Here is a 144,179-nt window from a genome sequence, read left to right on the forward strand (position 1 = left end):
AGTGTGATTGCTACGATACCACACTTGTATAGTTTTTTTTTTTACTATACTACTCTTTTTTTTCAAAGACATTCAACTTTTTTCAATGATTTTCTGCGGTCATCTTGTGCGCGTAATAACTTTTTATTTTTCTGTCGACGTAGTTGAGCGAGGGCTAATTTTTTGCGGAATGTCCTGAAGTTTCTGTTAGTACCAATTCGGAATAAGTACAACTTTTTTACTGCTTTATTTATTGTGGTTTTTCTAGGAAACAGGGTGACTGAAAAAGTGCATTTCTGGCGTTCTTTATTTTTTTTTCAGACGATGTTCACCGTGTGGGGTAAATAATGCACGACTTTGATAGAACTGACTTTTACGGATGCGGCGATACCAGATTTGTAGTTTTATTTTATTATTTAGATTTTTAAATTATAGATATGGCAAAAGGGGGATGATTTAAACTTTTACTACTTTTTTTTTGTACAACTAAAAAAACTTTATTGATCTTTTTTTAACTTTACATTCAACTTGCGATGCTTTAATCGCTCCTGCAGTATGATGTAATGCTACAGCATTACGTCATACTGCAATTTGACAGGCAGCCTATTGTTAGCGCAATTTTCGCTTTTCGATATACTGTGGGTGCCATAATGGATAAGAATAATGTACAGGCCTGGAGAGCCTTTCAAAGACCACACATCTACATCATGTGTCCCAAAAGAGTCCGTCTTTATTTAGGCGGGTACAAGTTTAAATAAAGTTTCAACACAGGAAGTTAGGTAATTTAGGATACAGTTACATTATTTAGTGTGCTGATTGGTCATTCTCAGAGGGAGGTATTTGTGAGGTAGCTGTGAGATCATTCACCTGGGAGGAGCTTCCCTTGAGCATGCTCTATTCATTCTTCATTGGTTGTCTGAAGGAGATACTTCCTGTGTTTCTCTTACAGTCAGCCATTTACTGTCCCTCTACACAAAGACATTCCTAGATAAGTTCTCAATTGGTTAGAACCAGTTTGACCCGTTTATGGATGCAAAAGCACTGCTCCTTCAATTCTTGTGGAGGTGGGGGGCGATGTTCCCTTCCCCCAGAGGTTTAGATTAGAGACACAATAGAGCATCTTCACAGTTGATAAAAATACAGAAAATACAGACAAAATGGCAAACTGTTCAGCCATCTCCCACACTATCAAGCCACCCCACGTTTTTTTTTCTCTTGCGCTGCGAGACTGAGTGAAAACACTTGCCTCGCACTGGGCAATTTTTTAAGTGCATTCTATGAGATCTGGGACTTCCCTGAGAAAGAGTCCAGTTTATTTCAGCAGACACAGTATATTGCTTCCTTTCCCTGTGGAGATGCTGCAGGGTAATTGTACACTTTCTGCCAGGTTCTCCCCAGATTATATTTGTTGCAGACACACAGGTAAAGCATCAGAGCACTCTTTTGCTCAACAAGCTTGTACATATATGGATTGGTCACAAGATGTCATGCAAGGCAAGAAACTAATGAGCTGATACAAATACAATACAGCTTCTGCAGATGAGAGCCCCTGTGGCATCCCTCAGCTAATGCAATGTCCCATATGTGCTGCATTGGTCTGGGATAACCAAACACTACATTTCCTGTCTTGAAATAACTAAACAGGTTTTTCTATCATACATTTGCATGGATATGGCATGAATGGCAGCTTAGTGGGGGTCAATTACTGGGTATGCACTTGTCTCCATATCTTGCTTTCCATAATTGGTTAGTTTTTTATGCAGCCGTGTTTTAGGCTCTGTATTATGGTCATAACACTTGGACTCCTTGATGAGCTGGACAGAGAGCTGAAAATCTCAACAATTGAACTTAAAGAAATGTCATGGCACTGGATGTGGATCCTTTACACCTCTGAACTGATTTGACTTAGACTAGATCCAGAGACAGCACCTGGGCGTCCCTAGTTTCCATCCTTACACCCTATGAATTTAGACTCTGCTCTTCACTGCAGGATCCCCAGGCCGTTACTCTAGAAACAGTCGAGTTGAGAGGCAGCTGACTTGGTCCGGTTTTTTGTAACAAAGGGTGTAGAGAAGGATATAGTTGTAGATCAGAGCCAGTCTGGACAGGCAGAATAATTTCACAACATAGATCAGGTTAAGGACTAGGGCAGGAAGCAATGTAGCCAAATAACAAGTTGAGGTCAGGACTGTAGAGGTCAGGAAAGCTGGGTGGTTTAGGCACAGATAAAATACCAGGAAATCAGACAAAAAAAAAACTAGCACTTTCACACAGTATGGAGACTGATTACTCAGACACCCGCTGATGGGCAGAGTAGCCCTAAATAGCTCAGAACCTGTCAACATTGGTTGGTAACTGAAGAGCTGGGTGAGCATTCTGACCCATTAAGAGGCTGTTCAAGGACGTGCACCCTATGGACAACAGCTGAAATGGGATGAAGGAGAACAGGGTGTCCGCCTTGGATAACAGGACCAGGAAAATGGGGACCATGTCCGTAAGCAGGAAGAGGCATGGAAATTCAGCAATCGTGGCCCCGATACATGATGAGGCCTTGTATGTGATTACAAAATCATGCCTGTTTTCCTCCAGAAACCGTGCCTCACCATGTCCAAAGACTCTGTTATTGCAGGTTCAGAGGTCTTTTTTTTTTGGTGGAATGTTAATGTTAGTACTTTCTAGAAAATTGTACAGGGAGGACTGATAACAGTTTGGTATGGAGACAAAGGTGGATAGCTAATGGCAGATAGTCTAACTATTCCATCATCAGTGAAGTGTCGAACCAGACATTAATGCCCATGGTCTTTAATCACCTAAACTATAAGACTAGAAAACAGATTTTTGTGGCTTTCAGGTTTCTTTATTAGAATTTGTAAATATAAAATTCTCATTCACATTAATCTATATATATAAAATTGAATGTATGTCTGTCTGCGTGCGTGCGTGCGTGTTTGTCCTTTATGCGCTACTACACCATTCATCCGATCGCCATGAAACTTTGGGAAGTTGTTGAGTACACTCCTGGGAAGATTATAGGCATAGTACAAATATCCTACGATAAATGGCGCGCGAGCGTCGTCGAAAGTTACGCCCCCCCCCCCACGTAGATCGAATAAGTAAGCCACCTGCTATTGTGATGTCATCACTGATGTCATCAACATCGGACGCCCTTGAACATGCCCCAACATCTATATATATAAAATTGAATGTATGTCTGTCTGCGTGCGTGCGTGCGTGTTTGTCCTTTATGCGCTACTACACCATTCATCCGATCGCCATGAAACTTTGGGAAGTTGTTGAGTACACTCCTGGGAAGATTATAGGCATAGTACAAATATCCTACGATAAATGGCGCGCGAGCGTCGTCGAAAGTTACGCCCCCCCCCCCACGTAGATCGAATAAGTAAGCCACCTGCTATTGTGATGTCATCACTGATGTCATCAACATCGGACGCCCTTGAACATGCCCCAACATGTTCTATAAAGCTGCATTGTGATGTCATTAAGGCTCTATTATGACACGTACAGCTTGGAACCACTAGAGCACGCCAGCCAATTACCATTGGAGTTGGAAGTGGGTAAACAAGTACTAGGATATCTTCCTAAGAAGCCACAGCAGCCGGATAAATTGTATGTTCCACCCAACGGCTATTTTATTCAGCCCGCAAGGGGGAAGCAGCGGCCTACAAAATCTCATTCAGGTAGGTAGGTTCAGTTCTTGGAGGTTGAGGAATGCTTATGGGCAAGGCCTTATGTCTCATCCCAACTCGATTATTCAATTCTAAGCGCAAAAGAATTAGCGTCCAAATTTTATGTACGGAATTTAATTCTCTCACTTCCCAATGTCATAAAAACTTGAAATTTGGCACGAGCATTGATTATGTCATAAATAGGAAAAGTTAATGGGTCCCAACTCGATTATTCAATTCAAAGCGCCAAAGAATTAGCGTTCAAATTTTACGTACGGAATCTAATTCTCTCATTTCCTGATGTCATAGATAGATAGATAGATAGATAGATAGATAGACTGTATGCAATAACCCAGATAGATAGATAGATAGATAGACAGATAGATAGACTGTATGCAATAACCCAGATAGATAGATAGATAGATAGACAGACAGATAGATAGACTGTATGCAATAACCCAGATAGATAGATAGATAGACAGACAGATAGATAGACTGTATGCAATAACCCAGATAGATAGATAGATAGATAGATAGATAGATAGATAGATAGACTGTATGCAATGACACGTACAGCTTGAAACCATAAATACTAGAGCACGCCAGCCATTTACAGTCAGTCTCCATTGGAGTTGGAAGTGGGCAAACATGTACTAGGCTATCTTCCCAAGAAGCCACAGCAGCCGGATAAATTGGATGTTCCACACAACGGCTATTTTATTCAGCCTGCAAGGGGGAAGCAGCGGCCTACAAAACCTCAGTGGTCGCTGCTGCCGTCATCTAGATATATAAAAACGAATGTATGTATGTATGTCTGTCTTCGCAGCAACGCGCGACGGGTACGCTAGTCATTTATAAAAAGTATAAAAATATAAAAAGTATACAATAAATCATAAAAACCTTAAATGAATGGAGTTCACGGTAACCAATTAGTTGGTCTCTCAGTCTGTATGAACATAAAGGCTCAAGTTTGTTTGAATAATCATTTGTTAGGAAGGGCTCATGTCCACGGGCGTGATTGAATTCCAGGATGCACGTGGTGGCACCCAGACAGATGATCCGGAGTTCAAGCCGCCCATAGAAAGTTATGGGCGCCTGCAGCTTAATTAAACCATGTGGGTTTGTTTTCCGGACCTTCCGGTCCAGAAAGCAAGTCGCAGCATGCTCCATTTTGCCGTGGGTCCCGCAGGAACAGCTTCCATTAAAGTCAATAGAAGTTGTCCGATCTGCGGCACACCCGTAACTGTCACTCCGTGCATGTGTGGGGGTGGTGAGCCAGCAGGCGGGCCCGCCCACATGCCGTCACGCCCGCCCACATGCACTAAGGAGATGCTGGATGACCTGCACGCATCCGGACTGGTAAATAATGTCCTCATGCCGCGGGCAGGGTGGGATCCCGTGGTGTGGCTCCCGCCCACGGAACCCAACCTGCCCGTGGACATGAGGCTGAAGAGTTACTCTAAACTTATGTCAATGGCAAATTGACTTCAGAGGCAGGTCTTCTAGTGACTATGGAGTTAGCGGAAAGGAAGAGCGTAATTTTGTCATGAAACTGGAGCGCAGCCTTAGGGTACATTCCCATGAAGTGGAAAATGGTGTGGATTATCCGCAATGGAAAATCTGCACCAAAGGCGCATTATTTCTGTGTCAAAACTTCATCAAAATACGCATCTTGGTGCAAATCCGCAACTGACTTCACCCTTTCAATAGAAGGGATGAACTCTGCTGCGTATCCACACAAAAGTCTGCATTGAAATCAGCACCAATGGTGGAAATGATACAGATTTTGGTGTTGATTTTCCATTGCACAGAATCCTCACTATATTCTGCTATGTGAGAACATACCTTTAAAGTCCTTGAGTTGTCCTCTGGGGAGGTGGGAAGACTTTTACTATTTTCTCAACTCGATTCTTAAGTCTTTTGTCAAATATTCTTCCTTGGGGACCCATGTCCACGTCTAATTGCACAATAGCATGATAACATCTCAGGTTACATGGGCAGTTTTTTTGAAGAGCAATTGACACAATTGCAAGATTAGAGACCAAGTTGGAATTCTTGCGATTGTTATCCCACTGGGAAACATTGAGGCTGTACAATGGATTTTACATTCCATGTTGCTGAGGAGCCATAGAGGTAGTATTATGGCTCCATTAGGTGTGGAGCTATAATAGGGCTCCCATAGAGTTGTATGGGGCTTCTAAGGTATGCCTCCAGTTTCATACTGAAGCTTACAGTTTTTTTCTCCTCGGATACCATATATGGTATGTTTATGAAATTCCATACTCACATAGGTATATGGAAGTATTAGTTATATCTCCATACAACGGTACCAGAGCCTGTACTGCAGTGGTACATGTGGATGTACATGTGTACAGTGCATGTTGGAAAAAGGTGAATTTAAAGGGTAAAGTTATACATTTTCTTAATATGAACTATGATTATAAGACAATAAAAATATTCATCTGTGGTGGAAATAAATGAAACTTGTTAGATACAAACAGATATCAGAGATAGGCTGGTTTCACATCTGCGTTGGAGGTCCTGCCACAGATCCGGCTTAAGATACTGGAAGAAAACGTGCTTCATGCAGCGCTTTTTCTCCTGTCCAAAAGCCGGGTACCTGAGCAAAAACCTATCGGACCCCATTATAGTCAACAGGGTCCATTCAGTGCAATTTGGTTCCGTCCTGCAACAGAGCCGTTCGACCATGGAGATTTCCTTTTCCTGCTATGGCTGGGTTTACATTCTACAGTTTTTTGTATATTGAAATTATTTAGTGCAAATCAATCAACACAATAGTAATGCTACAGAGTATTGTATACGTAGCTGGTAAATATAACCAAATATGTAAATAATAGCATGTAACAAATACATTGCTTGCACAGAATAGGGTTAGAATCCAAAAGAAAACATCTACATTTTGTCACCCATTTGATTTTAACGGCCATGGAAACATTTGTGTATGAAAAATCAATACATAGATATTTAACTAAGTCCCTGCAGAAAAAAATTATGCACTTATCTGGTTTTTTTTTTTGCATTGAGTTTTCCTTCCAATGCATTTAGAAAGCTTGGTACTTGGTTTGCAGTATCTTCTACATTTATGTTTCTGTCTCAGGGGTGTTCTCAGCATTGATCAGCTGGCACACAGGCTCAGCTCCACCTTCTCATTTCCTGCTAGGTTCTGCAGCTTTCCTACTAGGCTCTGCAACTGCTGACTCTGAGAGTACTGTGAGCTGCACTGTGTACCGAGGTAGAGATTGTTGTATTATTAGTGACAACTAACTGCAAATATAGAGAAACTGTTCTGTTAGGGTCCTTATACACAGGATGATTGTTTGATGCTTGAGCACCCAACAGTCATCTAAGCGACAATCACTCCTATGCTTTCAAACAGGAGCAAAGATCGCTCCGTTAATAAAGGCATAGCGGGCCGGGGATCATTCGGCCACCCGTCTCCATTCACAGTAAACAGGAGGTCATTTATAGATGAATGACTGCCTATTTACACTGGACGATTATAGTTCAGATTCCCGCAATCCATCGAGAATCTGAACAATGATCCACTCTTGACCTACTTTGTAAGGTGGATGTAGAGACTGTTCTATCGCCATTGATACTGATAACCTCTATACTACAACTCTGTATGTAACTTTTGTGCCACCGTATTGTGTGTAGCCATCAAATTCATGCCCTCTGTAAGAGACTGCAACCGTGTGCTCATCGCCTCCACCTGAGTACATTTCTGTTCGAGTCAAACCTTGCTGAGTCCATGCAAGTTATTGCACCACCCTTGAGCGGGTACCGTGAAATGTTGAAAGGTCATGCCCATACGTTTCTGACTTTCTTACATGTAGACCAAAAGGCCAGTTATTCCTATACTGACAACTGGATAAGTTTGTGGTTTGACAACATATTGTTTTAGTAGATCAGATTAGTTAAAATGGAAATGATTACAGTCAGTTAGAATGAATAATCTAGTATATTTATATACAATGATTATGGCTATTTGAGGCGAATGGGATTTCACACAAAGGGGTAGATTTTCCAAGCTAAATGCCAGTGATGAACAAGTTTTTGAAAAGTTTGCTCCTGCAAAAAGTTCAGTTCGAAACCAAAGCAGAAGTTCACCAAAATCCCTAAAACTAGTGTATAACACTGTCTGAGAGCCATAAAAGTCCTCTGTAACACTTTGGCAGTGTTATACACCATTTGAACCTTGTTTCAGGTAGAACTTTGCTAAAAGCTCAGTTCGAGTTTGTGCCGAACCAAGTTTTTAGCAAAGTTTGCCCTGTAGGAGGTACAATTCGTCCAACACTACTTAATGTGACAGAATCCTGGCTGAATTTGTGCCAAAAAATTGGCATACATGACCGGTACCACAATTGCAGTGTTATATGTTTCAGACACCTTCTGTGTTTGACGATGGAGCATAACTTATTGGAAAACAAGTGTGGTTTCACTAAAAGGGGTGGGGTCTAAAATGTGACACCAATGCTCCAAAATCCCAATAACAATTCGGCTCAAAATTGTGGCAAGTGATAGATGATAAAAAATTAGATAAAAGCGTCTGAAGATGCATCAAATTTATCATCCACCATAAGCGACTGTTGTAAATTTGTCAAATTTTTAGAAGGTCTGGTCTACATTTACACTGTCGAACTATTAGGGCTTAAACAGATGGGCGTGTTTTAGTCCCTTTATGCGGACGTGAAAATCACAGCCGCATAACGGGACAAAATGAAACCATTGATTTCAATGGTTTCACTTTCACTATCGCGATTCTCGCGCGTTAATAGCATGTGCAGGAAAAGATAGAACTTGCCCTAACGTTTTCGCATGTAGAGTTTTTCTACGTGCGAAAAAAATAGGGCAGGACCTATCTTTCAGCTTTTTCATCCATTGGCGCAAAGTTTGAATAGTAAAAAAAAAACCCGGTTCATGCGCTCAAACGCTCCATAGCAGCGAGAGTATTAGCGCATGCGTCTATGTGTTTTTGCTCTTGGACAGGATTAGTAAATCTGATCCATTATTGTAAAATGTAGACCCCCACCTAATGAATCAACATGTATACTAGAGCAGGGTACTGTATATGGCTTATATTGACTTCACTTTGTATACTGGGTATATAGATGGGAGGCCGGTGTAAAGCCATCAGTGTATTTTGACTTCTCCATCTGCAGACAACGCTGGTTTCGATTCCTGCACAGTAGTAGTGTGATAGATGACCACCGTCTGGAAGACAAGATATGTTTCTTAAATACAATTGAGAACCTAAAGGGTCTCTTCACGCAACTATATTTACTTTATATAATTTCTTTCAGTGTCAATGTCTATTAACCCCTTTACATCCATCACATAAATGATGCTCTAGCTGCAACTTCTGAGATCGGCAACAACTCCATTCCTGGCACCCCTTAAAGGGAACTTACCATCACCTTTCAGCCCCATAAACTGTTATTTGACTCAAATGTGAGGCAATGGGGAGTCCAAGGAGCTTTTTGATAACCACTGGCTGCCCCATTCCTGCACTGTTTCCCTGCAGGGGTGGCGCATGCACACATTGGGACTCTTCATTGATGGCCTTGTGTGCTTGCTCTCTCTTAGAGATGAATGTGAGAGCGCATGCACAGAGCCATCTGAAAAGAGTATGAAACACATCTCTCCGTTTACTCACTTTTGAGTCTGATAACATAGTTTATGGGGCTCAAAGGTGATGACTGGTTTCCTTTAAATGCCAGGGTCAGTAGCAACTGCAGCACTTAAAGGGCTGTACCAAGAGTGCGAGTCATCTCCTCTCCATAGAATAGGAAATAACTTGCTGATCGGTGGAGGTCTCACTACTGAGACCCCCACCGCTCTCGAGATTGGGGGTCCCATGTCCCCCATTCTCCATACTGTGGGCTTAATGTACCCCCAATAGTGAAGAGGAGACTGAATGGACCACTGGTCATACAAGTGCTCTAGTATTCCATTTACGTTCAATGAGATTCTGGAGATACCGAAGTGGCACCCGCTCCGGTGTTTCAGTCAACACCATTGAAATGAATGGAGCGCTAGCCGCACATGCTCGACTAGCGCTCCCTTCATACTGACATCACAGTGGGGAGAGAAGCAACGCCGGCAGTGATAGGCAGAATGAGACATGGGAGTGCTGCTCTGCAGATCGGTAGGGGCCTCAGCACTGAGATCCCCATTGATCAGCAAGTTATCCCTTATACTCGGGATTGGGGATAACTCGCAGTCTTGGATGATAGAGTAAGAAGATTCCATTGTTTTCCCTCACAGAATACCAATTTATAACTTTAGCAGCTAGAAGCTTAAAAGGGTATTCAGGTTGGAACAAGTTATTTCCTATCCACAGGATAGGATCTAACTAGCTGACTGGTGAGTGTCCAATCACTGGGACCCCCACCGATCCCTAGAACTAGGATCTGGTCAGTTCACAAAGAATGGAGTGGATATCATACAGTCGCACCGCAGCTCTTGTCATTTCAATAGCAGTGCCACAGATTGCCCAAAACAATGGCCAAGGTGTTCTGAGGGAACACCCAAAGATAGAATATACCGCTGTGCGGGTAAAGGAAAAAAAAAATTGCTCCTGTATATCATGGCATTCAAAAAAATTGTGTTCATATTAGTGCGAGATTTATGCATTTCACAACGCAAAAATCTCGCGTGATTTTCTGGCCTAAGGAATACTGCATGTGAATCATACATTATGAACATTCAATATGAATCTCACCGTGTCATTATATGATGTCCTGCACACAGTTTTGCACCCAAAGATAGAAGTAGACAAGGCGATGCACAACTCCAGAACAGTAAAGAGTAGAATGGTAGATCCAATGCCAATGTCTACAACCTGTAATATTAAAAGACATGGGCAAAATATGACAAATATCTATCGATCTCTCTCATATCTATCTATCTATCTATCTATCTATCTATCTATCTATCTATCTATCTATCTATCTATCTATCTATCTATCTATCTATCTATCTATCCATCTCATATCTACAATAGATATACAAAGTCCCCACACCCCTGTTGAACTGCCATGTTTTTGTCATGTTAAAAATAATCAGACAAAGATGAATCATTTCAGATTTATGTCCGTCTTCAATGTGACCCGTTATCTGTACAATTCTAATGAAAAACAAACTGAAATCATTCAGGGTGGAAAATAAAAATAACAAAACTAAAATAATGTGGTTGCATAAGTGTGAACACCTTCTTATATTTAGGGATCTGGTCGTGTTCAGAATAAGCCAATCACAGGTTCACCCCTGACCATTTGGCATTGCTAGCATGTCGTCAAAGTGAATATCCACTTTCACATACTATTCTACAGTTTAAATATTTACACCCCTCACCTTTTAAAGGCCCATTTAGACACAACAATTATTGCTCAAAAGACAAATTTTGAGTGATAATCGTTGTGTGCATTTACACAGCAAGATGATCGCTCAAAATTTGCTCAAACGTCAGTTTGACTGACAGTTTTAAGCGTTCACTTTGCATAAGTGTGTAAATGAAGGCTCACGCTGTATGTAGAAGACAATCTGGACTGCTATCTTCTGCATACAGCTGTTGTCTTCTTGGAGTGCTCAGCTGGTATGCCGCTGAGCGCTCCGAGCGGGGTATGTAGAACACAGCTGCAGTGCTGTCTTCTGCATACTCCAGCTGTGTTCACGGAGAGCACAGCTGGTATACAGCTGAGCAGTCTGAGTTGGGTATGCAGAACACGGCTAGAGCGCTGTCTTCTTCATACTTCGGCTGTGTTCTCCGAGCGGGATACCAACTGAAACAATAGTATCAGTGGTATCCTGCTGAGAACTCAGGGCGTGGCTCTGATAAGGCTCATCGTGCTTTTTCAGCTTGCTAAAAGACAACGATGAACGACTTGTTAACGAAAACTGCACAATGTCCATGCAGTTAGACCCAACGATTCTCGCTCAAAAGATGACTTTCAGCGATTTTTGAGCGAGAATTGTTGGGTCTAAATGGGCCTTAAATTGCAGCACCCAGAAGGACAAGCTGTTAGGTTATGCAAATCAAGGAAGTAAAAGGTATTGCTAAGATATGCAAATGATCACATTTTCAAGCACCTAGCTCCAATCTGTGACATGTGGGAGGGGCTTCTGGGGTCAAGAGCACATTTTGTAGCCATACAAAACCTTAAAGATCAGATAAAGTATGATTAAGTGATGCTTTCTGTTTGTCGATGTTCTACTTATTGCGGCTTGTTGCAAACTCAGAGTAACAGAATCCTTGAATTAAGAGACCTTGGTTTATTTCTCTGGCAGATCGCCACACGTGTAGGCCAGGATGTCAGCATAGTTCAAAGTTGCATTTACCAGAGGTTAGGAGAACAACGACAAAATCGAATGATAGCAAGAGTTGCATAGAGGTGAACCTCCTCCCAGACAGATCGTCAGATCATAAGTATGGCGCATAGTGATCCATTGTGTATTGCAAGTAAAATTAGTTGTCAGATCCCAAGCTTAGGGCATCGAACAGGGTCTACAATAACATCAAGAATCATTTGATTTAGTATTTGTGTGCAGTCCTCTTCAATGGCTGCCCTCAATTCATTGACTTGCTGATTTTTTGCTGTAAGCTTTATCTTACATATCTCCATAATAAACAAAGTCTAGTGGCATGAGGTTTGTTGAACGTAGGGGGTATTCTACTGAACCTCTTTGTCCAAACCATCTATTTGGCAGATTGTCATTAAGGTAGGCCCTTACATTATGATGGTAGTGTAGGGTGTTCCATCCTGTGGGAAATGGAACTTCTCATCCTCGAAGTCCTGTTGAATATGCGGCGTGACAGATTGCTGCAGCGAGTCCAAGTATATGGTACTAGTCACAGTAGCGTCAAAAGAGAATGGTGCAATGAATGCCTTCATTGATAAGCCACACCACACTGTAACTCCAGGTAAACCAACACCATGTTCCTCCTTAACATGCGGATTCTCAGGTCCCCAGTAGGTGCAATTGTGGTGGTGAGTTGCACCATTTAATGTAAATGTAGCCTCATCGTGTTACTCTTTCCTGGACACCGGGCATTCTCTGCACATCTCCCCAAGTACCTCTTACAAAACCGTACTCTCCGGTCTGAATCTTAGTCATTGACAGCATGGACTATTCTTGGAATGTAACTTTTTTATTGACAGTGCTTCACAATGTGATGGACACTTGACATTGGAATTCCTGTCTCACGACCTGCTTGCCGCACAGATTTTCTTGGACTCTGCTGATACTTTTCCATCTACCTCTCTTTTTTTGTGGGGCTCATTGATGTCCGCAGTGTTCCGGAACGTTTCTTGTAGACATTTTGAAAAATTCCATCTGCTTCACACTTATCTCTAATTCGCGTGATAATAAGTCACGTAGGTGGATTTTTGAAACTCTTTCTGAAACTTTCCTTGGTACTTTAGGATAAATCTCTTTGCTCTAAGTTTAGTCTGCCTTCAGCCAGTATTTCTAATTGGTTAAGCCTAAAGAGGAGTGAAAATTAAGTGAGGGAGATAAATCAAGACTAATGCTAGGGAACACTGGCTTTGATGCCCATAGCAACCAACAAGTCACTGCTTTCATTTTTCAGAGGTGGAATGAGGAATCTGATTGGACGCAATGGGCAACTAAGCCATTTTTCCTTAGCACCAGTTTTGATGTATCTCCCCTAGTGAGTTATAAGGTGTTAAAGTGTGTATACAATTTTTGGGACACCCTGTATATGCAAACTGTAATGTAATGCTCAAAGGCGAAAATAATTTTTAAAGGGGTTGTACACTTAAGGCAATGATTTTTTGTCAGATAGTACCCCAAACCCCAGCCATCAACTATCATTTGTGGGGAAACCCAAGAGCAAGTGTTCAGTACTCGACAGCCCCACCATGGGGACATGAGACACTACACAGCTTTGATATAAATTAACGGGCTGTAAGGAGGGAAACACTGCCACTCTTTTAAACAGTGCATCGGCCCGGCCGCTCAGAGTGGCGTATATCAGCGCCAGGAACAGAGCACTTACAGTGCTAAGTTGGAACAAGTGCATGGAGGTACAGGAGCAAAGCCCCTCCCCCAAGTGGTGCATTGACGCATAGCCAATGTGGTACCAATATTCAAAAAAGGGGCAAAAAGCAAACTTGGAAACTACAGGCCGGTAAGTCTAACTTCTATTGTGGGTAGTGGTGCATTGACGCATTGCCAATGTGGTACCAATATTCATAAAGGTGTCAAAAAGCAAACCTGGAAACTACAGGCCGGTAAGTTTAACTTCTAATGTGGGTAAAAAGTTTGAAGGTATTCTAAGAGATGCTATCCCGGAGGACCTCAAGGAAAGTAGCTGTATAACTTTGTATCAGTATGGGATTATGAGAAATTGCTCTTGTCAAACAAACCTGATCAGCTTCTAAGTGATAGAAGGTAGAGGCTGGTTATAAATGGTACATACTCTGATTGGGTCACTGTTACTTCTGGGGTACCACAGGGGTCAGTACTGGGCACTATTCTTTTTAATATATTTCTGAATGATCTGGTAGAAGGATTGTACGGTAAAATAGCAATATTCGCAGATGATACACAATCGTAGAAAGTGATTTACACAAGAGAGGACAGAGGGCAGTTGCAAATGGATCTGGATAAGTTGGTGGCTCATGCAGAAAAGTAGCACACGAGGTTTAACACTGATAAATATAAGGTTATCAACATGGGCAGAAGTAATGCCATGTTTCCCCAAAAATCAGACCCTGTTTTATATACATTTTTGCCTACCCCAAACTATTGGGGTCGGTCATATTTTCAGGGAAACATGGTACATGTCACCATTACACACGAAATGGTAAATACTGACATGGAAAAGGACTTGGGGATTTTAGTTAACTATAAACTTAACTGGAGCAACCAGAGTCAGGCAGCTGCTGCCAAGGCAAATAGGATCATAAGGTGTATTAAAAGAGGTATAGGGGCACATGACAAAAGCATTGTTCTGTCTCTTAACAAGTCTCCGGTCAGACACCACATGGAATAATGTGTACAGTTTTGTGCAACGGTACTCAAGAAGGACATATCAGAGCTTGAGCAGGTACAAAGATGGGCAACTACATTAATAAACGGAATGGGCGGACTACAATACCCAGAGAGGTTATCATAATTGGGATTATTTAGTTTAGAAAATAAATGGCTGAGGGGCGACCTGATAACTATATATAAATATTAGAGATGAGCGAACGTGTTCTTAACGAACACTTACGCACCCGGACACCGGCTTTACCGAGGACTTCAGTGTCCGCGCGTAAAGATTCGGGGGGCGCCGGGGGGCGGGGAGAGGCGCGGCGGTGCGGGCGGCAGCAGCGGGGAACAGGGGGGAGCCCTCTCTCTCTCCCTCTCCCCCCCACTCCCCGCCGCACCCCCCCGCGCTGCCACGGCGACCCCCGAACTTTTTTCGCCCGAGCACGGAATTGCTCGCAAAGTTCGGTGTTTGGGCGAAAAGGGGCGGAGCCGAACACGTTCGCTCATCTCTAATAAATATATCAGGGGTCAATACAGAGATCTCTCCCATCATCTAGTAGGAATGTGACTGTAACAAGGTAGGGCCCTCTACATCTAGAGGAAAGTAGGTTTCTACACCAACATAGAAGGGGGTTCTTTACTGTAAGTGTAGTGAGACTATGGAACACTCTGCCTGAGGACGTGGTGATGAAGAATTCGATAAAAGAATTGAAGAGAGGCCTGGGCACCTTTCTTGAGCTATACAATATTATATTTTATAATCATTAATAACTTCAAAAGGGTCAGTGATCTGGGGATTATTCCGATTGGCAGATTGGAGTCAGGAAGGATTTTTTTCCCTAAATCGGGAAAACTGGCTTCTACCTCATTTGGGTCTTTTTTGCCTTCCTCTGGATCAACATTGGGGAGGAGGGGGGGGGGGTAATAGGCTGAACTGGATGGACATATGTATTTTTTCGGCCTTATATAATGTTACATGTTATAGTCACTGATTATTTCAGCATGGTCGGTGATCCCAGACGTTATTCTGATTGCCAGATCGGAGTGAAGAAGGAATATTTTTCCCCTAAGATGAGGAAAATTTACTTCTACTTTATGGGCTTTTTTTGCCTTCCTCTAGATCAACATTAGGGGGTAATAGGCTGCATCAGATGGGCATGTGTCCATTTTTTCAGCCTTACACACTATATTTCTAAGTGATGTCACTACTGAAAGACAACCCCGCTGCCAGGGGAGAGTGTAGAGGGAGGTCCCACAACCTAGGAAGGTCCTGGAATATACTAGTCACTAGAGAGAGAAGTTCCCCAAGATAGGTCCTGGAAGTTATTAAGTACCTGATAGAGAACGGCACAGATGAGAAGACACATAAAATGCGCAGAGTCCAGAGGTGATGTGTGGCAAAGAGATGCCCACTGGGTGCGATAGCCTGCATTAGAACTACAAGAAAAGCAGTCTGAACAAGGCGTGGAAACCACAGAAAATCAGTTATTAACAGACCAGAGTCTGCTTGGATCAGAGCCATGGCCGACAGGGAAGCTGTTGCCCCAAGCATGACCATCTAGAAGAGGAAAAGCATCAGCACTGAGTCTTCAGTTAACATCAGGACAACTAACCGGATTCTGATTCACTGTTTCGTAAGTGAGGGTGACCTCATTAAACATTGGTGTGCACACCAGTGAGGATGAGTTAGCTAACCAGTAGGTCTGCTGTGCACTCAAGAGGGTGCAACAACTAGATTTATGTATATGTGGAATTTACCCAGAGTTCTACTGCATAGTACTGAACTGTTATTTGGCACTGGGCCCAGGGTTGAGCTTGGACACGTAAGTACACGTATACTGCTGTTGCATACCTTGAAACACAGAGAAGTTTGATTATCCATGGACCAGTGTTTGGATCTAAGTTTCTTTGTTCACACCGTGAGCTACCAGTTGACTTATAAATATTGTGAATTGTTGCATTGTCAATTATACCATGCAGAGTGTGGACAACTGTTATTCTCCAGATGTATAGAACTAGTTATCATTCTCTTACAGTTATCTTTCTTAGTTAGTGGTAGTCAGGATTGCATATGGTAGTGTGAAAATAATGTGGTTCTTAAACTGTCTCCTAGATTGTATTACATTGTCCTTTTCCAGTTGTTTGTTTACAAATAAAAGACTTTGTCGTCCGTATCCTGTATTCTGCGTTGCATACCACCACCCTAAATAGGGCTATTTGTATAAGGGTGCCTGCATGCACACATAATTTACTGAATGTCACACGCAAGGCGGCATGCAACAAGTATGCAATGACATTGCATATTGCTATGAACTGCCATTAGTGATCTTTCTTGCGCATGTCTTTCACACAATATGTGTGAGTGACAACATGGGAGTTTATGGCAGATTGGGACAGGGTATTACGTGCGCAAAAGCCACGCATGTAATACGCTGTCACCACATGCCCATGAGAAGAAGCCTTAATGCACAAGCGAGCTGGTCCCTCAAGAGCGGGAGTTAGGGTGGACACCCACTGGCGTTTTTTTCTCCCCTGCGATGCAAGACTAAAGTCTCGCATCGCAATGCGAGAAAAAAAATCGGCATGACGCCGGGATATAGGCATCACGCCGCCATATCGCCAGTCTTTTCAATGGGGCCAGCGGCAGCAGCGCTAGCCCCATTGAAAAGAGATGGAGAATGCAGGGGACTTTTGCCACAGCTGTGACAGCTGTGGCAGAAAGCCCCGGCATTCTATTCCATTGCTTTCATTGCTATATCTTAGCTATTCATGAATCAATAGCTAAGGGCTATGTGTGATTGGCTGAGCGCTCAGCCAATAGCTAAGCAGTAGCTGCTATTGGCTAAGCCCTCAGCCATTCTGCACAGCCCTTTCAGCAGGCGGGGATTTTTAAATCCCCGACTGCTGAAAAAGCTTAATAGCAGTGACGGGGAGCCAGCAGGAGGACGCGGCTGAGCGCAGGAGAGGTGAGTATAATTTCAAGCCCTTCCCCGATAATCATTCCGCAGGGCTTGCTGAAACCATTGATTTCAATGGGATCTGAAAGCAATGGAATAGAATGCCGCGGACTTCTGCCACAGCTGTGACAGCTGTGGTAGAGGATTCCTTCATCGAAACTCCTGCCACAGCTGTGACAGCTGTAGCAGAAGTCCGCGGCATTCTCCCTATGTTTTAATGGGGTTAGCGCTGCTGTCACTGCCATTGAAACCACTTGCGATATGCCGGTTCTATACCGGCGTCTTTCTTGCGCTGTGAGGCAAAAGTATTCTCGTGCTCTCGCAGTGCAAGAGAGAAAATATTGCAAGTGTGCGTCCACCCCGTACTCTACATTCTAGTGAATAAATGAGGAAATTGTGAGGAAATGGTGGAAGACCTTTCAAAACAGGACAATCTCTTTAAATTACAAAAGAGTGCATAAACGAAAGGAAAAATACCTATTTCGCAAAAAAAAAATGTTTTGAATTACCCGTGGCGAGAATTCCCCTTCACACGTTTGGCTTGGCTTGTAATACGCACAGTAGCTACTATAATGATACCACCATGAGGTGGTCATAAAATATGGGACAAGTATTACCACTGTAATCCCCGCTGCTATACAGCTCAATATATTTAGAACCAAGGTTGCGGTCACCTGCAAAAAAAAATATATATATATAAGGTAATAAATAAATATAAATTACCAAATGGAAAAAGTTTACGAGATAATAGTGAAAGTTGTCAGAGGGTGACGATGCTGAATCTCCGTGCAAGCTCTGGCATTGATTAAAGTGCTAGTAATATATAATTATCTGGGCTGCCAAAAATCAGAAAATGCTTGCCAGGACCCGGTTTTGGATCATGGACCACCAACAGGTAATTTTATGTTCACATCAAATAAGTTAGATAAGTTTAACCCCTTCCTAACTGCATAATGTTAATGTGTCATCCAGTCAGGAAGGGTGTATGGCGTAAACTCAGGAGCTGACCGCGTGTCTAAACAGCCAGCGGGGCGCCCCTTTCCACTCCACATCGGTACCCTCCGGAAATGTGATCAGGGAGTGCAAATGGGCTAGCATGGCAGCTTGAAGGGCAACATCAAAAATCACTATATATACTGAAGTACAAGAGATCAATTGACTACAAGATCAAGTCTACTGTGGGGACTAAATAACAATGTGAAAAAAATTTTAGTAAAGTTTTTCAAACAGTAAAAAAATGTTAAAAGTTAAAAAAAACTCAGCATTTTCCATTTTTTCCATAGAAAAATTCAAAAATTAATAAACTTCACCTATTTGGTATCACTGTGTATTAGAGATGAGCAGGGGTAGAGTGAGATTTCTCTCTCCCCTCCTCCCCCGCATTTGCTCGGACGAGTAATCAGTTACTTGAGAAGACCGATGCTCGCTCGAGTATCTGCCTTAAATGAGCGTGCTCGCTCATCTCTAATGTGTATGTAAAAGTCTGAAGTATTAAAATATCACAATATGTATCCCGTATAGTGAAGGCCATTAAAAAAAAAGTACGAATTGCCAGAATTTTTTTTTATCCTGGCTCCCCAAAAAATGTAAATAAAAAGTGATCAAAATGATATCAATAAAACCTACAGCTCACACTGAAAAAAACGAGCCGTCGCAGAGCCTAATCAATGAAAAAATAAAAAAAAGGTAGGAGTATCAGAATATGGTGAAAGACCGCAAGTTTTAAAAATAGAAAAACATCTAAAAACTATATGCATTGCAAATGGACTTAATTAAAAGTTTCATACCAATTTCTGTTTACAGCTCCTATGCAGACCCATGTGTCGCCATGGTAACAGACAACAAACAAACACTGTAATGTCTGATCCTGCAGGCATACTCCTATCTATCTGTTCTCTACTTTTTGGTAATATACATTCAGTAGTAGAGATGAGCGAACGTACTCGGTAAGGGCGATTTCGCAATCGAGCACCGCGATTTTCGAGTACTTCACTACTTGGGTGAAAAGTACTCGGGGGCGCTGTGGGTGAGCGGGGGGTTGCAGCGGGGAGTGGGGGGGGGGGGAGAGGGAGAGAGAGAGGGCTCCCCCCTGTTCCCCGCTGCTACCCCCCACTCCCCTCTGTAACCCCCCGCTCACCCACAGCGCACCCGAGTACTTTTCACCCGAGTAGTGAAGTACTCGAAAATCGCGGTGCTCGATTGCGAAATCGCCCTTACCGAGTACGTTCGCTCATCTCTATTCAGTAGCCCTGCAAAGAAGTAGGGGGCAGATGAACGCAAGTATGGCCCTAGGATCAAACTACATAGGGTTAGTTTCTTGTCTGTTATCAAGTATGACGTGTAGGTCTACAAAGGAGCTGTAAGAAATTTTGAATAAAGACTATAAGGAAAGTTTTTTCATTTTTGAAGAATTGGACCAATAAAAACAAATTGGTAGTGAAGAGGCGCATAACCTTAAAGTGGCAGAGGGATATTTGGGACCTACGATGGCAGATTGAAATTAACCCCATAACAACTACTTGCTGTAAATGTATGACAGGGGGTCACGGGTTGTGTATGGAGCCTGCAATAACTACAGTCAGAGCTCGCTGCAATTGCTGCCATTAACGGTTTAGATGCTGTCAAAGTAGACACCGTATCCAAGCAGCTAACCGGAACGTTCCTTGCGCCACCCCACTGGCCCCCTGATACAGTTGTGGGATGCTGAGGGGTTCACATGGGAGTCTGTAGGCTAGCAAAGGCCCCCAGGGCTGCCATGTATTGCAGTCTATCAATCTATGCCAGTGCTTAATAGACTATTGTTAAAAAATACAATACACTGCAATACTGAAGTATATTGTGGAAGCGATCAAACTATTGCAAGTTAAAATCCTCTATCGATTCTAAAACTAAAACTTTAAAATTAGTTGAATAAAATTTTTTAAAATAGAAAAAATGAAAAGTTAAAAACCTTTTTCCCATTTCTCATAGAATTAATAAATAAAATAGACATGGCATATATAGCGGTGTCCATATAATCTGAATAGCCTGAAAAATTGAAATAAAAAGTTATTTATTAGAGATGAGCGAACCTACTCGGCCACGCCCCTTTTTCGCCGAGTGCCGTGATTTTCGAGTACCTCCGTACTCGGGTGAAAAGATCGGGGGGCGCCGTGGGTGAGTGGGAGGTTGCAGCGGGGAGTGGGGGGGGGGGGGGGAGAGGGAGAGAGAGAGGGCTCCCCCCTGTTCCCCGCTGCTACCCCCCACTCCGCCACACCTCCCCCTGCCACCCGGCACCCCCCGAATCTTTTCACCCGAGTACAGAAGTACTCGAAAATCGTGGTGCTCGATCGAGTAATTACTCGAAACGAGTATATTCGCTCATCTCTATTATTTATCCTACATTATGAGCATCATAGGAAAAAAATAAATAATGCCTTAATTGCGTTTCTTTGGGAACCCTGTTTCCTAACAAAATTGGAATAAAAAGTAATCAAAAAGTCGTATGTACCTTAACATGGTACCATTAAAAACTACACGTTGCCCCACAAATAATAAGCCTTCTCAGAGCTCTATTGATGGGAAAATATAAAAAGTTATGGGTCTTAAAATATGGCGGTCAAAAGCAATTTTTTAAAGGGTTCTTTTATTCTTTAAAAGTAATACAGCATTAAAAAAGGTGTATAAATTTGGTATGACCATTTTTGCACATGGTTAACATGTAATTTTTGGTAGGCTATGAATATGGTGAAAACAAAGCCCCCCAAAAAAATGTTCAATTGGGGTTTTTTAAAGTTTTTCAATACATTAAATACTACTATTAAGAATTACAGCTCATCCCGCAAAAACAAGCCGTCATATAGCTATGTTGACAAAAAAACAAAAAAAAAGTATAACTCTTGAAAAGTGGGGAGGAAAAAATGAAAATCTGAAAAATTGCTGGTCTTTAACCCTTTACAATCAATTTTGGATTCGGGATTTCTAGGGGACTTTCTCTTTCTGCCATTATACAATGGCGCCATCTGCTGGCTAGAGCCAGTACTAACGTATGGGACATGCTGGAGAGGCCCCCGACAACAGAGCGACCAGTAATATGCAGTAAGAATACCCTGCCGGACGTCTTTCGACATCGGAGCTGTACAGCCTTCAATCAAAATGTCTTCAGACATCAGACAGTGGATTGGAAAGGGTTAAAGGATGAAATTATTGTTTTGGAACTTGATTTAGTGAGTTCTTACCTTGCCCACAGATGGCTTGTAAGAAGCAGAAATTGATAGAGATCCTGCAATGATAAACTAGAAAGAAAATAGCATGAAATTTTAGTATCTGTCTAAAAGAAATTTGATCAACATTTTGTAGGTTTTTAAGCCAATTTTGAAACCGTAAGGTACAATGTTGGAATAATTGTCTTTAAGGGGATTCTGTCCAAAGGCATGGTTAGATGAGGAGACAATGCTGAACTGTAGAGCTCCTCCATGCTATTAATAGAGATGAGCGAGCACCAAAATGCTCGGGTGCTCGTTACTCGGGACGAATTTATCGCGATGCTCGAGGGTTCGTTTCGAGTAACGAACCCCATTGAAGTCAATGGGCGACCCGAGCATTTTTGTATTTCGCCGATGCTCGCTAAGGTTTTCATGTGTGAAAATCTAGGCAATTCAAGAAAGTGATGTGAACGACACAGAAACGGATAGGGCAGGCGAGGGGCTACATGTTGGGCTGCATCTCAAGTTCCCAGGTCCCACTATTAAGCCACAATACCGGCAAGAGTGCCCCCCCCTCCCAACAACTTTTACTTCTGAAAATCCCTCATTAGCATGGCATACCTTAGCTAAGCACCACACTAGCTACAACAAAGCACAATCACTGCCTGCATGACACTCCGCTGCCACTTCTCCTGGGTTACATGCTGCCCAACCCCCCTCCCCCCTGCACGACACAGTGTCCACAGCGCACACCAAAGTGTCCCTGCGCAGCCTTCAGCTGCCCTCATGCCACACCACCCTCATGTCTATTTATAAGTGTGTCTGCCATGAGGAGGAACTGCAGGCACACACTGCAGAGGGTTGGCACGGCTAGGCAGCGACCCTCTTTAAAAGTGGTGGGGCGATAGCCCACAATGCTGTACAGAAGCAATGAGAAATCCAATCCTGTGCCACCTCCATCAGGAGCTGCACACGTGGGCATAGCAATGGGGAACCTATGTGCCACACACTATTCATTCTGTCAAGGTGTCTGTATGCCCCAGTCAGACTGGTAATATGAACCTTAACAGTAACCGCGTTGGTGGTAATGTGGTGGTGACTGCGGACCTAGTAGCACGGTTGTATTTTGTTGGTTTTCGGAATGTGGCCAGGATTAAGTGGGCCGTGGCGGGGGGATGGTGGGGGGGCTCTCTTGTTGTGTCGGTAAAGGTGAAATTCTTGGACTGCCACCAGACGAACCAATGCAAAGGCATTTGCCAAGAATGTTTTCATTGTTGGAGGAGGAGGGGGATGTTTTTGAGGCACTACAAGTCCTCTCCACGTGTCCGTGGTTATATGCACCTTAACAGTAACCGCGTTGGTGGGAAATGGCCTCGCCGCCATCATGTCTTTGGGAAGCCTCTGTTTCCACACCCCAGAGACATACCATTAGCAGCGGTATAGGCAGAGCCCAGAATTATTAACATTTCAGCCGTAGCATTAGGACAGGCCCATTTCAGTAATAGTAGCACTCCAGACAGGCCCCAGTAACAATTCCGAAGCAGCAGTATAGGAGGAGCATAGTCTAAGTTCCATTTAAGTAATATTAGCAGCCTACACAGGCCCCAGGAACAATTCCGAAGCAGCAGTATAGTGGGAGCGCAGTCTTAGTTCCATTTCAGTAGCTGCAGTATAGCCAAGGCCCAAGTTACATTTATGTAGCTAAAGTGTAGGCCAACCCCACACACCTTTCTGTACCATGAGTGCAGGCGAAGAACATAGAAATTGCTATGATTACACTGTAGGTGAGGGCCCCAAAAAATTGGTGTACCAACAGTACTAATGTACCTCAGTAAAAATTGGCCATGCCCAACCAAGATGGCAGGTGAAACCCATTAATCGCTTTGGTTAATGTGGCTTAAGTGGTAACTAGGCCTGGAGGCAGCCCAGTTTAACGAAAAATTGTTTCAAGTTAAAGTTCCAACGCTTTTAAGAGCATTGAAACGTATAAAAAAATTTTAGAAAAATTATATGAGTGAGCCTTGTGGCCCTAAGAAAAATTGCCCGTTCAGCGTGATTACGTGAGGTTTCAGGAGGAGGAGCAGGAGGAGGAGGAGGAATATTATACACAGATTGATGAAGCAGAAATGTCCCCGTTTTGGATGGTGAGAGAGAACGATGCTTCCATCCGCGGGTGCAGCCTACGTATTGCTTAGGTATCACTGCTGTCCGCTGGTGGAGAAGAGAAGTCTGGGGAAATCCAGGGTTTGTTCATCTTGATGAGTGTTAGCCTGTCGGCACTGTCGGTTGACAGGCGGGTACGCTTATCTGTGATGATTCCCCCAGCCGCACTAAACACCCTCTCTGACAAGACGCTAGCCGCAGGACAAGCAAGCACCTCCAGGGCATACAGCGCTAGTTCAGGCCACGTGTCCAGCTTCGACACCCAGTAGTTGTAGGTGGCAGAGGTGTCACGGAGGACGGTCGTGCGATCGGCTACGTACTCCCTCACCATCCTTTTACAGTGCTCCCACCGACTCAGCCTTGACTGGGGAGCGGTGACACAGTCTTGGTGGGGAGCCATAAAGCTGTCCAGGCCCTTAAAGACTGTTGCACTGCCTGGGCTGTACATGCTGCTCGATCTCCGCACCTCCCCTGCTACCTGGCCCTCGGAACTGCGCCTTCTGCCACTAGCGCTGTCGGATGGGAATTTTACCATCAGCTTGTCCGCCAGGGTCCTGTGGTATAGCAACACTCTCGAACCCCTTTCCTCTTCGGGAATGAGAGTGGGAAGGTTCTCCTTATAGCGTGGGTCGAGCAGTGTGTACACCCAGTAATCCGTAGTGGCCAGAATGCGTGTAACGCGAGGGTCACGAGAAAGGCATCCTAACATGAAGTCAGCCATGTGTGCCAGGGTACCTGTACGCAACACATGGCTGTCTTCACTAGGAAGATCACTTTCAGGATCCTCCTCCTCCTCCTCCTCCTCCTCCTCCTCAGGCCATACACGCTGAAATGATGACAGGCAAGCAGCATGGGTACCGTCAGCAGTGGGCCAAGCTGTCTCTTCCCCCTCCTCCTCATCCTCCTCATGCTCCTCCTCCTCCTCCTAAACGCGCTGAGATATAGACAGGAGGGTGCTCTGACTATCCAGCGACATACTGTCTTCCCCCGGCTCTGTTTCCGAGCGCAAAGCGGCTGCCTTTATGGTTTGCAGGGAACTTCTCAAGATGCATAGCAGAGGAATGGTGACGCTAATGATTGCAGCATCGCCGCTCACCACCTGGGTAGACTGCTCAAAGTTTCGAAGGACCTGGCAGATGTCTGCCAACCAGGCCCACTCTTCTGAAAAGAACTGAGGAGGCTGACTCCCACTGCGCCGCCCATGTTGGAGTTGGTATTCCACTATAGCTCTACGCTGCTCATAGAGCCTAGCCAACATGTGGAGCGTAGAGTTCCACCGTGTGGGCACGTCGCACAGCAGTCGGTGCACTGGCAGATTAAACCGATGTTGCAGGGTGCGCAGGGTGGCAGCGTCCGTGTGGGACTTGCGGAAATGTGCGCAGAGCCGGCGCACCTTTCCGAGCAGGTCTGACAAGCGTGGGTAGCTTTTCAGAAAGCGCTGAACCACCAAATTAAAGACGTGGGCCAGGCATGGCACGTGCGTGAGGCTGCCGAGCTGCAGAGCCGCCACCAGGTTACGGCCGTTGTCACACACGACCATGCCCGCTTGGAGGCTCAGCGGCGCAAGCCAACGGTCTCTGTCAGACCCTGCAGCAGTTCATGGGCCGTGTGCCTCCTATCTCCTAAGCTGAGTAGTTTCAGCACGGCCTGCTGACGCTTGCCCACCGCTGTGCTGCCACACCGCGCGACACCGACTGCTGGCGACGTCCTGCTGCTGCTGACACATCTAGATTGCGAGACAGAGGTTGAGGAGGAGGAGGAGGAGGAGGAGGAGGGTGCTTTAGTGGAGGAAGCATACACCGCCAAACATACCACCACCGAGCTGGGGCCCACAATTCTGGGGGTGGGTAGGACGTGAGCGGTCCCAGGCTCTGACTCTGTCCCAGCCTCCACTAAATTCACCCAATGTGCCGTCAGGGAGATGTTGTGGCCCTGCCCGCCTGTGCTTGTCCACGTGTCCATAGTTAAGTGGACCTTGCCACTAACCGCATTGGTGAGGGCGCGTACAATGTTGCGGGAGACGTGGTCGTGCAGGGCTGGGACGGCACATCGGGAAAAGTAGTGGCGACTGGGAACTGAGTAGCGCGGGGCCGCCGCCGCCATCATAGCTTTGAAAGCCTCCGTTTCCACAACCCTATACGGCAGCATCTCCAGGCTGATAAATTTGGCTATGTGGACGGTTAACGATTGAGCGTGCGGGTGCGTGGCGGCGTACTTGCGCTTGCGCTCCAACACTTGCGCTAGCGACGGCTGGACTGTGCGGTGCGAGACATTGGTGGATGGGGCCGAGGACAGCGGAGGTGAGGGTGTTGGTGCAGGCCAGGAGACGGTAGTGCCTGTGTCCTGAGAGGGGGGTTGGATCTCAGTGGCAGGTTGGGGCACAGGGGGAGAGGCAGCGGTGCAAACCGGAGGCGGTGAACGGCCTTCATCCAACCTTGTGGGGTGCTTGGCCATCATATGTCTGCGCATGCTGGTGGTGGTGAGGCTGTTGGTGGTGGCTCCCCGGCTGATCTTGGCGCGACAAAGGTTGCACACCACTGTTCGTCGGTCGCCAGGCGTCTCTGTGAAAAACTGCCAGACCTTAGAGCACCTCGGCCTCTGCAGGGTGGCATGGCGCGAGGGTGCGCTTTGGGAAACAGTTGGTGGATTATTCGGTCTGGCCCTGCCTCCACCCCTGGCCACCGCACTGCCTCTTGCAACCTGCCCTGCTGCTGCCCTTGCCTGCCCCTCTGAAGACCTGTCCTGAGTAGGCGTTGCACATCAGGTGGGGTCAGTCACCTCATCGTCCTGCTGCTCTTCCTCCGAATCCTCTGTGCGCTCCTCCCTCGGACTTACTGCCCTTACTACTACCTCACTGCAAGACAACTGTGTCTCATCGTCATCGTCCTCCTCACCCACTGAAAGGTCTTGAGACAGTTGCCGGAAGTCCCCAGCCTCATCCCCGGACCCCGGGAACTTTCCAATGGTTGTGCATCAGTGACGATAAACTCCTCTGGTGGGAGAGGAACCACTGCTGCCCCATCTGAGCAGGGGCCCGAGAACAGTTCCTGGGAGTCTTCCTGCTCCTGAGCATGTGTCATTGTAGTGGAGTGAGGAGGCTGGGAGGAAGGAGGAGCAGCAGACAGAGGATTCGGATTTGCAGCACTGGACGGCGCAGAACTCTGGGTGGATGATAGCTTGCTCGAAGCACTTTCTGCCATCCACGACAGGACCTGCTCACACTGCTCATTTTCTAATAAAGGTCTCCCGCGTGGACCCATTAATTGGGCGATGAATGTGGGGACGCCAGAAACGTGCCTCTCTCCTAATCGCGCAGCAGTCGGCTGCGACACACCTGAATCAGGAGCTCGGCCTGTGCCCACACCCTCACTTGGGCCTACGCGTCCTCGGCCGTGTCCACGACCTCTAGGCCTACCCCTACCCCTCAGCATGCTGTATTACCAGTGATTTCCAAGCCAGGAAAGAAATTAGCGCAAGCCTGCAGCCAAAATAGAATTTTTTCCCTTGTTTCTCAAAGGACAAGCCACACTGCGTGTATTCAATGAATACTACTAAGTTTAATATTTGTGTTGTGGCCCTGCAAATGTGTCAGAGAACTGCAGTGATGCAAAGTTATTCGCTACAGCAGATCAGGGATTTCCCATGCAGGAAAAAAATTGGCGCAAGCCTGCAGCCAAAATAGAATTTTTTCCCTTGTTTTTCAAAGGACAAGCCACACTGCGTGTATTCAATGAATACTACTAAGTTTAATAACTGTGTTGTGGCCCTGCAAATGTGTCAGAGAACTGCAGTGATGCAAAGTTATTCGCTACAGCAGATCAGGGATTTCCCATGCAGGAAAAAAATTGGCGCAAGCCTGCAGTAAAACGTAGCTGGCTGCGTCTGATTTTTTTTAACGTTCTGCACGCAGCACACACGTACCCAGAGCCCTGAGGACTGTCAGAGGCAGGCGAAATAGAATTTTTTCCCTTGTTTTTCAAAGGAAAAGCCACACTGCGTCTATTCAATGAATAATGTATGTCTTCTGGCCCTGCCTACACAATTCTATCCCTGTAGTATTAATGCCGGGTGCAATGGTCTGCACAGCCGGTTTTGAGGAAAAAAAAATGCAACACTGCTAACAGCAGCCTGGACAGTACTGCACACGGATAGATGTGGCCCTAGAAAGGACCGTTGGGGTTCTTGAAGCCTACACTCACTGCTAACACTCTCCCTGGCTAACCACCACTTCTGTCCCTATTGCAGGGCGCAATGCTCTGCAGATCCAATTTTGAAAAAAAAAAAAAAAATACAGTGCTAACACAGTACTGCACACTATTAGATGTGGCCCTGAGAAGGACCGTTGGGGTTCTTGAAGCCTACACTAACTCCTAACGCTCTCCCTACACAGCTCCAGCACGATACCACTGTCCCTCAGCTAACTCACAAGGCATCTGAGCCGAGCCGCGGGAGGGGCCGATTTTTATACTCGGGTGACATCAGATCTCCCCAGCCACTCACAGCAGGGGGGTGATATAGGGCTTGAACGTCACAGGGGGAAGTTGTAATGCCTTCCCTGTCTTTCAATTGGCCAGAAAAGCGCGCTAACGTCTCAGAGAGGAAACTGAAAGTAACCGGAACACCGCGTGGTACTCGTTACGAGTAACGAGCATCCCGAACACCCTAATATTCGCACGAATATCAAGCTCGGACGAGTACGTTCGCTCATCTCTAGCTATTAATCATCCCTTTCCCACCTGCCATCCAAACTAGCTTTCTCTCCCCCTAATAACATTATTTTACAACTTGGGACTCTGCCGCCTCCAAACCCTGTGGAACAGGCACAAACATCAGCCCCCCGCTCCACCCAACGCGGAAGGTTTCCTCATCAGGTAGATGCGCTAGGCCATCCAGACAGCTGATTCTGCAGTTTGCCTTGATGTGGCACATAGGTCCTGCAGATGCGCTGCCTTCCATCTTCGTGGGAGGTACTTGATGCTACAGACAGCTTCATCCTCAGAAACCCTAGGGTGACTTTTTGCCTTGGGAGCATCCCTCACCTCCAATGGTGAGTACACCATCCAGCACACCACAGGTCTACCTCTGCCATCCAGAGAGCTGGGTGTGCATTTCTATATCTTACTGGAGCCTCCACTATAAAATCTTGGGCCATCGGAGAGCATCTCTCTATTACCATGCTCTACTACCCTCAGCAGGTCTGGACTCTAATGTGGGAGTAATACCCAGCTTAAGTTGCCATACATATTAGGAAAACCACACTGGTAGTCTGCTTCTATTCAGCCCCTTCATGTCTCGGAATATAACCATAGGAGATACTAACTCATTTAACTGACTGTTACCAAAGCCTAGTCCTAATTTTTTTTACCTTTGTTCTGAAGGTCTGCATTATCTTTCTACGAAGAGAACGTGTCTGGTGCCCTTCTGGAACAATCTGAGTAGTCCTGAAACAAGTCTAATTCCAGGCATTTTAAGGGACCGGTGGCACAACTTTTATGCAAGAACTGGCATATCTTTTGCTTGCCTAGGCTACTGTAAAGCTGAGAAAAAGCGATCTTCGCCATTGTGTGGCCACCTTCAATTTACTTAACTGCATCTGATATACACAGAGCCCTCATAACCTAGTACTGCCACTTGGTGGCCCCCTCCATGTCAGCTACAGCTATCTATTTCTTGTCCCAGCAAGATAAGCCTACAGGGGATGTAAGGAAATAATTGCTGAAGCCCTAAACGTGACTGTTGACAATGTTATGTTTGGGCATTATGTCTAGGCATTACGCTCTGGCCCAACAGTGACATATGATACCTCTATGAACCTCTGGGTTTATCATATTTCATGTACAATCCTCCCCAAATGTGATGAACCCACATCCAAGCTCGCCTCCTCCAATTTCCAAACATGAAGATTCAACTTCAGCTGCCTCACCTAGTCCATCTCAACTACAAAAATTATGCAACTTGACTTAAAGTTAGAAGATCTGGCAACCAGTTCTAAACAGGCCAACTTATGAATACATGGCTTGCCTTGAACGTTTAATCACACTCAAAGATGCAGGCCTAAGTATATTCCAAGCCTTGCTTCTTCAGGCTAATCAGGGAGTCTTCTGCATTGATCACATTCACTGAGCCTTTATTAGACGGCACAAAACAAATCTCCCCACAGACATTGTCCTTAAGCTCCCCTACTTTTATGCTAGAGACAATATCCTTTCTACTGCAAGGAACCAGTTGCGACAGTTCTGGGATTTGTTTCTTTCTAGTAATCTGGATTAGGTCTTGTATTTGGTGAGACTTGCTTGGTTTCACCTGTGGCTAATTTTGGGGGACTATTTAACCTGACTTGGTGGTTAGCTCATGGCTGTTTAATATTACCTGTCCAATCAGGACGCGCTGGATCCAAAACCTTAAATACTCATGGGCTGTGAACAAGTGCATACAAAACAATGGCAAACAATAAAGACAACAGACACTGTCCCTATAAACCCTTTACCCAGGAAGGGGACCTGCCTAAACGCAGAAAACCCCCTCTAACAAGGGCGAACCTGACTACGTACCTAGGTCACTTGCATACCCTACGTGAGAGAGGGGAAAGCCACAGAGAACAAGATATCAACAGTAGTAACTTCGGCATTTAACTTAAGTATCGGGAAAACAGGAGATCCACCACCAACCTCTAACTTCCACCACAGTTAGAGAGTGACTGAATTAAACAGCAATGAGCTAAGTGCAAGGCCAGATTAAATAGTTCTCCCAAGCAAGTCTCACCTAAAACCATTCCCACCAGATCCAGAAGATGAAGAGAACCAAATACTAGACCTAAACCAGATTACTAAAAAGGCACAGATCCCAGAAGAGCCGCAACAGAACCTCTTGTCTCTCCCTGGAACAGAGGCGGGTGTTCAACTCTTTGCAGATCTGGCCCCTTCCATACTAGAATGCAGGCAGCACATGTGCCCAATTAGCCTGGGACTATAGCGAGACCGGATTCACTACCATTGGGGTTTCCCCTTCTGCCTCTCTTTTCAGGTAGAGGGTTGTGAGCACTCTATCCACTCCCTGTTGCAGGATCTGGGGGTCTGCTTTTTATTCTTGGGTTTGCATTTATTTTGGGGTGTAGTTTAGGGTCTGTATTTTTAGAGTCAGTGTTTATATTTGGGGTCTGTGGAGTGTGATGGAGTCATGCACTACTTGGGATTCAAACACATTAGGTTGGTGGTATTTGGGGGCTCATACTATGTGCGCTGGCAGAGATATATGAAAAAAATTCTCAGTGTTACACTATTTCTTTGGCTCTCACTGCTGCATTTGTGTGTGCAGTGTATGCAGTGAGTGTAAACTTGTCCTTGACTCTCCATATGAAAGTTAGCATATATACACACATGTCCCTGACTGTCTGTATAAACCTTAGTGACAGTGACTGTTTACAATCGTGTTCTTAATTTTTGTTAATAATGGGAGCTACAATGACATGTCATATTATGGATACCACCAACGCCCAACTGACCTCACTGACTTAACAATGAGGGAGTCTGTGCAGTCCTGGAATGTTGTCTGTTGTTTTATTGAAAATAATAGAAACATTTTGTCCTGTTTACATACATGATCTTACCATAATTCCAGACCAAAAAGGGGCTCCAGTAACAACCAAAATGTCTGTAGGATAGCAATGTGATCGCTTGCATGCAACAGCTAAGACGATTCCGAAGAAAATGTTATTTATTCCATTAATCAGCTGGGTAACCTGTAACAGGTAAGAACAACGAGTAGTAATTTCCTTCTCACTTAACCCTTTTAGTAAAAAAAAATGTTTTGTCTCAGCAGTGGCCACCAGAGGCACTATATTCTGGCGTACAAGGTGTATTCAAGTTCTAAGGTCTGCTAATTAAAAAAGAGAGCTGATAGTATTGTCACTTCTCAACCCAATCTCCCTTTTGACGTACATATTTTTCACGACGACACCATGATTCCATACCTGCTGCGAGCCCTTCTTTGGGAGTCTATTTTGCCCACTGCAAAAATTGCTGAAGTTAGAGCAGCACAACTGGAAAACGTGCAACTACAGAGAGCATCCTATGTGACTTCATTCTGTTAATTGTCACAATGGATGAGACGGGGATGCTATTTTTTAGGACGATCTCTTAAAAAATAGCACTGGTTGGCATCTGGGCACTGAGACTTTCACTGATCACTGAGTTCTGAGTGATGTGTCTATTTGCTCTGATCTCCATCATCTGGTTTCATGTGTGGATTAAGATGATAAGAGAGTAGGAAACCCATGTGAATTGTCACTATGCCTGAGCGTCCATCATTGTATGCTTGAACTGTGAATGGCTGAGTGTTGACACTTTCCCCACTGTTATGTGTTGCAATTAGTGTTGAGTGAGCCAAAACAGTCCTAACTTGTTTTGGGTCGAACTTTGGTAAAAATTTGATTGGGCGCAAACCTGAACCTCGGGCAATTTATCTTAGTTGATCCTCTAAAACAACGTCTGCCACATGTCAAAAAGGAGGAGGAAGGATCATATGACATCAGGGTAGCCCATGCCTTGTAAACTGCTCTCCCAGACAATCAGGAGGCATTTTAGGGGTAAGGTTTATGGTGGAGTTGGAATCAACCGTGCCCCGGGAAACGCTGCAGAGGATAGTAAGCTGTGTGCTTCATTGCTGACAGCCATATTATTAGCATGAAGCAATGAGATGACTACTAGATAGCCAAACTTTAAGACTCTCAGTATAAAACCAAACTGGGGGAATTAGTTCTTCCTTCCTAGAGAGAGGCAAAATTATCTTATTAATGAGAGAAGCTATGCAGTCAGGTTCCAAACATGACTCGACCGCCTCTACCAAAACTACTGCTCCAGCACGTAGCAGCAGCCAATTCAGTTTGCAGAACATGATGGTAATTTTTTTAAATTCAATATGCTGACCTGACAATCATCATCATAACCAAAGAGATGTTCACTGCCACCACCTGAACAACCAGGTTCAATCTTACCTGGACTGTGCCCTTTATATGGCAGATACCCTGAGCCCAAACCCCATGGACTTCTGGGTCCGCAGATTGGAACATTGACAAGAACAGGCTGAGTTTTCCATGCATTTACTTCTTGTCCACCCTCCAGTGTAGCATCAGAGAGGTTATTCAGCATGGTAAGTGGCATCATCATCCCTAAGCGAGCAAAATTGTTCACCAAAAGCTTGGAAAATGAATCAAGCAGGGATTGGTGAGGATTTTAAAACCTATGTGTCTGATGTCATTGATTAGATCTGCCATTGCTGTAGTGGACTTGCTACTACCACCACCCTTGCTGTCAACTTGCTACTATCTCCATCCCACCACACCTGCAACCGTCCACCACCACCAGGCCTACAGAACCCCCGGTCACCTGTCCCGTCTATTGTTGAATACTGTGCTGCTGCTGATGCAGCTACTTCTACCCTCTACCACCCCTGCTGCTGCTACTCCCAGGCCTACACAAGTGCGGATCAACCAGATGACCCTAAGATAATTTTTTCAGCTTTTCATATTTCATCCTCACTTTCCCAGTGCAAAACTATTGCTACTCCCAAAAACGCACATTTTTGGACCACTTGGAAAAAAAATCAGTAACGTTTCCCGTTGCCACTGTGTATGTATAAGCATCGGCAATTATCTGTCACCAAAAAGGCCTACCTTTTGAATGTTTTTTTTATTTTTAAAAAGCATTAGTGCAGTGTGTTTTAAACAAGCTGTTAGTTACCAGCAGGTACCATCGTTTACCAATACTCATATATGTTGCTGCAACTTTGACATTAACTTTGGCTTAAAAACAGCTCAAAACTACTTAGATACACTTATAAGTTATCTGAAAATGTTATATAGAGCTTTTATGACTCTTACATAGCATTATACACCAGTTTTAGGTGCACTGGTGAAGTTCGGGTTCGGTTCAAACTAATTCGGGCAGGACAGATTTTTGCCGAAATTTTGTAAAATAAACGTTTGAAAAGTTCACTTATAGAGATGAGCGAGTATACTCGCTAAAGGCAATTGCTCGAGCGAGCACTGCCTTTAGGGAGTATCTCCCCCGCTCGAGACAGAAGGTTCGGGTGCCGGCGCGGGGGAGCGGTGAGTAGCGGCTGTCAGCAGGAGGGAGAGAGAGATCTCCCCTTCGTTCCGCCCCGCTCTCCCCCGCAGCTCCGTGCCCGCTGCCGGTACCCGAACCTTCCGTCTCGAGCGGGGGAGATACTCGCTAAAGGCAATGCTCGCTCGAGCAATTGCCTTTAGCGAGTATACTCGCTTATCTATATTCACTTATCTTTACTGAAAAGTCAACAACTAAAATGATGCGCTATCGTAGCTTGTATGTAAAGAGAAAATTGGGAGAATTCCTAGAGATCTGCGTTGTATGAAAAGTTAACCATCCAGACAAAATGATGATCTATGGTGTCATCTGGGTAAAGGTTCCAGGTTTGTAAGCACTCAGTAAAAGGAATGATGCATTGTCAGGGAGAGAGAGGGCGACCACAACCGATCCAGCCTCTATTGCCGATTTGTCACGGATCGACTACTTTGAGCATTCTGGCAAATTGTAGCTACCAATTGTCCCGGCAGAAACTTGATCGATCACTTTAGCGGGGTTGCAAGCACAAAGTCGTTAGAATATAGGTGGATTTGTACCCATCTTTCCCATGCATGCAGAATGAAAGCTCAAATCACGGCCAGTCGCAAAAGTGGCAACCCTAGACTGGGGAAGGGGGGGGGTCACTTTAAATCATAGCTGCTCACTAATCACAAGTGAAAATGTTATGTTCAAATCAAATACATAGTAGTGCAGGGGCTTTTTTTAGTCTGTATTATTTTGCTATGGACGTCTTGTAGAGGGAGTTCGAAAAGCCAACAAACCCCTCCTCTAGAGCAGTGTTTCTCAATGGAGCTTGGTCAAGTGTGATCTACCTCCTATATGTTCTGTTAAACACAATTTTGGCATTAGGTTGAGTCTCCCACTAGTACAGCAATCAATATAAGTAAGCAACAAGTAAAAAATAAAAGCACTTACCCCAAGGATCTCAGGTTCTCCTTGAAAAAATTTTACAAGGGGCTTGGGCAATTCAGCTATCTTTTGCTCTTCATGATTTTCCACAGGATGATTATTTTGTGGATTGCCATGCTGCAGAATAACTACACTTGGTATACTTGCATTGGTGGACATGATTCTGCCAGCAAAAAGTAAACAAATGTCAGAAACAGGAAAGTTTCTATTTGCCTTCGGCTGTCTGCAGACGGGTGGGTCTGATTCGGCGGTGAGAATTCTCGCCGCGGGACCCGACCTGAGCGCCTGCAAGGACCAGCGCGTACTCACCCGCGCCCGCCGGCTCCGGCTGTTTGATGTGCCGGCTTGCCTGCGCAGACTGGAGCCGGCGGCGGGTGAGTGACATTTCTGTGCGGGGCTCTGCGAGCCCCACACAGAAATGGAGCATGCCGCGATTTGTTTGCTGCGCGATATTTCGCGCGTCCATTTGCATAGGATTGCGTTTGTTAACGCAATCCTATGCAGGCTTTCAGCGGCGGAAATTCCGCGGAAAATCCCACCGCGGAATTTCCGCTCGTGTGCAGGCGGCTTTAATGTTAAATTTACCGATATTCACAAATTTTCTTGTTCACTTTGTTCTGCGGTGCTGCTCTGCATTACTATTGGGAACAGGAAGTGGTAACCATATCCAGATTCCTCAGTAGAGCTAAGAAGGCAAACTTCTCCTTTTTATTTCAATGTCAGTCTCAGATTAGGAAACAACCACCAGAACATATAATACATACATTTTGGGAGTGGTCTTCAGTTCTGAATCCTTATCTACAAAGGTCCATTTACTCGCTCAAAATTCGTTCAAACGATGGCATATGAGTGATAAAACGTTGCATGTAAACACTGCCATTGTTCGCTCTTCAGCTGAACGATGATTTTAAGGTAAGCTTATACGGGGCTATTTTTTTATATCTTTATTTTTTTTTTTCGCTGACCTTTTTACCTTTTTGTTTTATTTGGGGTAAAAAGCTAAAAAAAGATATATTTTTTTTAAATTTGTAGTTGTATTTTTTTTTAATTAGTATATTTACACTAAAATAAAGTATGAGAATGGGTTCCTCATTTTGTTTTGGACGTTTTGACATATAATATGTATAGTTTTATTTAACAGGGCTCACACGGGTACGGTTTTGGTTGGCGTTGGCTTTGGGTCATTTTCTTTTTTTTGTATATATTTTTATTTTATTCTGTAATTTTTTTTCTTATTTTTATAACTATTTTTTTACAATCTATGTCCCCCATGATGTCATATAAGACCTCTAGAGGTCATTCACATTGTCTTTTTTTCCCCACACTTTTCCACTGTAGTTCAGGCATCCATTGGAGTCTCAGTTACAGGGGAAAACATCCTCATGTAGTGACATCAATCACTAACGGAGCTGATCAGGACCCTAGCTGATCAGGAGGCACCCCGCGGTCACGTGATCACTGGGTCTCAGTGAAAGTAACACTTCCACTTTCATTTTTTACTACATAGTGCTCATTGAGTGCTATGTACCCAGAAAAGGGGAAGGCAGAAGGGGTTAAAAACGGCTTCTCCCTTCTCTTCTGGGTCCTCTGCTGTATCTCACAGTTGAGGACTCAACCTGCTCCTGCTTGATTGCAGGAGCAGAGGTTTTAATCCCGAGCTGTACATCTGCTATCAGATGGGATTAAAGCCCAGGACTTTCATTGACTTCATTCACCCCGCATTATGTGTGCAAACATTGTGGCCGTAATACGCAGCGTTTTATCGCCATGTGAGCGGGCGGTGAGCCAGCTATCACTGCGTAGTGTAGTAATTGTACACTGCGTGTGACAGTGTATCTCACGCACGCTGTCATGCGCGGTGTGACTAGTTTCTTTTTTTCTTTTATTTCCCGCTCTGTCTCATGGCAGCGTTGAGTACGTATTTAGATACATACAAAATCATTGTACATTCATTGACTCCATTCACCAGGATAGGTCCTGCCCTAAACTTTAGCATTATTGCGCAAGAATCCCACTAGTCAAAACAAAACTATTGAAATCAATATTTTCGTTTCATCATGTTTTGTGGCTGTGATTGTCATGGCTACAAAATCACGTTAGTCTATTTTAGGGCAGCATCACACTAGCGCAAGCTCTGCGCCTGCAATGCGCATCAAATGGAACCCGTTGACTTCAATGGGTTCCTTCACATGTCATTTTTCCTGTACATTTTGAGCACAGGAAAAAAAATGCAACTTGCTCTATTTTCGGGTGCAATTGCTCACTGAAGGCCTCCATCTGCACAAAATCGCGCATGAAATTGCATGATTTTGCAGGGCTAAACGATGCCACCTGGGTACACTAGTTCATCTGACTCGCCTACCGAGTCAGCTGACCTGCAAACTAAACAATGGCGCTGCTGTGACCACGCCAATATGAGCGGTTCGGGGAGCGCAATAAAGTACAGTAAAAAGCGCCAATCTATGTGCACCCTGCAGAGCGCATATATATGCCTCGTGATAGCAAGTGTATAGTCAATTAAGCCCTTGTGAGGTCGCCCTTAGCCTTAAAAAACATTGAAAATACGTTTGTAGGAATGAGCCCTTGGGTCTTCTGCAGACAGGCGTATTTGCGCAAAATGCAGAGAACAGAACCCATTGATTTCAATGGGATCTCCCACATTGTGCGTTTTTGCACATGGATTCTGCATGCATTAAAATATGTACAAAATGCTCTATTTTTGTGCACCACCCAATCCTCACTGGGAAATCAATAACACTGTGCACTAATTAGTATGCACAGCCTGTTAAATTGCGGTGCCGGTGTGTCCTGCGCCAATGTGAGCGGTCCCGGCAGCACAAAAAAGTAGAGTAAATTGCACCAATACGTGCGTGACAGCACTCCCTTTACTGCGCAATTACATCACGCGATTGAGAGCGTATCTATGCCTACGTTTATCTGCAGAAGCCCTTGAAGAGATTATAGAATGCAGGTTTACTTGCGGTCCTGTGTAATACGTAACAAAACATAACATCATGATCAGCTTTGGCAAAACACGGACTGCGTTCTGATGCATCCAATAAACGCAGCTCTGTACTTTTATATGAATTTTTTACACTTCCATAACATAAATCAGTCAACTCTCCTCTCAGGACTCCAAGGGTTAAAACACCCTTTAAAGTGCTAACATTTCCCCCCTCTACCATAACCTCCCTGACATGTAGGTCTGCCCACTGTACACGGTACCTGATCTTGTAGTTCCTCCAGAGTTCTGAAGCCCAGACCTCACTGTGATAATTCCTGTCTGACTTGTGGTCATGTGACTCTTCCCCCAGAAAGGAATCCGTGACGTTTCTCTGAGGGACGAGAAACAGTTGTTTGTTATTTAAATCCTCTTGGATCCATTTATTTCCATATTCAGTGAATGTTCATTTCCAAGAGGAAACCTCCAGACCCCGATCCAGCATCTGTCGTGCTCAAAAAAAGACAAAAAGAAATTGTTGAAAAGAAACTATTTCTACTCTTTCCTTAAAGGGATATATCCCCAATTTTTTTTGTATTAGTTAAAACCAGATAGAGAACCATGGATCCCACAACGCCAACACAGGTTTGAATCGGAAATCTTGTATGCACATAACTATGACTTGAACCACCTGGTCAGTAGTTGGTAATGATATTCCAGAAATCTAACACAGCTGGAAACACCACGTGAGCTACATAGTTTGATTGAACAGCTGATAGTTTGATATTCAGTTCCCTCTCCCATGACTGGATGTAAGCAGGTGTGATAAATTTACGTTTGCGTTGTGCAATGTTTCTGCTAAAGTTCCATTTAGACAGGGGGTGCGTTGAGGGAAATGCATCTACAAAAATGTCAAATACTTTGGACAGATGTATGAGTTGAAGTGGATGAAGAGGCAGGAACGACAGTTGGGTAAGTATCTGTTACAGTACCAGGGAGCAGGCAGGATGTGTAGTCAGAATGTAGCCAGGGGTCAGTCAGTAACGGGTAACAGCAATTACCAATTACTAAACTAGGCAGCAAGCACAATAATCACGTAAAGAGGAAGTGGAAGGGCCAGGCTTTTATAACATATCCAATCAGGAACAGAGCAGAGTTAAGACAGGGACTGGATTACAGGAGCTGGGAGCAAGGCTTAGGTCATGCAGGGGAGCTGTCCAAAGGGCTGATGGCTCAGTAGGTAGAGCTGCCGCCTGGAGTACAGGAGCTCCTGGGTTCAAGTCCTGACAAATGGTGAGGGATGTGGTGCTAGATCCTTCCCCAGAGAATCCCAAACCCCACAAGCCCCATGTAGTAGGGACTCAAAGGATGGTTTAGCATAAGTTTTGATGGGGGGCAGCCAAATAGCCTCAAGGAAGTCTGACCCATATGAGACCTGTGCTAGTGCTATAGTTTTTGGAGGGCTTCTTTAGCTCTAGCCACCTATTAAGTTGTATTGTTTTATAATAGAAATACATATGAGATAGATTCAATCTTCCATCTTCCTTCATCTTTATCAACAAGCGATGTGTGATGCGCTGTGTTTTGGATTTCCATACAAATCCAGAAAGGAGAAAAGGGAGTGATTGGATTTAAAGAATGACATTCGAAGATAAATATGGAACATTTGTAGTTTGTATAGGATTTTTGGAACTATATATGTTTATAGGAGGTTTTTACGTCCAAATTAAGAGAGGACCGGAAGGTCGTAGGAACGAAGTAGGGAGTCTACCTTAGTAAGCAAGGGGGTAAAACTTTTGTTGTATAGATTGTTGAAGTTTTTTTGTAATGAAGGCCCCTAAATATTCAATGTGGGAGTTAGTCCAGTGATATTGTGAGGATGCCTGTATGGCATCCGCTCTTGCACATGGCAGTGCTATGCTTAAAACTGTAGATTTGGATCTTTCTCCTCTTTATGAATAAGCATGATGTGTGCTTAGTTGTGCTTGTTTGGGCAACGGCGCTACTTCCCGACGAGCATTAAAGGAGAGGGCTAAGTTTTGAAATTTTTTGTAGCCGGCTAAGACTATCTTTGAGTCTGGGCTTTAACAGAGTGGAAAACTATTGAGGACCAAGGTAACTTCCTCCTTGGGGACCGGGGTGTTACCATGTGGCCAGTCAGGGCCCCGGGTGGCAGTGGCGTGGCTCTGGGATGGTGTTGCGCCCACGTTCAGGTCGGCAAGCGGCAGCTCCGTGCTCCGGTGTGCAGACGCGGCATGTGGCATGCGCACGTGCCTGCTATGAGAGGCGTGTGCGCTCTATCTCTGTGAGTTATAACGGCTGGCTGGGAGCTCCTTCCAGCCGACTTGATTGGTCTCCGCCCAAGGGGCGTAGACTCCTGAATATAGTCTGGTAGCTGCCGATAGCAATTGCCAGTTATTGGTTCCATTTCCTGTGTGCCTGATTTCGGTCCTGCTCCAGTGGAAGTTACCTTGTCTCGATAGAGCTCTGCCTGTGTTCTGTGGTTTTCCTGTTGTGTTGCTTTATTCCATCTGCCTAGCCTGTCCGTACAAGTAAGTTGTCATCCGCATAGTTATGCCGTTTCCTTCCTGTTCTGCCACTAGGCAGCGTAGGGTCAGTGTTGGCAGCCTGGACCTGTCCACCTTTGGGGCTACCTCCAGGAAGGGACATTGGCATGGGTGAGGGTCAGGGAGTACCACGCAGTGCGTACCTGTGCACACTACTAGTATTGTAACACAATAACGGGCCCAAAAATATTTTCCTGCAGTTTCTTGTGGTGGGATTCATGGTGTGAATGGAGTCCTACAATACGATTACCGGTCAGTTTCGTGACTTGGCCAGGATGGTTCAGGACCTGTCAAGGAGTCTCAGCCATCATGAGCAGTGGTTGGTTGTGCCCGCTGATCCAGTACCTGAACCGAAATGCCCATTATCTGAGGTGTTCTTGCGGACCAGAAAATTTTTTTGTCTTCCGGGAGGTTTGTAAGTTGTTTTTTCGCTTGCAGCCTCGTTCCTCTGGGTCCGAGCCCCAATGGGTGGGGATTGTTATGTCTTTGCTCAGAGAAGGGCCTCAGTCATGGGCCTATTCGTTACCAGCTGATTCTGCTTGTCTGCAGTCGGTAGATCATTTTTTCATTGAGCTCGGGAATATTTTTGATGAACCCGATCATGCAGGTTACGCAGTCAGTAAGTTGTTGGCCCTATGCCAGGAGTGCGAGTCGGCAGAAGAATATTGGTCTAGTTTCAGCCAGTATTCAGGTGAATCTGCATGAAACGACTGTGCGCTCAAAGATTTATTTTTGGTAGGTCTGTCTGACGCAGTAAAAGATCTATTACTGTCCCATCCATCACCTTCTACTTTGAATCAGGCTATGGAATTGACAGTCAGAGCTGATCGTAGACTCAAGTCTAGAAGGGAAACTAAGCTAGAGTACCGTCAAGAACGTGGTGCTAAGTCTCTGGCGACTTCTACAGCCTATACCCCATTGTCAATCCTCGGAGCTGATGGTATGGAAGTGGACCGGTTGAGTCCTGTAGAGCAGAGGTGGTTCCGGGCTTCAAACCAACTCTGTTTCTACTGCTGCAAGGCTGGTCATCGCATCGCGTCCTGCCAGGAAAGGCAGCCACGGAAGCAGCAGGAAAACTTCATTTCCTAGGTGACTGTTGGGAGGGTCATCTAGGAGGTCAGGTACTCCCTAAATTTTTGGTGCCTTAGGGCGCCCACCCACTGGCGATTTTTTTCCCTGCGAAATTCGCAGCATTTTTTTCTCTGCAGGGGTCTATGGGACTTGTAATGTTAAAATCGCGATCGCGCAAAATCGCAATTTACCGCGAAATCGCGATTTTGCGCGATCGCGATTTTAACATTACAAGTCCCATAGACCCCTGCAGAGAAAAAAATGCTGCGAATTTCGCAGGGAAAAAAAATCGCCAGTGGGTGGGCGCCCTTATAGTGTGTCTTACAAGGCTTTTCACAGGGTGGGACAGGCATTTATTGATTCTGGGTCGGCCGCGAACCTTATCCATTTGCAGTTCGTAAGACAACTGTTATCCAGTTTTACCATGTTAGGTTTGCCGATCCACTTTACCAGTATCAATGCATCCCCTCTGTCCTCTGGGGTAGTGCATTGGAGGACCCCCAGAACTTCGGTTCATGGTGGGCACATTACATTCAGAGGTTATTTCATTCCTGGTCATGGAGAAGATATCTGTGGATATTGTTCTGTGATTGCCGTGGCTAAGGACGCACAATCCTCAGTTCGATTGGACTACTCTGGAGCTAGTTCAGTGGGGAGAGTTCTGTCAGGATCATCTAGCGCCTGTTACATTGTGCTCCACCGATACTATTAGTATTCCAGACTATTTACAGGATTTTCAAGATGTGTTCTGTAATAAGCTTTCTAAGGGTATTACCCCCACACCGCGAATGGGATTGTAGGATTGATCTTGTCCTTGATAGTCCCATCACTAAGGGGGCCATATTTAATCTGTTGGGTCGGGAGCATGAGGTTCTTAAATCCTATATTTCAGAGGCTTTAGCCAAGGAACATATCAGACCATTAAAGTCACCAGCTAGAGCAGGCCTATTTTTTTGTTGAAAAGAAAGATGGGTCTTTGCGGCCTTGTGTTGACTATCGGGCTTGAAACAAGATCACCTTAAAGAGTCAGTGCTCGCTCCTTCTGATGATCTGTTGAATCTGGTGGTGGGAGCATGCTGGTTCTCTAAGCTTGATCTTTGGGGGGCTTATAATCTTATACGGATTAAGTCTGGTGACGAGTGGAAGACCAAGTTCAACACCCCATTGGGGCACTTCGAGTGTCTGGTTACGCCCTTCGGGTTATGCAACGCCCCTGCGGTTTTTCAGGGGTTTATGAACGCGGTCTTCCATGATTATCTAGGGGTTTTTATGGTTGTCTATTTGGACGACATTTTGGTGTACTCGTCGGATTAGGACACGCATGTTAGACATCTTCATCTAGTGTTAGAGCGGCTACGGGAGTTCCAATTGTATGTTAAATTGGAGAAGTGCTCATTGGGAGTCAAACGCGTGTCATTCCTTGGGTATATCATTACTCCAACTGATATGTGTATGGAGTCAGACACGGTTGCAGCAATCACACAATGGGCTAAATCAGAAAATTTTAAGGCTCTTCCCCGCTTTCTTGGGTTTGCCAACTTTTACAGAAAATTTATCAGAAATTTTTCAGTGATTGCACAACCGCTGACTGATCTCACTAAAAAAGGAGCGGACGTGACATCGTTGTCTTCGGAAGCTTCAGAGCCATTAGAGCAACTTAAGAGGGCTTTTTTTTTCTTCACTGCGCCGGTGCTTGCTCAGCCGGACCCTCAGAAGCCTTTTTTCATGGAGATAGACGCTTCTGAGGCTGGGGTGGGTGCAGTTCTCTCCCAGGAATTGGTGGGCCATTCAGGGTATAATCCGTGTGCTTTCTTTTCCCGTAAATTCAGTAGCGCCGAGCGCAACTACGATGTTGGGAACAGGGAGCTGTTGGAAATAAAATGGGCATTTGAGGAATGGCGTCATCTTCTGGAGAGGGCTCGACACCAGGTGACAGTCTTCACCGATCACAAAAACTTATTGTATCTTGAGAATGCTAAGCATCTCAATGCATGGCAAACCAGGTGGGCGCTTTTCTTCTCGAGATTCAATTTTACAGTCACGTACCTGCTGGGAGATAAAAATGTGAAAGCTGACATCCTCTCACACAGTTTCGGGACTCCTGAGGTTAAGGACCCTTCTCCGGAAGTCATCCCTCTGCCGGGTGTTGTGGTGGCAGCCCTGACACGGAACCTTCCGGCTGAGCTTCAGGAATATCAACAAGAAACTGCGGAGGGGGTTCCGGCAGGGAAGTTATTTGTACCAATGTCCCTGCAGTTGCTGGTTCTGGAAGAGTCTCATTCCTCCGTTTTTGCAGGGCATCCGGGGGGTCCAGGGGACTCTTGAGCTATGTTCTCGATTCTACTGGTGGCCCGGCATGGCACGGGAGGTCCCGGAGTTTGTAAATCGGTGTTCAGTTTGTGCATGTGGTAAGAGTCGCTGTAAGAGCCCTGAAGGACCGTTAATAACATTGTCAGTACCTGGTAGTCCATGGTCGCACGTGTCCATGGATTTTGTCACTGACCTGCCTCTGTCACAAGGCTGTTCCACCATTTTAGTAGTTGCTGACAGGTTCTCGAAAAGGGCCCATTTTGTTGCTTTGGAAAAATTACCGTCTGCCACTGAATTAGTGAAGATTTTCATTAGAGAGATTATAAGATTGCACGGAATACGGTCAATATTGTTTCGGATCGGGGTGTGCAATTCGTGGCCCAATTTTGGAGGGCCTTCTGTAAAAACTTGGGAACATCTCTGTCTTCCTCATCATCGTTTCATCTGCAGACGATTGGGCAAATGGAACATAAAAATCAAGACCTAGTACAATACTTGCGTCTTTTTGTGGGCAAGAGGGTCAGTTGGTGGGTAGAGTTTTTACCTTTGGTCGAATTTGCCATAAATAATCGAATCAGTTCTGCAACGGGGGTGTCACCTTTCTTCTGTGTGTTCGGTCGGCATCCCCGATTCCTGACTTTCATTCCAGTAACTACAGTTTGTCCCGCTGTTGATGTTGTTACTAGTGAGTTGCGGGAGGTCTGAAATTTGGTGCACAAGAATCTGGAGGAAGCAAGTGGTATGGAACTACGTAGTTGTAAAAGGTCCACTGTGTCGGAGCCATTTGAAGTTGGTCAGAAGGTTTATCTGTCCACAAAGAATTTAAAATTGAAACTCCCATCAGCAAAGCTGGCGCCGCGTTTTATCGGTCCCTTTGCCATAACGCGAGTCATTAATCCTCTAGCTTATGAGTTGGATTTACTGAGTTCTTGGAGAGTGCATAGGGCGTTTCCTAAATCCCGTTTGAAGCTGTTTATCCCTCCATTTTAAATTCGCACATAAAATGCGCTATCCTCTGCTGCGGCTGTTACAACTGCAGCAGGGGATTCCTTGGATGTGAAACCCCTGGATGCTGTTACATCCAGGGGTTTCACCTTGTTGTCAGTGAGGCTGTAGCGCCCGCCCCTTCGAAAACATAGGGAATACATCACGCTCTCCTGTGACAGCTGTAACAGCTATGGCAAGGGATTCCTTCATGCCCGCGGGGACCGCGGAGATGAAGCGATCCCTTGCCACAGCTGTCACAGAGGACCACGACGCTATCCCATTGCTTTCAATGGGGCTGGCGCTGCTGCTGCCCCACTGAAAGAAACGGGATGAAGGCAACCCCTGCAGCGATGTTTTCAGGGGTGGGGGAAGGCCTTGAAATATAAGCCCTACCCAGAAAATCATCCCTAACTACTATAAAAAAAAAAAAAAAAAAGAATTGCCAGAGCTGGAGACCTCAGGGGTTATAGGAGAGAGGCAGGCATGACAGGGTTAATGGGGAGGGAAGGAGTTAATAGGTGAAAGGAATGCTAGGAGGAGAAAGGGGGGTTAGTGTAGGAAAAAGAAACAGCGCGAAAGAGGAGAGGAGGAGCTATTATAGTACGAGAGGGGAGAAGAAGCAGAAAGAGACAGAAGAGCTAAGAAAGAATGAAGAACAGGAGCAGAAAAAGCAGTGAGCGGTAGAAGAGTGAAGACCAGGTGAAGAAGAAGCAGCGAGTGCAGTGGGGAGAAGTGGCGGAGTGCAGCCAGGTGAAGAACAGAAGAGCCCGAAGAGGATATACCATGGGAGAAGCATGGAGACCATCCTTGAGAGGATCTGGGCAGCGGCGGTTGAGAGGGGCCTGGACTGGCTTGAGAGGCTATCGGGGGAGGCCCTGAAAAAAGCAGAGCCGGCCCCGACTGCAGCGGTGGCGGGATCGTCAGCAGGAGTGAAGAGCGAGCGGAGGACCCGGAGGGCATGTGTGCTGGTAAGACTGAGTCCTGAGCATGCGCCCTCGCGCTGGCGCTGCGCACGGAGTCTGTCCCTTCCACTTAGTGCCCCCCAGATAACACCTTCTGATGGTGGGAACAGGCTGGGGAAGACTACCGCTCAGCGGCACAGCTTCCGGTGCTGAGAGGGGCGCAGGGCCTAGTGCCGGACTGATGGCAGAAAGCAGATATGGGGCAGGGGGCTGCGCACCTGGAGAGGCACCTGTCGGGGTGCAGCCCCACTGCAGCATCAGGCCTGGACAAGCGGAGGAGGGAGCAGAAGATGGATGCAGTCGGAGTCCCTGCGGTGCAGAGGCGGCCACTCATGGGTTGGCACCAGGAAGATTAAGGGCAGCTGTGGTCTCCGTGGAGCAGTCACAGTCAGGGCTGCCATTGCTGAGGAGCGGCAGCGGCTAAGATGTGAGGAAGGGTGTTGGTGTTACCAGGGGGGGGGGGTGTTAGAGGCAAGTCGTTCGACGATGGTGGCGGTGCAGATGGAGAAAGATGGGGAGGGCATTCGCCTTGATGACAGAGTGAAAGGCAAAGTCTATGTATGTTTCGAGGGGCCCCTGGGGGCCCACTTGAAGAAGGAGGTTAGGGAGAAGATATGGAGAGATGAATATGTGGAGCTATTCTCCCTGCTCCCCCTGTAGAAATTTAATCTTGATAAGGGGAAGAGAACTGAGTTTAAGAAGGACGAGGAAGAAAAGTGTAGGTGGTGTCTCATTCCACAGACATTCGCAAATTGGCTCCAAGCATTTGCCATCTTGGCGAGCGTAATTGGGGAAAAAGCTCCGGAAAATTATTCTTTTTAGTCTTTTTTTTATCTGCACTCAATAGGTAAAGCTTATCGGGTATATGGGGGGCAGACCTGGCTGCGCTACGATGAGCAGTTCAGGCAGCGGAAAGTGGTGCGCCCATCGATCATATGGCATCACAAAGATATTGGCTTGTGGCTGAGGGTAATAGCCCCTGTGCGGTTTGGGCAGCTCTTTCAGGGAGGTGCCGCATCTTCTGACTCGGCCTCCACTTCAGCAGTGGGCCAAGGGGGACAGGCAGGTGGGAATAGACCCAGCTTTTGTTGGCAATTCAATGAAAGCCAATGCAAGTTCGGAGCGACATGCAAATTGAAGCATGCCTGCTCCCATTATAGTGCAGGGTCGCATGGAGCAGCCAAGTGCTTCAAGAAAGGGAAAGCGACAGGCGGTTTTTCAAAAAGGAATGACCCCAGTGAGGCTGGAAGAGATGGTGCCATTTCTAAATAGGTACCAGGATAGGGAGAAGGCGGAGTTACTGTTTAAGCGTTTTAGGGATGGTTTTATCATCCCACCCCCTGTTCATGGGGTCCCCTTTTCAACTAAGAACTTGCGTTCAGCACTGGATTTTCCGGACGTTCTAACTGAGAAACTCTGGAAGGAGGTTAGTTTGGGCCCCATGGCTGGGCCGTTTACAGAGCATCCAGTGCAGGATTTTGTGGTGTCACCACTTGGGGTGGTTCCGAAGAAGGAACCGAACAAATTTCGGTTGATACACCACCTATCCTACCCAAATGGGTCATATGTAAATGACGGTATAGACCCTGACCTCTGCTCAGCGGTGTATGCATCATTTGACGCGGCTGTCCGCTGGAAGAGGAGATACGGAAGGAGAGTGCTATTGGCAAAGGCCGATATTGAATCGGCTTTTCGCCTATTGCCGGTAGCATCAGAGGGCATTAGGTTGTTGGGGTGTTTTGGAGATGGGAGTTATTTTGCAGACCGTTGTTTGCCCATGGGATGTTCCATCTCATGTGCTTACTTTGAAGCATTCAGTTAATTTTTAGAGTGGGTAGTGAGGAATACCGTGGCAGTTCAGTCGGTTATCCACTACCTGGATGACTTTTTGTGAGTGGGGCCTGGGGGGTCGCCAGTCTGTGCGACCTTGCTAGGAACGTTGCAATGGTTGGCTGGGCATTTTGGGGCCCCTGAAAAAACGGAGGGGCCCGCAACGAGTTTTTTGGGCATCACCATTGACACTGAGGCAAGGATGACTTGGCGGTGTGGGACACCTTTTTAAACAAGTACAACAGCAGATCAGTAATGATGGCGGAGGTCAGCGAAAACGTTGATTGGGAGCTATACACCGACACGGCGGGAAGTGACGGTTTTGGTTCTTATTTTCAGGGAAGATGGTACAGGGGCAGTGGTCGGAGCGATGGAAACAAGAGGGCCTAGTGCGAAACTTGGTGCTATTGGCACTATTTTCGATAGTAGTGGCTATTGCGCTATGGGGGGTTCACTTTCGGGACCGAAAAGTGTGATTTCATTGTGACAACATGGGAGTGGTGCAGGTCATTAACAGTTTGTCAGCCTCATCTTCCCCCGGTTTTGAACTTGCTGCGCCATTTGGCTTTGGAGGCACTGTCCTTGAATATTTGGGTAGTAGCAGTGCACGTTCCAGGGGTTGAAAATTGAATTGCGGATGCTCTCTTGGTTTCAGTGGGAGCAGTTCAGGAAGTTGGCGCCAAGTGCAGAGGAAGAGGGGAGGAAGTGGCCGGATCAGCTCTGGAACGTGGTAAGCGAACACTGGGGGACCTGATTGAGCAGTCACTGGCTTGGGGGACGAGGGTGGCATATTGCACAGCATCACGAGAGTGGGAGGACTGGGTTAGGCACTGCGGGGGGGGGGGGCTGTTTAAAGGAGGATAGAGTAGGGGTGTTGTTGAGTTGGTTGGGTTAGACTGCGGGAGAGGATTGGTCAGCTGCGCGGATCAACCGGTTTATGGCTGGTGTGGTTTTCAGTTGTAAGCTGAGGGGTGTTGCGGACGTGACCAAAAACTTTCTAGTGAGACGCACGTTAAAGGGTTTCAGAAGGGGTAGAGGGAGGTTGGACACGAGAAAGCTGGTGTCCATTAGTATTTTGGAAAGGCTGGGAGGGGCAGTTGACGAGATCTGCAGCGATAGTTTTGAACGTTTGCTTTTTAAAGCAGCTTTTTCGTTAGCGTTTTTGGGGCTTTGCGGGTAGGGGAGTAGTTTCGCCGAGCAAGTCTACAGGGGGTTGGGGGCATTGCACATGCAAGACGTGAGGTTCGTAGAGGGGAGATTGGAAGTTTTTATTCGCCGATCCAAGATGGATCAAGAGGGGCGAGGTCAAGTGATCCGGATCAGGAGGTATCGGGGGCCAAGATGTGCCCACTGAGATCTTGGGAGAACTATGGCCAGGTGCTAGGCACAGGTGCAGGGCCTTTTTTGCATCACGCAGACGGGTGGTTTTTATTGCATTTTCAATTTAATGGCGGTGTTTAAAAAGTGTAGGAGGCCGCAGGGTTGGACAGTTCGCTTCACATTCTTTCAGGGTGGGGGCAGCGATGGAGGCTTTGGTGCATGGTATGGAGGAGTAGGTGGTTAAGAGGATAGGTCGTTGGGATTCGGGGCGTTATAAGTCGTATGTGCGGCCTTATTTGCTTTAGATGATGGGCGGCAGTCATTTGGGGTTAATTTTTAGGGGAGTACTAAATTGTGGTTTTGTTTTACAGGTCGTCGCCCTGTGTTAATCTGGATTTTGGGTTATTCGTATGCGTTTTGGGGAGCTGAACGGGTGCAGGTGAGGCCAAAAGGGAGACAGTTGAGGTTGTCACGGAGTGAGGCCATAGTTAGGTGGATGGGCATTAAGGGGATGTCCTGGTGTAGGGTGTGAGAAGTGGAGAGAGGGGTTAGTTTGGACAGAGTAGTGGTCCTTCATGCTGCGGGAAATGATTTGGGGGAGCAGACATTTAGAGATCTTTCAAGGGACATAAGGTATGACATCCTTAGGTGGCTAGCGTCATAGCCGCAAGTAGTCATAGTCTGGTCGGAGATAGTCCCTAGGAAAGGGTGGAGGGGGGTGCGTTCGGTGAAGGGTTTGAATAAAGCATGGATTAAGCTAAATAGGAAGGTGTTGTGATTTGTGGGGCAGAATGGGGAAGTTGCGGTTGGACATATAGACTTGCAGGCTGGTACTGGGAATTATTGGAGATCGGACGGGGTTCACCTGAACGAAATAGGTACGGATCTGTGTTTGGAAGGAGTACAGGAGGTAATTGATCATGCTTTGGTGTTGTGGCGGGCTGCGCAGGCTTGAGGGGTCAAGCCGTGCTAGCTGTGGTAGGGGGGAAGGGTCCTTGGAGTCAGCTGAAAAGGATAGTGGAGGGGAAGCATGGGCTGGATAGCTATCTTCCCCATTTAATGGTTTAACACGAGGACTGTCACCTCTGGTCTTAGCAGGGCGGTGCCCTGCAAGGATAGTGGGAGTGGTTAGCCAGGTTATGGCTAGCCGGCCTCGGGGTCGGGAGGCGGCGTCTAGAGGCTAAGTGCTGTGTGGTGGGTCCCCGAGTCTGTCGGCTTGCAGCGGGTGCATGGATAGGGAAATAGTGTTGCCCGATTTAGTTAATATGCGACGGGTGACAGGTACAGCTATTTCCCATTTTTGTCTGGTGAGGCAACAGAAGGTTTTCGGGGCTCCAATGATCTCTCCCCAGGGTTTTTGTTCTACAGGGTAAAAAAAGTTATAAATGTTATGTTTTGTTAATAAACATGGCTGTTCTGGCCAAATTTAATTCAAAGTATGGTGTCCGCAGTTATTTCAGGTAAAGTCTCACAGTGGAGACGACTTTTTTATACCTGGGTCAAATAACTAAGCTAGAAGCGCTGTATGGTTCTTCTACCTGTCTGGTGGGTTCAATTTTTTTTACAGCGATTATTTTTGGAGTAGGGCTTACATTTCAAGCCACCCTCCCCCCCCCCCCAAAAAAAAAAAAATATTTTAAAAAATCAGCGCTGCAGTGGTTGCCTTCATCCCATTGCTTTCAGGGATAGTTCAGCCATAGTTGTCACAGATGTGACAGGGGAGCGCGATGTATTTTTTCAATAGGGCCGGTGCTGCTGCTGGCCATATTGACGGTAAGGTGAAGCCCCTGGTTGTGATAGTTTGGTTCTACATCCAAAGAATCCCCTGCTGCAGTTGTCACAGCCGCAGCAGGGAATAGCGATCCTCTCCCATTTGCTTTCAATGGGACCGCACTATATGTGTGAATTTGAGGATCGTGTGTGAATTGCGAGATGCTGTCCAATTCTTTTATAGGTGCGAATTTTATTTGCATGTAAAAACAGACATGTGACTGCTTTCATTGGAAAGCATTGTTCTAATAGATGTGAATCGAAATCGCAACTATGCATGCGTTTAAAATTCGCTCATCTGACTGAGCCCTCAGAGAGGTTAGGTTTGCCTGGACAGGCTGAGCTTTTTTCTGCATGAATAATCTTCCTCAACTAGAGATTTGGGTTAAAGTATCATCTACCTCTTTCTGTTTTTGCCTTTTTAATTTGGAACCTAGTGCTATTAAAATGCCTTTGATGCTCTTGTTTGTTTCCCATAAGACTGGTTGACTGACGGTAGAGTGCGAATTATCTTTAAAGAAATGCTCCAAGTGTGTGGAAATGCTATCGTAGATCTCCTGATTGTAAAAAAGTGATTTGTTTAGCCTCCAACACCAACTTTTATGTAGAGAAGATGGTAGAGCTAGGGTGGTTGTCACCGGAGCGTGGTCTGATACGGTTATGTTCCCTGTTTGACATGTGAGATTAAGTTTGACGAGGGAAGAATGTAATCTATTCTCTAGTGGGATCTGTATACTGAGGAGTAAAAAAGTAATCTCTGGTCGACTCCATGTATCTACGATATGCAGCCCTCATATGCAGCCAAGAGGCTGGGTAATTTTTTAAGTGCATTTTACGAGATCTGGGACTTCCTCGAGAAAGAGTCCAGTAGGTGGTTTAATGTTACATTTAAATCTATGCCCAGAATGATTTGACCCTCTGCAAATAATTTTAGTTTCTCTAGTGCTCAAGTTAACCAGGCTACATGTTTTTTGTTAGGAGCATAGAGATTACCTATGGTATAGGTAGTTGAGTGGATTTCTGCCCTCTGTGTCCGTAAACTGATTGTTGAGGGTGAATAGGATGAAGTGATGTAGCGTAGAGATGAGCGAGCATACTCGTCCGAGCTTGATGCTCGTTCGAGTATTATGGTGCTCAAGATGCTCGTTACTCGAGACAAGCATTGCGTGGTGCTCGTCTCGATTAAACGAGCACTGACCATTGAATTCAATGGAGCCGGCAATACAGCCGGCTCCATTAAAAGCAATGGGCTGCCGGCTAGCGCGGGATGAAGTTTTGGGAAGGGCTTAAAAATATAAGCCCTTACCTGAAAATCATCCTAAAATGTGTAAAAAGTAAAAAAAATATATACTCACCTTGTCCCGGCAGAACGATGTTAGCCCATTAAATTCAATGGAGCCGGCAATACAGCCGGCTCCGTTGAAAACAATGGGCTGCCGGCGAGAGCGGGATGAATTTTCGGGAAGGGCTTAAATATATAAGCCCTTCCCTGCAATTCATCCAGAAATGTGTAAAAATAACAAATATATGTATACTCACCTGCTCCCGGCAGACGGAGTTCAGCTGCGGCCAGCTGGCAGTTCTCCTGAACTGCTCTCTGTAGTATTCAGCAGCCGGGGATTTAAAATCCCTGCCTGCTGAATGAGCTGGCTCTGATTGGTAACAGCCTGACCAATCAGAGGCAGATCTCACTCACACCCATTCATGAATTCATGAATGGGTGAGTGAATGCTGTCTCTGATTGGCTCAGCGCAGCTCCCAGCTGAATGACAGCAGTTCAGCACCACAGTGCAGGGGACAGCAGGAGAAGACTGGGCTGTGCCCCGGCAGCTGAAGGGAGGTGAGTATCTATTTTTTTTGTTTTTTAAATCACTTTTAATTCATTTCCAGGGAATGGCTTATATGTAAAGCCCTTCCCTGAAAAAGAATCCAGGTGTGCCAGCTCCATTGAATTCAATGGGCTAACATCGTTCTTCTCTGCCACAGCTGTTACAGCTGTGGTAGAGGAGAACGATCTTAATGCTGACAGTGCAGGGGGGGGGGGGTCTCACTCTTGCCACTATTGTGGCTTAATAGTGAGACCTCGGAGCCCAAAATGCAGCCCTGCATGTTGCTCCTCGCCTGCCCTATCCATTTCTGTGTTTTTTACATGACTTTGGTGATTTGCTAAGATTTTCACAAATGAAAACCTTAGCGGAGCACCAGTCATATACAAAAATGCTCGAGTCGCCCATTGACTTCAATGGGGTTCGTTACTCGAAACGAACTCTCGAGCATCACTGAAAGTTCGACTCGAGTAACGAGCACTCAAGCATTTTGGTGCTCGCTCATCTCTAATGTAGCGTGATGGATATGCCCTTTGTTGTTGTCGATGAGGGTTTGCTGAAGGACCAATTACAGAAGTAGTGTTTGGGAAGTTTTGGTACCCTGTTGCCCTTGAAATGTGTTTCTTGGAGAAATGCGATAGATGTTTTAAGTTTCTTAAGAAACCAGAGCACTTGGCTCGTCTTCTCTGCGGAGTTTAAGCTTTTGGTATTTAAGGATGTGCAGGCAACTGTGTTCATTACTAAGGGTTAAAGATAACAGTCTTTGTGTTTTCCCTTTTTAGAGATAAACTTGTGAATTAAGGTTCCCTTGGGGGGAAATAATCACACAAATGTGCAATTGAGGTAGTGGTCAAGAAGATAGGTAGGTATGGGGGATATAGATTGAAGCAACTAATTAAGCGTCAAGTGGAGGCCCGAGTTTCCCTGCAGCCATGTATCCTCTCCCCGCTGAAAGCCGGGGGTTCAAGGAAACAACCTGACTGAGCAGCAGAGAGAAGATCGTTTAGAAACACTGACAAAAGGAGTTTCCCAATCGTACTGTAGTGGGCTATGTAGGGCAATGTAAGACTAGTAGTGGGTTTGCATCAACATGTCTCTACTGTATCCAGCTACTATACCCAAATAAGAAGACTTTGAGACTAATGGTGAGGTTACAACTGTAGGGAGGGCATCCAACCAGTTTTGAGAAAATGTTTTCAAGTGGGATCATAATGACTGTGTTGGTTGAAAAAGGCCCTGGTTGGGCCTCAACTAAGATATATTCTGCATCTAGGCAATAAATACATCTCCACCGAAGGAGGGGGGTGGGGTCACCCCAGGCCAATCACCAAGAGGTACAAGCCCCAGTGCCCCAAAACCTGTTATCTTGGTTTCCCGATCTTTCCCCAGGCAGTAGATAAGGCCAGTCCGTGGGGTCCTTGAGGGCTTCCTGGTGCAGGACCAATCGACTTCCCCCAGAAGCCAGGGGAATACAGTAGAGGCAAAATATTACTTTAAAGGGATGCAGTCAGCTAGCTTACACAATATATAGACAAGGAGAGATTGGGTAAACAAAGAAAGGAGTCAATCAACTTGAGACTGGAAACAAATATAGTGTAGGTGTTAAAGGATACGTTATCGTTATTCCATCATGGGAAGAGAGTCCACGATTCAGAAAGCAGAGGTCTTGTGATGGAGCTATCAGGATAGCAATTATGAGCTCAAACCACTGACAAAGGACCTCAAAGTCTTCCAGGAGAACCAAAGCAATTATAAAATGTGATTAACCCTTTCCAATCCACTGTCCGACGTCTAAAGACATTATGATTTAAGGCTGTACAGCTCCGATGTTGGTAGACGTCCGTTGGGGTTCTCTTACTGTATATTCCTGCCCCTCTGCCTTGGAGCCTATCCAATGAGTCACCTCATGCAGTACTGGCTTTAGCCAGCATATAGTGCCGTTGTATAACGGCAGAAAAAGAGTAACCACCCTAGGAAAACCAGGATACAAATTAGATTGGAAAGGGTTCAAACAACCGGACTGAGTTATGTGGTTAAACTGTAAATGGGCCGAGCCTAAGGGGCTGACACCCATCCATTCAATGTTCTGGTGATTGGATGCTCCTTCATGGGCCTCTATGAAGGAAAGTAGAGCTTGGTGTGCATTTTCCTGTTCTTTGGAGATTGAAATCTGGGGGTCTCCTTCCATTGTACATGGTTTCAAGAAAATGGTACAGGATTCTGCTTCACTGGCAGCATTTCCATTTCTCGCAGTAGCAGGCAGGAATCAAACTGAATCGGTGGTGGATCTCCTTCAAGGCCCTGTCGAAGAGAATGTGAATTATAATAGGCTTGCTTTCCATTATTAGCCCAAATGGGTACAACCAGGAGTAATGCAGGTTATTTGCTCAAAGAACTTCTAGAAGAGGTTATAATTGTCTTCTTTTGTCGTGTGTGGAAGAAGCCAGATCCTGGAAGAATTGGATGTTAGCGTCTTCATACTTTAACTGCTCATTGGTGCTGGTTGTGGCTAGGATAGCTCATGTATCAAGAAATGAAAGAAGACCGCATATGATGTTTCTCGGTGGGCCACCAATGGTGATGGCTTTCTTTCTTTGCTATGGACCTGAGAGAGTTAGAAGCCCGTGATTTAAGGAGAATTTTAATTCTGCCATTGCGGTGTCTGCTTCTATTTTCCTGGTCTCTTATTAGTGTCAGTGGTCTGTCAATATTTTGCTGTGCGACAAGTAAGGTCAGCCCGTTAAAATGTGTGGAGCTTGAAGTGTTGGTATTTTCTAATTCTTCAAACCCCGTCTCCTATGTGCCGGACTTTGCTTTAATATCAGCCAGTTCCAACATCACTGATCTTTTCTTGGAAAGATCTATCCCACCAAGCATATTCTCAATGCTCCCCTTCTTCTGGTGGACTTCTTGGATGAGTCTAACCCAAGAAATATCCATACAAGAGCTATCAGCTTTTATGAAAGAGGTGGCAAACTAACCAAGTTTTTTCAATTTTCTTAGGAATCAGACTCCCACTAATCAATAAGTTATGACTTATCCTATTATAGTGGGAAACGCCTTTTAATATTATGGTCTTAGATCGAAGTATGATTGTTCTCAGTGAGAAAAAAACAAGTGATCTTGTAGATATGATACCTTTTAATGGCTAACAAGCATATATGATGTTACAACAAACTTTCGGAGATATTGCCCCCTTCGTCAGGTTATGAATGAAACTAGTTTGAATGGCACATAATGATAACTAGAGATGAGCAAGTATACTCGCTAAAGCTAACTACTCGAGCGAGTAGTGCCTTAGCCGAGTATCCTCCCGCTTGTCCATAAAGATTCGGGGGCCGGCAGGGGGTGGGGAGCGGGGAGGAACGGAGGGGAGATCTCTCTCTCCCTCTCTCCCCCCCGCTCACCGCCGCAACTCACCTGTCTCACGCGCCGGCAGCCGAATCTTTACAGACGAGCGGGAGGATACTCGGCTAAGGCACTACTCGCTCGAGTAGTTAGCCTTAGCGAGTATACTCGCTCATCTCTAATGATAACATACAAATGCAAAGGGGAGGGGAACTAATGTGGATAACATGGTACCAAATCCTTTGTTTTTTTGTTTGGCCTTAGATCGAGGATGGCACACATAAGTGCGGTTTTACCAGCTTCACCAAATAAGGGCTCAGTCACACGGGCGCCGAAGCACCCGTGTTTCTGCATGAAAAGACTGTTGCACTGCCGATGTGGATGACTCTCCGCACCGGCCAGCAGATAGAACACATGGTCAGCAATGGAGCCGGTCATGCAGCCCTCTTATCGTGCACCCGTGTGACTGAGCCCTAAATGTTATTGGATATTATTAATACTAAGGATGTTGGGGTAGGTTCATATTGCAATCATGAACCCATCTATGGTTTCCATGTGAAATGCTGAAAACATCATTCAGAAAGAACCCAGAACGGAAGCATAGGCTTGCATTAGTCAATGACTAAAGTTTGCATGCTTTGATCTCTGTTTGAGCAGGTTCCCATCTGTTCCAAACATTTTAGCCAGACAGAACAGTGAAGCTAACTTTTTGCTGTTTTCTGCATTTCAGACAGAAAATCAGGAAGGAAATCATAGGTGGGTTCCTGAATGCAATACAAACCTACGCTAACATTTCATTAAGGTTCAGGAGGGAAATGCTTCTAGTAAGAAATTTAACATTAAAACAAGGGGGCTCTGTCTGAGATTTTTTGAGGGGAGAAGATCAGATGCAACATCAGAAAATATTTTTTTTTACAGAAAAATTAGTAGATGCTTGGAACAAACTTCCAGCAGATGTGGTTGGAAAATCAACTATAAGTGAACTTAAAGAAAACTTGTCAGCACCATCTCATTGCCACATCTTCACTGGAGGAAAGAGATGAAACATCAATCACTTCTCTTTTTGTAATGAACCCATGTATTTGGGTTTCAAAGTTATTCTATGACGCATGTAATGAGCAGAGAAAAGTCATCTGGCCAAGCAGAGTCACAATGATTCATGAGCTGCTAATCTAACCACTTCCCCTTTATCCTGATACACAGAGTTCCCAAGTAACGGCTGAAAATTAAGAAAAAGTCAGTGTGGCCAGTTACTGGACAACCTCATTTCAATAGGACCCCCTGTATTAAAATAATAAAGTGAATTATACTTACTCCTCCGTGGCCACTGGGATCGAGCGATGCAACCCCACTGTGGTCCCAGTGACTTTTGGGGAGGGTGATGTCACAGGAAATACAGTGACTGCTGTAGTCAATAAGAGGCTGCAGCATTACCACTCATTCTTCTGGCATCAGCACTCACATCCCGGGCGCCATGATTTCAGGGGTTCAGGAATGTGACGCTACACCCTCTCATTGGCTGCAGAAGTCACCTGATTTCCTGTGAACCACAGGAACCACATCTTAACCAGACAACCTCTTTAATTTTGAAGTTGAGATGGTGGTATCAGCGTCCCTTTAAACAGGCCTGGGATAACATATATCTATCCTAAGAGAAAAAGAAAGAGGAAATTATACTGCTACCATAGGCATTAAGAGAGTAAGTAGCAGCCAGGTGCTGCTAATTAAATGCCCCTGATTAATTGATTATCAGCTACTGTGACCACTTCTGTAAAAGGTGGGAATTAGCAGCACTTGGCTGCTACTTACCCTCTTAAAGGTTTTTTTAACATCTGACCATGCTATAAAATAACAAAATAAACAATACTCACCTCTCTTTTTCCAAGTCAGGTGACCGCGGCAGACAATCAGAAGCTGCAGCGTTAGGGCGCCCACCCACTGGCGATTTTTTTTTCTTTGCGTTTTGCGTTTTTTCTCAAGAGCAATTAGAAATGAATGTACTCCTGTCCACTGGCGTTTTTTTTCTGCGTTGCGTTGCGTTTTTTAACATAGGAACTGTCAGTTGCATATGTGTCCTTATTTTTCTCCTAATGCACCCATGAAAGTCAATGGAAATGAATGGAAAAGCCGCGAAAACGCAGCGAGAGCGCGGCAAAAAACGCCGCGAAAAACACGGGAAAAACGCTGCGAAAACGCAGCGTTTTTCACGCACGAAAATCGCAAACGTCAGTGGGTGGGCGCCCTCACTGTTCCGAACTCCTGATATCATGATGCCCAGAATGTGAGCAGTGATGCCAAGAGAACAGGCAGTGATGCTGGAGTGATCACCTGAATTCTACTGTCAACACAGACTTGGATTGTCACCTGAGCCGTTGCACTGTTTCCCGGGGGCAAAGAAGAGAGGCGAGTTTTGTTTCTTTTTGTATTTTATAGCATGGGCAGATGTTTACATTTTTTAAAGTCAGACAACCCCTTTAGGTATCATGTAATTATTTATATGTATTTTCAGGTGTAGATCTGGTGTTCAGCTTACATCCATTTACTTACCATAATTCCAGACCAAGAAACACCACCAGTGTTTAAAAGATGTCTATTAAGTGACATTATGTGATTGCCACTGGCCACAACTAGTGGTGTCCTTACTCAACCTTTTCTGTCACTGGCCTCTGTCACTAGCGCTCCTGTGACATGCCATATTATCCCTCCTGCCATTGCCTAAACGCTTAAAGTACTTACATGTTAGGGCTTGCCTCTTCGACAGCAGTACGCACACCCAGCTTTCCCATCCACAGCCACTCCAGCTGCTTTCCGGGTTCTCTAAAAGGCACTCTCTCCCACTCTAGGGTACCTGAGCAATAGTTTGCTTGTTTTGTGAAGGTATTACTGATTCTTGCTTAATTCCTAGTTCTGACCCGTGCCTGTTCACCCAGCTTTCCTCACTTCTATCCTGACCTTAGTTCATTTCTTGACTATGCCCTGACCTTCTGAGTGTCTCTCGCTATGTTGCATGAACTCTTCCTGTTCTGACCTCAGCTTGATATATCGACTATATCTCTGCTTTCTCTTCCAGTGCCGCACTATAGTCAGCTGCCACTGTTGAGAGACTAGTTTTAGGGTAATGGCGTAAGGGTCCCTGCAGCTAAGACCAGATCCCTCAAAAAGGGGTTAAAAGAGAAAAACCAGGGACCCCTAGGTGCAGCTCTCATTAGTAACCCAAAGTCAAATCGGTCAGTAAACAGTGACTCCACGCCCAGGACTGTTTCTTTTGCGTGATGGTAAAGATGATGCGGAAGAGAATGTGATTTATTTCTGTACTCAATTAGGTCACCTGGAGCAGGACATAACAACGTTTAGTCATTTCCTCAATTTTTCTCCACAGTACTAGATTAAAAAAGGATATTTTAATCCCCACATTTCAAAAGTAGTCACTGGAGACATTTCAAGTGGTCTTTAAAGCATATCTATACTTTTAGGTGACTTTTCAGAATAAACTGTCATGTTTGTTTATGAGGAACTACTTTTATTTCTTTCCAAAGATAACCAATTTTTAAAAATTATTTTCTGCCGCCATCTTCTGCCAGCGAAAACTTTTTTAATTTTCCGTCAACATAGTTGTGGGAGGTCTCGTTTTTTTGTTTTCTATTGGTACCATTTAGGAACACATACAACTTTTTTATTGCTTTTTATTACATTTTTTCTTGGAAGCAGGGTGACCAAAAAAGCGCAAATCTGGCGTTGTTTTTGTTAATGACTATGTTCACTGTGCGAGATAAATAATGCATTACTTTGATAGATCGGACTTTTATAGATGCAGCAATAGCAAATATGTTTTTCTTTGTTGTATTATTTAGATTCTTTTATTTTAAATATGTTAAAAACTTTTTTTTTTTTAACTCCTTCCCACGGCAGGGCGTACATTTACGTACTGCAGCGTTAGAGTATGCTTGTATACACCGCGGGCGCCGCCTGTTTATTACAGCCATCACCCGGCGGCAACAACTCCCATCAGCCACACGGCTGATCGGAACTGTTAACCCTTTAAATGCCGCTGTCAATTTTGAGATCGCAGGGAGCCGTGTGGGTGTCATGGCAGCCGGGGACCTTCTGAAGGGTCCTTGTGAACTGGCTTTATAGACTGCGAGCCCAATCGCAGTATGATGTAATGCTATGGCATTGCATTCTACTGCAGGAGAAGCATCGCTAGTTGTGGTACCCTGGGGGACTAAAAAAAGAAAGTAAAAATAAGAAAAATAAAGTTTTACTCATTCTAAAAAAAAAAGTAGTAAAAGTTTAAATCACCCCCTTTTGCAATATTTAGAATGAAAGAATCTAAATCATAAAACAAAAATACATATTTGGCATTGCCGCGTCCATAAAAGTCCGATCTATCAAAGTAGTGCATTATTTTTTAAAAGGGGGAGGAAAAAAGGGGAAAAAAAGGGACACATCATTGACCCTCGGTCAGACAAGTGTGTTTTTTTGTGGGCCTATGTGCATGAAAAAAAATGTGCTCCTTGCATAAGCGGAAAACACTTGAATAGGCAAAGTTTCATATGCGAAGTGCATGAAACTTTGGCCGTTCACTCGAGCAGCTGCTTCACGAAGGTCCCCTCATCACTGAACACTGACAGCACTGTCACAGTCTTCAGTGATGATGGGACTCCCTGCTGGGATGAAAGCTGTTGCAGAGGACCGTGATGCTATCCCATTGCTTTCAATGGGGCTGACACTGCTGCCGCCGCATCGACAGCAATGGGATGAAGACAACCCCCCTGCAGTAACACTTAAAGGGGTTGTCTCGCAGCAAACCTCAAAATTTTACCTTACCCCATTCCCCCTGTCACCCCCTGGCATAAAATAGCAAAGTAAAGCAGTTTTTAAGCCGCTTGCTACTTACCGAGCCGACGAAATAAGGACTTTAAAAAATCTTCTCCCAAGATGGCCGCCGGTCCTTTCCCAGGGATGCACTGCGGTTTTCTCCCATGGTGCACCGCGGGTCTTCTCCCATGGTGCACCATAGGCTCTGTGCGTTCCATTGCCGATTCCAGCCTCCTGATTGGCTGGAATCGGCACACGTGACGGGGCGTAGCTACGCGATGATGCGTAGAAGGGGGCGGAGCCAGAACGCTGCTCGTGCCTGGACCGAGCAGAAGGGGAGAAGACCGCACAGCGCAAGCGCATCTAAAAAAGCAAGAAGACATCAGAATTAGACGGATCCATGGCGACGGGGACGCTAGCAACGGAGCAGGTAAGTGAATAACTTCTGTATGGCCAATATTTAATGCACGATGTACATTACAAAGTGCATTAATATGGCCATACGGAAGTGTATAACCCCACTTGCTGCCGCGAGACAACCCCTTTAAATCACAAAAAAAAGCTGAAAAATAGGGCAAGGCCTATGTTTTCTCATGCATAGGAATTGCACACAAGAAACACGCTCATGAGAACGAATCAATTGAAATCAATGGCTTCGCTTCATCATTTTTAGCGGGTGTGATTTTCACATGCCCAAAAACCTTCACAAACATGTTCGTCTATTTAATCCATAAGCCTCAGAATATCTGACAAATCTCAGTTTTGCTACATTGGTATGAAACTTCCACTTAGGGCTTCTTCATACGACTGCGATTTCGGAACATTTTGCAGGTGTGAAAATCATGCCCGCAAAATGTGACGTAACAAAATCATTGATTTCAATAGTTTTGCTTTCACCAGCGTAATTCTCATGCGATATTACTATGCGCAATATCACTACGTGCGAGAAGAGATAGGGCAGGACCTATCTTTCAGATTTTTTTTGTCTGCTTGCAATAGCGTGGAGTTTGTATGTTAAAAAAAAACAAAAAACTTTTGACAAGTTCATGCGCAAATATGCTCCATAGCGGCGAGCGCATTTGTGCATGCGCCCATTGGAAGAAGCACGGATAGAACAGACCCAGTGAAGTATCCTCTTAGTGCTCACAGGGAAGAGCTGTAAACTTCTGGATGTGTAGATCTGTACACTCGGCACCTGATATTATGACGCCTGGTGAATTCCGAAGAGCAGAGAGTATGCTGAGATATTTCCTCTCACTGTGATCATATGACTGTTTTTCAGAAAAGAATCTGTGACCCTTTCCTGAGGGATGTGACCTAGAGTTGTGTTTCTAACTTTTTTTGGAACTGTCCCATTTTCACATTCAGTAAATGTGCATTTCTGGAAGGAAACATCCAGACCCAGATCCGTGTTCAAAGAGGTCAAAAAAGATACATGAAAATAACCTATTTTTACATTGACAGCAATTTTAAATTCATAATTTATACTTTGTATAGTTATTTTTTTTTACATTAAATAAGCAATTTAGCATTTTTTTTTCTCAAACGACTGCAGGAGCGGTGAGGTCAGCGCTCCTGCAGTCGTTGAGCCGGCTGTCATCCCGTGTAAAAGGGCCATTAGTTGTCAGGTCTGTAGACTTTACAGCTTCTGGACATAAACAGGCATGTTATCATCCACTGACAGCAAGCAGGGGATATAGTGAGAACTTGGGTACTATTGTACCTTGTCACCACCATGAAGAATGGATGGAGACAAGATGAATGCACACAAACAACGCCCACAATTTTATTGGCTGCCATGGAGAATGGGTGGGCATTATCTCCCTTCCACCCTCCTGTCACTAAGCCCTGCGGCGCTGTGCTTCGTTCCCTGTAACCGGGTTCTGCACTGTGTATACCTGCGCTTCTGTCCCCCACTGACAGCTGTCTGTGCCGCTGTCCCATCTGCACTCCCGCTGAAAGCTGTGTATGCCTGCGCTCTTGTCCCCCAGCGATACCAGAGACGCTGTCTGCCTCCATGCTGACCCCCAATGGCCTCTGTGTCTGGCTGCGCTCCAGTCCAGGAGCTGCTGATGCGTCACTGCCAGAGCCACATCCAGGAGCTGTCCTAGCAGGAGCGGCCGCAGCGGGACTGCCGAAGCAGCTTCCAGGAGCTGGCCGCATACAGGAACGGCGGCAGCGGCCCTGCCGGAGCCGCCCCCGGGGGCTGGCTGGCCAGAAGCTGCAGCGCTCGCAGCTGCACTGCTGGCGCCGGTTCCAGGAGCTGCCTGGCCAGGAGCAAAAGCGGCCCTGCCGTAGGCACTTTCAGGAGCTTGCTTCGTTGCCGGCGTTGGTGGAGTGCTGGAGAACACAGGAGGGCACGTGTGTGGGAAGTTCACTGTGCAGAAGCCGGTTACAAGGCACAAGGTACAGCGCCAGAGGGCGGAGTGACACGAGGCTCGAGGGGAGATAATGTCCACCTATTCTCCAGGCCAGCCAAAAAAATTGTGGGCGTCGCTTGGGGGGCGTTCATCTTGTCACCACCATGAAAAATAGGTGGAGACAAGATACAACAATACTGAGAACTTATAATACAAACCACAGATGTAGCAAAGTTTAACCTGATTCTTAATACTTTAATAGAACTTTCTGTGTGCAGTTTGATTACACTTTCAATTACTTTACTTTTATTGTGTTACGTTATGTGATGTTTCTACGTACGGCTACCTTCCATGGAGTATCATCCAGTCGTTCTCTTTTGTGCAGAGCGACGATTGTTAATTAGCTGTTTGCTGATATATTGTTCATAGAGGGATCTCCATGCAAATTCGCTCACAAGTCATCAAGGACGAACAACTGTGACTTTACACCACATGACTTTTGATCAATAGCGACTATTCAGGTGAGTTGAAATTAACTGACAGTTTTTTTTTTGGTATGCAGTGTAATAACTAGAAGACTGTCAAGTGGGTGGGGTTAGCAGTGCTTTATGAGTGAATTGGACTCATCTCCTGTTGGGAGCTGCAGTAACAAGCTGTAAGTTCTTAAAAACCACTGTATATTACTCCATTAGCAGCATGTCTGTAACTATTGTATGCTGCTCTCAGTGAGGACAGCATGAAGTACAGGGCAGGCTCCCTTTTAAAAATGCAGCTTTCGTTACTTTACTCCATATTGCAAAAAACAAGCGTGCAGTATTTTATGAAATCAGCTGCGGAAGCTGTTTGGATGCTGAAATACTGGGAAATTTGCCACGGAATGCCACTGCTCAAGTATCGCAGCTTTTCCTTTACATGTAAATGTACCCTGTATGTGGCTTTATGGACATGATTGGAAATCTGAAATCCTAATCTGAGAGTAAGGGCCCATCTACACGGCCGTAGGCATTTTATGTGCTCCTGCCGAATGGCAAAGAGCTTAGCGCATACACACCGAGGCTGCAATGCCGTGGGGCCTGGGGAGACATTCCCCCTTTCTTCCCCCTCGCTGGCTCACCTCCTCTCTCCTCCCCTCCGACCATTTGCAATGGGATGGGTGGCGGGATGAGGTGGAGCTAATCTCCGGCCCTCTCACCACAGCCAGCAATGGGAGGGGCGGACGATAGCCCTGCCCCTCTCATTGCAAACTGCTAAACTCCCTCCCACCTCCCTTCTCCGGCAGCTAGCATAGGCTCCCATAGGAATCTACGCAGCTGTGTGAAAGCGCCTGGTTGGGTGCTTTTACGCCACGGAAATACGCCCCTGTGCACTGATGCATTGTAAACCAATGCATCAGAGGGGCAGCGTATATCGGCCAGGCATGAAAACCCAGCCAATATACGCCGTATAAATAAGCCCTGAGGGTGCGTTCACATGGACAATTTTCATACGCGAGGTCCACTCGATTGCAATATGGACGGAACTCGCACATGAAAAGAACCTATTCATTTCTATCCGGTTATTCTCATGAACAATTTTTCTCTCAGACCGACGGACTGAGGCCGCCTACACACATGAGAAAATCGAGAAGATTGATGAATTGCGAGACGCACAGATCTTACATGAATATGAACCGCATTCTTCTGAATGGGGTCATATATAAGAGCGATTTATTTATTTATTTTTTGTTCTGCATTGCAATGCGGGAAAAAAAATCCCAGCGTGTCCTATCTTTGAGCGTTCCCTCAGTACACCTCGCCCGTTGTTTTCAATGGAGCTCGAAAACGCACTGAACGGCGTGCATGCGAGTGCGATGCAATGGGATACACTTGCCTGCGGTACGGATCACAACTGTACTGAAGTGATGAGAGGCGCTTTTGACCCCAAAACACCTCGCACCCGCAGGGACATCACACGTTTCATCGCCCAATGTCGCACTTGACCGTGTGAAATTAGCCTGAGTTAGAGAAATCGTGGCATGTTTTATTTTTGGGCAATTTTCCCTTAAGAATCACCCATTAATTCATATGCGAGCGAAAAAAAAATCGTATCACACCCCCATGCGATGCAATTCTTACCATTTTAAGTAATGGAAGCACATGCGATTTTTATTTTTTTTTCTCTCACACTCATCACAGTCGCAGTTAGGGCTTTTTGTGTTCCAAACTCGTCCCTCCACACACAGAGAATAAAACCCATTGATTTCAATGGCTGCCTTCTCACAATTACCTTTTGCGCACATGTAAAAAAAGTAGGACCTGCTCTATATTTCTGCATTTTGCATGTGCGCCAATATGCAGGGCCAAGAATGTGACACTGCGCAAAACGGAGGGAAAAGCACACATCATTAGGCTTAAATAGCCATTAAATCCATGGTAAGGGTGTGTCACATGCGTGTCAACTGGATCTATGTGCGCAAAAAGTAATGTACTATGCACAGATGCGCGCAAATCTAAATCAACCGCACTGTTCATGTGCAAAAACATTGCCTGGTAGCAAGCATTTTAGCGCAAACGACCAGAGTGCAGAGTAAGGCTGGATTCACACGAGCGCAGATCAGCTCGGTTTTCACGCTGAGCCGATATACGTCGTTCTCATCTGCAGGGGGGGGGGGATGGAAGAGGCGGGACAGGGGCGGGACTAGTTCTCAGAACTTAGCCCCACCCCTGTTCTGCTTCCTTTCATTGCAAATAGTGCAGAGGGGCGGAGAGGAGGCAGAGAGGAGGCAGAGAGGGGGCGGGAGCTCAGTTCCTGCTCCTGGCTCTTCCATCCTCCCGCCCCCCCCCCCCCCCCTGCAGATGAGGACGACGTATATCGGCTCGGTGTGAAAACCGAGCCAATATACGTGCAAGATTTTCTAAGACCTACAGTGCAAATACCTGTATTTCTCTGTATTGCGGCCGGTCCAGACGGAATTTACTGTGGCGTACGCCATGTTCTGTCCCGTGTGAAAGGTCCTTAGCGTGGTTTCACACAGGTGATAAAATCACGTGATACGAGAGTGAGTCAAAGAGCTGATTAATGAAATCCATGATTTTCAATGGTTTCCTTCCCATTGCGATGTTTTCACTAATGCGATGTTGCGAAAATAAAAAATCGTGGCATCCTCTGTCTTTCTGCGATGTGCAATTTTAATTTTTTTTCCCCTATGGAGCCTCCTTTTTATGGCATCGCAACACACAAACTTGCGTGGTGATGTGATTTTAACATTAGAAAGTCCTATTGATTTCTGTGCTAAAATCGCGAGCAGCAGTGATGTTTTTGCGAGAAAAAGCAGCACTGATGCTCAAAAGTTGCAAGAAAAAAGATGTGGTTTTTCCACAATTTTCTCGCAGCAAAATCGCAATCCCCCATGTGGAACCAGCCTTCAGGCAACTAATTAGTCCGTCCTTCATACTTTACACTGTAGCTCTGCTTGTTGATATTGGCTGCTGTATATAAATACGTGCTGAAAAGCTCATCCAGCAAAGAAACAGCTCTGCCGCTCACCATGCTTTACACTGCAATGTTGCTTTTTCTTTTCATACAAGGAACAGGAAGTCAATGCATGTAGAAGGAGTGAGAGCAGATAACAGCCGCACATATACTGAGATCCAATGAGGCGCAAACCTGGAGATCTACTTTAATGCAGTTCTTCAGCTGTAAGAATATATAAATAACGGTATACATTGGATAGAGGCCACAAAAGAGAATACATGTTGGTGATAATATGTCATACAGTATAACATATACTATAATACTGCTTCCCGGCGGAGCGTTATATCACACAGCGGTATATCACACAGGTTCTAGAAATGTTATAAAGTCTCAGTTCACATCTTGTGAATAGACTTGAGCGTATCTGTCCGGTGGATCCCAATGACTTCACGTCTGGGTCTTTACGTCACACATCACGGCTGTTGTGTAGTCAGGAGGAGCCTCTCTGGATGCATCTGGGGTGTTAAAGGATGTGGTTTGATAGATGACCACATTCTGAAATAAAACACAATTTTATTGTAAAAGTGAGGAAACATTTCATTAACTTTCCATAATCATGTAAATCTATTGTAACAGGGTGAGAGGTGTGGTCTGGAGTGGAAGGTATGTGTCACAGAGGTTATTAGCCTCTGTGATGTAGTCCAGTCCTCTTTTACTCCAGGCCAGATCTTACAACCCGTCCAGCATGCCATTTAAGGAGACAGGTGGAATGTAGAAGGAGGTGTGTCTGCCTGGGAGATTCTGGCTGCAGTTAAGCTGTGACTTCCTGGGTGAGCAGAGAGGCGCTGTGGATGAGGCACTGCGTGGTTCCAGCAGGACCCCTGGAGTACGCCTGCCAATGGACCAGAGTCTGAAGATATTGAAGGCATAAGGACCAGCTGCGCTCTGGACATCCACAGGTCTCTGCAACCCTATGGACTTGTACTGTCTCCTCAGCTGAGGATTTACCTACTTCACCTACAGACTGTGGAGTTTTAAACTTGAAAAGTGACTTTTATTGTTGCAAATATTTATTATTTCTCTGGAGACCCAGTCATCTATGTTTCTGTTAAAGACTGTATCAATAAACCAAACAAGAAGAAAAGTGACCGTTTGGCATGCTCTTTAACCCCTGCTGTGCTACACTATATTAAATCTATATTTTTTCTTATTCAGTTTACAATGCAGAAAAAACTTCGGGTTGCCAACTGGAACCCGTCAGCAGGCATGTTAGATTGCATTGAGGATGATCATTTATGCTATGATTATTTGGTACTTTGAGTGCACAAGGGGGAGAATTCTATGTGATCTGTGGGTCTGGTTGGTTCCTTAACCCCTTCATGCTGCAGGACATATATGTATGCACTAGGGTGGTGGGGTTAGGATGGTGCTGGACAGCTGACACCAGGCTACAACAGCCGCAATCAGAGTTCATGCCGAACCGGGATTATTAACCCTTTAAATACTTTAATTAATTGCTGTTCATTCTGACAGCAGCAATAGGAGGTCCCAATTTCTCGTCCATGTCTGTGTATTTGAAGACTGTTTCAGACGGCTATAGGCACAACTATGCTCACTCGTACAGAGCTAAGTTGCACATGAATGAGGAAAAATTTCTTCCCCTTCGCCGGCTTTTCAAACCTCATTCAAATATCACGGCCGAATAAGGGAAGAAAACAATGTTTGTTTGAAACTGCCCGTATGGACAGCACCCGGACCCTGTAGGGTGGCTTCAGATGAGCGTGTTATGTAAAACGCCCATTCTTGCGCAATTTTTTTGCGCAGTGAGTGTTTTTGCGCTCATGCCTGTGCAAATACGATTTAACAGGCTAATTAGCCTAGGAGGTGCAGGTATGTGCGCTGTTTCACGCATACCAGCGCTTGCAGACGAGCGAGTTTGTGCAGGAGTTTGAAAAAAAAAAAACAGCAGGAAGTTAGTTCCTCCCCTATCTTTCCCGCACATAGTTCAGTACTATAAGTGGGTGAGAATCCCGCTAGTGAAAATGAAATTATGGAAATCAATGGTTTGGTTTTATCCCGTTATGCGTCCGTGATTATCATGGCTGCAAAACGGGACCAAATCACGTTCGTCTGTTTGAACCCTAAATGCTGTGGAATTTCCGCAGTCGATTCTGCAGTACAAATCTACAGTATATACAGAACAAGTCATGTGGAAGAGTTTTCTAAAATCTCTTGCACATGGAGTAGAAAATTACTCCAACTAATCCAAACGCAGCACGCCTATTTACCTTATGCTGCAGAATGCACACAAGAAAACACTCACCTTTTAGGTGCCTTCTCACGCCCCTTTTGGAGGGATGATGCCCCTCCCCTCGACCCACTCACCCCCTAGGTGTCTCCACATACTTTTTGGGTGCTCTCCTTAAGGAGAGACGACACCCCTCTTGACCCACATTACAGGCCTATCACCAGCCAAGCCAGCAACCTACTGCATACTGATGAGGGGTAAATGCCCCGAAACAGCTGTCTGTGTATGGGTTTTCTGGCTTGGTGTCCTATTTACAATCATTGTTTTACTGACTTGTTAAAGAGTCGTACATTGATTTGAAGGAATGCTGCCATCCAATAGGTGGCACTGCAGAGGTATTGTTCCTTCTTTCTTATTTGCATAAATTACCCAGAGGAGCGGGCAGGGCCATATAAGTCTCCTCACTCACTTTTCAGGTGTTTTCTCACAGCCCTTCTGGGTGTTTTCCTTGGGAAGAGACGATGCCATCCCCTGACCCACTCACCCACGAGGTGTCTGCACACAATTTTATAAGCGCTCTCTTTAAGGAGAGACAACACCCCTCGACCCAGAAAAAAAAACACAGCATACTTTATTTCAGCGCGTGTTTGTGCACCAAAGGAAGAGTAGGAGTCACGGGGAAGTGCCTCCAATGCCCACGCATTTGCGCATTATGCTGCACAATGTCATGGTAAAAAGGACACATCTGGAACTAATTAGGCTAATTAGCCCTTTAAATCATGGAACGGTGTGTTACACTCACATGTGAAAGGTCCCCAACAGTGAAAAAAGTATAGTAAAATGCGCAAAAACACACACAAAAGCACAATGCTCACTGCGCAAAGACGTTGCGCTAATGTGCGTTTTTTGAGCATACGGCAATGTGAAGCCGCCCTAACTGTACAAGACCTGTGCACATGGTAAAGCCTTGTATATAAGTGCTAACCCTTCAGCCACCTCATTAAATTGATGGAAGTTACCGCAACCCTTTTAGTAACTACAACAGACTACATGATCAGTAACTTACCACTTCTTGAAAAGCTGTTCTGCAGACACTTTTGCACCCAAACACACTTATGGATATGGAGATGCAAAACATCAGCGTGAAAAGCATTAACATAAATGACAGGATCCCTGTATCAGCAGTCTGAAAGAGAAGAAAACATCATGCTTAACAAAATCTGTAGACTGCGTTATATTAAAGAGCAGTTAGAAATGTAAAGTCCATATAACTAATACACGAGTAGAGGATTGATATATAGCCATTCAATTGCAGCCCGAATGGGTTGTCCCGGCTTAGAAAAACTTGGCTGCTTTATTTCAGACATAGAGCCACCCTTGTCCGTGGGTTGTGTCTGGTATTGTGGCTCACTCCCCCATTCACTTCAATGGAGCTGAGCTGAAACAACCCCACAGACAAGGGTGGTGCTGTATTTGGAAGAAAGCGGCCATGTTTTTCTAGGCCTGGACAACCCTTTCAAGTAAACACGAAACAACTATGCCAAATGTCTTGTCTTAATATCTGCTATCATCTTGTGTGTAGAGCTTCTACGTTGACCTACATGGGTGCTTTCAGGCAGGTGGAATTGGGCTGCAAGACACACAATGGAAAATTCCACACCAAAAAAAGCCTCTGAGCAGATTTTGATGCAAAAATGAAAATTGAACTCTGCCGGTAAATCCATATTTAGATACGTGGTTTTGGGGGTGGAATTCCACAGCGGCAGATTCATCTGCATGTTGCACCCAAATTCCAGCCCATGTGAAAGCACCCAGTGTCTCCAGGGTTAGAGGCTACAAAAATATCACATGTTAAAGGAGTTGTTCCAAGTTCTAAAGTTATCTCCTATCTAATAACATTATGATTGGTGGGTGTCTGATCTGGTCAGTCCCTGAGTAAATGGAATGGAGGTCTCTTTAGTAACAGCGCTGGAGATTGCTGAATCATTTGAACTTAGTAATCTCCAGTGCCATCATTGAAGTGATTGGATTGGGAGCGCAACTGCGTAGCCTCCACTCCATTCACTCCGTTCTTGGGATCGGTGGAGGTCCCAGCGGTCAGAAACCCACCAATCAAGCTTATCCCCTATCCTGTGGATAGGGGATAACTTTTATAAGTTGACCCCTCTTCTAGTTAATGTATGTTTGCAAGAAGCAAGGGACAAATGATAGGGAGTATGACTTCAGGAGCAAATTACATGGGCATTCAGTTTTATGCCTGTATTGAAAAGCCTAGTTGGCTACACTTTCAATACAGCCGAAATACTGCATAAAAATGTATACAGTATGGCCTAAATGATGGCAGATATCTAGGGCATAAGTAAGCTGAATGTACATTGTGATGTGAATAGGGCCTTAGTCAAAGATGGAGAATTACTTTAATATAACTAATGCAATTAGTAAATGGGATCCATTGCATTACCAGAATTAACCAGTGGCCAAGTGTGGTGCTGTTTCTAGAAAACAACAGCTATATTTTTCTTAACTCATACAAGGGTTTTTTCCAGGCAGCGCCTACTGTCAGTACCACTATCAGTGCCAGGATACACTGGGTTCAAAGTGGAAGCTGCCACTCCGACCCCTGTGAAGTGGCTGGTGCCTGTAATTGCAGGCGCAGCTCTCATTAAAATCAATGGGAGCTGTGCCTGCAAATACAACTGTCAGCCACTAAACAGGTGTTGGAGCAGCAGCTTCGGCTCCAACCCCAGTTTACCCCAGCACTGACAGTCGGTGCTACCAGGAAGACCCCTTTAAGTGATGACAGGTTGCTAGAAGCATAATTTAAGGGAATGAAAGAATGATTCTTACGCAAGGAGTAAATTGTCCTAGGCATTGCATATCGTTGTTATAATGTGCACAATACAGATGCATCAAAACACCTGTGGGGTAAGCTAGTGACACGCTTATCTCAATTGAAACTATTATTATTCCACAGGCTGCTGCCAGAGAGCTGAAGATGTTCATCACCAAGCTGGACGTTACCTGCAACACAAAGTAACAATCATTACTTAAAGGGATTGTCCAGCTGGGAAGTCTCAGGGATTTTTGAGTGAAAGGGATTCTCTCATGAACACAACGATCAACCATCTATATCATTAGGGCATATGAACATCTTAAAGAAAGTCACCAGCTTGGGAACCCTTTTGATGGTGCAAAATGAAGAACCCCTCTGTAGGAACAGCAACAACTCTGGTCGACTCAAGCTGCCAGCGGCTTCAATCCCAGAAAGTTTGTCTCTGATGACACAACCCATTTATTAGAGAGGAGTCATAGATTTTGGACCAGCCGAAGTGAACGTGTTGTGTGGGCGGCTCTTTGATTTTAATGGGCATTGAAGCATACTGGTATGATTCTGTAATGGAACTGACGAGTTGGAGGCCATCCACATTATGTTCATCCATGAAACACACAAAAGAGAAATGTGCGTTTCACGGATGAACATATGCCAGTGTGGACGGCCTCTGGCTCGTCAGCTCCGTACCAGAATCATACGGGAGTGTTTCAAAGTGTGTTTATTCTGTAATGCCAGAGCGTTTCAACATAACACATACACGGGGGCAATGCTCATATTAGGGTTATAACTTTTTTATAAATAATTCCCTGTATCTTAAATGGATGAACTTTTATATAAAAACACTAAAAAAGCCCTAAATACCTCAAATTTTTTAAAACAGGTCACCTCTTAGAACTTTTTGAAACTTTCTAGAACTTACTTCCATTTTATGGAACTTTTTAAAAGTGTATATAAAAGATTTTTGAGAAAACAATTTAACTTCCTACTTGCTTATATTTTTTTTCAGGAGCAACTCGTATGTTACATAAGATAAGTTATACGACAGTGCAGAAGAACAAGCATATCTGGACCAGCAATCTGATGAGATCAGCAGTCACATAGAAGAAGAGGAAGTGTGCCTTCCGAAGAATCATCACGAGAAGGAAGAAAAATGCCACTTCAATTGCAAATTATTGGATGTCACCAGTCTCTCGGAGCAGAAATCAAAGTAAGAAAGGCGCAAATAATGAAAATGTCCAAGGAAGTTAAGAAATTCTGGCACAATAAATTGAATTTTCCACATGTGTCGGATCAAGTAAACAAAGCTTGACAAAGTGCTGAAGACTTATGATGAATGTGTCCGGAGGGGAAGATATGATACCCTAAATCAGAGGCATAACTTGCAGCTCCTGGGCCCCGATGCAAAACTTTTAACAGGGCCCACAACTATAATGCTTTACTCATAGTACTGGGTTCCCTATATGGAGAAGAAAGGCCTTATGGGCCCCCTAAGGCTTCTGGGCCCGGGTGCAAGCGCATGCCCTGCATCCCCTATAGTTTCGCCCCTGCCCTGAATGAAGTGTTTGATGTTAAAAAAGGTAACGGCCAATGGTTATCCACTGAAGATAAACAACTTTACTATCTGCAAGTAGAAAGCAGAGGAGAAGTGGGAACTCAACAGGTCAAGTTGCAAGTGACAAAACAATTCACCCTTCAAAAAGACAAAAGTTTCTTGCTTCAGCATCAACATCAAATTAGGATACAGGTATCTCAGGTTGTAAAAAAGTTGCCCATCTATCTTGGGTTCATGAACCTGATGACAGGCTCCTTAAGACCGTTTATCATTTTTCCTTACCTTTCCTACCGTTGGCTTTACTGAAGCGGCCACTGATAGTGATCCCGAAATAATGAACTATAAAGATAAACATAACACAAGTTTAGCTGTAATTTACAATAGAGATTAGGGAAAAATGCTTATCAACTGAATGAATCCAGCAGAAGGTAATATAAGCAAGTGGCGGGTGGTGGTGCGACGACTGTTCAGGATGGCGCAGCAGCTGGCAGATGGAGACCAGATCTTTTTTTTTAAAGTTTACTACTGAAAAAAGTAAACTTTACTAAACACCAGCCAGATGAATATTTCCACCCCGTAGGGGTAAACTGAACTGGACTTTCTCATTACAATATGTCTCTCAATATTGGACTATTAAGGCCCTTCAAACCCTGATGGATCTGTCCATCTTCATCTGTAGCACTTCATACTTTATTTCCAGAGGTCCACTCATTGCGGCCTCAATGGACTGTAGGTGCCAACATTTGCGTGGAATGCAGACCATAACTCTCATGTAATTTCAGAGCTTCACCTATTTATATATTTAATAGGGTGTTTGCCATCATTAACCCTCGAATATACTAAGACTTTGGTGGTCGTTCTAATTACGTTGGGTTTCTACTATTTATACAAGTTTCACCTTCGCTACTCTCTTTCTAGTCCTTCATTATTCAACTATTTAGCTAGTGTAAACCTCAGTGGAAATTTCCTCATATATGTTGTTTGTCCCTTTGATCTGAATATTTTAGATTATTTAATAAATGTTACTTTTTAGGAGTCATGCAGTGTTTCTCATATTGCTGCTCATTCTCGGTCCTCGGCCCCCTCCTCTTCTCTATTGGACAAACCATCAGGAGATTTGGCCTTCAATACCACCTCCATGCTGACAACACCCAGCTATACACCTCTTCCCGTGACATCTCTGCACTTTTCCTCCAAAACATCACTGACTCTCTGTCCGCTGCCTCTAACACTATGTCCTCTCTCTACCTAAAACTAAACCGCTCTAAAACTGACTTACTGGTGTTTCCACCCTCCACTAACCGACCTCATCTGGACATCTCCATCTCAGTGTGTGTTGCCACCATAGCTCCTAGACAACATGCCCGCTGCCTTGGGGTCATATTCGATTCTGATCTCTCTTTTAGCCCATACATCCAATCTCTTGCCTGAACAAGTCAGCTGCACCTCAAGAACATCGCAAGAATCCGCTCTTTTCTCACCGTGGACACGCTAAAAATGCTTATTGTTGCCCTCATCCACTCTCGGCTCGATTATTGCAACTCGTTGCTGATCGGCCTCCCCTGCACCAGACTCTACGCCCTCCAATCCATCCTGAATACGGCAGCCAGGCTCATATTCCTGTCCAACTGCTACTCGGACGCCTCTGCCCTCTGCCAGTCACTGCACTGGCTGCCCGTTAAATACAGAATTCAATTTAAACTCGCTACCTTCATCCACAAAGCCCTCCACAGCGCAGCGCCCCCTATATTGCCTCCCTCATCTCAATCATCACCCAGCCGAGGCTCTATGCTCTGCTAATGAAACCAGACTGAGCACCCCTCTAACTCGAACTTCTCATTCCCGCCTCCAAGACATCTCCAGAGCAGCACCGGCCCTTTAGAACGCACTACCAAAGGCTACCCGAGCAATCCAGGACTTGAAAAACTTAAGGCATGCTCTAAAAACGCACCTCTTCAGGGAGGCATACCGCATTCCCTAAACAAACCCCTCTGTACTCCGCCTGATAACATGTTCCCTGACCTACTGACTGCAATCCCTGCTAGCCATCATAAACCGCTCCTGTAGTCATACCGATTCTGCTTCACACGGCGAAATGTCTGACCATTGTCTGTGTATAGCATCCGACACTCTCCACCTCGCCATACCGTGCACATCTCCAGCCCTTTACCTTCTGTATCACCCCACTATTCGTAGTATGTAAGCTCGTTGGAGCAGGACCCGCACCCCTATTGTTTCCATCAACTGATTACTATGTAACCGTGGTTCTGTAATGTTTGTACTTTTGTCTTTCTGTATTCGCTTTGTCTATGTAGGCGCTGCGGAATATGTTGGTGCTATACAAATAAAGTTTATTATTATTATCATTCACATTTAAATGAATGAATGGAGCTGAGATGCAATACCAGCCACAGCCACCGGACAAGAGTGGCATTTTTTCTGGATGAAAAGCACTTGCAGGTTCTTGCTATACAAACTGTCATGGCGCAAGGAGAAGCAGTTCAGTGCAGAGTTAAAGGGGTGTTTCAATAAACACGTTGTCCACTACCCCTTTAAGGCTTTTTTACACAGCACAATTATTTTGCAAATTGCTCCTTAGATAATTGTGCATTTTTAATGCATGCAGTAAAAGAACGATCAACAATAAATCGCTGATCGAATTTTACATCCAGACCATAGAATCATTGTCGGTCTGCTTCTGCATCTGCTTATGTAAATAGGTAGCTGCTTGTCTATGAATGACAGCCTCTTTACTGTGAATGGAGGCAGGCGAGCCGGATCGATCTCCAGCTTGCTTCTTTTCCATTCACTGAGAGATCATTATGCCTGTGTGAAAGCACAGGAGTGATCTTCGGTGGGAAGGCAGTCACGTGGTTCAGCGCCTGACGGCTGTCCTGTGTAGGTGGGCTTAAGCCCCCCTGCAGTCCCCATAGTAGTCATGTGCCCTGTTTCTATCATTTACCACATTGCTATATAGAATATAACAATTCTGCAGTTGTCTGTTTTGGAATAAAGATTGTATTTATATCTTACCAATATTCCAGACCATATTGTGACACCGGAAATGACCACAATATCAATATAATACCTTTTCATGCCGCTAAGTATTGTACAAACAATCCCAATGGATATAAGAAGGATTCCTGAAAATATCTGCGTTGTCTGCAAAATAAGACAAAATTCATTTCAATCATTTATAGTGTAAATGTAGGAGACCAACGAATGATATTACAGGAAAAAGTATACAAAACACACCAGTAGATTAAATGTGAAGCCACAATAAAATATATAGGGTCATTATAGAATGTGGTGCCGAACAATTTGGCCAAAACACAGTGAAAACATACTATATGCAAATACAATGCTCAGAGCAAAAAATGCTTTGAACTATTAGGCCCAATGTCCACGCATGAGTCTCCTGCGCGGGAGATCCGCACCTCTAGCCAGCCATAGGGATGCATAAACGTCCGCAACACAATTTACGGGTGCATTCACACGAACGTATATCGGCTCGGTTTTTCACGCCGAGCCGATATACGTCGTCCTCATCTGCAGGGGGGGGGGGGAATGGAAGAGTCAGGAGCAGGAACTGAGCTCCCGCCCCCTCTGGGCCTCCTCTCCACCCCTCTGCACTATTTGCAATGGGGAGAGGCGGGGCGGGGCTAATTCGTGGAACTTAGCCCTGCCCTGCCCCACCTCCTTTCATTGCAAATCGTGCGGAGAGGGGGCGGGAGCTCAGTTCCTGCTCCTGGCTCTTCCATCCTCCCCCCCTGCAGATGAGGACAACATATATCGGCTCGGCGTGAAAACTGAGCCGATATACGTTCGTGTGAATGCACCCTAAAGCAAGCGGATGTGATTTTTTTTTTTTAGAATCACTGCATGCTCCATTTTTGCGGATCCCGCAGGTACGGCTTCCATTGATTTCAATGGAAGCCGTCTGATCCGCGGCACAGCCACAGCAGTGGAATCCATGCATGCAAGTGGACATTGGGCCTTACCACTGTATATCCACTTCACATTTATCTGATTTCTCCAATGTATATTAAATAGAAACTGAAGCAACTTTTCAAATAGACTTCAACAAAGCTATCATACTATTTCGTGTCTACAGCTGCTATACAGAAACACAATTGCATTAAAAAGTATTCAATTCCTATTGAAAAAAATTAGGTTTATTTGGCAAATTTACAAATGTTCAGCTGCTTGAAAGAAAACCCCAAAAACAATTATACAAGGGCAATTTAAATATCTTAACACAACTAATATAACAATTGGTTTCTCCAAATTCACCACAAAATCTCACTGTTAATGATCACTGCAGTCTTTGAATTATTTAATCCCCTGAGTAAAATTCCTCATAGGAGCTCAAACTTGCAAGCAGGTGTTGTTTCAAGGGCTACATTAGTTGCACCAGGTGTACTTGAGATAAAACACATCAAATACCTGGACTGATTAGGGCATTGTTGACTATGATGTTTGATTACATGTTAAAAATATGGCTAAGCCCAGAGAGTAGTCCAAAAAAGTTAAAAGAAGTGGTTATTTGTTTGTTTCCCAATTGAGTTAAACTACCTGGACGCGGCAGAAAGAGGAGTCTATTTCCAGCTTCCACCAGATTCCTAAGGAGGCAAATGGTCAAAACCCTCGAGTGACTGTAAAAGACCTGCAGCAAGATTTGGTGGCAGCAGGCATCAAGGTTTCCATTTGAACAGTAAGGTGCATACTGAATGCCCAAACTCCAAGATTCGTAACTCTACTGACCCAAAAGTACAAGAAAAAATGGCTCTAATATGCTCAAAACCATATAAATAGACCATAGAAGTTTTGGAATTCTGTTCTATGGAGCCTTGAGACGAAATTAGAAAATTTGAGGCCTATGGACTGCAGGCAGGAGTAATTAAAAGTGGCATTTTGTGGTGAATCTGCAGAAACCACTTGTTACATTAGTTGTGCTAATTTATTGAAATTATTCTTGTTAGTTTTTAGCAAACAGCTAAAAGTTTGTAAATTTAGCAAATAAACCTGATTTGCAAAGCAAGGGGGGGGGGGGTGTTGAATAATTTTGATTACAATTGTATGTGTCTCCATGTTAACATATTTCAAACAGTCATACACCCTTCCATCTCTCCCCTACTTCTTCCTAATTTACAAGATGTATGCTAAGAAGAAGTAGAGGGCAGATAGAAGCGAGTATGACTGCAGACCAGACTACATAGGGTTTGCTTGTTGTCTGTTACCATAGAGACACCTACATCTGCATAGGAGCTGTAGTCACAAAACAGTAGATATAGTTAATAAAGGCTATTTTCAATGTTGCTTCATTTTTCAATGAAAAGTTGAGTAGTTCATCATGCAACCAAAATGTTGATCTATCTGGCTGTCAGAGACTGCTGGGTACTCAGTGGATAAACTACTACAGGCCTAGTTACAGTGGGAAACATAAATTGAATTAAGAAAATACCTCAAACGTCTTTTGTAACTTTTAAGGCCCTCTGTTCACGGGCGTTGCGGTATCCTGAGGCAGATCTCCGCTGCGGGAGCCGCCGCCCGGGAGCAGGAACCGCGGACAAATCTGCGCTGGTCAGCCTATCTGCCAGATAGTCTGACCACGGAGAATCATGGCAATTCGCAGCATGCTGTAAATTGCTAGCCACAAGCAGAAAATCGCAATAATTCTCCGCTCGTGGACAGGGGGCCGGCTCTTTACCGCTGGCGAAATCACTACTGTGGACAGGGGGCCTTAGGAAACACACAATATTTTAGTCCCGGATAACCTCTTTAATAGCCTGCAAGTAGGTAAAGGAGTACAGGCTGATGGAAGATGAGGAAGATACTACTTGCTTTGATGGGATATATTGCAATATTTTATACATTTGCACATGCATCCAATTTTTGCTAAAATTATAATGATAGGTGTGCATTGACGGTGTTATATAAGCAAAATTCTCCTACAGGTTACCAGCAACCAAGTGAAAAGCTTGCCTCTAATAACAGCTGTACAAGAAGTAGTCAAAAAGACCGATCCAGCGCTATATCTCAATACTGGTGTCCAATAATGAAATAACAATAGCGTATTTGAATAGGATGGCAGGAATGCACTACACGACGGTATTACACGGGTCCCTTTGGGCACTGGAATATGGATTTCGACTTAGTGCTGTGGCAAAGTTGAAGAGTAGCATGTGAGAAGCAGAAATCCACTTTCTGTGTCTCTCTAAGTCCCATAGGACCGCTGCTGTGACTGAAGTAAGGAAAGCATAATCGAAGTAGCCTCCTACTGCTACAATAGGGGCAGATAATCTAGGGGTGGTATGCCATACTATTATATAAAGCATCCATGCCTTCCTATTCAAGTATGCTATTATTTCAATGAAGGATCCATCTTTTTGACAGCGCCCTGTATAAAATGGACTTACCCCCAGAACCTCAGGTTCTCCACGGTAAAATGTAACAATTGGTTTGGGCATTCTGGCTGGAGCATTGCAGGATTGTCCTTCAGGTCTGTTGCTTTGATCATTTTGTGGTCTCACTTGGGAGATAACCACAAATCCTCCTGCATCTGGTACGACTGGAGACATGTCCCTTCAAGTGTAAAGCCAAAGATTAATGACATTTTATATATACAATTATTCTTTCTACAGTAAACTTGATTCTATTACACATGGAAATTGTTGAACCCTTTCCTGCAAAACCACAAACCAAGACAACTTATTTGTGGTGTTCTGACTGTAATAGGCCATCAAGGTACGTCCAGGAGCTTTATCCATGCTATCAGCCTGTAGCAGCTCCCTTTGCAACTTCCATAATTGGAAATTACTATGATTCTGGGCATTTAATTCAGTATATAAGTAAATAAAAAATAAATCTTGTTATTTGTGTAGCACCAACATATTTCGCAGCGCTTTCGGGAACTCAGACTGGGTACTCACCAACCTTGGAAGGATGGAAGGGTGAGTTGACCTTGAGCTGCCTATCTGACTACCTGAATCACATGGGGATTGAGCTTGCAACCTTCAGGTCATGAGCGAGAGCTTAGTACTTTGCGTAACACAAGGCCCTCTGTATATGCTGTTAAATCTGAAAGAAGGAGCTTCCTTTGACAGCCCGTAGGTGCCCTTTGACATGATTGCAGGGTGCCAATGGGTTACCATGGTAAAATCTCTGAAAAAGGCCATACTTCATGATACGGGGATACAAGGGCAAGTAGCGACGCCAGTTCCTGGCAGCATGTAGATAGTCAAAACACTATATTGTGGAGATTACACAGGTGAAAAATACTGATGAGCAACAGCTCAGACACTACCATATATTAGGTGGATGTAGGGGCACAACTAAAGGTTCAGGGGTTCGGGAGCAAAAATTTAGCTTGGGCCCTCCCCTTTCCCTTCCCCCCTGTATTCATACCCATATCTAAACAATATGAAAACAAATTTACATACATGATCTAGCCCCTTGGCATAAGCTTTCCAAGCATGACTTATTTCCTTGACCACATACATATTTGTTTGTAGCCCCTTAGGCCTGGCTCACATGAACGTATGATTACCAGATATTACACATGTGCTATACATGCATGTGATACATGGTAATTCACAGGCAATCAAACACATTGCCATACGCAGTTCTCATATTTGTAAGTTGGAATTGCATAATATACAAGCCCAAAAAAGAAAGCACCATGTTCTGTTTTGCAGTGTATTATGAATGAGAGAACCCATTGTTACCTATGGGCGCATAAACAATGCCACCCATATGCAGCTATATTACAGTGGCAATATAAAAAAGCAAAATAAAACAGGTGGACTGTACATGACAGTGCGCGTGAGATACGCGTGAAATTTAGCTGCCATGTGCGACAATAGGGAAGGTGACTGGCAACTCCACAGGGGCAAAATGCTGCAGTGCTTTATGCTTCATTTTTGAACCACATCAAAAAACTGCATGCGCTATTCAAAAACCAAAAGCGTTTTTCAAAAACTGCACGTGGATTTAAACAATACATGTGTCTTTAAACAGGTTTTTTAGGCATTTTTTAATTGTGTGCCATTATATACAGGAGATACGCAGGTTATACCAGCATGGTTGATATCACTATATACAAGGAGATGTACAGTATATACAACTCCTGTATATAGCATTATCAGCCATGCTTGTGTAAGGCCAGTGTCACATCTACATCAGAGCCTCTAGTTGGAGGTTCCATCACCTATCTGGCTCAAAATACTGGAAGACTTATTGTGGGTATTATTTGGCTCTTATGTAGTGTTATTGGTTATATTCATCCTTGCACTGGCCTTTTTCAGTAATAGTGTTGTGGTTTAATGGGTTAAAAATATGTGGTGAAGAATTCAGCAGTCACAATTCACTGAAAAAGAGACCAAAGTTTGCACAGATTACGGAAGCAGGAAACGGAACTCCCAAGCGTAGATGTGAAAGCTGCCTTACTGATTTATCAATGGAATTGTAAAAGAAACATTTGCACAGAATGTTAGCAAAAGTCTACTAAGGGGTTAATGTGTAGCTGTCTATTGTACAGAGGTAGCAAAGTTTAACTTGATGATCTGGGACAAGCTATTTTAGGCTAAGCTCACATGAACTGGTCGGATTCCGCAGCAGATTTCCGCAGCGGAAGACCTGCGATCCTTCGCAGGAAATAATTGTGAAAGATCGCAGAAGATAGCGGATGCATGCGGTTTTCCATGCGGATGTACGCCTATGCAGAATGTATCCGAAAAAAAGATCTCTCTCCCCTCCAGCCGGCATTTCAGCTTTGCTATCTATTCTCCTATCTAGTTGCAGGAGTTTCCGCCACTCATGTGCGATGTTAATTGCGTATGGGCTGCGGATCGCTCACATGCATAGACATCTATTGAGGCTGTCAGCGTTAAAATAGAGAATGCTGTGATTTTCTTCTGCTTGCAGAATATGCAATTTGTATGCCCGAGTGTGAAGGAAAATTCAAAAATACTTGCCCATGTTTTTCCGTGTATCTTCCATGCGGGCGGTAATTGCAGAATCCGCAATTCAAATCCGTTCGTTTTAGCTCAGCCTTACAATTTTATTATCTTATCACAAGTAAAGCAAAAATAGTGTCACACCTTGTTAAAGTACCTTTTACACCAGACGACTATTAGCCAAATAATCACTCAGAAGAGCGAATGAAATGATAGTCGTTCTGTGTAAACACAACCATCAACAGGGTGACGAGCAATGGCTGACTTACTAGTTACTAGTCAGTCCTTTTTAGCTCACCTGAAAAATTGTCGCTGTTTCTCAAAAGTTCTCTGGTGTAAAGTCACAGTCGTTCGTCCTTGATGACTTGTGAGCGAATTTGCATGGAGATCCCTCTATGAACAATATATCAGCAAACAGCTAATTAACAATCGTCGCTCTGCACAAAAGAGAACGACTGTGGATGATACTCCATGGAAGGTAGGAACATCACATAGCGTAACACAATAAAAACCTTTGTAAAGTAATTGAAAGTGTAAGCAAACTGCACACAGAAAGTTATATTAAAGTATTAAGAATCAAGTTAAACTTTGCTACATCTGTTGTCTGTGTTATATGTTCTCAGTATTGTTGTATCTTGTCACCACCATGAAAAATAGGTGGAGACAAGATGAACGACCCCAAGCGACGCCCACAATTTTATTGGCTGGCCTGGAGAATAGGTGGACATTCTTTTTAGCTTACCTGAAAAATTGGCGCTGTTAATCAAAAGTTCTCTGGTGTAAAGTCACAGTCGTTCGTCCTTGATGACTTGTGAGCGAATTTGCATGGAGATCCCTCTATGAACAATATATCAGCAAACAGCTAATTAACAATCGTCGCTCTGCACAAAAGAGAACGACTGTGGATGATACTCCATGGAAGGTAGGAATATCGCATAGCGTAACACAATAAAAACCTTTGTAAAGTAATTGAAAGTGTAAGCAAACTGCACACAGAAAGTTATATTAAAGTATTAAGAATCAAGTTAAACTTTGCTACATCTGTTGTCTGTGTTATAAGTTCTCAGTATTGTTGTATCTTGTCACCACCATGAAAAATAGGTGGAGACAAGATGAATGACCCCAAGCGATGCCCACAATTTTATTGGCTGGCCTGGAGAATAGGTGGACATTCTTTTTAGCTTACCTGAAAAATTGGCGCTGTTAATCAAACGTTCTCTGGTGTAAAGTCACAGTCGTTCGTCCTTGATGACTTGTGAGCGAATTTGCATGGAGATCCCTCTATGAACAATATATCAGCAAACAGCTTATTAACAATCATCGCCCAGTGCAAAAGAGAACGACTGTCCGTACACTTCAGCCACCTTTCTAAACGACCATATGAACAATAGTTACTCCATTGAAGGTAGCCTTACGTAGAAGCATCACATAGCCTAACACAACAAAAGTCTTTGTAAAGTAACTGAAAGTGTAAACAAACTGCACACAGAAAGTTCTATTAAAGTATTAAGAATCAAGTTAAACTTTGCTACATCTGTGCTTTGTGTTCCAAGTTCTCAGTATGTCCCCTGCTTGCTGTCAGTGGATGATAACATTCTTGTTTATATCCAGAGGCTGTAAAGTCTGCAGACCTGACACTACTGACAACAAAGTGTGGGATACAATGTATCCTGTTATGATAATACTTTGTGAGTTAAACACAGCAGCAGCGCCAACTTGTGTCTTAATAGTTTGCTACAAAGTATGATACAATGTATCAGTCTGACCTTAAGGCTTTATAGCTGCTTAGTACCTTGTGTTGTGATCTGAAGTAGCTTATCTGCGGTTTCCTGGCTGTCCGTGCAGGGGGGTATTGAGGAAGTGTTTTTAGAAATGACTCCATCATCACGTGACTCCATGTAGCGGGGAGGAGTAACTGCACGTTCCTTGTTTCTGGAAAACATCACCATATTGCGATGCTCTCTCACAGAGTATATTTAGTTTATTAATTTGGGGCATCACAGTACCTTGCCTGGGGTCTTGGGTTTGAATGCAACCAAAGGCAATATATGCATGGAGTTAGTATGCGCTAATCATATTTTCATACTATAATTGCCTTCCTGTGATATTGGTCTTATTAAGTGGAAGTTAGACTATGAGAGATGCTGATAACGTCTGTATAGTGCTGAGAAGATACTGACACTATGTAAGAGGAAGAAAATAAAGTCATTTGGAGTATGTAGGCATGACGTAAGCGTGTGACATGTGAATAGGTGCGGAATATGTTGGCACTATATAAATAAAGATTATTATTATAGCCGCATGTGAGGAAGTTATGAGAAAACTCATATGTAGCACTACGTACTGTATGACATTTCTTCTGATTGTCAGTTCAGCCATTCCAGCCACACCATTTACTAAAAGGGGCATACCAGGGGCATACCTAAAGGCTCAGGGGCCTGGGTGCAAAGGTTTAGCACCCCCCCCCCCCCCGTCCCACACACACACACACACACACACACATACACACACCTGTACCTGTATGCATACCCATATCTACCTTGTGCTGCATACAACTGCAAAATGAATTTACATACATGATGCTTGGTATAAGCTTTTCGAACATGACTTTGACTCATTTCATGAACTACATGAAAGTGTGTTTGCAGACTCTTAGGCTAACTTCACACAGGCGGGCGTGATAGGGGGGGGGCATGAATCCTGCCTCCATAACACGCTTGCCATCCATGTGAAAGCCCCATGGATGCGAGGCGTTTTCATGTGAATACAGCTTTGCATCACTTTGGGAACGTAGGGATCCTCATCCCAGCAGAGGATTGCGGAGTTCTCCCATTGCTTTCAATGACTATGCGAACAATGGGGCTGTGATGCGAGAGCACGCAGCAAGATAGAACATGCTGCGATTTTTTTCTCACGTAGCATCGCATCGCATCGCAGTGCCATGTTGGAAAACATTGCTCATGTATATGAACCCAGTGAAATGAATGGGGTCCATGTTTGTGCAAGACTTGTGTGTCTCGCAGCGCACAAATCTCGCACAATTTTATCAGCAAAGCGAGTCTTGCCTTTGGCTATGTTGATGTTTTTTGTTGCATTTTTAAATCACAATTAAAAAATACATTTAAAAAACCACACGTGTTTTTAAGAAACTGCATACAGTATTAAAAATCACATGTAGATTTAAACAATAGATGCATTTTTTTTAAAAGCATGCAAGTTTTTCATGTATTTTTTAAAATTGTGTGTAAAGTGTGCAATCATATACAGGAAATACCCAGGTTATACCAGCATGGTCCATATCACTATATACAGGAAGATGTATAACTCATATCAGCTGTACATATATAATTATATACAGGAGATACCCAGGCTATACCAGCATGGTCTATATCACTATATACATGATGTATAACTTATACGAGCTGTACATATATAATTATATACAGGAGATACCCAGGCTATACCAGCATGGTCTATATCACTATATGCAGGAAGATGTATAACTCATATCAGCTGTACATATATAATTATATGCAGGAGATACCCAGGCTATACCAGCATGGTCTATATCACTATATACATGATGTAGAACTTATACGAGCTGTACATATATAATTATATACAAGAGATACTCAGACTATACCAGCATGCTACATATCACTCTACGCAGGGAGATAAATAACTCATATCAGCTGTACATATATAATTATATACAGGAGATGCCCAGGTTATATCAGCATGGTCCATATCACTATATACAGGAGATGTATAACTTATAACAGCTGTACATATATAATTATATGCAGGAGATACCCAGGCTATACCAGCATGGTCTATATCACTATATACATGATGTAGAACTTATACGAGCTGTACATATATAATTATATACAGGAGATACCCAGGTTATACCAGCATGGTCCATATCACTATATACAGGAAGATGTATAACTCATATCAGCTGTACATATATAATTATATACAGGAGATACCCAGGCTATACCAGCATGGTCTATATCACTATATACATGATGTAGAACTTATACGAGCTGTACATATATAATTATATACAAGAGATACTCAGGCTATACCAGCATGCTACATATCACTATATGCAGGGAGATAAATAACTCATATCAACTGTGCATATATAATTATATACAGGAGATGCCCAGGTTATATCAGCATGGTCCATATCACTATATACAGGAGATGTATAACTTATAACAGCTGTACATATATAATTATATACAGGAGATACCCAGTTTATACCAGCTGTACATATATAATTATATACAGGAGATACCCAGTTTATACCAGAATGCTCCATATGACTATATACATGGTCGATATCACTATATGCAGGCAGATGTGCATGAATCTCCTATATACAGTGATATTGACCATGCTGATGTAAAGCCAGTTTCACATCTGCGTCAGAACCTCTAGTTGGAGGTCCCATCACAGAACCAGCTCAAAATACCGTCCAAAAGCCGGACAGCTGGGAAGAAAGTGGATGTACCCCATTATCAATATCGACTGAGTTGTTCATCCATGGGGATTCCCCTTCCTGCTCCCTGAATGGGGCAGAAAAGTGTAATACCCAATGCAATGCAGGTGTGAAACTCCCCTTACCTGGGTATGTATTGTATATGTACAGCTGGTATAAGTTATATATCTCTATTTTTTGCACATGTGCAAAAAAATCACTCATGTGAAAGAACTGATTGACATCAATGAGTTCTATTGTCTGCGTATTGCTTGCGTATATTTTATGTGCGCAAAAATGCACGCAAATCTGAAGAAGTCTAAAATCTGTTGCTGCACATTTCTGCTCCCATTACCTACATGTATACTTGTGGATTTGGTTGCAGAGTTATCTGTGTTTTTAGCTGTGGAATAATGACCCTGTGTGATTGAGCCCTTAAGGCATCTTTTTGGTGCCCCATGACCTGCGTTCTCATGCTTTCAAATCGCTATAGAAGACCTTGTAGCTTCTCAGTATCTACAGCCGCAGCCGGAGGAATAAAGACCGATGTACAGCCAGAGACTACTATGGCTAAAATCATCCTGAAATCCATATACCATTTTAGTGCAGTCTATGTTTCTTGGGCTGCGTAAGCCCCTCTGTGATCTGTTATATCCGCATAACGTGGGGGAATATAGGATCACATCTGCTCTATACAGATGAGAAATGATATGCAATAGTAAAACATTAGGTAACGTGCTGCTGGGAACTCTCTACCCCATGCTTTACTGCAGCCTTATCAGCTTTAGTCCCGCCTGCTGTTAGATCAGGCACCCCCCCCCCCCCACCACCACCACCGCCCTTCCTCTGACAGCCCAAATTTTAGTCTTCTGTATGGACTGGAAGTCAGTCTCTTTATCCAAGTTTTTGACAGCCTCGATGTGAGTCTTATAGAGTAAATCATTCCAGCTGTGTGTATTTCATTTCTGAGCAGCTGTTTTCCTTTATCGTGCTTTTATGTCTTTGCATAATTGATCATTGTGAATGACTTTGTATGAAAGACAGAAAAATGCAGACATATGACCATGGGGCCCCAAATCAAAGTTGGGAGTACGGTCTCACTCCACTATGCATAGTGATGTCACAGTATTGGAATATTGTGAGCAGTAATAGGACTGTACAGGGATAATACAAACAATGATGTCACAGCATGGGAATAATGTGCACATTTTTGTCATAGTATTGGAATAATGTGCATATTTATGTCACAGTGTTGGAATAACACGCATAGTGATGTCACAGTATGGGAATAATGTCCAAAGAGATGTCAGAGTTTCGGAATAATGCACACAGGGATTTCACAGTGTTAGAATAATGTCCACAATGATGACACAGTCTAGGAATAATGTCCACAATGATGTCATAGTATTGGAATAATGTCCACAATGATGTCATAGTATTGGAATAATGTCCACAATGATGTCACAGTGTTGGAATAATGTCCACAATGTTGTCACGATACTTTGATAATACACACAATGATGTTAAAGTAGTTGGATATTAAGCACAGTGAGGTGACAGTAGAGGGATAATACACGCAGTGATGTCATAGTACAGGGATAATGCAAGCCGTAATGTCCCAGTGTAAAGCCACTCCCACATGATTTTTTTCCAGCGTTTAATGCTAAGTTTTCAGCACAGCGCTAAACGCTGTCATACGCTACCATTGATTTCAATGGGGCATCTCAACAAGCGCTGAAATGCAGCGTTTTTAATGCTACATTTTTCAAGCGCTGTCTGCTCTATTTTCATAAGTTTCTGCGTTACCACGTTTTTGACTGCGTTTTTTCAGTTCTGGCATTATCAGCTTGCTTGGCAGCACCAACATTTCCACTAGAGATGAGCGAGCGTACTCAGTTCGGGTGTTTTTGCACTCGAGCACCTTTTTTTCTGAGTAACTGACTACTCAGACGAAAAGATTCGGGGGGCGCCGGGGGTGAGCGGGGGGTTGCAGAGGGGAGTGGGGTGGGGGGAGAGAGAGCTCCACTGCTACCCCCCACTCCACCACGCTGCCCCCCGCCCCCTGCCCCCCGGCGTCCTCCGAATCCTTTCGTTAGAGTAGTCAGTTACTCGTAAAAAGCGGTGCTCGAGTGCAAAAACACCCGAACCGAGTACGCTCGCTCATCTCTAATTTCGACTTCTCACAAGTCTTTGTCAAGCTGGACAAAGATTTGTGAGGAGTCAAAACGTTGCTGCTGTCTCTTTTTGTCCTGGAGGAATGAAGTGCATCTTTGGATGTTTTTTGCACCACTTATGCTGCCCAGTTCGTACTGATTCGGATCTGTAATTCGGGTTCCTGCTGGGCTGGGCATTGCATCCCCCTCACTGAATACAGTGGCTGCTCTGTGCTGCTGATTAACTATATACTGTATTTAATTAGTTTTAGGGAGGAAATGACGTCCAAGATCTCTACTGTGGAGATGTCGTTATTAAGAAATGTGATTTGAAAGTTGGAAAGAGATGGAAGAGAGATATTATTCAAATGGTTTTCAATGAGTTGTGAGTTAGGATGTGTGATATTTGCGTCATGTTTTATGTTATAAAGTGAACTATGACAGCGATGAAATTCCTCTGCTTTTTCACAGGGGTTAATAATCTGATTGTTATGACGTCAAACAGAAAAGGAATTCTAACTTTAGCTTTAGTTGGCTAGAACAGAGGCGTAACTTGAAGCTTCTGGGCCCCGGTGCAAAATCTGTAACAGGGCCCCCAACTATAATGCTTTTTTTATAGTACTGGGCTCCCAATATGTAGAAGAGAGGCCTTATGGGCCCCCTAAGGCTCCTGGGCCCGGGTGCAACCGCATCCCCTATAGTTATGCCCTTGGGCTAGAAGTTTGGAGGCCTTATTCCCTGTAATTAACAGGCTTCGATTTATGAAGGTGTAGTTCAAATTTACTTAGCATATGTTTGTGTAGCTGGAAACATATCTTTTTCGATTCTAGTAAAGTTTTATCTGAGGACTTATTTTTATGTAGGTCTTCTAAATGGTTAACATTTGCTAGTAAGTTATCTATTTAATTTAGCCTTCTCTTCTTTTCATAAGCTGCTTCTTTTTTTTATAACTATCCTCTTATTACTGCTTTGTGTGCGCACCATACAGATGTAATCGAGCTATCGTTTGTATCTATTACATGGAAATATGCCTCCAAATTTTCCTGAGTTTCTATTGAAAAGCTTAGATCATTCAGAAGGAAGTTATTGTGGTGTTCGCCCTGGACGTAAAACGCACCATGTCCAGGACGACCACAACTATTTACACCTAACAGGAAAAAACAGATAACTAAAGCACCACTTAGTATAACGTAGAAATGAACAACAAGAGTAATACTCAGCTTTAGCAGCAGAGCTCCAAAGGAAAGGACCTCACTCCACCAGAGCTGAGTCAATAATCAGCAACACTTACAGTATTTTTTCGTGTATAAGACTTACTTACCTTACTTTCCCACCCAAAATTAAGAAAAAAAGATTTTAAACATAAAACAGTATGGGTGGGTTCACACAGGGTGGATTTGCCGCGGAAATTCCGTGTGGAATTTTGTCGCGGCAAATCTGCATGCGGCCGCTAATCCCAGGATTAGCCAGCAATGTGGACGAGAGTTCTCAGAAATCTTGTCCACACGGGACGGCAAATCCGCTGCGGCTAAGCCGGCAGAAGCCGACCGCAGCATGTCTATTTTTTTTTTTTCCGCTGTGGCCGCGCTCCTCTATGGGAGAGACGGCCGCCGCAGAAGAGCGAGCGGCCGGTCGCTTCAAAGCCGTTGCAGCGGTTTTCCCGGCGAAAATGTTGCGGTTTTCTGCTGCGGCCAAACCGCAACATTTCCGTCGGGAATCCGCCCTGTGTGACCGTGGCCTATATAGTACTGTTTTATGTTTAAATCCCACTATTGGTCTCTGTTAAAAAAATAACATTTTAAACAAAAAACAGCCCTAGCTGGGCTACATGTTCGGGTCACTCGCGATGGCCTGCAGCACTGCCTCAGGCTGCCGTGTCTTGCTTCACGCCAACAGAGCAGTTCTTCCTGGAAGCGGGGCTTGAATCCCCCTCCTCCAGCAAGCTAATGCTCTGATTGGTTAATCCAGTGCCGTGTCAGCCAATGAAAGCCGGCACTAGATTAACCAGTCACAGCCATATTAAAGAAAAAAAAGGCATGTTCTATTTCACCGCAGATTTCCACAGTGAGAGGTCTTCATTGATATAGTATTAATGGAGACTGTGGAAATCCACGGCAGAATTCCGCGATCATGTTTTTAAATGCGGTACTCCTATGGTGTAAATCCACAGTGGAATCCCGCAACGCTCGTGGGCATGAGCCTTAAGGCTAATACTGTAAAAAAAGAACAGACATTAGAAATATATTGAAAATTTACATTAGTCCTGGTTTTATGTGTACCGTTATAAAAGATGAAGGCATGTAGGTGGTTCACCTGTATTGGGGGTGGGCGGGGGATATCAGTGAAGAAGACTTAAACTTGAACTCTGAGCATTTTGATTAAAGCAAGATTATGTATCTTGGAAAAAAAAAGAGAACAAGCAAGCGCATTTCTTGGAGCATTGCCACTAATGGTAGAAACAGTTACGTGATTATTCTGTCTTTTCAGTTGAGGTTTTGGAGGAACACATTTCAGGTTTTTAGACCATTGCTGACTAAGAGAGGGAGACCTTATTCTTGCTGTGGTCTTGGATTCTTCTTCAGGTGTAGCATTGGACCATTTAGTGAATGTAATTTCTGCTTCCTCAGGAGAAGAGATGCTGTGTTTAACTTTGTTTTTGAAAATCAGGAGTCTCACCAGAAAGCCCCATTTGTGGGGCATCTTTTCATATCGTAGAATTTTTGTAGGCTTTGCAAATTCTCTCCTCCTAGCTACTGTGGCAAGTGATCAATCTGAGAAAAGAGATCTGCTGGAAGTGGCGGTCTGGGAGATCTTTGGTTTGAGAAGAAGCCTTTAGAAGAGCATTCTTAAAATGGAAAAACATTTAATCTTACAAGTACATTTCTGGCCACTCCCGCAGGTATATTTTGCGGTTTTGGCACCCTTTAAACTCTGTCTTTGGGGCCAGGCATCCACACCAAGTAATTGCTTTCATTATTTTATCTATTTCTGCTGTGGCGCTACCTTAATTTTACAGTTTTGGAGGGCTAGTGCCTTTATTTTTCTTTTTTGTAATGTGTGCGATTGCAGTATCCAAAACTTGTTTAAAACACAGTGTTCGTCTGCTTTTGTTTGCCTTAGACTAGAGATGAGCGAACGTACTCGTCCGAGCTTGATACTCGTTCGAGTATTAGCGTGTTCGAGATGCTCGTTACTCGTAACGAGCACCACGCGATGTTCGAGTTACTTTCACTTTCCTCTCTGAGACGTTAGCGCGCTTTTCTGGCCCATTGAAAGACAGGGAAGGCATTACAACTTCCCCCTGTGACGTTTAAGCCCTATACCACCCCCCTGCAGTGAGTGGCTGGGGAGATCAGGTGTCACCCGAGTATAAAAATCGGCCCCTCCCACGGCTCGCCTCAGATGGGTTGTGACTTAGCTGAGGGAAAGTGCTATCGTGCTGGAGCTGCTGTAGGGAGAGTCTTAGGAGTTAGTGTAGGCTTCAAGAACCCCAACTGTCCTTCTTAGGGCCACATCTAACAGTGTGCAGTAGTGTGGAGGCTGCTGTTAGCAGTGTTGCACTTTTTTTTTTTTTTGGTATATCGGCCGTGCAGAGCATTGCGCCCTGCAGTAATACTACAGGGACAGAAGTGGTGGTTAGGCAGGGAGAGTGTTAGAAGTTAGTGTAGGCTTCAAGAACCCCAACGGTCCTTCTTAGGGCCACATCTAACCGTGTGCAGTACTGTGGAGGCTGCTGTTAGCAGTGTTGCACTTTTTTTTTTTTTTTGGTATATCGGCCGTGCAGAGCATTGCGCCCTGCAGTAATACTACAGGGACAGAATTGTGTAGGCAGGGCCAGAAGACATCTTATAGATTGAATATACGCAGTGGTCCTTCCTTTTGCAAAAAAAGATTTGAAAAAAATCTATTTGGCCTGCCTGTCACTCTGCTCAGTGTTGTGGGTCCGTGTCTGCTGGGGGTAAAATTGCTCCAAGTAAATACGCAGCCAGCTAAGTGTTACAGCAGGCTTGCGCCAAATTATTTCCTGGCGTTCCGTAAGCGAACTCAGCCTCAAACCACAGGCCAATAAGTGGCACATTTAATTACAGTGTTCAGTTTCTGCATTCCTGGTAATACAGCATGCTGAGGAGTAGGGGTAGGCCTAGAGGACGTGGGCGCGGCCGAGGACGCGGAGGCCCTAGTCCGGGTGTGGGCACAGGCCGAGCTTCTGATGCAGGTGTATCGCAGCCGACTGCTGCGGGATTAGGAGAGAGGCACGTTTCTGGCGTCCCCAAATTCATCTCACAATTAATGGGTCCACGCGGTAGACCTTTATTAGAAAATGAGCAGTGTGAGCAGGTCCTGTCGTGGATGGCAGAAAGTGCTTCCAGCAACCTATCGTCCAGCCAGAGTTCTGCGCTGTCCACTGCTGCAACTCAGAATCCTCTGGCTGCTGCTCCTCCTTCCTCCCAGCCTCCTCACTCCATGAAAATGAGACATTCTGAGGAGCGGGCAGACTCCCAGGAACTGTTCTCGGGCCCCTGCTCAGATTGGGCAGCAGTGGTTCCTCTCCCACCAGAGGAGTTTATCGTCACTGATGCCCAACCATTGGAAAGTTCCCGGGGTCCGGGGGATGAGGATGGGGACTTCCGGCAACTGTCTCAAGACCTTTCAGTGGGTGAGGAGGCCGATGACGATGAGACACAGTTGTCTATCAGTGAGGTAGTAGTAAGGGCATTAAGTCCGAGGGAGGAGCGCACCGAGGATTCTGAGGAAGAGCAGCAGGAGGACGATGAGGTGACTGACCCCACCTGGTTTGCTACGCCTACTGAGGACAGGTCTTCAGAGGGGGAGGCAAGGGCAGCAGCAGGGCAGGTTGCAAGAGGCAGTGCGGTGGCCAGGGGTAGAGGCAGGGCCATACCGAATAATCCACCAACTGTTTCCCAAAGTGCCCCCTCGCGCCATGCCACCCTGCAGAGGCCGAGGTGCTCAAAGGTCTGGCAGTTTTTCACTGAGAGTGCAGACGACCGACGAACAGTGGTGTGCAACCTTTGTCGCGCCAAGATCAGCCGGGAAGCGACCACCAGCAGCCTCACCACCACCAGCATGCGCAGGCATATGATGGCCAAGCACCCCACAAGGTGGGAAGAAGGCCGTTCACCGCCTCCGGTTTGCACCGCTGCCTCTCCCCCTGTGCCCCAACCTGCCACTGAGATCCAACCCCGCTCTGAGGACACAGGCACTACTGTCTCCTGGCCTGCACCCACACCCTCACCTCCGCTGTCCTAGGCCCCATCCAGCAATGTCTGTCAGCGCAGCGTCCAGCCGTCGCTAGCGCAAGTGTTTGAGCGCAAGCGCAAGTACGCAGCCACGCACCCGCACGCTCAAGCGTTAAACGTGCACATAGCCAAATTTATCAGCCTGGAGATGCTGCCGTATAGGGTTGTGGAAACGGAGTCCTTCAAAAGTATGACGGTGGCGGCGGCCCCGCGCTACTCAGTTCCCAGTTGCCACTACTTTTCCCGATGTGCCGTCCCAGCCCTGCACGACCACGTCTCCCGCAACATTGTACGCGCCCTCACCAACGCGGTTACTGCCAAGGTCCACTTAACAACGGACACGTGGACAAGCACAGGCGAACAGGGCCACTATATCTCCCTGACGGCACATTGGGTGAATTTAGTGGAGGCTGGGACAGAGTCAGAGCCTGGGACCGCTCACGTCCTACCCACCCCCAGAATTGCGGGCCAGAGCTCGGTGGTGGTATCTGCGGCGGTGTATGCTTCCTCCACTAAACCACACTCCTCCTCCTCCAACGCAACCTCTGTCTCGCAATCAAGATGTGTCAGCAGCAGCAGCACGTCGGCAGCAGTGACAATGGCCGTAACCTGGTGGCGGCTCTGCAGCTCGGCAGCCTCACGCACGTGCCATGCCTGGCCCACGTCTTTAATTTGGTGGTTCAGCGCTTTCTGAAAAGCTACCCACGCTTGTCAGACCTGCTGGGAAAGGTGCGCCGGCTCTGCGCACATTTCCGCAAGTCCCACACGGACGCTGCCACCCTGCGCACCCTGCAACATCGGTTTAATCTGCCAGTGCACCGACTGCTGTGCGACGTGCCCACACGGTGGAACTCTACGCTCCACATGTTGGCCAGGCTCTATGAGCAGCGTAGAGCTATAGTGGAATACCAACTCCAACATGGGCGGCGCAGTGGGAGTCAGCCTCGTCAATTATTTTCAGAAGAATGGGCCTGGTTGGCAGACATCTGCCAGGTCCTTCGAAACTTTGAGGAGTCTACCCAGGTGGTGAGCGGCGATGCTGCAATCATTAGCGTCACCATTCCTCTTTTATGCCTCTTGAGAAGTTCCCTGCAAAGCATAAAGGCAGACGCTTTGCACTCGGAAACAGAGCCGGGGGAAGACAGTATGTCGCTGGATAGTCAGAGCACCCTCCTGTCTATATCTCAGCGCGGTGAGAAGGAGGAGGAGGAAGATGAGGAGGAGGGGGAAGACACAGCTTGCCCCACTGGTGAGGGTACACATGCTGCTGGGCTGTCATCCTTTCAGCGTGTATGGCCTGAGGAGGAGGAGGAGGAGGATCCTGAAAGTGATCTTCCTAGTGAGGACAGCCATGTGTTGCGTACAGGTACCCTGGCACACATGGCTGACTTCATGTTAGGATGCCTTTCTCGTGACCCTCGCGTTACAAGCATTCTGGCCACTACGGATTACTGGGTGTACACACTGCTCGACCCACGGTATAAGAAGAGCCTTTGCACTCTCATACCCGAAGAGGAAAGGGGTTCGAGAGTGTTGCTATACCACAGGACCCTGGCGGACAAACTGATGGTAAAATTCCCATACGACAGCGCTAGTGGCCGAAGGCGCAGTTCCAAGGGCCAGGTAGCAGGGGAGGCACGGAGATCAGGCAGCATGTACAGCACAGGCAGGCCAACACTCTTTAAGGCCCTTCACAGCTTTATGGCTCCCCAGCAAGACTGTGTCACCACTCGCCAGTCACGGCTGAGTCGGCGGGAGCACTGTAAAAGGATGGTGAGGGAGTACGTAGCCGATCGCACGACCGTCCTCCATGATGCCTCTGCCCCCTACAACTACTGGGTGTCGAAGCTGCACACGTGGCCTGAACTCGCGCTCTATACCCTGGAGGTGCTTGCTTGTGCTGCGGCTAGCGTCTTTTCAGAGAGGGTGTTTAGTGCGGCTGGGGGAATCATCACAGATAAGCGTACCCGCCTGTCAACCGACAGTGCCGACAGGCTAACACTCATCAAGATGAACAAAGCCTGGATTTCCCCAGACTTCTCTTTTCCACCAGCAGACAGCAGCGATACCTAAGCAATAGGTAGGCTGCACCCGCGGATGGAAGCATCGTTCTGTATCCCCATCAAAAACGGGGACAATTCGCTTCATCAATCTGTGTATAATATTCCTCCTCCTCCTGCTCCTCCTCCTGAAACCTGACGTAATCACGCCGAACGGGCAATTTTTCTTAGGTCCACAAGGCTCAGTCATATAATTTTTCTAAACAATTTTTATACGTTTCAATGCTCATTAAAGCATTGAAACTTTCACCTCCACCAATTTTTGTTTTAACTGGGCTGCCTCCAGGCCTAGTTACAAATTAAGCCACATTAACCAAAGCGATTAATGGGTTTCACCTGCCCTCTTGGTTGGCCATAGCCAATTTTTCTGATGTACATTAGTACTGTTGATACAGCAATTTTTGTGGGCCCTCGCCTACAGTGTAATCAAAGGAATTTTTAGCCCACCTGCATTACAGCTGACGTTACATCCGCTGTGTTGGGCAATGCAATGGGATATTTTTATGTACCACCAGTGGGTTCCAGGGAGCCACCCATGCTGTGGGTGCACACGGAATTCCCATTGCGGAGTTGTACCTGCCTGTGACTATATATAAAAAACCGCGGTCTGACTGGGGCATGCAGACACCTTGACAGAATGAATAGTGTATGGCACATAGGTTCCCCATTGCTATGCCCACGTGTCCAGCTCCAGATGGAGGTGGCACAGGATTGGATTTCTCATTGCTTCTGTACAGCATTGTGGGCTATCGCCCCGCCCCTTTTAAAGAAGGTTGCTGCCTAGCCGTGCCAACCCTCTGCAGTGTGTGCCTGCTTTTCCTGTGGCAGACGCACTTATAAATAGACATGAGGGTGGCGTGGCATGAGGGCAGCTGAAGGCTGGGCAGGGACAGTTTGGTGTGCGCTGTGGACACTGGGTCGTGGGGGGGGGGATTTGGCAGCATGTAACCCAGGAGAAGTGTCAGCGGAGTGTCATGCAGGCAGTGATTGTGCTTTGTTGGAGGTAGTGTGGTGCTTAGCTAAGGTATGCATTGCTAATGAGGGCTTTTCAGATGTTAAAGTTGTTGGGGGGGGGCCCACTCTTGCTGCTATTGTGGCTTAATAGTGGGACCTGTGAACTTGAGATGCAGCCCAACACGTAGCCCCTCGCCTGCCCTATCCGTTTCTGTGTCGTTCCCATCACTTTCTTGAATTGCCCCGATTTTCACAAATGAAAACCTTAGCGAGCATCGGCGATATACAAAAATGCTCGAGTCGCCCATTGACTTCAATGGGGTTCGTTACTCGAAACGAACCCTCGAGCATCGCGAAAAATTCGTGTCGAGTAACGAGCACCCGAGCATTTTGGTGCTCGCTCATCTCTACCTTAGACCATTATGAAAGTGTCTAGAAAAACATTATATCTAGGGGTGTAGGTGATTTATTCATTTGTGCCACAAGGTGGCAATAGCTGCTCATGGGATAGACGTTATGTGAAAAGCAGGCCCTGTTTAGAAATAACTTTTAAGCTCCCAGTGTAGTTCTAAAATACAACCCAAATCTCTTTTGGGTCTTCAGCTCCCAGCTATAGTGCACCAACAGGCTGTGGGAGATTAGAGAGGGCCGCAATCCTTTAGGGCTCATGTCCACGGGGAAAATCAGGCCCGCTATGGATTCTCCATGGAGAATCCGTAGCGGGTCCCTCCTGCCCCGCGGACATGAGCGCTGAAAATAAGAATAAACTTACCCGCAGCGGACCGGTTAGGTCTTCTCCTCTTCACGGCCGGATCTCCTTTCTTCAGCCGGCGGATGTGCTCGGCACGCCGACAGCGTGCCGCGCCCATGCACCAGGCATATCCGCCGGGCCGAAGAAGGAAGATCCGGCCGCGAAGAAGAGAAAACCTGCCCGGTCCTCTGCGGGTAAGTTATTCTTATTTTAGGTCTCCCGCGGATCCGGACGGTTTCCATAGGCTTTAATAGAAACCTGTGGGAGCCGTCCTTGCGGGAGACCCGCATGAAGATGTAGCATGTCCATTTTTTTTCATTCACTTTTATTGACCATCCGCGGGTATTTATCTACCTGCGGGTGGTCAATGCATCCCTATGGGATGTGCATCTGCATGCGGGTAATCCGCTGCGGATTAAAAATCATATTTTGCCCGTGGACATGAGGCCTTAAGCCTTGAATTACCAGGGTCAGTGAGATGCAGCCTGCTGCACTTGGGTGTCCTCCAGTACAGGGCAAATCCCCAGCAGTGGCAGGGTGCATTCAAAGCACTGAAAGACTGTTTCATCGTGATACTGTGAGAGCTCCAGTGGCTCCAGGGGGCAGCGTTCCTAGCACTGCAGCGTATCCCCATCATCGGCGCTCCGAGTTGACACCTCTGGAGCTGATAAGCAGAGTGATGAGGCCCCAGTGGGAAGACTACATGCCACTCTGAAGACCAGTGGGACCACCAAGAAAGCTCCTTTACATTCGCGAGGGCGATATTGGGTTATGAATAAAGGCCCAATATCACCTTCAGAATCCATGTAAAACCCTGAATGAGAGGCATTTTCATGTGAAAACAGCCTTGCATCACTGCGGGGAATCCCATTGCTTTCAATTAGGCATCAGCAGCGCCGGCCCCATTAAAAGCAATGAGGGAACTCTGCGATCGTCTGTGACAGCAGGCGATTCCTTCATCTCAATGAGGAATTCCCCTCACCCCTGCCGCGGCTGAAGGGATTCTAAAAGGGGCTGTACGGATTCCCAGAGGGGCTGATGGGATTCCCTGCTGCTGCTGTCACAGCAGCGGCGGAGGATTGTGGGGTTCTCCCATTGCTTTCAATGGAGCCGGCGATATCGCGAACGAAAGGAACAAAGTGAGAAGGAGCCCTAAGTGTGCAGTCATGATGGAAGAACCAGTCACCTGTTTGCTACAAATCGGAATGTTTTCTCCATATATCGTGACCCAACCTTTACAAAACTTTCACATGAAAACTTTTGTTGTATGTCTCTGTGTTACAAATTCTGAGTGCACTATCCCTCTCACATCAAGCAACAAATGAAGATTGTTCATATATTGTTCGTATGAATCAGTCATCAGAAAATAGGTGAAAAACTGAACAACTTGTTGAGAAAAATCACTAGAGCCAAACTCCACTTTCACCAACAATGTTAGCTGGCGTACATTCTCAGAAGGGTCCTGCAGACATTCTTCTAGCAACAGAAGGCTGTAATAGTAACTTCTGCCCACCGGAAGAAGATTCCTGCTTATTTTGAGTATTCCCTCCTACTTTCTGCAATGGCACAGTGTAAAGGATAGCACAGTCTAGTGCACTTTCCTTTAGAGATAAGATAAAAGGTATGCCAATGTAAACCATCCCGATGGAGACCTTTTAGTCGTCATTGACTAAATGAGGAATAACTTGATATTCTGGTGCAACACAAAGTCCGGGATTTTTTAGGTTTATAGTCAGGTGTATGATTAAATAATCATACCAAGCAGATGTGATCAGCATTTTCATATGTAGGCCGAAATACAGTCATTAACTAAAACAGAAACAGCTGTGTAGGAGGCTTGAAACTGGGCGGAGAACAGCCAAAGTTTGACACAAAGCTGAGGGTATGGAAGACAGATTTTTGTGACCTATCATAAATCATGGCAAGACTGAGCATAGTAGCAAGACACAAGGTAATTATCCTGCATCAGCAAGGTCTCTCGCAGGCAAAGATTTCTAAGCAGACTGGAGTCCCAACATGTGCTGTTTAACTTCTTTTGAAGAAGCACAAACAAACTGGCAATGTTGAGGCAGTGGTCGGCCAAGGAAACTTAGTGCAGCAGATAAAGGACACATCATGCTTACTTCCCTTCGAAATTGGCAGATGTCCAGCAGTGCCATTAGATCAGAACTGGCAGAAAGCAGTGGGACCCAGGTATATCCATCTACTGTTGGGAGATGCCTGTTCAGTGCCTGTTCAAAAATTGCAGTCAAAAAGCCAAACCTTCGACGTAGAAACAAGCCAAGTAGCTCAACTATGCACAAAAGGACAGGACCTGAGGTGCCGAAAAATGGCAGCAAGAGCTCTGGACTGATGAGTCAAAATGCAAAATATTTGGCTGTAACAGAAGGAAGTTTGTTTGCTGGAAGGCCAGAGAGTGGTACAATAATGAGTGTCTGCAGGCGGAAATGAAGCATGGTGGAAAGTCATACAATAACGAGTGTCTGCAGGCAAGAGTGAAGCACAGTGGAGGGTCCTTGCAAGTTTGACACTGCATTTCAGCAAATGGAGTTGGGAATTTGGTCAGGATTAATGGTGTCCTCAATGCTGAGAAATACAAGTAGATTCTCATCTATCACGTAATACTACCATAGAGGTGTCTGATTGGCTTCAAATGTATTTGGCAGCCGAACAGCCACCCCAAACATACAGCCGATGTCATTAAGAGCTATCTTCAGCATAAAGAAGAACAAGGAGTCCTGGAAGTGCTGATATGGCCCCACAGAGCCCCGATCTCATCATCCTCCAGTCTGTCTGGGATTACATGAAGATACAGTAGGATCTGAGCAAGCCGACATCCAAAATGTCTAGAAAACCTCCCTGCAGTGGCCTTTCAAAAAACTGTGTGCAAGTGTACCTATAAGAATTAATGCTGCTTTGAAGGCAAAGGGTGGTCACACCAAATATTGATGTGATTTAGACTTCTCTTTTGTTCATTTGCTTTGCATTTTGTTAATTGGCAATAATAAACTATTAACACTAATATTTTTGCAGCATTCTTACTTCAGAAGTTGAAACGTTTCATGTTGCTGTTTTATTTTTTTAAATAAATCAGCTGTTAAGTCTACAAAGTGAACTATTTGGCAACGTGTTTTTTCCCGGAGCAAGGCCGCTTTGCAGTTGTTTTTGGTGTTCATTGTTGACTAGAGATGAGCGAGAATACTCGCTAAGGGCAATTACTCAATCGAGCATTGTCCTTAGCGAGTACCTGCCCGCTCGGAAAAAAAGATTCGTCTGCCGGCGGGGGCGGGGAGCGGCGGAGGAGAGTGGGGAGGAACGGAGGGGAGATCTCCCTCTCCCTCTCCCCCTTCTCCGCTCACCCCAGCTCACTGCCGCAACTCACCTGTCACCCGCGCCGGCAGCCTAACCTTTTCTTCCGAGCGGGGAGATACTTGCTAAGGACAATGCTCGATCGAGCGATTGTCCTTAGCGAGTATGCTCGCTCATCTCTATTGTTGACCTATTTGGAGTCCTGGGAAAGGCTGTCATGGTGTACCAGGACAAAGGACTACAGCTTCTGTAGTAGGAAAGCCCGATCATCACCATGGCTTATTCTCTATGTGGTGGTGTTCAGAATTGGCACAGCCTCTCCTGGTGAGAAGACTAACCACATATCTTTGTTCTCGGTTGTCCAAACCAGGGGCATAACTATAGGGGATGTGGTTGCACAGGGGGCCCATAAGGGGCTTAGGGGGTCTATAAGGCATCTCTTCTCTATATAGGGAGCCCAGTACTATGAATAAAGCATTATAGTTGGCGGCTCTGTTACAGATTTGCATTGGGGCCCAGGAGCTTCAAGTTACGCCTCTGGTCCAAACATTATTACACCAACATAGCGCCCTTCTAAGCCCCCCTTGTTTTTCTTTCCTGAGGTATGCTATAAACCCCTGTGGAAAAGCAGTTCTCTTTTTTTAACCTCATATAATACTTCAGCTCACAAGTGTGGAGTACCATATACACCTATGTGGCAAAATTATTCTCTAGTTTTAAGGCTCTTTAAGACGGACCGATGATTGTTCAAAATAAAAAAATTGTTCGAATGAGTGAAAGTGAATAATGGCGCTTGTTGAGTCATTCTCATTTCCTTATACAATGAATGACTACTGAACAATTTCTCTAGGAACGTACCAACGAGTTATCTGCCTGTATAAACGGGCTGCATGAGTGATCTCTGACATCATTCACTCGTTCAAACGATAATCTTTTGGTGTAAATAAACCTTAAGGCCTTAGTCAGACGGGCGTTTTTTGCCGCGATTTGCGGATCGCATGACGGATGCGCATCCGCAAATCGCGTGACCGGTGCGCGCAAGTCGCCCGCAAATCGCCCGAAAATCTGCTCCTAGCCGCGTTTCATTAGAAACGGGCCGGAGCTGTCCAGCGCATTGCATTCAATGGAGACGGCAATACAGCCGTCTCCATTGAAAGCAATGCGCTGCGGGCGAGCCCGGGATGAATTGTTGGTAAGGGCTTAAATATATAAGCCCTTACCTGCAATCCATCCTAAAATGTGTTAAAATAAAAAAAAATTGCATTCTCACCTTCTGCCTGCAGCTCCGGGCAGCCGTCCTGCAGTGGGTGTGAAGGGGGTGTGAGTCAGACCTGCCCCCTGATTGGCTCAGCGCTGAGCCAATCAGAGGCATGCCTCACTCACACCCATTCATGAATTCATGAATGGATGTGAGTCAGACCTGCCCCTGATTGGCTCAGCGCTGAGAGGCAGCAGTCACTCAGCCATTCATGAATTCATGAATGGGTGTGTGAGTGAAACCGGCCTCTGATTGGTCAGGCTGTGACCAATCAGAGCAGATCATTCAGCAGGCGGGGATTTTAAAGCCCCGCCGGCTGAATAGTGCCGAGAAGCAGTTCAGGAGAACTGACAGCGGCCGCGGCTGGACTCCGGCTGCAGCGGAAAGGTGAGTATACAATTTTTTTTTATTTTAACACATTTTAGCATGAATTGCAGGGAAGGGTTTATATATTTAACCCCTTCCCGACAATTAACCCCGCGCACGCCGGCAGCCCATTGCTTTCAATGGAGCGGCTGTATTGCCGCTCCATTGAATTCAATGGGCAAACATCGTTCTTCTCTGCCACAGCTGTTACAGCTGTGGCAGAAAAGAATGATTTGTCTTCTATATGTTCTCAATGGGGTCGGCGCTGCTGCCGCCGGCCCCATTGAGCGCATATACAGAAGCGAACAGGAATCGCAGATCGCAGATAGGTGCGATCTGCGATTTTTTGTTCTATAATTTTTCGGACGAGCGCATAAAAAGCGCTCATGTGTCCGATACCATTGCGAAGCAATGGTTTTAAAAAATCGCCGGACGCACGCGCATGCGCAAATCGCGGCAAAAAATGCCCGTCTGACTAAGCCCTAAGGCTTGGTCCATACACGACTGATTTCTAGCGGAATGTGTGCAGTGGACATCCCACTGCAGATCAGTTGCGGAAAGCCCACACCATTTGGTGCAGGTTTTGAAGCGGGTATCATTGTAAATTACTGTGTGGAATACCCAATCTTATTGAGAAGGGATGAATTCCGCAGCGGAGATGGCGCTAAAATTGACATGTCGGGAAATTGAATTCTGCAAGTCAATTTCTGCACGGCTATTTCCGTTGCTCGTGGATGAGATTTTAAAAATCTTGTCCACTTTGCTGCTACTGTAAATGCTGCAGAATTTCACTGAAGTTTTCCGGCAATTCCGCTCCGTGTGAATTTCCCCCTTAGTGTTTAGAATACAATGACGGTTGGAATGAGGGCCATTGAGCTCACTAATAAAATTACTTCTCCAGCTCTACAGAACATGTAAACTGGCAGTTACTTTATTACCCCAAACTGGGCAGTGATTTGTAAGTGGAAAAGGTGGCAACACAAACAGATTAACTTTATATTATCAGTAAGGGCTTATTCACATGAGCGTATATTGGCCACCATTTTCACAGTCGCCCGATATACGTTAACATCTGATGCATTGGATTCCAATGCATCAGATCACACTGGCGTATTCCCGATGTGTAAAAGCACCCAGCTGGCCAATATAGTGCTGAGCACTTTTACGCCGGGCAGGAAAGATAGTTCTGGAACTACCTTTCTGGCCAGAATACATTGGCAGCTGCATAGACTCCTATGGGATAGCTGGAGGAAAAGAGGATTGGGAGGGAGTTTAGCAGCATGACTGCCAAACTACCTCCCCCTTCCCTGCTCCTCTCTGCCCCTTGCCGGACGTTTGCAATGGGAGGGGCAGGATAGGGGCAGGGCTAGTTGCTAAGCTCCCGTCATTGCTGGCAAGGGGTGGAGAGGGGGCGGGAGCTTAGCACACTAGTTCCCATCCCATCCCGCCTCCTCCCCATGCAGAGAGCTTGGCGATGGGGAGGGAAGGAAAAAACTGTTTAGCAGAGCTAAACTGTATTCCAGCACCCAACGGCATTGTGGGCTCGGCGTATATGCACCGGGCTCGGGCCATCTGAACGGGCACACAATAGTTAGACTTGTGTGCCTGTTCACACATTTTTATGTCACTGGCGTAAAAACGCAGACGCCCGAGAGAAAGAGCCCTAACAGTGATATATTGTAAATAGTAAATGTTAAAAATATACCTCTAATAATATTATCTGCTTGCAGTATACAGTAATTAGTCTGCAGTGTATAATCTATAAAGCAGTTAGAATCATATGCTCATGGGAAAAAAAGTAACAAACATACCATATATAGAGAATCCAGGGAGCAGCAGACAGCTGAGTGTTCAAAGGAATAGAATGCATTGTGCACATTCTGTACTTCTTAGACATTTGGTCATGTACAGCTGGTTGGTATTGTTCTTTTATCTTCATTCATGTCTACAGAGCACATCTACAACAGGCTCATGAACTACCAATAGCAATGCAATTACTGAGCACAGAGGATATATGTCACCATCAGGGGCAGATTAAAGCTGCAATGGCCCCTGGGCTCTATGCATAATGTGGGTCCTCTTCCAGCCCAGTATTTAAAAATTGTCTGCTACAGTAAGTGGACTACATAGAAACAGTACCAGAACAAAGCTTACTGCATACAGTACCTGTCAAAAGTTTGGAAACATTCTTTTATTCCATGTATTTTCTTGCTCTTTTTCCCTTTATTTTTCTACATTGTAGATTCCTATTGGAAACATGAAAACTAGGAAGAAATACCTATAGAATTAAGTAGTAAATAAAAAAGTGTTAAGCAAACCGGAATGTTTTTCAAAGTAGCTCATTTTTGCTTTGATCCCAGCTTGCATGCTATTGGCAATCTTTCAATCAGCTTCATAAGGTAGTCACCTGGAATGGTTTTGAAGGAGTTCCCAGAGATACTGAGTATTTATTGGCTGCTCTTACTTTACTCTACACTCTAACTCATCCCAAACCATCTCAACTGAGTTTAGGTAGGTTGATTGTGCAGGCCATGCCATTGGACACAGCACTCTATCACTCTCCCTTACATAGTCTGGAGGTGTGTTTGTGGTCATTGTCCTGAGGAAAAACAAATGATGCTACCATTAAATGTAGATGATATGATGTGAAAAAAGAAGTAGAGCTACCTCAGTGGAGGTCAAGTGCAGTGGTGGTGAATAGGTCCTTGTCCTAATTAGGTATCCTGATGGTGGAGCAGCAAGAAAGGTACAAGTATGGGATGCCGGGTGCAGCCAACCCAGTAAACATACAACCCGTCATTCCAACCGCCATGTCTTTATGAAGAACGAAATGGTATAAAGCAAAAGTCTAGGAGTTTTGAGTTGCAACCCTTAAATGAACATGCCCATACAAAGGTGTTTGTCATTAAAATTTCCCAGTTTTTAATCAGTAAAACCAGTTTAAAAATGGAGAAATTTTCATGCAAACTGATGTGTATGTACATGTCTATTTAAGGGTTGTGCCTCAAAATTCCCAGCCTTTTGGTTTATACCATTTCATTCTTCATAAAGACATGGCGGTTGGAACCAGAAATTTCAAATTTTGACTCATCAGACCAAAGTACAGATTTTCACTGGTCTAATGTTCATTTCTTATGTTTCTTGGCCCAGAGAATTGTCTTCTTGTTAGTGTAACCCAGTAGTGCCTTCTTTGAAGCAATTCGACCATAAAGTTGTATTCTCATAGTCCTCTCTGAAAAGTTGATGTTGAGATGGGTCTGCTACTTGATCTCTGAAATATTTATGTGAACTCTAATCGCAAGTGATGGTGATTTGTGGTTTCTGAGGCTGTTAACTCTAAGGAACTTCTTCTCTGCAGCAGAGGTAACTCTTGGTTTTCCCTTCCAGGAATGGCCTTCACAAGAGACAGTTTTATCATAGCATTTGACTGCACTTGAGGACACCTTCAAAGTTCTCGAAATGATGCAGATTGACTGACCTTGACCTCTTAAAGTAATCATGGATTGTCATTTCTCTGTAATTAGATGAGTGGTTTTTGCCATACTGTGGATTAGAACAGTAGTTGAATAGGACTAAATACTGTATGGAACTGTAGATCAACTCTACCTCTGCAGAAAACAATTGATGGTCTCAAACACTTTTAGAAAGTCAGAAATTCCACAAATTAACCCTTAACAAGGGATATCTGTTAACTGAAAAACATTCCAGGTGACTAACTCATGAAGCTGACTGAGAGAATGCCGAGAGTTTTCAAAGCTGCATTCAAGGCAAAAGGGGGCTACTCTGAAGAATCTTTAATATATAAAACATACTCTGATTTGTTTAAAACTTTTTTGTTTACCACTTCATTCCATATGTGTTCCTTCAAAGTTTTCATGTCTTCAATATGAATCCACAATGTAGAAAATAATAATAAAAAAATCATGAAATGAAAAGACACATCTAAACTTTTAATTGGTACTGTAGATGTAAAACCAGAACCAAGCAAATGTGGTGCCAATATTAAAAAGGGGTGAAAAATGGAACCCAGAAACTATAGGCTGGTAAGTCTTCTATTGTGAATGAAATGTTTGAAGGGTTTCTAGGAAATGCTATCCTGGAGCACCTCAAGGAAAATAGCTTTATGACTTTGTATCAGCATGGGTTAATGAGGGGTCACTCCTGTCAACAGATCTGATCAGCTTCTACGAGGAGGTAAGTTCTAGACTAGAGCGGGGAGAGTCATTGGATTTTGTATATCTTGATTTTTACTGTGCAGCGTAACAGGTTGGTATATAAGATGAGAATGCTTAGTCTGGGCTAAGATTCTGGCTCAGTGCTATAAAGCAGAGAGTAGTTATTAATGGTACACTGTTACTAGTTGGGTACCACAGGGGTCACTATTGGATGGGTTACCAGTACAGCAAACAATATCTACAGATGATACAAAACTATGCAAAGTAACACAAGAGAGGTCAGTGTACAGTTGCAAATAGATATGGGTAAGCAGAAAAGTGGAAAATGAGATTTAAGGGTAGTTTCACACAGACGATCACAGTTCTGCCTTGCGAAAATCGAGGCAAAATCGCGTCTTTTTGCCACAATTTTTTTAACGCAAAAGTGAATAGGACTTTCTGATGTTAAAAACGCATCACATTGCATGAAAATCGCAAGTGCTTTGTGATGGGATAAAAAGGAGGCTCCATGGGAAAACATGGGAGATACAAAAAATGCAAAATGCAGAAAGATAGGACATACTGTGATTTTTTTTCCCTCTCCACATCACATGAGTGAAAACATCGCGAATGTGAATATCATGGGTTTCATAATTCAGCATTTATAGATGCTCTCACATCCTGCAAAAATCGCACGTTTTTATCGCCTGTGTGAAACCAACCTGCTATAGTCTGTAAAAAAGCAGAATGTGATTCATTCCCATCTGCCATGTTTTCACTGATGCGATATTGAGAAGATGACAGCTGAGAGCTGCCTCTGATTGGTCACAGTGCTCAGCCAATCAGAAGCAGCCCTTTCAGCAGGCCGGGATTTTAAAGCACCTCAGAGCAGTGCAGGCAGAAGACCCGGCTAGATGTTCCTAAGCCCTGGCAGTTGCGGAGAGGTGAGTATATATATTATTTTAATTTTTTACACATTTTAGGGATGCTTTTCAGGTAAGGGCTTATATTTAAAGCCCTTCCCTGAAAATCACTGCAGGGCTTGCTAGCAGCCCATTGCTTTCCATGGAGCCAGTTGTAGTGCCGGCTCCATTGAATTTAATGGAATAGGATTGCGGTCCTGTGCCACAGCTGTGAAAGCTGTGGCAGAGGATTTCTTCATCTCCGCGGGGAGTCGCCTTGTCACTGGACACCGTGACACTGCTGTTACAGTGACAAGGGGACTCCCCGCGGGAATGAAGAAACCCTCTGCCACCGCTGTCACAGCCGTGGCAGAGGATCTTGATCTTCTCTATATGTCAATCGGGCCGCCGCTGCTGTCGCCGGCCTGATTGACCAAAAGTGAAACCCCTAGATGTGACAGCATCCAGAGGTTTCACATCCAAGGAGTCCCCTGCTGCAGCTGCCACAGCTGCAGCAGGGGATAGCGGGCAGCGCACTTTATGTGCGCATAAATGCTGCCTGTTTTTTTTTTTTTCAGCATGATGCCCGCTTCGGTCACACGAATTTTTTTTTTTTTACGAATGCGTTTTTGCGCACATAGATTTGCACATAAAAACGCCCATCTGTCTGAGCCCTAAAGAAGCGGCCCTTTCATTATTTCCATTTTCTTTTTTTCCTCCCTCCTTTTAAAAAATCGTAACTCCTTTTTTTTATCCATCGACGTCGCTCTATGAGGGCTTGCTTTTTGCGGGACGAGCTTTATTTTAAAATGTTACTATTTAATGTACGATATAATATACTGAAAAACTTTTTAAAAAGTAAGATGAAAAGAAAACGACATTCCACCATCTTTCAGTGCGTCTTGTTTCTCTGCGCACAAACTGCAACAAAAATGACATAATAACTTTATTCTATCGGTCAGTACTAGGGATGAGCGAGCATACTCGCTAAGGCAAACTACTCGAGCGAGTAGTGCCTTATTCGAGTACCTACCCGCTCGTCTCTAAAGATTCGGGTGCTGGCGGGGGGCGGGGAGCGGCGGGGGAGAGTGGGGAGGGATGGAAGGGAGATCTCTCTCTCACTCTCTCCCCCCGCTCCCCCCTGCTCACTCCCGCAACTCACCTCTCACCCGCGCCGGCAGCCAAATCTTTAGAGACGAGCGGGCAGGTACTCAAATAAGGCACTACTCGCTCGAGTAGTTTGCCTTAGGTCTTAGTCACACGGGCGTTTTTCCCGCGATTTGTGAATCGCATGACGGATGCGCATCTGCAAATCGCGTGACCAAGGCCGAAAAATCGCCCGAAAAAACTGCTCCTAGCCGCGTTTCAATAGAAAAGGGCCGGAGCTGTCCAGCGCATTGAATTCAATAAAGCCGGCAATATAGCCGGCTCCATTGAAAGCAATGCGCTGCGGGCGATCTCACAATGAATTTTCGGGAAGGGCTTAAATATATAAGCCCTTCCCTGCAATTTAAAATCCCCGCCTGCTGAATGAACTGCCTCTGATTGGTCACAGCCTGACCAATCAGAGGCAGCTCTCACTCACACCCATTCATGAATTCATGAATGGGTGAGTGAGTGCTGCCTCTGATTGGCTCAGCGCAGGGACCAATCAGGGGCAGCTCTCAGCTGTCATTCATGAATTCATGAATGGGTGTGAGTGAGAGCTGCCTCTGATTGGTCAGGCTGTGACCAATCAGAGGCAGCTCATTCAGCAGGCGGGGATTTTAAATCCCCGCAGCTGAATACTACAGAGAGCAGTTCAGGAGAACTGCCGCCGGCCGCGGCTGAACTCCGTCTGCCGGGACAAGGTGAGTATGTATATATTTTTTATTTTTACACATTTCTGGATGAATTGCAGGGAAGGGCTTATATATTTAAGCCCTTCCCGAAAATTCATCCCACGCTCGCCGGCAGCCCATTGCTTTCAATAGAGCCGGCTGTATTGCCGGCTCCATTGAATTCAATGGGCAAACATCGTTCTTCTCTGCCACAGCTGTTACAGCTGTGACAGAGGAGAATGATTTGTCTACTATATGTTCTCAATGGGGTCAGCGCTGCTGCCGCCGGCCCCTTTGAGCACATATAGAGAAGCGAACAGGAATCGCAGATCGCAGATAGGTGCGATCTGCGATTTCTGTTCTATAATTTATCGGACGAGCGCATAAAAAGCGCTCATGTGTCCGATACCATTGCAAAGCAATGGTTTTATAAAATCGCCGGACGCATGCGCATGCGCAAATCGCCCGAAAAAACGCCCGTCTGACTAAGCCCTTAGCGAGTATGCTCGCTCATCTCTAGTCAGTATGATTACTACGACACCAAAGTTGTATAGTTGTTTTTTTTTTTTTGCTGTACTACTTTTATTTTTTTTCGAAAACATTACATTTTTCTTAAATACCGTATATACCGGCGTATAAGGCGACGGGGCGTATAAGACGACCCCCCAACTGTCACCTTATACGCCGGTATTCAGTGGAGAAAAAAAAAAAAATTCATTACTCACCTCCCACGGCGGTCTGTCGCGCTCCGGCAGGATGTCGCTCGCTCCGGCAGGCTGTCGCTCGCTCCTCGTCCCCGGCGCAGCATAGCTTTCTGAATGCGGGGCTTGAAATCCCCGCTTCCAGAAAGCTAATACACACGCCGGCAGCCATGACATCATTGAATGGCTGTGATTGGCTAAAGCACACGTGGCTTCAGCCAATCACACTATTCAATGACATCATTGAATGGGTGTGATTCAGCCAATCACAGCCATTCAATGCTGTCATGGCTGCCGGTGTGTGTATTAGCTTTCTGGAAGCGGGGATTTCAAGCCCCGCATTCAGAAAGCTATGCTGCGCCGGGGACGAGGAGCGAGCGACAGCCTGCCGGAGCGAGCGACATCCTGCCGGAGCGCGACAGAACACCGGGGGAGGTGAGTAATGAATTTTTTTTTTTTACACTTTTTTTTTTTTTGTATTACCGGCGCATAAGACGACCCCCGACTGCAGAGCAGATTTTTCGGGGTTCAAAAGTCGTCTTATACGCCGGTATATACGGTAGTTTCTGCCGCAATCTTCTGCGTGCAATAACTTTTTTACTGTTCCGTCGACGTAGTTGTACTAGGGCTCATTTTTTGCGATACATCCTGTAGTTTATGTTTCGGAATACATACGACTTTTTGATTGCTTTTTATTGCATTTTTTCTGGGAGACAAAGTGACCAAAAAGTGCATTACTGGCGTTCTTTAATTTTTTTTTTCAGACGACGTTCATTGTGCAGGGTAAATAATGTACTACTTTGATAGATCAGACTTTTATGGACGCAGTGTTACCAAATATGTATTTTTGTTTTATGATTTAGATTTTTTTAATTATAGATATGGCAAAATAGGGGCGATTTAAACTTTTATTTTTTTTTTACAATTAGTAAAACTTTCTTGATCTTATTTTTACTCTTTTTTTTAGCCCCCCTAGGGAACCACGACTAGCAATGCTTGGTAGCTCCTGCAGTATGATGTAATGTAAGTGTTAGGCTTACATTATTAGTGTAAACAGCTAATAATGTAAGCCTAACACTTAAACTAACCCTAACCCTCTATCCAGGGCAAACCTCAGTCCCCACACTGCTAGGACCTTGCTCCAGGAAGCTTGTGGGAGGACAATGGGCAGATACAGCCCATCACTAGGTCTTCACCCATACTTATGGTGGAGACAATATACAACAGTACCCTATCTATCTATCTATCTATCTATCTCATATCTATCTATCTATATATCTATCTATGCGCTGCAGAATAAGTTGGCGCTATACAAATAAAGATTATTATATTATTTATCTGTTTCATAAATGCTGCTCTTTTTGTTGAGATGCATAGCTTTGATTTCATAAAATAATTAGTGGCTTCAGAAAGTGTCTAGTTCCCAGCGGAATAGCTATAGGGTTACAGAGCTAACTACGTAACACAGAAGTATTATAAATGTCATGTAGTAGACGGGGCCTTTATATTTTGCTTTGGTGTCCAGGGGCTTGGTTTAACCTAAACATAAATTATTACTCAGCTGGTTTCTGACTACATATGAGACCATAAGCTGCATATTAGTTCATTCTTCGATCCAATTTGGTCCTTAACCCGTTAAGTACATGGCCTATTTTCATCTCCATTTCATCTCCATTTTTCAAAAGACATAACTTTTTTACTATTCTGTCGGCGCGGCCGTATAAGGGCTTGTTTTTTGCGTGGCGAACTATAGTTTTTGATGGTGCCATTTTTGAGTACATAGAATATATCTTAAAACTTTTATAATTTTTTTTTATTGTAACAGGGAAAGAAAACGGATCAATTCTGCCAAAGATTTTTGTGTGTTTTTTTTACAGCGGTAATCATGCGGCATAAATGACACAATCCATTTTTTTTTCCGTGGGCCAGTATGATTACAACGATACCAAAATTCTTATATTTTTTTAGGTTTTTCCACTTTTCTGCAATAAAAATCATTTTTTGGAAATCTTTTTTTTGTTCTATAACTTTTTTATTTTGTACAGAGCTCTGTGAGGGCTTATGTTTTGCGAGGCGAGTTGTAGTTTTTATTGGTACCATTTTGGGGTACATAAAGCCTTTTTGATCACTTTTGTTGCGTTTTGAGGGAGGCAAGATGCTAAAAATTAGCATTTTTGCCTCAGTTTTTTAGCGTTTTTTAAACGCTTTTTTTTCCGTGCAGAATAAAAAAGCATGTGCAACCTATTGTACACATCATTTCAGATGCGACAATACCAGATATGTGGGATTTATTTTTTTTTCCTTTTTTTATGCTAATCTAAAAAAAAGCACAAAAAAGGGTTTTTTTAACTTTTTTTTTTTTACTTTTTTCTTTTTTTGTACATTTTTACTGTCTTTATGTTTTACACTATTTGTGTCCCTCTGGGGGACCTACATCACGGCACTGATGATCGCTGTGATAAGGCATTGCAGGACAGTAGTCCTGCAATGCTTTATCGCTTATTATAGCGATCACAGGCACTGGTAATACAGGACACCGGTATTTGGTGTCCTGTTGCCATGGCAACCAGCCAGGCTCTCTGTGATTATATTGCAAGAGACCGGCAACTGTACAGAGGGCTCTGTAGATCTCAGCTATCAGCAGCCGGGGACTTCAGCCAATCACAATCAGAGCTACCAGCAGGCGGGGATTTAAAATCCCTGCATGCTGATAGATGAGATCTACAGAGTCGGGGACAGTGGCAGAAGTCGCCACTGAGTCCCGGCAGCCGTCAATGGCTTTCCAGGGAAGGGCTTCATAAGCCCTTCCCTGAGAAGCCATTTAAAATAGTGTCAAATACTCACCTGCCGGGACTCAGCCGCGGCTTCTGCCGCTGTCCCCGGTTCTGTGTTTCTGAGCTATCTGCAGCTGGGGATTTAAAATCCCCGACTGCTGATAGCTGAGATCTACAGAGCCGGGGACAGCGACAGATGTCGCAGCTGAACCCTGGCAGGTGAGTATGTATTTTTCTTATTTTTCACACTATTTTAAATGGCTTTTCAGGGAAAGGCTTATGAAGCCCCTCCCTGAAAAGCCTTTGACGGCTGTCCCTGGCTCTGTAGATCTCAGCTATCAGCATGCAGGGATTGAAAATCCCCGCCTGCTGGTAGCTTTGATTGTGATTGGCTGAGCGCTTCAGCCAATCACAATCAAAGCTACCATCAGGCGGGAATTTTAAATCCCTGCCTGCTGATAGTTGAAATCTACAGAGCCGGTGACAGCCAGGAGAAGATGTGGCTGAGCCTGGCAGCTGAAAGGAGGTGAGTATGTATTTTTTTTTGGTTTTTTTTTAACACTTTCCTTTGTTTTTCAGGGAAGGGCTTATATTTAAAACCCTTCCCTTAAAAACATTTTAGGGGTGTCGGCAGCAGGATCCTCAGCCGCAGCTGTGTGACAGCTGCGGTAGGGAACCTTTATTCCCTGCATGGATTTAAAATTCCTCTGCTGCATCTGTCACAGATGTGGCAGGTGCAGCAGGAAATTCTTTTTCCTTGCGGGGATGCAGGAGACATCTGCCACACGCAGCAGATGTGTTCTGCATCCCCGCGGGACATGGCAGCGGCGGACAGGTAGGTTTTTTTTTTACACTAACATTTTTGTTTTTCAGGGTAGGGCTTATATGTAAAGCACTTCCCTGAAAAACATTTCAGGGATTCCGGCAGACTATTGTCTTCAATGGAGCAGCCGGCAGCAGCCGCGGCTCCATTGAAAACAAGTCAGGCAGCTACCGAGCATCAGTCACCCTGAAAAATGCTGGGGTCTCTCATTGACTTGAATGGGGTTCGTTACTCAAAATGAGCTCTCGAGCATTACAAAAAGCTCGGCTCGAGTAACGAGCACCTGAGCATTTTTTTTTTGCTCGCTCATCTCTAATCCTAAGTGATTGGTCCACCTCTTATCTGTCACGTTTTGCTTCTGTAATTTAGATCTCCCTTCTAAGTGCAATTTCTGTTGTTGTTATACCTGTACAGATGAACCCTGCATTTTCTGTAATAATTTTTTCAATGAACTTGGAAAACTGTACGACCCCAACAGAGTTCATGCTTGTAGGTCTTTCTGATATTCCCCATCTGCAAGTTGTACTTTTTATGATATTCCTTTCCATTTATGTTATTGCTATTCTTGGGAACTTGACCATTATTTTGGTTTATAACTATAGCTCAAATCTACGCACTCCTATGTATTTCTTTCTGGCCAACTTTGCTTTTTTTGATATATGCTACATTTCCAACACAGTGCCCAACATGTTGCTGAACTTTCTTTCAGGTCATAAGACAATCTCCTTCTATGGGTGTGTTGTACAGTTGTACTTTCTTATGTTACTAGGCAGTACAGAGTGTTATATTCTGGCGGCCATGGCTTATGATCGCTATAATGCTATATGTCAACCCCTTTTATATATTAATATTATGAATAAAGAGTCTTGTATAAAGTTTATTTTGGGGTCATGGTTTATTGGTATAGCAAACTCTATTATACACACTACCCTTACATTTACCTTACCTTTTTGTGGTTCGAATGTGATCAATTACTTCTTTTGTGATATCCCTCCCCTACTTAATTTAGCATACTCTGATACCCGGATCAACGAACTCACAACTTTTTTTATTGGTGGTTTTGTTACTATGGGATCTCTACTGTTAACCATCATCTCTTATGTCAATATCATCTCCACCATTTTAAAAATCCACTCCAGCTCCGGGCGTAGAAAAGCTTTTTCAACTTGCGTATCTCACTTTGTCGTAGTGACAATTTTTTATGGGTCTGGAATTTTCATTTATCTAAAACCCAGATCGAATTACATTATGGAACATGACCGATTGGTTGCAATCATGTACACAGTGATCGCACCCCTGTTAAATCCTTTTATATACAGTCTAAGGAATAAGGATTTCAAGATTGCTGTCAAGAAGATCATTTCTGAGAAAATTATGGCTAAATATTAAAAATGAAATAAAAAATAAAATATATTTTTACTATTATGATAATAATGACATTTTGGACTTGTTTAATGTATAGCTGGGCTAAAATGGCATAGACAGTCAGGATTTCATGATATGGGTAGAGATGAGCGAGTATACTCGCTAAAGGCAATTGCTCGAGCGAGCATTGCCTTTAGCGAGTATCTCCCCGCTCGAGACGGAAGGTTCGGGTGCCGGCGCAGGGGAGCGGTGAGTCGCGGCAGTCAGCAGGAGGGAGCAGGGGGGTGGGGGGGGGGGGGGGGAGAGGGAGAGAGAGATCTCCCCTCCGTTCCGCCCCGCTCTCCCCCGCAGCTCCCTGCCCGCTGCCGGCACCCGAACCTTCAGTCTCGAGCGGGGAGATACTCGCTAAAGGCAAGGCTCGCTCGAGCAATTGCCTTTAGCGAGTATACTCGCTCATCTCTAGTTATGGGTATTAAATATTGGGAATATATTTAAAACAAATTAGACCAAAATGAAAATTTTGGGTCCCATGGGGTAAAATTCAAAAAGAATATTATATGGAATACAATATACAAAGTGCAGTCAAAAAGACTGATCCAGCGCTGAATCTCAATACTTTTGCCCTATATTGAAATAACAATAGCGTACTTGAATAGAAAGGCACGGATGTACTACATAAAGGTATGGCTCACAGGGCCCTGTGGGTCTCAGTACATAGATTTCAATTTTGTGTTGTGGGCCCTGTAAGACAGAGAGAGTAAAACCCAATTACAAAGTTGAAGAGCAGCATGTGAGAAGTCTTGTGGGATCGCTGCTATAATTGAAGTAAGTAAAACATACTTGAAGTGGCAACACAAAATTGAAATTCATGTTCCATGACCTACAGGGGCTTGTACACCATACCATCATATTCATGTATGGCATTGTTATTTCAATATAGGACACTGGTATTCAGATATAGTACTGGATCAGTCTTTTTGCCTACATCCTGTATATTACATATACACTGTTTGTAAAAAAAAAAAAAAATCAAGCACCTAGTAGGAGTAGTCGTTTTGCTGAAAGACTTGGCATCCAGTTCCATCTAAGGCAGATATGCAAATGATTAAAGTTGTGGTGTGATTAGATGAATGGTGTTGTCAATGGAGGCTCTAAAAGTAGTTCCACCCTTTGCCTATAAAAAGGCTTTCAGAGGCTATTTGTGTGTAGTAACCTCTTCTTTTGCTTGTGTACAGCTTGTTGCCCACTAAACGTCTCTATGGGCTGTTCAGACCAGACTGTTAGGAGGTACTGGGATGCGTGAGGGCACACACGCAAGGCAATCAGGCTCAGGACATCCTTGACAGACCTCCAGCAGAGAAAATTGTCTGACTGTCCAACAAGCATGAGCAGCTCCAACTGTTTTATTGTCCGCCAACCAGAGACAGGGGGCACCATCGTTACAGGCCCCGGTGTCTGTCCGAACCATTTCCCGGCGCCCATTATGTGTACTGCCTTTGACACCCACTCCACCGTTGCCTCTGTTTGCAGCGCTATCATGAAGGACAAAACTGGACTGCTATGAAGTGGAATCAGGTTGTCTTAAGCAATGAATTTAGGTTTAGTTTGGGCACTGACGATGGCCATATTCATGTCTGGAGACCCATAGGTGAGTGCAACAATCCTGCCTTTGCTGTGGAGCAGCACTTTGCCCCACTGCTGGGGGGCCATCGCATATGACAGTCGGTCACCCCTAGCTGTGCTACGAGGAACAATGATAGCTTAACAATATGTTCAGGACATCCTGGAGCCAAGTGTGTTCCTTTCATTGCAGCTTCCAAGAGGCATTTTCCAGCAGAATAATGCTCAGCCGCACACACAAGGGTGTCACGGGAATGTCACCACAACATTGTCACATTTCCGTGGCTACCTGGTCATCAGATTAATCACTAATGGAATATGTATGAGAACATCTGAGTTTGCCATACAAATTTGCCTGATCTGAAGGCTCAGTTACAGCAAATGTGGACCTATATGCTGCAGGACACCAGATGGAACCCATATGCCTTCAAACCCACCCGTATCACATCTTGTATCCAAGCTAGAGGCAGTACAACAGGGTACTAGAGCCTCCATGCCTCTTCGTATCACATCTTGTATCCAAGCTAGAGGCAGTACAACAGGGTGCTAGAGCCTCCATGCCCACCAGTATCACATCTTGTATCCAAGCTAAAGGCGGTACAACAGGGTGCTAGAGCCTCCATGCCCACCAGTATCACATCTTGTATCCAAGCTAAAGGCGGTACAACAGGGTACTAGAGCCTCCATGCCCACCCGTATCACATCTTGTATCCAAGCTAAAGGCGGTACAACAGGGTACTAGAGCCTCCATGCCCACCAGAATCACATCTTGTATTCAACCTAGAGGCGGTACAACAGGGTACTAGAGCCTCCATGCCCCTTTGTATCACATTTTGTATCCAAGCTAGAGGCGGTACAACAGGGTCCTAGAGCCTCCCTTCAAGGGGTCAGTTTTCCGCAATAAATGATCCTTTTGCTCTAATATTGTAATCACCCACTATTATCAGTGTTACAATCACACAGAGAACGTTGCATTAGATTCTGACAATGTCAAGGGCGTGTATTTTTTTTTTTACTATTATGTTTATGTACAGGACCACATTTTCATTCTCTGTGATGGTATGTACAGCCATCAGGTGGGAGCATCACTGCTAAGCACTGATATTGGTGCTCATTAACAGAAAATCTGCGCTGACATCTTATAACACTGGTGTAATTGGTAGTCCTTTTGTGTTCTGACACCAGTGAGAATTAGCATTTATGAAACAAGGCACAGCCATAGAAATTATATTACATCTGTTTTATATTACATCTCTTTAGTCCATTTTTTGTAATATTGTATAGTGTCTTATGTACATTTTACATGACTATTTTATATTACTATCTACCCCTTAATGACGCGGCCATTTTTTTTTTTCCATTTTCGTTTTTTCCTCCCCCCTTTAAAAAAATCATAACTCCTTTATTTATCCATCCACGTCACTGTATGAGGGCTTGTTTTTTTGCGGGATGAGTTGTATTTTTCAATGGTGCTATTTAAAGTACCATATAATGTACTGAAAAACTTTTAAAAAATTCTAAGTGGAGTAAAATGAAAAAAAAAAACGACATTTTGCCATCTTTTAGTGCGTCTTGCTTCTACGGCGCACAAATGGCAACAAAAACAACATGATAACTTTATTCTATGGGTCGGTACGATTACTACGATGCCAAACTTGTTTAGGTTTTTTTTACTATACTCCTCTTTTTTTTTTAAAAGACATAAAAAAATTTTCAATTATTTTCTGTCGTCATTTTGTGCGCGCAATAACTTTTTTATTTTTCCGTCGACGTAGTTGAGCAAGGTCTCATTTTTTGCGGGATGTCCTGTAGTTTCTGATAGTACCATTTTGGAATACATATGACTTTTTGATCGCTTTTTATTGCATTTTTTCTGGGAGACAGGGTAACTAAAAAAGTGCATTCCTGGCGTTCTTCATTTTTTTTTTCGGACGACGTTCACCGTGCTGGAAAAATTATGTGCTACTTTGATAGATCGGACTTTTACGGACGCGGCGATATCAAATACATATTTTTAATTTATTATTTAGATTTTTTAATAATAGATATGGCAAAAGGGGGGTGATTTAAACTTTTACAACTTTTTTTTTTTTTCAATTAAAAAAAAACTTTATTGATTCTTTTTTTTACTTTACTTTGAAGTCCCCCTGGGGGACTTTAAGATGCGATGCTTTGATCGCTCCTGCAGTATGACGTAATGCTATAGCATTACGTCATACTGCTTTTTGACAGGCAGCCTATGAAGCCACCCCACGGGGACGGCTTGATAGGCAGTCTGCTAAGGCAGCCCCGGGTCCTTTCATTAGGCCCCCGGCTGCCATGATACGTGCATGGCTCCCCCGATCTCACCGCGGGGGGGGGGGGCCGCGCGGGACCCCCGAACATCGTTCGGGGGATTTAAATGCCGCTGTCAGAATTGACAGCGGCATTTAAATGGTTAATAGCCGCGATCAGCCGCGCGGCCGCTCGCGGCTATTGCCCGCGGGTATCAGCTGTTATAAACAGCTGATGCCCGCACTGTATGAAGAGAGGTTGCCACGCAACCTCTCTTCATACATACCCCGACGCTCCATGACGTACCGGTACGTCATTTGTCGTTAAGGGGTTAAACTTCACTTTTTGTGATATTTTTCCAATTCTTTTCTCTGATCACCTATAATGTCTGCTCTCCAGCTAGAACTGTGTTCGGACATTGAACAAAGCTGAAATATCAATGAAGGTACTTTTATTTTACTTTTATGACCATCTCATAGTTTACAATCATTGTTTTAAAAAGGGACACAACATTTTTTTTAAATTTAATACTGTTACGATACTATTCAGGAAAAAACAAAGCTGGCTAAAAGGCCCGCAAACTATTGATGGCCTATCCTCCGGATAGGTCATCAATAGTAGATAAAGGAAGGTGTGTTGTCTGGGACCTCCACTGATCAGCTGTTCTCTGGGTTGATGCACTCATTTAGGCCTTAGTCAGACGGGCGTTTTTTCGCGCGATTTGCGCATGCGATTCGCGCATATATAGAACCAATGGTTCCCTATGGGATCGGTCACATGTCCGCTTATGCGATAAATTATAGGACACGACGAATCACAGATCGCGCCTATCTGCGTTCTGCGTTTAATGTGCGCACCAAAATCATTTACTGCAGCTAGCTGCGTTTTTTCGCTGGTGAGCACGCCGCACTGTACTACCGTCATCTGGCGAGTGCATAGTCTTCTAGGATGTGAGAACTTGAATGAAATGGCAAAGGCTGACAAGGTGCTCATAATATGGAGGCAACATCTTATCCATGCACTTACAAAGCTGTAGTACTCCCTCTTTGGCCCCAAAGTTATTGTGCCACCACAAAGTTATAACATTCTCTGTCTCACTTCCTTTTAGCCACTTTTGAAATATATTGACAACAGTGAGTGATACTTAGAGGGAACAGGTGGAGCCAACAATCTTCTGACAAATTTATTAGGATTCAAGCAAGAAAATGGCTCAAAAAGTGGCACAAATCTGTGTCGGCTCATAGCAGACATACATTTCCCTTTCAGGATTAAAGACAGTCCAAATCTCCCCCAAAGTATTGAATGGCTAGTGTTACTTTTTTTGCTTCAGTAGATATGTGTCAAAGAGCGATATAACTCGTACATTGTTCTTGTATCAGTTGTTGCTTTAATACTTTCTAAGGCCTTAGTCAGACGGGCGTTTTTAGCCGCGATTTGCGCATGCGCATGCGTCCGGCAATTTTATAAAACCATTGCTTTGCAATGGTATCGGACACATGAGCGCTTTTTATGCGCGCGTCCGATAAATTATAGAACAAAAAATCGCAGATCGCACCTATCTGCGATCTGAGATTCCTGTTCTCTTCTGTATATGCGCTCAATGGCGCCGGCGGCAGCAGCGCCGACCCCATTGAGAACATATAGAAGACAAATCATTCTTCTCTGCCACAGCTGTAACAGCTGTGGCAGAGAAGAACGATGTTTGCCCATTGAATTCAATGGAGCGGCAATACAGCCGCTCCATTGAAAGCAATGGGCTGCCGGCGTGCGCGGGGTGAATTGTCGGGAAGGGGTTAAATATATAAATCCTTCCCTGCAATTCATCCTAAAATGTGTTAAAATAAAAAAAAATTGTATACTCATCTTTCCGCTGCAGCCGGAGTCCAGCCGCGGCCGCTGTCAGTTCTCCTGAACTGCTTCTTGGCACTATTCAGCCAGCGGGGCTTTAAAATCCCCGCCTGCTGAATGGTCTGCCTCTGATTGGTCACAGCCCTGACCAATCAGAGGCAGGTTTCACTCACACACCCATTCATGAATTCATGAATGGGTGAGTGACTGCTGCCTCTCAGCGCTGAGCCAATCAGGGGCAGGTCTGACTCACATCCATTCATGAATTCATGAATGGGTGTGAGTGAGGCATGCCTCTGATTGGCTCAGCGCTGAGCCAATCAGGGGGCAGGTCTGACTCACACCCCCTTTACACCCACTGCAGGACGGCCGCACGAAGCTCCGGCTGCCGGCAGAAGGTGAGTATACAATTTTTTTTTTATTTTAACACATTTTAGGATGCATTGCAGGGAAGGGCTTATATATTTAAGCCCTTACCGACAATTCATCCCGGGCTCGCCCGCAGCGCATTGCTTTAAATGGAGTCGGCTCTATTGCCGTCTCCATTGAATGCAATGCGCTGGACAGCTCCGGCCCGTTTCTAATGAAACGCGGCTAGGAGCAGATTTTCGGGCGATTTGCGGGCGACTTGCGCGCACCGGTCACGCGATTTGCGGATGCGCATCCGTCATGCGATCCGCAAATCGCGCGAAAAAACGCCCGTCTGACTAAGGCCTCAATTTCTAAATTAATACACATTTAAATATCCTCCGCTCATACATAACACATGATGTTACATGAAGCACTGCTGAATATACATTGACATGCAAAAGACATGGGATAGCATGTCCTGCAGGTCACTCCAGTGTTCTTCAGCTTCCATGGGATATGGGAGCAAAAGACCCACCAGAGTGCCTCTGCTAGCACTACAATACCAGTCATTGTTCCTCACCTAGGCTTGTGAGATTTCTAATTGAACCCCAGAGGATTACCAACATGTGGCGTCGTCCGATGAGTCACGGTGCCAATGGTTGCAGGCTGATGGTAGGGTTTGTGTATAGTGCAGACTCCATGAAACCAAACACCCCAGTTGTCAATGAGGCACTGTGCAGACTGGTGGTGGTTCCATATTGGTGTGTTCTCATGGCATGGGTTGTTGCACTGGCCATTTCATTGACCAGTGCCACTACATTTCACTATTTGGTGATCATTTGCAGCTTTTTATGGGATTTATGTACCCTAGAGTAATGGGATATTTCAGCAGGATAATTTGCCATGCCATCAGGCCCAAGATGTCTAGAATTGGTTTGCAGAGCATTTTGGAGAGTCCCTACAAATGGTGTAGGCTGTCTAACATTAGCTCATTCGAGCATTTATGGGATGTCATGGAGAAGTCAATTCATGCCCGAGATCCTGCACCTACAAATACCAAATGGCTGTGGGTGGCTATGCAGAAGGCATGGTGCGCAAAAAACAATGCTCGTCTAACTGAGCCCTTATACGGAAAAAAAAATAAAGAATGGCAGAATTGATTCTCTCTCTCTCTCTCTCCGTCCTTTGCGTACTTTACTTCAAAGGGTGTTTGAAGTAAAGTACAAAAAATAAAAATGTAAAAAATGTTCAAAAAAACCTTTTTTATGCTTTTTTTTCATATTAGTATAAATAAATTTAAGAAAATGTAAAATCACACATATTTGGTATTGACGCGTCTGTAACGACGCGTACAATAAATTGAGCAAAAAGCGTTTAAAAAAAAAACACTAAAAATTTTTGGGCATTTTGCCTCCCAAAAACGCAATAAAAGTGATCAAAAAAACGTGTGTACCCCAAAATGGTACCAATAAAAACTACAGCTCGTCTCACAAAAAATAAGCCCTCAGAGAGCTTCGTCCAGGGAAAAATAAAAAAGTTATAGGACTTTGAATGCAGTGAGTTTAGAAAAAAAAATAATTTCCAAAAAAAGTTTTTATTGTGGAAAAATCTAAAAAAAATATAAGAATTTTGGTATCGTTGTAACCGTACCGACCCGCAGAAAAAATGTAGTGTGTCATTTATGCTGCATAATTAACGCTTTAAAAAAAAATAAAAAATCTATGGTAGAATTGATGCGTTTTCTCTCCCTACGATCATAAAAAAAGTAATAAAAGTTTTACAATGTAGTCTATGTACCCAAAAATGGTACCAATACAAACTACAGTTCGCCACACAAAAAACAAGCCCTTATACGGCCGCGTCGATGGAAAAATAGAAAAGTTATGGCTTTTGAAAAATGGAGATGAAAAAATGCCAAAAATCGTTTGGTCCTCAACGCCAAAATAGGCCGTGTCCTTAAGGGGTTAAAATGACAGTCCAATGTTTGGAGTGGCCAATGGAGAATTTGTTCTTCCGAGAAAACTATTTCACAAAGTGACTGTTACATATTAGACAGAACATAAAGCCACTATTGTGGTGGGGTGCCATGATTGTAAATGACCCAAACAAGCCTAGAGGAATCTGTCAATAGGAAAACAGTAGCATAGCAATTATACAATTAATGAAAAGCAATTATGCAAAGTCTGTGACCCATGGGAGGTATTACTCTTGGAATGACTGCAGGCACTGTAACAAAAGGGCCTAATTGCATCCGGAATAGATTAATTATTATTGCACCATTGCTTAAAACAATACGGGTTGTTTTTTTCTATAATTGATTAGATCGCTACTGTTATTTTATTAGCACTCAAAGCTTTTAAGGACCGTAGCACACGGTCTTGTTGAGGGAAGCAATCTACGTGCCCCTCTCGTAGGTTCTTTCCATTCATGGAGTCAAATCATTACAAATCATTAGCATTCATAGTACATTGTATAGAGAAAGGAGTGAACATCAGTTATACACAATTTCCCTGCCCAGTGGAGCTTGCCATCTACTTTAACTTCCCCGGGATACAAGGTGATATAATGGCTCATTAGTTTTGGCCATGAATTCTTTGTTATGCTCACCGTTTAAGTGAATTGATAGTCTTAGGAATGTTGATTCAGTGCACAGAAGACTACTACAACTGTACAATTGCTGTAGGGTGCACCCCAATGTATTGCTATAGGATGTGGGGTATGCAATGACTACAGATATGCAAAAGCTTCATTCATAACGATGAGTTCAATAACATTCAGTTCATGGGTGAGTTCAAGATACACAGAAGTCCCAGCTTTGATACAACCTTCCTGAAACTTGTACACCAGTGGAAAAGAATGAGACTAAGGTCATTTTGCAACTGAATTACAGTGTCGTGGATACGCTATTCGCCTAGCATGCCCAGCCATTCAAAGTGAGTGACAACAGGCATATCGTGCCTATGTAGCACACCTGATCTCTTTGTTGGCGCTGCTATATCTGTAGAATAAAAGTGGTTTCTCTAGATTCACCACAAAATGCCCCTTTTACTGACTACTACAGTCTCAGAATTATCCAACCCATTTACTACAAGTGCCTTTAGTACTGAGTAGAGCAGCTTTTGCTGTAATGACCTGCTGCAGATGTGATGCACAGCCAGTTAGCAGCTTATGATAGTGTTCCTGAGGAATGTTAGCCCATTCCCCATGGGAATGGCCTTCAGTTCACTAATATTCTTGGGTTTGTGTGCTGCAACCTCCTTCTCACATTCGACCAAAGATTTACTATGGAGTTCAAGTCAGGCAACTGTAACAGCCACTCCAGAATCTTTCAGGACTTCCTCTGAAACAAAACCTTGGTGGATATTGAGGGATGCTTGTGTTCATTGACTTGTTGGAAGCTCCAATGATGCCCAAGCTTTAGCTTCCTCATAGAAGGCATGACACTTTCTTCTAGGATTTCCTGATATTTGTTTGACTCCATCTTCTACCTCCAGACGTACCATTGATCCATACATCCAAAAAGTTCCAGTTTTTTAAAATCGCTCCACAGAACAGAATCCCAAAATATCTGTGGCCTATTTATATAGTTTTTAGCATATTGGAAGCCACTTTTCTTGTGCTTTTGGGTCAGTAGAGATGCACGTCTTGGAGTTTGGGTACGAAAACCTTCAGTGTTTAGTATGCACCTTACTGTGCAAATGCAAGCCTCAGTGTCTGCTGCCACCAAATCCTGTTGCAGGTCTTTTGCAGTCACTGCAGGGTTTTTGATCACCTGCCCCCTCAGGAATCGGGTGGCAGTCAATGATAGCTTCCTCTTTCTGCCTCGTCCAGGTATTCTAGACAGTGTTCCTGTAATTTTAAATTTGTGAACTCCTTCCAGCTGTGTCCCTAGGCATATTCAGAACCTTTACTCTCTTTTTGTATCCTTTTCCTCACTTGTACAAGGCAATCAAACATCATAGTCAACAAAGTTCTCGCCAGTTCAGATATTTGATCTGTTGTACCTTATGTATATCTGATGTAACTAATGAAGCCCTTGATTAGTTGTATCAGGTGTGCTTGAGACAACATCTGATTTGCAAATCTGTGCTCTTATGAGGATTTCTATTCAGGGAACTGAATAATTCTGCAACTGCAGCAGCCAGTAAAAGTGGAAGTTTGTGATGAATTTGGAGAATCTGTAGCTTCCCGAAGTCTATATTTCAGGCCCCTCTATAAATGTCATACATGTCATGTCTTTTGTGTAGATGCACTGTGCAAACTGTATAGTCTCTTGTTATGTGTATTGCACAGCTGCAGTATATGAGAGGTTAATGTCTGAATGTGGCTGGAATATGTCTGGAAAAGTATCAATTTATGTCCTGTCACATGGTATGCTAGACACTATAAGTATGAGGTTTTGAGAGCAAGGTGTTGTTTTGGGCTTTTGGACTTTTGAGTCAGTCCATCATCTTCAATGGTAGAGAGCGGAGTGGAGTGCCAGCCACATGGGAGTACCTTCAACTCTCATGTGGTGAAGAGTGATGGAGAAGAAAGAGAGGTATCCTGAGGTCCCCAATTCCAGTAACAATTTGTGAGAGAGAGAGTGAGAGAGAAGTGAGGCGTCCGCCATGCAGAGATTTAAGTTTTGAATCAAGTGAGTGTCTGTGGAATGATCCTACCCCTATCCTCCCCTGGAGAGTTCCCTTTCCAGGAGAGGTACCATACAGATAATGTGGACTGTCTTCTTGTGTCTCCTCCCTGACCTCACAGTCTACTGTCCTAACTGCAGTGGTGTGTAATAAGCTGTATACTATCAAGCTGAAAGTAAGGTTTTTCCAGTCCCCTGTCCGTTCCCAGGGACTGAGGTGCTAAAGTTAATTGTGTGTGTGGACTTCCTTTATTCACCCTCACCCTCCACCGAGGGTCATACCCGTGTGTAAGGAACAGTGGCATCACATGTGACAAGTCTGCAGTGCACCACATGGATACAGGCATTCGCGAAGAGGCTAGCGGAGGTTGCATGCATCCCTCCAGGGAGGAGTCTGGTAAGAGCCACCATGACAAGTGCCAACTCTACCCTCCCAGCTTCTCAGCATGGGCCTCATGTCTGTGTGGCCGCTAGGGCACTACAATTCCACTTTTTATATTAGTTGTGTTAACCTATTATGTCCTTGTTTGATTTTTTTTTTTTGCAAACAGCTGAAAAATGGTAAATTTGGCAAATAAACCTAATTTCCAATGGAGGCTGAATAATTTTAATTGAAACTGTAGTACTGGGGCTTTATTCAGTAATATTCAGCTTTCTGTGACCCCTGATTGGTCCAAAGGGAGTGAAACAGTGCAGCTGCATCCCCCTCCTCTTCCCTAATTGCCCTCTTTTTATTGTATTATTCTAGATATACTTTTTGCAGATTTGAGCAAGTATTTCATTTTCTTTGGATTTTTGGGAACAAATTAATTTTTAGACATTAGGAGGGAATGCCAGATGCTCATTTTTTGTGAAGTGGGTAGGTTAATGAGTTATCAAAAGTCTAGCATAGTGGGAGCTACAGGGGCTACAGAGCTAGCAGTCACACCTATGTCCTAGTGTCTGAGAGAGAACCAAATGCCGCTATAACACATAAAATAGGCTTTTCCTTCTGGCCTAGGTTATTCTTTGTTTGAACATGCCACTTTAACTGACTCACAATTAGGAGCTACCTCACAATCCTCTGAGGCAAGATGGCGACCGCATCATCTGCATTGCTTAGTGAGGGTGGATAGTATCTAACCTGTGTCCCCTGGTCTCCTTTGTTTTTACTTGCATTTGTGGCCACCAATAATAATCAATAGAGGTCATGAGAGCCTCATTGATTTGGGGAGTGTGGGAGAAATTGCATCTAGAGGACACCACACACAAACCATTGAGATGCCATTCCAATATTACACAATGCTACTGATAACCACTGAACACCAGTGCTGCTCCCTGATAATGCAAAGATTTTAAATCGGACCTTCCTCTTGGACTTTCTAGCCAGTCACTGTGTGCATGTATTACATGACCTACCCTTTACTGACCTTTAGTAACATCCTGTATTGTACTCCAGAACTGCACTCACTAGTCTGCTGATGGAGTCATTGTGTACATGTATTACATAACTTATCCTATACTAATAATAATATTATACAAATAATATTCATGTGTATAGCGCCAACATATTCCACAGCGCTTTCAAAACATGGGGGAACACAAAAGGAGACAATTACATTTGGTATACAATTATATAAGGAGAGACGGGGTGGGGGTGCTACAGGCAGTACAGGGGCAGGAGAGGAGGCACAAGGGAGCACAAAACAGTACGAAAATTACATATAGTATTTATTTAATTAGGAAACAGAATGGAAGGGGGGTGATAAGAAGGTACAGGGGCAGAAGAAGTATACCATAGGCAAAGTGGAAGGTGTGGGGAGCCATAGGGAGGGGTAGGGGGATTAGATCAGGAGATTTGGTATGCCTCCATGAAGAGATGCGTTTTAAAGGCATGTCTGAAGTTCCATGCGTCAGGGATTGTCCGGATGTTATGGGGTAGTGCGTTCCAGAAGTCCTGGATGCGAGCATGTGAGAATCAAATTAAAGGGACATTTAATCTGAATGTGTTGGCTGAGTGAAGTGTGTGGGCTGGGTGGTGTACGGACAGGAGGGAGGCGATCTATGGTGGCGCGATGCCGTGGAGAGCTTTGTGGGTGATGGTGATGAGTTTCAATTTAGTTCTGTAGTGGATAGGTGGCCAGTGCAGCGACTGACATAGTACAGAGGCATCTGAGAAGCGGCTGGATAGGAAAATTAGTCTAGCTGCCACATTTAGTATGGATTGTAGAGAAGAGAGTCTAGTGCAGGAAACATGAATGAGCAGTGAGTTACAGTAATCAAGTCAGGAATGGATGAGTGTGACAACGAGTGTCTTTAGCGTGTCCATGGTGATAAATGCCAGATTTTAGCATATTTCTGAGGTGCAGGTGGCATGTTCAGGCCAGGGATTGGATGTGGGGGGGTGAAGGAGAGCTCGGAGTCCAGTGTGACCCTAAGACAGCGGTCATGCTGTTTGGGGGTTATTATGATGGCAGACACTGGAATGCAAATGTTGGAGGGGGGGTCGGTTGGAAGGCGGAAAGACACGGAGGGCAGTTTTAGAGAGGTTAGGTTTGAGAAAAAGGGAGGACAAAGTATTAAAGACATCGGACAGACAGTCAGTGATATTGTTAAGGAGTGGTGCAGAGATGTTGTGGGAAGAGTTATATAACTGGATTTCATCAGCATAGAGATGGTATTGGAGGCTGAATTTGTGGATGGTTTGTCCAATGGGGGCTATGTAGATAGAGAAAAGGAGGGGACCAAGGACCGAGCCCTGGGGGACCCCAACAGCGAGAGGAAGTGGAGAGGAGGTAGAGCCAGCAAAGGAGACACTGGAAGAGCAGTCAGAGAGATAGGAGGAGAACCAGGAGAGAGCAGTATCCTTTAAGCCGATAGAGCGAAGCATTGCAAGGAGGAGGTTATGGTCAGCAGTGTCAAATGCAGCGGAGAGCTCAAGTAGGACTAGAATTTACTGTCATCAGGTTGTTTTACAGTTTTGTGAAGGCGGTCTTGGTTGAGTGTGTGGGGCAGAAGCCAGACTGGAGGGGGTCAAGGAGGGAGTTATCAGAGAGAAAGCATGTGAGGCAGGAGTAAGCCAGGCGTTCTAGTAGTTTTGAGGTGAAGGGGAGGTTGAAGATGGCTCGGTACTTGTCAGTGGTCGGGACAAGGGTCTTTTTTTTAGCAGAGGGCAAAGTATGGAGTGTTTGAATGCGAAGGGGAAAATGACAGAGGTCAGGGAGAGGTTGAAGGTGGTGGTGAGGTGGGTAATGACAGCTAAGGAAAGGGAACGGAGGAGGTGTGAGGAAGAGGGTCGATAGCTCAGGTGGTGGGGCAAGCAGTGAAAAGCAGTCTAGAGACTTCTTACTCTGTCATTGGTTCTAGTGTAGATAGTGAGTGATGGATTCAGTGCTGAAGAGACCGGGATCAGGGCTGGCCGTGCAGTTTTCGAAGATTTATTTTCCGGGTTTCCAATTTTTTTCTTTAAGAATAGGTGGCTAGCTCTCCAGCACTGAGATCCGTCATGGGGGGCTGTTCTTTGGGGCTGAGGAGGGAGTGCAATGTATCGAAAAATTGTTTGGGGTTGTGAGGTAGTGAGGAGATAAGGAAGGTGAAGTATGTTTAATTTGGCATTGTGGAGGGTAAGGTTGTAAGTTTTGAGCATAAATCTGAAGTGGGGGAAGTCTGCAGGCTGCTTTGACTTTCTCAACAGTTGTACAGCATACCTAGAGCAATGCCGGATAAAGCTCATTTGGGGCACAAGCCAAGGTTGCAGTGGTCTGCAGTGGACGGTTCGGGTCACAGGGGGAAGCTGCTTTATCCAGGACACGTCTGAAGGTGGTGGAGTAGTAGTTGGCAGCCATATTGGGGCATGAGAGAAGAGAGATGGGGGACAGGGAGGACTATAAGGTCTCAGCGAACTGTTTGGTGCTGGCAGTCTGGAGGTTCCTGGAGGTGTGATAGCTGGAGTGTCTGGGGGGATGCTAGGGTGCCTGATGGAGAAAGAGAGGAGGTTGTGATCTGAGAGTGGGAGGGGGGAGTTAGCAAAGTGGGAGGCATAGCAGAGGCAGAGGAAAATTAGGTCGAGAGTGTTGCCGTCTCTTAGAGTTACAGGGAGATATAAATCTGGCTGGCATAGGCATGGCTACTGTGGCATTGCTCTTTCGGATCCTTTGTGGGTGGCTACCTATTCCCTCTGATGTGTTGCCTATGCTGGCAACTGGACCCATGGACATAGGGGCCTGGCCGCCACCTAGGTTTTCCCTACGGATCACTAACTGAGCTGTGCCTCAGGGGTCTGTATTGCCTGAGTGTCCAGAAGCTCAATACACTGGGAGTGTGCAGCCCTGCTGGGAGGACTACCACCCCCCTCATGTTAAGTGTCCGATTCCAATTGTAAGCTAGAGGCATCCCCCAGTGTAATATAAGCCCTGAGGGCTTTTGGGCACTTATCTGAGCCACTGGCTGCCGGAGATCCTGTCTTCGCTGCTGCGCTTTCATCCTCTCCTCTGCCATTAGTCACAGTGGTAGCGGAATGCACATAGACCGGTGCCATCATGGAAGCAAGAGCCAGCTGACCGCAGCCCAGGAAGTACTGCTGGATTGTCATCGGCTCATCCTCTGCTGCATCCTGTGTCTTCCTGGTGCCCTTCCTTTTCACCATGGCACCTCTGAGAATCATCCTGCTCTGGCTAGTCTGTGGTTAGGTGAGTTTTCCTGGCGGGTGCAGCGGGAGCCCAGGCAGTGTGCATCCTACTCCTTCACCAGCAGACTCTGACCCCCCACTTTACAGTTTTTAAAAGGGTCAAGAAAAGTCCAGTATCTCTAATGCAAGCTGGTAATTCAATTACAAACCTTTGTAGCTGATGATCTATGTATTCTGATAGTGTACTAGTCACAGAGCCAACCCCTGAAATAATGGGGCGCCCAGGTGGGAATTTCTTTAGGTTAAAAATAAGTATGGTATTTTGGGGTACTTAATTGTTATGTAGTTATTATTTAATTATTGTATTTCGGAGTACGGTATGGTATGGTACGGTAAGCTCTGATATGTCCTTCTTGAGTACCGGTTCTGCTATGCTGAATGATGAATCTGCAAAATTTTAAGACTGTCTAGTATAACTTTCTACTCCCTCTTAGTTGACCTAGTTTATAACAAACATTGTGACATTTCTTAAGTGTCATTTTTGATAGATGGTGTTACATTTCGGTCAAGCTGCATATTCTATGAAGAAACTCTTTGACGGGCCCACAACGAAATAGTGTCTGAAAGTGTTTAAAACACAGTAAATGTGGCACAAAGAATGTTCAATGGTTTTCTGGTGCAAGTTCTGGTTGAATTTTCAATAGTAAATAAGCCCCAATATAGTGAAACGTCTGAGAAAATATTACGAGGAAACGTTTAGGGAGGCCTTTCATTCTTTAATGCCGAAAATAATTTTAAGACGATTATATCACTGGCCACCAAATTAAACTCGGGAGTATAATTTAGTGGAAAAAAATTATGAAAATAGAAATGTTTTGCTTTTCTTGTGTCTATGGATTTCGAGATTGCCGGATGATTGCATCACTATAATGCACAGTGGGTATTTGAAATAGTCTATAATAATTAGATTCTCTAACAATTATTCTAGTTACATGCGAGTCAGCGGGTAAAGCAATTGGACATATTGTAATATTCTTTATTTGATTGTTTCAAATTTCAATTTAATATTGGGGAATTATTATCTAAAAAGCACATATTTATCTTAGAATATTAACATCTATAGTGCAATAATCATGTGAAAAAATATATTTTTTACAATTTTAGTAGTTTATTTATTCATTAAGCAGTTGACATTTCACTACATCAATAAGAAATCTGAAAATCCATGCTGCACTGCAAGAAGAGTACTATGGATTTTAGTGTACAATTGTTTTTATTGGTTCAGGAACATAGGAAGACACAAATGCAATTAAGTAAAGAATCACGTTAAATCGATATCAAATTTTGTTAGTTAGCTATTATTCCATAGTCTTCCAGAACTGGAGTCTTTTTTCATGCTTCCTTAATTAAAGAACATATATATAAACTGTTAGTTAGGAGGTTGAGGAAAGGAGAGAGTAGGGTTGAGGGATACAAAGCGGAAGGTGGGGGTTGGGAAAAATGGGAAAGGAATTAATAGGGGAATCGATGATGTTCACTTTAAGCTTAATACAGATGGAGGTTTTGAGCCTTTTCTTCTATGTAGATTGTGGAGGATGTTCCGAAACTTGAGTGTTTAAAGGATTAGTCTTATTTGGTTCCGATTTGAGTCAAAGTATTTCGTCCAAGGGTTCCAGTCTATCTTGAAATTGTTGATTCTGTTCTGTCTGAGAGCGAAGATTTTTTCCATTTCTATATGGTCTGATATAGTCTGGATAATGGTGTCAAGAGTAAGATCCGAATTGGTTCTCCAGCGCCTTGCTAATAGTAGTTTGATGGTTAAGAGTCCATGTGAGATTAGTTTCCTGAATTTCTGAGGAATGTTGTCTATTCCTATGAGGAGGATGGCCAATTCCGGTGAAGGTGATAGTTTTAGTCCTGTCATGTTGTTAATTAATATAACAAATTCTTTCCATATGTGGTTAATTATAGGACAGCTCCAAAAAATATGTAACAGAGATCCTTTCTGGCCACATCCTCTCCAACATCTGTCGGAGACTTCTGGAAAGAAGTCTGCGAGTCTGACCGGCGATCTGTACCAGCGAGTGAGTGTTTTAGCATGGACCTCTAGGAGCGAAGCACAAAGGGTTGCTTTATTCGCTGATTTATGTGCTGCTATCCAAGAGTGAGACGTGAAGGATCTGCCCAAGTCTTTCTCCCAGTTTAGGAGATGTGTTCTTTTCCTTTGGTCGTCGTTTGTAGATTTCTCCCCACACCATAACTCGTAAATGTCCCTCAGTGGGAGTTTGTTAGAGTTTGGATTGAAGATGAAGTTGAAGAGGACGGTAGGCATTGAAACCGATCCGGCTCTGATGTTTGGCCAGTAACTCTTAATTTGGGAATAAAGAAGGAAGTCCCCTTCATGTAGGTTAAACTCTTTTTGTAGTTGGAGGAAAGATTTAATTTTTGAGTTCATCGCTAGGTCCGAAATGAGCTTAATTCCTTTCGATTTCCATCTTTTTATGTTGATTTCTTTTATCCAGAATTCTATAATGTCTACTGAGAGAGGGATCTCCGTTCTAGGTTTGAGGTTTTTTGTGCAGCTGAGTAGGTTTATCCAGGTCTCCACTGTGTTGTTGACGATCGGGTTTTGCGAGGAGGTTATTTTTGAATTAGATGCTGTAGCTAATAGTAGGTTTCCTAGAGATTTATTTCCTAGAGTTTCTTGTTCAATCGTTTGCCAACTGGTTTTTAGCTGAAACCCCATGGTTTTAATTGTGATATAGTTATTGCCTTCTGATAAGCTGTCAGGTTGGGGACCCCCAAGCCTCCTCTGTTCCTAGGGCTGTAGAGAATTGAAGCGGCCACTCTAGGTTTTTTATTCTTCCAAATAAAGGACATTAATTGTTTTTGTAGTTTTTTGATCAGGTTATTTTCGCATTTTAAGGCTAGTGTCCTGAATATATAAAGAATTTTTGGTAGGACCATCATTTTATATATGACGATCCTTCCAAGCCAAGATAGTTCGGTATTTTCGAAGTTGGATAAATCTTTTTGTATGTTGTCTACAAGTGTGGATATATTTAATTCCATTATTCTTTTTATAGGGAAGGTTATTTTTGTCCTCAGGTATTGGATGCCCAATGGGTCCCATTTATACGGGAATTCTTTTTTCAGAATGTCTTGGAGATCTTTTTTGAGATTTATTGGTAAGATATTGGATTTGGATGGGTTAACTTTATAGTAAGAAACTGAGCCAAATAGGTTTAGGAGAGTAGTAGAAGCTCTAAGCGATTCTAGGGGGGCGGAGAGTACTAAGACTATATTGTCCGCAAATAAGCCTATTTTGTGTTGCCTTTTTGCTATGTGTACGCCTTTGATGTTTAGTTGCATTCGGATCGCTTCCGCCAGAGGTTCAATGGTAAGTATGAAAATTGTGGGTGACAGGGGGCAGCCTTGTCTAGTCCCATTCGATATTTCAAAAGGTCTAGACATAATGCCATTTATTAGAACTTGGGCTGAGGGTTCTCCGTATAAGGCTTGTATGGCTCTTAGAATATTGTCTTTAAAACCCATCTTCCTAAGGACGGAGAAGGCAAATCCCCAGTGTATCCTGTCGAATGCCTTCTCCGCATCCAAGGTTAGGAGCAGAGCAGGCATTCCGGATCTTTCCGCCTCGTCCAGAATATCGAGTAGGCGTCTGGTGGCGTCCGAGGCTTGTCTACCTCTCACAAAACCGACCTGATCACTGTGAACCAAGTCTGGGATGATCTCTATTAGTCTGAGGGAAAGGATTTTAGCGTATATCTTTGTGTCGTTATTGAGTAGGGAAATTGGCCTGTAGTTTGCTGGGTTTGTTGTATCTTTCCCTGGTTTCGGTATGGTCACTATATTGGCTCGCAGCATTTCAGGTGGTAGATTGCCAGTGGAGATTGCTTTGTTAAAGAGATTTTGCAAGTGAGTACCCAAGATGTCTTTGTATAGTTTAAAGTATTCGTAAGAAAACCCATCAGGGCCAGGGGCTTTGTCATTTTTTGCTTTCTCTATTACTTTGTTTATTTCTTGAATTATTATGGGAGAGTTAAGTTTCTCTAATTTAGTTTCTGAGAGTTGTGGGAGTTCGATTGAAGAGAGGAACTTATTAATGTCTTCTTCCGATGGGTGGTGGGTATTTGGGTCTTCTTTAAGATTATATAATGCACGATAAAATTTCCTAAATTCCTCTGCAATGTCTGTGGGATTTGATATTTTTGTTTTTTTAATTGGATCCAGCACGAATGGGATTTTTGTTTTCATTCTTTTTTGTTTTACTTTATTAGCCATCCATTTACTATTTTTGTTATGGTCTGTGTAATATGTTGTTTTTAGGGCTTTAAGTTGTTTTTCATGTTCGTCTATTAAGATGTTGCGGACATTTAGTCTGGTTTCCCTGAGTTTGTTTGAAAGGCTTGGGGAGGGATTTGTTTGAATAGATTGCTCTAGAGATGATAATATCTTTAGGTTGTCTTGGAGTAATTGGAGTTTTTCTCTCTTGTAAATAGCACCTTGTTTAATCATCGCCCCTCTAATTACGGATTTGTGAGCGTTCCATAGTGTGAAGCGGCAAGTCTCTGGCGTGTCATTAAGTTGGAAATATTCTGTGATTGTTTCTCTAAGTTCTTTCTGATATTTTGGCAACTTCATTAAAAATGTGTTGTTTCTCCATCCGTTGAATGGGAGGGTTTGTATTCCTGTTTTGATTCTAAGTGAGATCGGGGCGTGGTCTGACCAGGAGGTCACTCCAATTTTGGCTTCTGAAGTTCTGTTAAGGGTGTGGAAGTCCACTAGGAACATATCTATTCTTGAAAACGATTTATGCCTGAATGAGTAAAAGGTGTATTCCTTGGAGTTGGCGTTAAGGGCTCTGAAGGGGTCGAAGAATTGGGAGTCTTGTATCCAGGAGGATAATGTGGATCTTTTGCTTCTATTAGTGTTGGTTGAGTCTAGGGTCTCGTCTACAATCGCGTTAAAGTCTCCGCATATCACTAACACGCCCTGCTGGACTCTTTTAATTTTCTTCGTTACTTTTTTTAAGAATCTTAATTGTTTCGTATTTGGTGTGTATAGGTTGACTAATGTGAATAGAAGTCCGTTTAATTTACAAATTAGGATCAGGTATCTACCTCCCTCGTCTCCGATCTCCTCCAACAGTTGGAAATCCACTGAGTCATGTATTGCTATCAAAACTCCAGATTTTTTTTTGGTGGCATTGGCCGTATATATTTTGGAGAATTTCGGGTGTGATAGTCTGGGAGGTTTGAGACGGTCCAGGTGAGTTTCCTGTGCGCAGAAAATGTCGGCCTTAGATGTTATCGCCTCTTTCCACAGTGCCGATCTTTTAAAAGGGGAATTGAGACCCTTGACGTTTAATGATATTATATTAATCTCCATGGGTATAGGTAGATTCTAGGCGGGTGGTTGGATTGTGGTTTTGTTTCCTCCTTCTAGGCGGTGAGACCTGTTTCCTCTGTTTTTCCGCTCTCTGTCTAGCTGATTTCTTCTGTTGGTAGTCATTTTTATGTGAACATCTTCTTTGGGATATTGGAGAGACATGGGTGGATAAATGGGCGGAGAACAGGGTTGGTAACATAGTTTCTTCTTTGTATTTAAGTGTCATTTCAACTTGATGCATTGAATGCATTCAACCTTATTAACAGGGTAGGACCTTTTCAACCTTCAAATTTGGTTTACGGTAAGGTCTTGACTGGGGGTTAGTGTACAGCCTACATTTGACTGCCTCTTTTTAAACTGCGAGGATTAACTTGTGGTAGTGAGTCGCCGATTTAATTCAGTGGTCAGGTGATCTGCTACTACTCTGTCTGCTGGATTGTTTATGGGACCAATCATTACGGATCAGGTTAGGTTTTTGTAGGTTGGGAGCCGAGATATTCCACCTTTTTAGAAGGTTTAAACCTTCTTCTTGGTTAAAGATGGTGGTTGTAGCGCCATCTTAGTTTACATACAGTTTAGTCGGGAATCCCCATCTGTATGCGATGTTGTTGCTTCTTAAAGCCGACGTTATTTGTACGAATTTTCTCCTTGCGGACATAGTGGCTTGAGAAAAATCGGCAAATAGTTTAATGCTTCCATAAGGGGAAGGGAGGTCTCGGATATTTCTGGCGGCATGCATTATTTTTTCTTTTCTGTGAAAGAAATGCACTCTCGTAATGACGTCTCGAGGCGCATTGTCTGGGACCCCTTTAGGCTTTGGGAGCCTGTGTGTTCTGTCTAAGAGTCTTTCTTCTTTTTTGGAGTCTGGTAGGAGAGTTTTAATCATGTCCTGAATATAAGTATTTAGGTCTTCTGGTCTGACAGATTCCGCAATGCCTCTGATTTTAATATTATTGCGGCGGTTGCGGTCTTCCATGTCCGCCATTTTGTTTTTTAGAAATTGGACCTCTTCTTCTAACTTATGGTGGGCGTCTATCAGTTCATTATGTGAATTAGTTATTTCGCCTGTTTTATTTTCAAGATGATTCACTCTGTCACCTAGCTCTTCTATGTTATTATTGAGCTTGGTGTTTAGCTTGGACAGGTCTTTTTTAATGGATCCCTTCAATGCAAGCACCATACCACGAATGAAGCATTCTGATGCTGCTTGGTTAGAGCATGTTATGCTGAGGATGGGGTCATCTGATTCTTCCTCCTCTGAGCCTGAAATCAGTGCTGTGTCAAGACTTTGTGTGTGGGGTCTCTTCTTGGGCGCCTCTTTTCAGGACTTTCTCTAGGGGAGGTTATGTTTCTTTTTTCTGCTCCCGCTGTGGTGTGCTTATGAGGAGAGACTGTCAGATCTCCTCCAGCGTCCCCCTCTCCCCCCCCCTGCTGCTTGCTGGCTCCCTCTGGGTGAGTACTCCCTTTCTTGCTCTCTTGTGGGGGTTTGGGAACTTGGGGAAGGCAGGGTTTGCATTTGTTCTGGTGTTGACTGCAGTGTGTGGGGTTCTGTTTGCTTACCGCTTTTCTTTCTTTCTGCGGTCCCCGTAGCTGCAGCCGCTGCTTCTCCTTTCCTTCCCGTGCTGAGCGTGGTCGGCGCCATCTTGTTTCCCTCCTCCCGGCCGCGCGCTGCATAAAACTCTGTGAGCCTCCTCGGAGAGGTTTTCCCTGTCTTCCTGCGGGTCGACATCGGGTGGAGGAAGGTGTCTTCCGTCTTTTAGCTGTAAATTCCGCGATCCTCGCTTGCTTTTAAGTAGCTGTTAGGCTGTAAGTGTTGGGAGAGCCGTTCAACACACGTCTGCCATCGGCTGCTCCAGGCCACGCCCCCCAGTACTATGGATTTTAATATTGTGTGAATAAAGAAGAAGAGATTTTCGTCCTCATTAAGTGTTTTCTGGAATCCTTTAGCCCGTATATTATACCTACTGTTGCCCAGCAACACCGTGTACCTTGGAATATAGCAAAAGAGGAGCCATATTTGTTACTCTGTTTGTTAACATTGAATTCTGTACCCCTAAGTTTCCTACACTGCAGGGCAGACAATTCTTCCTAAAGAAAAGCATTAGAAGTGGTTTACTTTTTGCTTTTTTTTTTGAGAAATTATTGTTTTATAATCTAATAATTATAATTTATATTGTTACCAAAACTTTTCCTCTAACCAATAATATCTTAACTTACAGGGTGTCATTAAAGTTAGACCCACTTTATTAAATTCATTACTCAGCAACCAACATATATTAGGGGCTTTTTCTGATTAGTATGTTGTACAAAGATTCCAGGTATTATTCACGTCATTGGGAAGGTGAATAGGCAAAATAAAAAAATTTGGGGAACCCGAGAATTCCTACACCATGTTTGGGCATGAGAGTGACTCATTGAAATCGAATGTCTTTTGCATCATGTTTCACCCCAACTCTAGAGGCCATTCTTCTTTTCAAGGTCTATGGTAAATGGCCTCTGTTATCTGGAGATGCTGGCAAATTGGTTAATGCTGCAACTGAATAATGACTGTGATGATTACGTCTATGAGCAGGATGGTGCACCATCTCACTTTCACCTTCACATTAGTGTTTATGTCAGCAATGCCCTGCTTCAACACTGGATTGGAAAAATGGGAAAAAAATTATCAGGACCTCATGCAGTGGCCCTGGCGATTGTCCGACTTAACTCAGTGCAATTTTTACTTATGGGCTACATCAAGGGCAAAACTTACTTGAGGTCTATGCCATGTAACCTTAATAAATTGTGAAGAAGAATCCAGAAATGTTAGGCTGATTCCGGCAGTAGTTCGATTACCACATCAATATTTATCATGTCACCCTCAGGGCTCACATTAAATCACTGCAATGTGGATCAAATCTAAGATTCTTGTGCATCATATAAACCAGAAAACAGCCTCTCAGGTATATTGGTTGCTGAGTAGAAATGAGCAAGCATACTCAGTAAGGCGATATACTCGAGAGAGCATCGACTTTTTCGAGTACCTGCTGGCTCCTCCCTGAAGATTCGGGGGGGGGGGGAGGGAGAGGGGGGGTGAGCGGGGGGTTGCAGACGGGATCGGGAGGGAGAGAGAGGGATCTCCGTCACTCTCCTCCCTGCTCCCCCTCACTGCCCCGCCGCCCCCGACCCCCGCGGAACCCCCGAATCTTCAGGGACGAGCCAGCATGTACTCGAAAAAGGCGATGTTCTCTCGAGTATATCGCCTTACCGAGTATGCTCACTCATCTTTATTGCTGAGTAATACATTTATAAAAGATATCCTATATTAAGCTAGACCATGGGATACTGTGAAAATATTGAGATTGAATATTTTTTTTACGCTACTTAATTTTTGCAATTTTTTCTTCATTCAGTCTTACAACCTTGTAAATTTTACTAATTGTATATATTATATTTGTAGTTAAACATCTTTGATCAAATCTGATTAGAATGCATTTAGCTTTTAATGTAATCTAATACATTGACAGCAGAGTGCATTGCAAATGATTACACTGTGCAACAAATTTTTAAAATATTTTCATAATCGAAAGTAATTGATTTGTTTCTGTAAAATTAAAACCTGCTGATTCCACTGGTAAAACTGAATAATAGCAGCATGTCTCATTTTCAAATTATTTAACCACTTAGTGACCAAGCTTTTTTTTTTAGCTTTAAAAAAATCGTAACTCCTTTATTTATCCATCGACCTCACTGTATGAGGCCTTGTTTTTTGCGGGAAAAGTTGTATTTTTCACTGGTACTTTTTAATGTACCATGTAATGTACTGAAAAACTTTAAGGCCTTAGTCACACGGGCGTTTTTCCCGCGATTTGCGGATCACATGACGGATGCGCATCCGCAAATCGCGTGACCAGGGCCAAAAAATCTCCCGAAAACACTGCTCCTAGCCGCGTTTCAATAGAAACGGGCCGGAGCTGTCTAGCGCATTGAATTCAATGGAGCCGGCAATACAGCTGGCTCCATTGAAAGCAATGCGCTGCGGGCGATCGCGGGATGAATTTTCGGGAAGGGCTTAAAAATATAAGCCCTTCCCTGCAATTCATCCAGAAATGTGTAAAAACAAAAAAAATATATATACTCACCTTGTCCCGGCAGACGGAGTTCAGCCGCGGCAGGCGGCAGTCCTCCTGAACTGCTCTCTGTAGTATTCAGCAGCCGGGGATTTAAAATCCCCGCCTGCTGAATGAGCTGCCTCTGATTGGTCACAGCCTGACCAATCAGAGGCAGCTCTCACTCACACCCATTCATGAATTCAGGAGTGAGGAAAATAGGAGGAGGAAAATAGGAGAAAAATATTTTGAACTCCCCAGACCAGGCAGTGAGGGAGGTATTACAGGAGAAATAAACAGCAGTAGTACCGCCTCAGAATGAAGTATATACCACTAGGTCAACCTGTCATTTAGGATCCAGGAAAGCTGAGTATAAATGTAATGGTGATCTCATAACTTGTCATCCAGCTTTCCAGAAGCCCTGAATCCCACGTTGAATAGTTATGCTGAATGAGCTGCCTCTGATTGGTCACAGCCTGACCAATCAGAGGCAGCTCTCACTCACACCCATTCATGAATTCATGAATGACAGCTGAGAGCTGCCACTGATTTGTCCCTGCGCTGAGCCAATCAGAGGCAGCACTCACTCACCCATTCATGAATTCATGAATGGGTGTGAGTGAGAGCTGCCTCTGATTGGTCAGGCTGTGACCAATCAGAGGCAGCTCATTCAGCAGGCGGGGATTTTAAATCCCCAGCTGCTGAATACTACAGAGAGCAGTTCAGGAGAACTGCCAGCTGGCCGCAGCTGAACTCCGTCTGCCGGGACCAGGTGAGTATATATATTTTTTTTATTTTTACACATTTCTGGATGAATTGCAGGGAAGGGCTTATATATTTAAGCCCTTCCCGAAAATTCATCATGAGATCGCCCGCAGCGCATTGCTTTCAATGGAGCCGGCTGTATTGCCGGCTCCATTGAATTCAATGCGCTGGACAGCTCCGGCCCGTTTCTATTAAAACGCGGCTAGGAGCAGTTTTTTCGGGCGATTTTTCGGCCCCGATCAGGCGATTTGCGGATACGCATCCATCATGTGATCTGCAAATCGGGGGAAAAAACGCCCATGTGACTAAGGCCTTATAGAACGAAAAATACGGTAATATTTGAATTCAGCTCACTAAAGTTACTATAAGCCGCCTATCTGCTTATCTGTTACAAAAATTGTGTTGCAAAGTGTTATTCATAGTGATAACAGCTTTTATGTAAATGTTCCCTCTTGATATAGTCCAATAAAACGTTAAGCCAAAGTTTATAGATGTATTTGTCTTCTTTTATCTTGAAAACATTACTTTTTTCATTAAACCAACCTATGATTTTCTCCAAACTTGATTTATTTTTGTAGGTACATTTTTTCAGTTATTTTTGACACAATGAAGAAAATAGAAATAAGAAACTTTACAAGAATACATGAATTCATTCTTGTTGGATTTTCTGATGTTCTTCAAATCCAGTATGTCCTCTTCACAGTCTTTTTCTGCATCTTTACTATTTCACTAATGTCTAATACATTAATAATTCTTTTATATACACTACCGTTCAAAAGTTTGGGGTCACCCAAACAATTTTGTGTTTTCCATGAAAAGTCACACTTATTCACCACCATGCGTTGTGAAATGAATAGAAAATAGAGTCAAGACATTGACAAGGTTAGAAATAATGATTTGTATTTGAAATAACATTGTTTTTACATCAAACTTTGCTTTCGTCAAAGAATCCTCCTTTTGCAGCATTTACAGCATTGCACACCTTTGACATTCTAGCTGTTAATTTGTTGAGGTAAGCTTGTGAAATTGCACCCCACGCTTCTAGAAGCATCTCCCACAAGTTGGATTGGTTGGATGGGCACTTCTGGCGTACCATACGGTCAAGCTGCTCCCACAACAGCTCAATGGGGTTCAGATCTGGTGACTGCACTGGCCACTCCATTACCGATAGAATACCAGCTGCCTGCTTCTGCTGTAAATAGTTCTTGCACAATTTGGAGGTGTGTTTAGGGTCATTGTCCTGTTGTAGGATGAAATTGGTTCCAATCAAGCGCTGTCCACTGGGTATGGCATGGCGTTGCAAAATGGAGTGATAGCCTTCCTTATTCAGAATCCCTTTTACCCTGTACAAATCTCCCACCTTACCAGCACCAAAGCAACCCCAGACCATCACATTACCTCCACCATGCTTAACAGATGGCGTCAGGCATTCTTCCAGCATCTTTTCATTTGTTCTGCGTCTCACAAACGTTCTTCTTTGTGATCCAAACACCTCAAACTTGGATTCATCCACAACACTTTTTTCCAGTCTTCCTCTGTCCAATGTCTGTGTTCTTTTGCCCATCTTAATCTTTTTCTTTTATTCGCCAGTCTCAGATATGGCTTTTTCTTTGCAACTCTGCCCTGAAGCCCAAAATCCCGCAGCCGCCTCTTCACTGTAGATGTTGACACTGGTGTTTTGCGGGTACTATTTAATGAAGATGCCAGTTGGGTACCTGTGAGGCGTCTGTTTCTCAAACTAGAGACTCTAATGTGCTTATCTTCTTGCTTAGTTGTGCAACGCGGCCTCCCACTTCTTTTTCTACTCTGGTTAGAGCCTGTTTGTGCTGTCCTCTGAAGGGAGTAGTACACACCGTTGTAGGAAATCTTCAATTTCTTAGCAATTTCTCGCATGGAATAGCCTTCATTTCTAAGAACAAGAATAGACTGTTGAGTTTCAGATGAAAGTTCTCTTTTTCTGGCCATTTTGAGCGTTTAATTGACCCCACAAATGTGATGCTCCAGAAACTCAATCTGCTCACAGGAAGGTCAGTTTTGTAGCTTCTGTAACGAGCTAGACTGTTTTCAGATGTGTGAACATGATTGCACAAGGGTTTTCTAATCATCAATTAGCCTTCTGAGCCAATGAGCAAACACATTGTACCATTAGAACACTGGAGTGATAGTTGCTGGAAATGGGCCTCTATTCACCTTTGTAGATATTGCACAAAAAACCAGGCATTTGCAGCTAGAATAGTCATTTACCACATTAGCAATGTATAGAGTGCATTTGTTTAAAGTTAGGACTAGTTTAAAGTTATCTTCATTGAAAAGTACAGTGCTTTTCCTTCAAAAATAAGGACATTTCAATGTGACCCCAAACTTTTGAACGGTAGTGTAGATTCAGCCCAAATCTTCACACTCCTATGTATTTTTTCCTTGCCAATTTCTCCTTATTAGAAATATGTTACCTCTTAAATATAGTCCCAAAAATGCTTCTCTCTCAACACAAAACCATCACTTTCTATGGATGTGCCATACAGATGGGCTGCTTTCTATTACTGGGCAGTGCAGAATGCTATATGCTAGCAGTCATGGCGTATGATCGATATAATGCCATATGTCATCCCTTGCTATATAATAATATTATGAGGAGGGTCATTTGCATCATGCTAGTGATTAACTGCTGGCTTATTGGAATAGCGGTTGGCATCCTACAAGCCATACTCATATTTTCATTACCATTTTGTGGCTCTAATACAATCAACAATTTCTACTGTGATATTCCGCCGTTAATCAATCTGGCCTGTACTAAAACACGGTTCAATGAAATTATCATGCTTATAATCACTTTTATTATTATTTTGGGACCTTTCACATTGACAATAATTTCCTATGCAAACATAATCTGGACAATTATCAAATACCATTCTGCCGGGATGAGGACAAAAGCTTTCTCGACTTGTACCTCCCACCTGATAGTTGTATCTATATCCTATGAATCTAGCAGTATAATGTACTTAAGACCGAAATCAAGTTACGGCATGAATGAGGAGAAGTTTTTATCCCTCATGTATACTATTATTGCACCTTCGATGAACCCTTTCATATATAGATTAAGGAATAATGATGTAAAAAATGCCATTAAAAAGTTAGTCCAGTATGTGAAATTACAGTAGAGTAATTAGAATAGAAGGTTCAGAGGCCTGGTTGCCTACTATTACAGGACCAGATCTCTCAAATAATCCAACCTGCCATAAAACCTTGGAACAATACCTGTTCAGTGTCAAAGATGGAC

General features: G+C 44.5%; 2 protein-coding genes across 2 annotated transcripts; one reads left to right on the forward strand and one right to left on the reverse strand.

Annotated features, from left to right (window-relative positions):
• Nucleotides 1-8,762: 8,762 nt before the first annotated feature.
• On the reverse strand, nt 8,763-84,061 carry LOC136633533 (uncharacterized). The gene is made up of 17 exons (XM_066609293.1): nt 83,967-84,061; nt 83,361-83,455; nt 82,917-83,011; nt 82,473-82,567; nt 79,637-79,802; nt 76,251-76,379; nt 73,500-73,556; nt 71,680-71,853; nt 69,899-70,018; nt 67,036-67,139; nt 38,247-38,417; nt 35,028-35,184; nt 31,598-31,729; nt 21,862-21,918; nt 18,154-18,318; nt 10,411-10,530; nt 8,763-8,900 (listed from the first exon to the last, which is right to left on the reverse strand). Exons 5-17 carry the CDS (start codon nt 79,796-79,798, stop codon nt 8,820-8,822), a joined length of 1,629 nt encoding a protein of 542 aa, XP_066465390.1. The 5' UTR covers nt 79,799-79,802; nt 82,473-82,567; nt 82,917-83,011; nt 83,361-83,455; nt 83,967-84,061; the 3' UTR covers nt 8,763-8,819.
• A 30,332-nt stretch (nt 84,062-114,393) lies between these two features.
• LOC136572065 (olfactory receptor 5AR1-like) lies at nt 114,394-115,335 on the forward strand. The gene has a single exon (XM_066572680.1). It carries the CDS (start codon nt 114,394-114,396, stop codon nt 115,333-115,335), a length of 942 nt encoding a protein of 313 aa, XP_066428777.1.
• The last annotated feature ends 28,844 nt before the right edge of the window (nt 115,336-144,179 follow it).

The sequence above is a fragment of the Eleutherodactylus coqui genome, chromosome 6 (assembly GCF_035609145.1).
Source record: "Eleutherodactylus coqui strain aEleCoq1 chromosome 6, aEleCoq1.hap1, whole genome shotgun sequence".
Taxonomy (NCBI): Eukaryota; Metazoa; Chordata; class Amphibia; order Anura; family Eleutherodactylidae; genus Eleutherodactylus; species Eleutherodactylus coqui.

What these genes read in the sequence shown, in the direction of transcription:
- LOC136633533 (XM_066609293.1), bottom strand. Translation starts at nt 79,798, where the DNA reads ATGTCTCCAGTCGTACCAGATGCAGGAGGATTTGTGGTTATCTCCCAA. An exon ending in CAATATGGTCTGGAATATTG is followed by an intron (nt 73,557 to 76,250) that starts GTAAGATATAAA and finishes TTATCTTTATAG; the next exon opens with TTCATTATTTCGGGATCACT. An exon ending in AAGGGGAATTCTCGCCACGG is followed by an intron (nt 10,531 to 18,153) that starts GTAATTCAAAAC and finishes TTAATATTACAG; the next exon opens with GTTGTAGACATTGGCATTGG.
- LOC136572065 (XM_066572680.1), top strand. Translation starts at nt 114,394, where the DNA reads ATGAACTTGGAAAACTGTACGACCCCAACAGAGTTCATGCTTGTAGGT.